The sequence below is a fragment of the Lampetra planeri genome, chromosome 30 (genome assembly GCF_965212315.1).
Source record: "Lampetra planeri chromosome 30, kcLamPlan1.2.h2, whole genome shotgun sequence".
Lineage (NCBI taxonomy): Eukaryota > Metazoa > Chordata > Hyperoartia > Petromyzontiformes > Petromyzontidae > Lampetra > Lampetra planeri.
In genome coordinates this window covers 12,823,259-12,967,437 of record NC_136136.1, presented here as the reverse complement: position 1 = coordinate 12,967,437, position 144,179 = coordinate 12,823,259, and the positions used below count along the sequence as shown (strand labels likewise).

General features: G+C 49.2%; 2 protein-coding genes, 1 long non-coding RNA gene and 1 pseudogene across 13 annotated transcripts; 3 read left to right on the top strand and 1 right to left on the bottom strand.

Annotated features, from left to right (window-relative positions):
• Positions 1-51,784: 51,784 nt before the first annotated feature.
• Positions 51,785-52,860, top strand: LOC144729005 (28S ribosomal RNA; annotated as a pseudogene).
• Positions 52,861-55,894: 3,034 nt separating this feature from the next.
• On the top strand, positions 55,895-67,671 carry LOC144728995 (uncharacterized). Of its 2 annotated transcripts, XR_013587606.1 has the most exons (6): positions 55,895-56,022; positions 57,594-57,713; positions 57,902-58,131; positions 60,976-61,144; positions 61,418-61,576; positions 62,518-67,671. It is a non-coding gene; the product is annotated as an uncharacterized LOC144728995 (long non-coding RNA). The 2 variants fall into 2 exon arrangements; XR_013587605.1 differs by having other exon boundaries at positions 57,902-61,144.
• Positions 67,672-69,471: 1,800 nt separating this feature from the next.
• On the top strand, positions 69,472-123,372 carry SCAI (suppressor of cancer cell invasion). Of its 10 annotated transcripts, none has more exons than XM_078608834.1 (20): positions 69,472-69,522; positions 75,332-75,468; positions 76,905-77,000; positions 78,681-78,767; positions 80,063-80,182; positions 88,730-88,826; positions 89,524-89,619; positions 98,975-99,130; positions 99,578-99,688; positions 101,900-101,995; positions 102,290-102,368; positions 103,230-103,338; positions 105,387-105,468; positions 106,513-106,585; positions 107,592-107,762; positions 108,867-108,967; positions 109,182-111,109; positions 117,201-117,287; positions 121,131-121,324; positions 122,698-123,372. In XM_078608834.1, the coding sequence occupies exons 2-17, from the start codon at positions 75,338-75,340 to the stop codon at positions 109,305-109,307; spliced, it is 1,731 nt and encodes a 576-aa protein (XP_078464960.1). In that variant the 5' UTR covers positions 69,472-69,522; positions 75,332-75,337; the 3' UTR covers positions 109,308-111,109; positions 117,201-117,287; positions 121,131-121,324; positions 122,698-123,372. The 10 variants fall into 10 exon arrangements, with proteins under 10 accessions (XP_078464960.1, XP_078464961.1, XP_078464964.1 ...); XM_078608835.1 differs by having other exon boundaries at positions 122,676-123,372; XM_078608838.1 differs by having other exon boundaries at positions 80,084-80,182; positions 121,131-123,372.
• A 3,868-nt stretch (positions 123,373-127,240) lies between these two features.
• On the bottom strand, positions 127,241-135,928 carry LOC144728724 (transmembrane protease serine 11E-like). The gene is made up of 8 exons (XM_078608331.1): positions 135,783-135,928; positions 135,254-135,401; positions 133,897-134,063; positions 133,490-133,543; positions 133,039-133,171; positions 132,408-132,631; positions 131,859-131,977; positions 127,241-127,782 (listed from the first exon to the last, which is right to left on the bottom strand). Exons 1-8 carry the CDS (start codon positions 135,841-135,843, stop codon positions 127,615-127,617), a joined length of 1,074 nt encoding a protein of 357 aa, XP_078464457.1. The 5' UTR covers positions 135,844-135,928; the 3' UTR covers positions 127,241-127,614.
• Between the last annotated feature and the right edge of the window lie 8,251 nt (positions 135,929-144,179).

Sequence of the window (144,179 nt, the reverse complement as noted above, 5' to 3'; positions counted from 1 at the left end):
CCTATTATGAATCTAATATACCCTTTTGTTGAAGGACAGCCTAGGTGACCAAAGTATTATAGGAACAGCAATATTTTTTACTTCATTAAGTTAGTTTTATCATGGAGCGGTGAAATCAGCTGCTGTTCAGATGTCAGTTGAATTATTACATCGTAGAAATATGAGAGTCCTTCGTGTAATAGCCTATTAACCACTGATGATGGTAACATTGATTTAAGGTTACATTTTAAGAAGAACTAGATTGGCATACATTTTATCTTGCATAAGTACGCAAATTTATAAACAATGTATTTGATAAGAAAAAAATCATATATTATCTTCCATTGTGTAATAAAGGACTCGATCACTGGATCTGCCTCCATCGCCAATCCGCGTCCTCTGGCGCAGACGGGTCCACCGACGCGGCGACATCTTGGACTCCCGGACCCGTACTCATTCCCGCACGGATCTCCTCCTCCATCGCAGGCAAGTCCACCGCATGAGGAAGGTCGTCTTCGTCGGATGATGATGCAGATGATGGCGCAGGAATATTCTTTTTTCTGAGCTGTTTTGACATGCCGTTTCACTTCTGACACCAGTGTAATAAAGGACTCGATCACTGGGTCTGTCTCCGTTGTCCTTTATTTGGGTTCTTTACACTTGTCCCACACGGCCCACGCTCAGAGCCTCTCCGCTTGGCAGCTCCACAGCTGCCTTCGCTCCCGTAGCTTCCTCGCCTCTGCAGCTCTGCTGCAGGTCCCCTGTGCAGACCTCCGGCTGCCCTCACTGCAGCTCCACCGCTGCTCCTCGTTCCTCCGTGCTCGGTCACCGCTGGCCGATGGTGCCGAGTCTTACTCTGTGTGTGTGGAGATCTCGCCACTCTCCAACCTCCGCCCTGCGTGGCCTCACTCTAACTCTATCTCCCACACTCTCCCATCTCTTCCGGTATCTTTCCCTTAAGACCTCACCCCTCTCTCACACGTGACCTAACTCCTCCCCCCCATGACGTCATATCCGCGAGGCCGTTTACGCCCGCATTACACCACCCTCCCCCGTAGAGAAAATCCAGCCGACCTCGGCTGAACAATAACGAGACAAGTAATGCGAGCGAACACAACCATCACACATGCAAGGACAACGAAGCATACAATAAATATAACAACAACAACAACAAAACACAACAGTAAAATTCAACGAAATGTAAGGGACTTTGAGCGCGTGTGGGTCGCCGGTTTGTCCCGGACGGGCGGCGGCCCTCCTGCAGACCGGGAATGTGACGGGGTTTTAGGAGCGACAGGATGAAGTCCTCCTGTCGCTATTGGAGGCCCGTCAACGTCCCGGTCCCGTGTCCCTGAAGGCCCAGCGTCGGGGGTGCGTCGCGATCGTGTCTGCGAAGGGGTCGGAAGGGCGGCGGGGCTCGGAGTCCCCGCAGCCGTGGTAGGCACACCCCGAGCAGAGTCTCCTGTCTCCAGCAATGTCACGGCCGGCTTGTCTGTAAAAGGCATGACAGGCGTTCTTGCAAGGTCAACAGGCACAGGCAAGGATGAGTCGGCAGCAACAGACCCCGGCAAGGCAACATCAGGAGATGACGCATCGTTTCGAGGGGCCACATATGGTTTCAAGCGCGACGTGTGAACGAACCAACGCCGAGATCCAAACCGAACACGCGCGGACTGTGGGTTGGGAACCTCGATGAGGCAAACCGGCCCTTGCCATGGTTTGTGTAATTTAGGAGAGGTACCTGGCCGCACCTGCGGGCAATGGAGCCAGGCCATGTCCCCCACCTTCCAGGGGCACTCCCCCTTTGAGCGTCGAGCACACCGCTCGTTCCGGGCCTGGGCTTTGGCAGTAGCCATGCGGGCCCCTTCCCGCGCCTCAGTAACCCGGCGAACGGTATCCTGAATGTAATCAGGAAGAGGCTTCGCAGGTCCCCTCACTCCAGTTCCCAACTGCACATCCATTGGCGGCACGTTTTCGCGACCGTACATAAGGAAAAACGGCGAATATCCTGCAGCCGCATGCGGCGTCATCCGGTATGCCGAAAGTACCCCAGGGATATGCAAATCCCAATCCGATTGTCTTTCACTCACGGTGTGACACAACATGGCGGACAAAGTCCGATTTAGCCGTTTGACCATACCATCCGTTTGTGGGTGGTAGGGAGATGTCCGTATCTTTTTAGTTCCAAGAGCCGCACACACCTCCCCCAACAATTTAGAAGAAAAATTCCGGCCTTGGTCTGTGAGGAGCCTCTCCGGCGCCCCCTTGTCCATAACATACCCAAATAGAAAGGCGTCTGTGATAGACGCCGCTGACTGGTCAGGCAAAGGCCAGGCCATCGGCCAGCAGGAGAGGTACTCCACCCCAACTAGCAAGTATTTATTACCCTTAGCGGATGGCGGGAAGGGTCCCAAAATGTCCAACGCCACCAATTCGTTAACTCTAGACACCTGAATAGACTGTATCGGCGGCACATATGGTTGTTTAGGTGGTTTTCGCCGGGCACAATCGGGACACGCGCGAACGTGACCGACGACATCCGTTGTCATGCCGTGCCAAAAGTAGTCTTGCTGCAACGTCAATAGGGTCTCCTGCGCCCCCAGATGTAAAAGCGTGTCCCCATGCAGAGTCCTAATCAATTCATACCGCAAGGATGCCGGTACAACCAGACGCCAGCGTTCCTGTAACCCTTCCCTCCACATCAGCAGACCATCGCGGAGAGCGGTTTCTGGCATACCCCCCGTACCCAGTCCCCCACTCTTCTTCGCAGTCCGATTCCGTAACGTGACCAATGAATCATCCAACATTTGTTCCCGAATCCACACAGCCCTTGGAAGATTCAAAATCCCATCAGCTGGTCCTGGCTCCTTTGGAGCTTGAGGCACGTCGACCGCCAACGCAACAGGCTGAGGGGGGTGCTGAATCGGCGCACATCTATGCGTCCCAGACGCGCACGCGCAAGGGGATCGCTGCGGCAACCTAGAAAGCGCGTCCGCATTCGCGTGACGCACCCCCTTCCGATGGTGAATTTGGAAGGAAAATTCTTGCAGCGTGTCCAACCACCGCGCCAACTGGCTGGATGGTTGGTCCATCTTGAGAGCATACTGCAAGGCCGCATGATCCGTGCGTACAATAAACGACCGACCGTAGAGATACGGTCGAAATTGGCGGAGAAAGAAAACAATTGCCAAAAGTTCCCTGCGTGTGACGCAGTAGCGGGTTTCTGCGGGAGACAAAACCCAGCTACCGTACGCCACCACATGCTACACACCACCTTTTGACTGAGACAACATGGCCCCAATGCCCGTGTCACTCGCGTCCGTATCCAGAATGAAGGGGTGATCGAAATCAGGATAATCCAACGTCGGTGCCGTAGCCAGTCGATCGCGCAGGCCCTGAAACGCCGCCTCTTCTGGCGGTCCCCAAGCAAATTTCCGTCCTTTACCCGTAAGAAGGTGCAAGGGCCTCGCGATCGTCGCGAAATTCAGAACAAACCTCCGATCATATGAGGCAAACCCCAAAAACCGACGTACATCCCCCACCATGGCCGGGGTTGGCCAGTCACGGACGCATGCTGTCTTGTCCGGATCCGTGGCCAGCCCGTCCGCACTGACGATATGCCCCAAGTAGCGCACGGACCGTTGCAGTCGGTGACATTTCTTAGGCTTAAATTTTAAATTAGCGGAACGCATCCTGGCGAACACAGCCTCCAACCGCAGTAAATGCTCATCAAATGTGCGGCTGAAGACGATAATATCGTCTAAATAAATCAGACATGTCTCCCACTGCAACCCCGTTAACACCAACTCCATCAACCTTTGATATGTGGCAGGGGCAGCATTCAACCCCATCGGAAGACAATTAAATTGGAATCACCCCTGCGGCGTACGGAAAGCAGTCTTCTCCCGCGAGGGCTCATCAAGGGGAAGCTGCCAGAATCCCGAAGAGAGATCTAGCGTTGAAAAGAACTTCGCCCCCGACAAGGCATCGAGGGAGTCATCCATACGCGGCAGGGGGTACGCATCTGCCACAGACACTTTATTCAATTTTAGAAAGTCCACACAAAATCGCAATTTGCCATCCTTCTTTTTAACCAAAACAACAGGCGCGCCCCATGGGCTGTTAGATGGAGATATTATGTCCGCAGCCAACATGTCATCCACTGCCCCTCGAACCTGATCTCGCTCCGCCGGACTCATCCGATGCGAGTTTAACCGAATAGGGGCAGCGTCCCCTGTGTCAATATGATGGTAAAGCAACGAGGTGCGTCCCAAGTCCAAATCGTCGGAGCTAAACACATCAGAATAACTCAATAATAATTTACGAAGCGCGCAACGTTGTTCACCGGAAAGGGAAGAATTTTCCCCACACAATTTGGCGATCCAGCGATTATCTGCGGCACCAGGACCTGAAACACCACCAACCATGACCTGGCTGCCCAGATAATCTTGTGCCGTAAACGCCGTAGTGGCATGTGCCACAACCGTACCAGCCGGCACACACACATTTTCGGTACTTGCATTAAGCACCTGCAGAAATGGCTGCTGGTCTGGCCGGACAATAGTTTGCACCTCAACGAGCGCCGATCCGCCCGTTATGGTGGCGGACGGCGACAACAAAACCCCAATTGCACCTTGACGACCAGGTACAGGCTTCCGATATCGCAAGGGGATAAGCATCTGTGAGCCAGGTGGAATATCAACAGATACCTCGGACAGCGCCTGCACCTGAGCGACCGGAGCAGGTCGCCCCCAGGGCGACGGTAGAAATGTAATTTTTTGCCCACCCGGTAATTCAATGCAGTTTTGATTAATTCGAATTAGAATGGGCATCTTTCTTCTTCTTGGTTCTTTCGGTAAAGTCACGTAGAAGGGAAGTAATAAAATAATAAAAATAAAACATAATAAAACAATTCTCACGACGTTTCGGCCACAACGCAAGCAGCCATCCTCAGGCGAAGAATGAAACACCCCAAGCTTGGAGCGTATATTTAAGCTGGGTTAGAGGGGGGGGAGGTGGGAAAAAAAAAAAATCAGATTCACCATGGAAGTCGAAAATGATGGCAAGCTACCCTTTTTGGATGTCCTAATCAAAAGGAGACCTGATGGTTCAATGAGCCACTCTGTCTACAGGAAAGCCACCCACACGGATGCTTATCTAAAACCGGATTCCCACCACCATCCATCCCAGAAGAATTCCCTCATCAAGACTCTATATCATAGAGCCCAATGCATCTCCGACCATGAACACATTTCCAGTGAACTCAAACACGTACGCCAAGCTCTTAAGGCTAATGGTTACTCCGACTACACAATCCGCAAAGCCATCACTCCAACCACCAAGAAGGATCCTGTTGAGGAGCCTTTCAAGACCATCACCTTACCCTACATTGCTGGGGTCACAAAAAAGATCTCCAAAATCCTGATTAAACACAAGATCCAGGTCCGATTCAACACAGTACATAAAATCCGTGATCTGGTACCGTCTGTAAAAGATGTGGTTCCAGACATACAGTACACTGGTGTCTACAAACTAAGTTGCCTCTGTGGTAGCAGTTACATTGGGGAAACCAAACGACATGTCTCGGACCGCATCCGTGAACATAAAGCTGACCTGAAACACTGTAGGACAAACACCTCAGCCGTGGCAGATCACTGTTACAACTCAGTGGGCTCACATGACATTGACTTCTCCAAGACAGAGGTTCTCTGCAAGCCATCTGGCTATCATGAGAGATTCGTACATGAGGCGATCCACATTTACAAACACAGAGACAATTTTAACCGAGAAGATGGATTCTGGCTTAGCAATCACTGGAAGGACGTAATAAACCATTTTGATACACATTAGGGTGGGTAGAATAATACATAGTGTTATATTAAAAATGTATAAGGTATAGGGTGGTTTATAGCAATACAGAATGTAATTTAATGTTGGTTTTGCCTATGGAAGTATATAGTACGGTATAGACGCGTGTGATGTAAGAGAATAAAGTTTAGATGGAAGCATATTATATAATTTTTTACAACGTAGAATTTTTCATGTATTACTTACTGTTAGTAACTCAGCTTATTGTAGAGTATAGTAAGTTTACTGATGATGCTATGTAGTTTATACTTTAGTTTGTCATGCAGTTTATACTGTAGTTTTTTACGTGGTTGTTTAGTAACTACAGCTACATACTATTAACATTCCTTTCCTTTGTTAATGCTCCCCCCCTTCCCCCCCCCCCTTTGATGCTGCTAATCCTGCATAATGCACGGGCATAGTATTGATTTGGAACCCCCCCCGCCCACCTCCTACGCATTTTCCATATGCTGAATTCCTCTTGATATGCAAATTATTTTGTTTAGGCGCTCTTCTTCCCACCTCCCCCCCCTCTAACCCAGCTTAAATATACGCTCCAAGCTTGGGGTGTTTCATTCTTCGCCTGAGGATGGCTGCTTGCGTTGTGGCCGAAACGTCGTGAGAATTGTTTTATTATGTTTTATTTTTATTATTTTATTACTTCCCTTCTACGTGACTTTACCGAAAGAACCAAGAAGATGAATCCCTGCAGTCACGAAAGCTTTAAATCGAAAAAAAAAAATGGGCATCTTGGCCAGGAAGTCAGTTCCCAACAAGCAAGGAACCACAAGGGACCTCGAAATTAACACAATTCCCGAGGCCGACACTCCCCCGATAGATATTTTAGCGTCCACCTGGCCCACAATGCCCATGCTACCCCCGTTCGCAGCGACGCAGGAATCGTAAACCGGACGCATGGCCTCAGGTGGGATGTCCAACAGATGGAAAATTACATCCGATATAATGGTCGCGGACGCCCCGGAATCCACTAAAATACGCACGTCCACCCCTTGTATAGAACCAGGTACAGTGGACGAACCAGTAGCGGCCGCAACGACCCGCCGTGCCAATTTACGCCACTGCGTTACCGAGCGACGTGGCCCAGTCGATGGCCTCCCCCCGTTATTAACAACACCCGGATCGCACGACAACGGTGATGAGTGAGGTGTCAAGCCTTGCCGGGTGTCTGGTGCGCACCGACTTGCCTGTCCTGGAGGATCCTTCCGTGGCATGTCCGCTGTCGAGGCCTCCTGCTGGGGCAGACCCGGGACACGGGCCCAGCAGTCCCTGGCGTAATGGCCTTTACGGCCGCAGCGGAAGCAGTCGATGTCGTTGCGCCGCGCCGCAGGCCCCCCGTCCCGACGCTCCCATGGCGGCGGCGCAGATCGCGGCCCCGGCCTACTGCGGGCCGACCACTGAGCAGAGGCTGCTGTCAGCTCCTGCGGGCCCCCCCCCGTCAGGAACGTACACCGCCTTCTTGGGATCCAAACCCGCAGCACCTCCTTCGACGATGGGCCCCCCCGTCCACGCCGTGACTTGCTTCCAACAGCGCAGGTTGAACTGGGCATCAAGACATTTAGCGGCCGCCCGGGATGTCAGCTTTTCGTGGCTACACACCGGCATAGGAATCCCCAAATCCCGGGACAGCTCGAGCATCTTACCCAAGATGAGAGGTTCGAGCAGGTCAGGCTCCGTCTCCGGGTATGCAGCCATGGCCAACTCCAATACCGCACCCCTGTATGCCACCGGCGACTCTTCGGGTGCTCGCTGACGTTGAACAAACCGGCGATGAGCATCATCCGGTGGCTCATATGCATCTGCCATATCGTCGAAAACTCCTCTCAATGTTTTCTTCTTCTCGGCCTTTATAGAACGGAAGAATCTCACCGACTCGTCATCGAGAAGAGTCGGTAAAACCTCCAATGCCTAAGCGTCCGTCCACCTTGCTGAGCGTACCGCTGCCAAAAATCTGCAGGCGAAAGCACTCAAATCGCCACCGATGGAGAATTCTTTAACGGTCGTGAGATGACGACTGCGACTCCTTGTTGCGCCGTCCTCAGCCGATGACTCACCAGGCGGCATATTCAAAATGGCGTCGCATCGCAACGTGTTCAAGATGGTGGCCTCTCGCCGTGGAGAGCGCAAGATGGCGGCTTCCCGCTGTTCTTCTCCTGCCACGCCCAAGATGGCATCTTCGTGCCGCGTGGCCGATGGCGCCGACAGCGGAGGCAAGGCGGCGACCTGCGGACCTCCATCGGCTCTCCCCAATGCCGTCCTCGGCGTGACGAGCTCGCACAACTGCGCGAGCACGATTTTCAGTGTCTCCAGCTGCGCCGCCATCTGCCTCCATCGCCAATCCGCGTCCTCTGGCGCAGACGGGTCCACCGACGCGGCGACATCTTGGACTCCCGGACCCGTACTCGTTCCCGCACGGATCTCCTCCTCCATCGCAGGCAAGTCCACCGCATGAGGAAGGTCGTCGTCGTCGGATGATGATGCAGATGATGGCGCAAGAATATTCTTTTTTCTGAGCTGTTTTGACATGCCGTTTCACTTCTGACACCAGTGTAATAAAGGACTCGATCACTGGGTCTGTCTCCGTTGTCCTTTATTTGGGTTCTTTACACTTGTCCCACACGGCCCTCGCTCAGAGCCTCTCCGCTTGGCAGCTCCACAGCTGCCTTCGCTCCCGTAGCTTCCTCGCCTCTGCAGCTCTGCTGCAGGTCCCCTGTGCAGACCTCCGGCTGCCCTCACTGCAGCTCCACCGCTGCTCCTCGTTCCTCCGTGCTCGGTCACCGCTGGCCGATGGTGCCGAGTCTTACTCTGTGTGTGTGGAGATCTCGCCACTCTCCAACCTCCGCCCTGGGTGGCCTCACTCTATCTCTATCTCCCACACTCTCCCGTCTCTTCCGGTATCTTTCCCTTAAGACCTCACCGATCTCTCACACGTGACCTAACTCCTCCCCACCATGACGTCATATCCGCGAGGCCGTTTACGCCCGCATTAAAATTGCACACAGTTGTACCATTGATAACTAGGCACACCGTTACAACTGACATCACCAGATGTCACTCAATTTCCCTCAGAGATCGATCTTGCTTAACTAGTGTTCACATAATCAGTTATGTTTTCGCTAATTACCAATTACACTCAGAGCCGGGTTTGACAGACTTATATGAATGTATGTTGAACTTTCTTTACACCGTACATAGCCAACCGTGCTAAGCGGAGGTGTGGGAATTAAACACATAGCCTATCGTTAGGATCAATGCTGTTGTAATTTTTATTTATGAGGATATCAATTGGTGGCTGAAATGAGATGTTCAAAGACTACAGCATGATAATCGGTACATAACATGAGTGTCGAATTATGTCTTAAGAATTACCCAGCCATTTGTACGTAAAATTCAATGTCGCTGGGTGACATCTTAAGTCAGTGTTCTTCATTGCAAGGCCTGCGGGCCGCTGGCGGTCCCTGGTGTCCTTTGTACTGTGGCCCCTGACGTGCAGCCCTCGACAATACACACATGTGAAGACACCGCATCATGCTGTCAAACCCAATGGTTTCAAATATGAGGTGGCTCTTTCACTGATAATGTCTTATTCGCGAAAGTGCCCCCCCTCTGAAAATTGGTGAATATCACTGTTTTAGGTCAAGGATTGGCCAAATAAATTAGGTATTATATACTTATGTTTTTAAATGTTCGTAATAAAACTATATTTATGCCACCAGCTGAATAAGTGGGTGACGTTCTTCTCACGGCAGCTACTGCAGCTTCAGCTGGACATGATAGAGAAGGACTACGGTGAACGGGAGACCCGCGAGCTCTGGTCCCGGTTTCAGGTTCATAAGCCGTTTCACTCTCACCCTTAACCCTTTCCCGTTCCGAGACGACTGCTCGTTTCAGGGTGGGTCTCGTTCACCACTGAATCTCGGAACGCACAAGCGGTTCAGCGGTAATTTTATTTAGAGCGGCATAGCCCTGTTGTTTTTAAAGACATTGTACTCACCGCAGAGCACTGTAGTGACAGGACAACACTCTATGATAGCTGGTCCCAAACTATGCTACACACCTTCCCGCATGGCCTTGTGGGATCCTCGGTCCCGATAAAGTTATTTTATATTTACTTCCTATTACGTTCCGATGACGTACACGAGATTCAGCAGTGAACGGGACCCACCCCGCAACTTTCAGTCATCTCGGAACAGGAAAGAGTTAATACATGTGTTGAGTAGTAGACGGAGGTACTCGGAGACGGAGGTGAGTTAGGGGCTTCCGCCATGGTTTATTAACACATATCACTATCCCTGGTTCCCCCTTTACCCCTTCTACTATCCCCGTTCCTCCAGTGACCCCGCTTACGTCACGGGGTCTCCCTTAAATACCCTAGGAGGGGTGACGTCACGTGCACTGCCCAGCGCGTGCGACCCCACGTCCCGTGATGTCACCGCACCGGACAGCGCACACGACGCCACCACTCTCCTCTACTCCTCTACATCACCCCCCCCCCCCCCCCCCCCGTGAAAAAAAAACAGCCGACCCGGCTGCAATCACCCCGCAAGCGGGGCCCCACACCGGACCGAAGACCCAATATTCACGAGTTCGTGTGCCTGAAGGTATAATCGGCTGCTAGAAAACTAAACCTTAGGGCAGCACGGCCCCTCAAGCAGAACAGCAACAACAACCACAACAACAAAAAAACAAAACAAATAGAGCCCGAAGGCCTCATCTGCCGGATAGCGCCGAACGGGCACCAGGGGCTGGGCCCGCTGAACGGCCATCAGGGCTGTCACCGGAGCCGCATCCCCCTCGAGCGGGTATGCGCTGCTGGCCCGCTCCCCCGTACAGTGTCCGCCACCCGTGCAGGTGGCCCGTCAGCGGGCAACAGGCCTCCGGTGACCGGGGGGTCTCTGTCGGCCTCACTCGGGAGGGGCCTGGGGGCACACACACAGGTCGGACGTCACCTCCGTCAACGAGACCCAGCCGGTCAGGCAATCCGGATACATCATCAGCCAGCCGCTCCAGAATTGGGGGTGGATCCCCCAGGGTAGATGGAACATAACGTTTGAGCCGGGACGGGTGCACTATCCACTGCCGGCGACCGAACCGAATCCGGACGCATTGCGGCCGGCGGACCTCCACAACCTCCACAGGTCCCTGCCAAGGGCGATGCAATTTGGCCGATGTGCCAACGGGGACCTGGGGACAATGCAGCCACGCTTTTTGACCCGCTACCCACGGGAGGCCAGCTGCCTGGTGTTTTGGCAGCCGCTCATTAGCCGCCTGCCGGCTTGCGGAATTCTCGGCAGCGGCCTGTCGCGGCTCACGCAGCCGGTCAAGCGCGACCTTCAAGAAGGGGTCGGCACCGCCGACCCCTTCTTGGAGGAGCCAACGTCCATCTGGACGTGCACCGGGGGCTCCGGTTCCCTACCGTACATCAAATAGAAAGGCGAAAATCCCGTGGAGGCATGAGGGGCCAACCGATATGCCTCCAAGACCCCCGAGACGAACAGGTCCCAGTCTGACTGGGACGTGTTCACCTGGTGGCACAGCATGGACGTAAGGGTGCGGTTCAAGCGCTCTACCATCCCGTCTGACTGGGGGTGGTAGGGCGAGGTGCGGATTTTCTTGGTGCCAAGGAGGTCACACACCTCCTTGAGCAACCTAGACGAGAAATTCCGCCCCTGGTCAGTCAACAATTGTTCCGGCGCGCCCTTGTCAAACACGTACCCCTAGACGAAGGCCTCGGTGATAGAAGAGGCCGACTGATCGACCAAAGGTCATGCCATGGGCCAACGTGTGAGGTACTCAACGCCCACCAAGAGGTATTTGTGGCCCCGTTGGGATGCAGGGAATGGCCCCAAAATGTCGAGCGCCACGAGCTCATTAACGCGAGAAACCCGGATGGACTGCAGCGGGGCCCGGTCCGGACAACTGGGGCCTTCATCCGCGCGCAGTCGTGGCAACCCTTCAAAATCAGTGCCACGTCACCCTCAACACCCGGCCAGTAATAGTCCCGCTTAAGGGTCAATAAGGTCTTGTGGTAGCCAAGGTGCATAAGCTTCTCGTGAATGGCTCGGGTTAATTTACCACGCAGGCTAGTGGGCACAACCACACAATAGCGTTCCAATTGGGCATCCCAACGCATGAGGAGTCCGTCATGCACAGCGATCGCCGGGGCAGCCGACGAAGCTGAGCTCCGGGCCTTATGTCCGACACGGCGCTGTAGCTTCAGCAGAGAGGAATCCTCCATCTGCAAGCCGGACCATACCTCCCGGGGAAGTCCAAGGCCGAAATCCGCGGGCGCCGCCGCACCTGGAGGGGTGGCCGCCTCGGCCGACGCGACCAACTGGGCCGCGGCGTCCCCTGGGGCCTAGCAATGGCTAGAGCCCAGGGCGCAAGCACACCCGCCGCCTGCCGGCAATCGGGATAAACCGTCCGCATTTCCATGCTGTGTCCCCTTCCTGTGGATTACATCAAAGGGGTAATCCTGGAACAATTCGAGCCAGCGAGACAACTGACCCGAGGGCTGACTAATCTTCAGCGAATATTGCAGGGCCGCGTGGTCGGTTCGGACCGTAAACAGCCTACCGTACAAATATGGTCTATACAACTGAACAAAATAAACTATGGCCAAAAGCTCCCTCCGGGTCACACAATATCGCTGTTCCGTCGAGGACAGAACGCGACTGCCATAGGCTACCACCCTCTCAACCCCGTTGACCACCTGGGCCAGGACAGCCCCAATTCTCGTGTCGCTGGCATCGGTATCGAGCAGGAAGGGTTTCGAAAAATCCGGGTACCCCAAGGGCGGCGCATCCGCCAAGGCCGTGCGAAGCACCGCAAAAGCCGCCTCCTCCTCCGCACCCCAGTGAAACCTTTGGCCTTTGGCGGAAAGGGCGTGCAGTGGCTTCGCAATTGTCGCAAAATCGCGGACAAACCGGCGATAGTACGATGCGAAGCCAACGAAGCTACGCACCTCCGCGACAGATGTGGGAGTCGGCCACGTCCGGACACAAGCCGTTTTATCCGGGTCCGTGGCGACACCTGACGTGCTAACAATGTGTCCCAAATACCTCACCGATGGTTGTAGCAAGTGGCATTTCTGGGGTTTGAATTTCAAGCCAGCAGCACGCACTTTGACGAACACCGCCTCAAGGCGTTGCAAGTGCTCGCCAAACGTACGGCCAAAAACAATAACGTCATCCAAGTAGATTAGACAAGACTCCCACTGCAGCCCCGCCAAGACCATCTCCATGAGATGCTGGAAGGTGGCCGGGGCCGAATGGAGACCCATAGGAAGCCGATTGAACTCGAACAACCCCTGGGGCGTGCGGAACGCTGTTTTGGGTCTAGAGGCCTCATCCAGTGGCAATTGCCAGAAGCCGGAGAGCAAATCTAAAGTCGAAAAGAACCGCGCGCCCGAGAGGGCGTCCAGGGAATCATCCATGCGAGGCAATGGATATGCATCAGCCACCGAGATCTTGTTCAATCTACGAAAATCGACGCAGAACTGGAGACTCCCGTCCCGTTTCTTGACTAGCACAATGGGGGCACCCCAAGGGCTAGTAGATGGGGAGATGATGTCCGCCGCCAACATTTCCTCGACAGCCGAGCGGACATGATCTTTTTCCGCTGGGCTAAAGCGGTGGGAATTAAGTCGAATAGGGGCCGCGTCGCCCGTGTCTATGTGGTGGTCCAAAAGAGTAGTGCGACCCAGATCAAACTTACTTTGGCTGAACACATCGGTGAACCGCTCGATGAGGTCGCGGAGTTGCCGACGTTCCCCGGAGGACAACGAGGCATTCTCGTCACACAACGTGGCGATCCATGATGCGTCGGGGTCCCCCGTGCGCATCACGCCCGCCACGACCCCTCCATCCAGGGCAGCGCTCTCGGGTGGAGGAGCCGGGGTCGCGTGTGCCAGGACGGCGCCGGCCGGGACTACGACCGGCAAGGGTCCCGAATTGAGGACCTGCAAAAAAAGGTCCTGGCCCCCCGACATGGCTGTCAAGGCGCCCACCAACCCCTTTGTCCTTGAAAAGTAGCTTGACGGGGACAGGAGGATACCCGTCTCCGTGGAGCCCATTTCGAGCGGTTTGCGCAACCTAAGGGGTATCAGGATTTGTGACGCCGGTGGTACGGTCACCGGCGCTTTATTCAAGGCCCGTACACCGGCGACCAAGGGAGACAGGACGGTAGGCGATTGTAGGAATTGCAGCCGCCTCCCTGATGGCATTTCCACACAGCCCTGGTCAACGAGAATTCGGTCCCCAAGAGGCATGGCACTGCCAAGGTCCTGGAGACCAAAATTGGCCCGGCCAACTCAATCTCGTCAACCCGAACCGACGCTACAACGTGGCCCAAGATGCCCAAACTTCCGCCGTTCGTGGCGACACAAGCCCCGCGAACTGGCCTTAACGGACCCACGCTGCGGGGTAGCAGCCCAAAAATGGCCTCAGAAATAATGGTGGCCGACGCCCCCCACCAGGAGGCGAACGTGCACCCCTTGCACATATCCTGCCACCGCTGAGGAGCCGGCAGCTGCCGCCACCATCCTATGCGCAAGCGCATCCCAGTGGTGGGTCTGTCTGGGCCATTGAGGGGGTGATGACGATGGTGCACCCGAACTTTCGAGGACAACCCCATGACGATGGGCCCTAGCCCCGCTAGATGCATGAGGTGAAGGGAGCGGCCGCGCAGATGATGCGTCGCGACTCGCCTGGGGCCCCGGACCCGATGCCAAGGAGGGTCTGGGAGAAGGTGGAGTCCCTTTTCCAAAGGCCCCCGGGGCATTCCGGCAGCCCCGCTCAATGTGGCCCCGCTGACCACAGCGGAAGCAGGCCACCGTGTCCACCTCCTGTGGACGGGAAGGTCCCGGCCGCCCCCACTGCTCCGGACGGCGACCACCCGCCCCCCTTCCTCGACGATCGGGCATCGCCAGGGCCGTGAGGGTGTCCACCCCCTGAGAGGTGGCCCCCCCGTCTGGCGCCGGGACCCCCGCACACGCCGCCATCTGAGGCCGTTGGCGGAGGGAGAGGTGCGCCTGAATGTTTTCGGCGACCGCCAAGGATATGATGTGCCGATCATTGTTGATCGACAGAGCAATTCCTAGCTCCCTTGCCAGGTCAAGCAGCTTCCCCAAGGCCATAGAATCAAGTGCCCTGCCGTACAGGTCAGGGTATGCAGCCTGCGCCAGGGCCAGGAGCGAGCAGTGGAAGGCCAGCGGCAGATCCCCCTTCTCCCGCCGCCGCAATGAAAACTTTAGCTGCGCGGTGGACGGCGGCTCAAAAACGTTGGCCATTTGGATATAGGCCGCCGGGAGCGTAGCCCGATTGGCCGGATGGATGGACTTGAAGGCCTGCAGAGTCCTTTCGTCCAAGCAGGTCAGAAGCGCCAGCAAGGCCTCCTCCATGGACCAGCCGACCGACATGTATGCCGCGTCGAACCGGTCCTGGAAGGCCAACCAGTCGCCCCCTTGCGCGACAAACGGCGCAACGTCGGGTAACCGGCGCTGCCATTGGGCGCGCGGCGCCGCGAGGTGTGGAAGCCAAGCGGCACCTGCGGGCCACCCGGCGGACGCGACGTGGTGCAGCGGTGGCAGCATTGCGGCTCCCGCGGGCCACGCCGAAGACGCGGAAAGGTGGGGTGGTGCTGCGGCCCTCATGGGCCACGCCGTAGGCGCAGCGAAGTGTGGCTGAGTTGCGGCCCCCATGGGCCACGCCGTAGGCGCAGCGAAGTGTGGCTGAGTTGCGGCCCCCATGGGCCACGCCGTAGACACAGCGAAGTGCGGCTGAGTTGCGGCCCCCATGGGCCACGCCGTAGACGCAGTGAAGTGCGGCTGAGTTGCGGCCCCCATGGGCCACGCCGTAGACGCAGCGAGGTGTGAAGGCGCCTGCGCTTTCGCGACCCACCTGTCAGCGGCGGCGTACGAAGCCACGGCGTCGTCCCGCGACGCGGTGAGGGACCACGGCGTTGCAGCCTCAACGGGCCACGCCGAAGACGCGGCGGTATAATTCGGGCCTGCAGCGGCCCCCGCGGCCCACCCCGCCGGCGCAGCGAGGTGCGGGACAGCGGCCGTAGCTGCGGCAACCTCTCGCGACGCGGCGAGGCACCATGGCGTTGCGGCCTCCCCGGGCCACGCCGAAGACGCGCAGTATAACACGGAGCCGCGGCGGCCCCCGCGGCCCACCCTGCCGGCGCAGCGAGGTGCGGGACAGCGGCCGCAGCCGCGGCAATCTCTCGCGACGCGGCGAGGCACCACGGCGTTGCAGCCTCCATGGGCCACGCCGAAGACGCGGCGGTATAACACGGAGCCGCGGCGTCATCCATGACAAGGGACGCAGGCACGGCGAGGTGCAGAACCGCGGCATCGCCGGTGGCCGGCCCCGTGAGCGTGGCGACAGGTGGAGCCGCGGCAGCACCCGCGGCCCATTCCGGCGGCACGGCGATGTACGGGGCAGCGGCAGCCGCCACTGCCCACCCCGGCGGCCCGGCGAGGACGGCACACGCGTACTTACCCGGGGCCCCCCCGGCAGGCGCAGCTTGATGTAGAGCCGCGTCGTCGCCGGCAGCTGGTCCCGCAGGAGCGGCATGCCGAGAAACCCCGGCCGCGTCGGTGGAGAGAGACGCGGCGTCGCGGTCGCCATGGCAGCCATGGCGCCGTCTTGCGGCGTCGCAGCAACAATGTCCGCCGGCCGCCGCGTCGCAGCCGTAGCAGCGGCCGCATACAGCTCCCGAGCCAACATGGCCACCGCGGATTGCGTCGCAGCCAACATGGCGGCCATTTCCGGTGGAGCGGTCGCTGGGAAAATGGCGGTGGTTTCAACGTTGGCAGTTGACGGTTGCTCCCGTCCCAAGTGCGGCCCGGTTGGCTGCGTCCGTGCCTCCACCTCGGCCAACCTGACGGTCAGCTGCCCCACCGCCTGCAGGAGCTGCTGCAGCAGAGCTGCGGGGATGCTCTCCGTCTCTGGCGGCGGCGGTGAGCTGGCACTCCCCGCAGCCGACTCCTCCCGCTCCGGCCCGCTCATCTCCATGGGGACCGTCACCGGGGTCCCGGGCTCCGGGGTCACTGCTGGAGCTTCCTCTCCGACTTCGGCACCCTCCAAGAGATGTGCCAGTGGGTTCTTACGCCGTGCGCCCGCTTTAGACATGTTGGCGACGGTGTAAACTACTGACACCAGTTGTTGAGTAGTAGACGGAGGTACTCGGAGACGGAGGTGAGTTAGGGGCTTCCGCCATGGTTTATTAACACATATCACTATCCCTGGTTCCCTCTTTACCCCTTCTACTATCCCCGTTCCTCCAGTGACCCTGCTTACGTCACGGGGTCTCCCTTAAATACCCTAGGAGGGGTGACGTTACGTGCACTGCCCAGCGCGTGCGACCCCACGTCCCGTGATGTCACCGCACCGGACAGCGCACACGACGCCACCACTCTCCTCTACTCCTCTACACATGCAGCAGTGTAGAGCATCATGTGCACAGCCATATGAGAAACCGATTTTATCGCAGTGGATTTTCGAGGTGGCTTTAAAGGTAAAGTGGTGTTTCACATGCAGGCTTTCGCGACCAATATTATTCATGATAAAGTATTTTTTGGTTAGATCGCGTAAGCGTAAATGCGTCGTACACCCATATCCACCTAACACAGCCAATTAGTAATGTTTCTGACATGAACAGAACGTGCCATTTATGTTATTGCTTCAGCACTCTAGTGTGTTAGAGAGGAAATGCAGAACATTTACAAACGAGTACGACCTTTCGCTGGTGATTACAACCAGCATCATCAAGCAATTGCCAGAAGCGTGCTGGCTTCATACATACTCATATGTTGTGAAGTTTCCCAGCAAATATGGCTCTTTTGCCAAGGTTTGCACATCAATACTACGTGAAATTATGTTTCTAAATTATTTGTGGCGTTAAGTTTCACGTGTAAAGCCAATTTTTGTTCCAATAAGCCATGTTTTTTCTTTTCATTATTACGTATGGAATAAATTGAAGGCTGCATGTAACTTTTCTTGAATTTGACTTTTGTAGCAAAGTTGTGCAAAGTCCAGTCGCATGTTCGAATTCCTTCGGACGAACTCACAGATTTGGCTGGCATAAGAATGTCTTGAAATTACATCGCTTACTTCAAACGCAGAATATAGTTTTATCCTTCGATGCTGATTTAACATTGAGGTACCTTTATAGTTAGATGTTTAATAGAAGTGTATTCGGAGCAGTCTGCATCTTCACGTGTACCACATTCACTGTGAGATAGGGTCTTCAGTGCCAAAAAGCCTGCAAACGGCTTCTTACAGCCTTGTCTGCACTACTATCTTTCCACGAGCTTTCCAGTTAAGTTTTTTTATTCATAGTCGTACAGCACAGACAGTCCTCGACTTCCGAAAACCCCACTTACAAATATCCACACTTCCAGCGCCCATGAGATGTTATTTGAAACATCAAATTACAACGCGAACTCGCACTTACCATATTCTTAGTTTTTTTCGGTAAAGTCACGTAGGTAAAAAATTAAAATTAATAAAAGTAAAAAAAAAAAAAAATCACGACGTTTCGGAGGCAACACAAGCTTCCGTCTTCAGGTGGAACCGTCACAGCCCGACAGCTGTATCAAGTAAATGAGAGATTACGGGAGATACCACTCCGTATATATAATGGTTGAGGGGGGGGGGGAAGGGCCAGGAATGGCCCACTTTTTATTATTATTATCTTTTTTCACACTTTTGTTATGTAGGCTAGGCGTAGTCACAAACCGAACCTCTCCATAATAAAGGCTCAGTCTTTTGTTATGCAGTCTATTCATAGTCTCAAGCGCGCAATAACAAAGGGGGCGTGGCGTTTCACCCTGAGTGACGCCTGCGCTGACCAATCGCAGAGGAGACCACGAACGCCGGACTACAAACCAGAGAAGCGCGCTCCTTTAAAGTTAACAACAACATTGTTAAATGTGTAATAAAGGACTCGATCCTGGGTCTGTCTCCGTTGTCCTTTATTCGGGTTCTTACACTTTTCCCACACGGCCCTCGCTCAGAGCTCTCCCCTTGGCAGCTCCATAGCTGCCCTCGCTCCTGTAGCCTCCACACCTCTGCAGCTCCGCTGCAGATCCCCTGTGCAGTCCTCCGGCTGCCCTCACTGCAGCTCCACCGCTGCCCTCACTGCAGCTCCACCGCTGCCCGTCGTTCCCCCGCGCTTGGTCACCGCTGGCCGACGGTGCCAAGTCTTACTCTCCGTGTGTGTGGCGATCTCGCCACTCCTCGACCTCCGCCCTGCGTGGCCTCACTCTAACTCTATCTCCCACACTCTCCCGTCTCTTCCGGTATCTCTCCCTTAAGACCTCACCCCTTTCTCACACGTGACCTAACTCCTCCCCCCCATGACGTCATATCTGCGAAGCCGTTTACGCCCGCATTACAAATGTAAGTAGCGCCTCTCTACTTTATTATTGTTTTATTTGTTTAATACATCACTTGTGGTGCCATGAGTCGAGTCATATGATACAATTACCTTGCTAGACATGGCTAAGCTTTTAATAAGGGGCGCCGCGGTGGCGAGATGTTAACTACCTCGCCTGGCCTACAGGAGCGTGTAGGTTCCATCCCGATCCTGACGCCTGCTCTATATTTGTATATTTTTTTCCCCCGTGGTCACATAGATTTTCTCCTGGTCCTTTGGTTTTCCCCTCCACATTTAGAAACGTGAGTTTAGAAGAGTACTTGGCTGCTATAAATGTCCACATGATAAGCCACTTCGTTGAGCTATCACTTGTGTCCAGGTCGCTTCTGATAAGAGCTATACAGCTCAAGTGGGCCTTGCCTGGTAAAATAAAAATAGTTTATAGTTTAGTTTATAGTTCATAAGAACTCGTGGCCAAGGGTCAGTGTCTACTTCAAATATTGTTCAGGCTCTGGAGACCTCCAGAGTTATTCGTGATGTTTTACATTTGGTTCGTTTTGAACATAATCGCGACCTTATATAATTATTACGTGATACACACACTGAATATACGCACATAAGCATCGTGTGCACGTGTGCCGTGTCCTCTATTGTCTACATAGACGGCTTGTGCTGACGAGAGAACGGTCATGACGTACAATGTCGTAACATGTATCAGCCATTTGTCGATCCAGCGTTTTGATAGAGGCCTCCCCCACACCATGTCGTTCGTGGGAGTTGTTTAACCATACTTCACCATTGTGGTCAATGCGGGTTTGGTGAAGTGAGAAGGCCTAGAAATTATATGCAGATACGAGTTGGCCTGTGCTCGCAACTGCGGCATTCCATTCTCATTTTCAAATAAATTACACATCTTCAAGTATAGTTTAATACTCTTGGATCTTTTGGTAAAGTCACGTAGAAGGGAAATAATAAAATTATAAAGATAAAACAATACAATTCTCATGACGTTTCGGCCACAACACAAGCATCCGTCCTCACAGCTGCTTGTGTTGTTTGTGTTGTGGCCGAAACGTCGTGAGAATTTTATTATGTTTTATTTTTATTACTTCCCTTCTACGTTACTTTACCGAAAGATCCAAGAACATGAATCCCTGCAGTCACGAAAGCTTTAAATCGAAAGAAAACAACTTGATTTGAATGCTTTGTTGAGCAGGGAATGCTTTATTGAGTTTGTGGGTTGAATCTATATGTGCGGAGTTGTGTTATTTCCCCATATGAGGTGGGGTCTCTCTGGGTTCCACTTGTAATGCGAGCAAGGATTGAGGGGGGGCGGAGTCTGGGTCACGTGGGGAGTGGGTGGAGTTAGGGTCACGTGGGAGAGAGGATTTAGGGGGCAACCGGAAGGGGAAAGGGGAGTTGAGACGGAGTGAAACAGGAGGAGGCCACGCTGGGCGGGACGGAGAGAATGGCGCGGTCGCCACGCGGTGGGAGACGTCGACACCGTCAGCCATCGGTGTCAGACGCAGAGAGCTAGCGGCTGTGGGAGGCTAGCTGTATACGGGGCAGCAGTGAAGCTAGAGAGCCCCTTGTGTTGGGCAAGATGCTGGAATTGTCTAGAGACCTGGGGATCCCCATGCCGGTGTGCAGCCATGATAAATTGACGTCCCGTGCTGCGGCTAAGTGCTTGGACGCTCAATTTAATCTCCGACACTGGAAGCAGGTGTCAGCTTGGACGGGGGGCCCCATCGTTGAAGGCGGTGCTACGGGGTGGGATCCTAAAAAGGCGGTCTACGTTCCTGATGACAAGGGTCCGCAGGAGTTGACGGCCGCCTCCGCCCAGTGGCCTGGTCGGGGGGGAACGGGGCCGAGGTCCGGCCCGCCGGCGCGGGAGCGTCGGGACAGAGGGGGTGCCGTGCGCCGGAATGACGTGGAGTGTTTCCGCTGCGGCCGTAAGGGCCACTTCGCCAGGGACTGTTGGGCTCGCATCCCGGGGCTGCCCCAGCAGGAGGCCTCGACCACGGACGTCGCGCGAAAAGACCAGCCAGGACAGACAAGTCGGTGCGCATCAGACACCCGGCAAGGCCTGCCACCTCATGCATCACCATCGCCGCGCGGTCCGTGTGTCGTTAACAACTAGGTGCCTCCGATTGACCCGTGTCACTCGCTGATGCAATGGTGCCGATTGGCACGGAGGGTAGTTGCGGCCGCTACGGGGTCGTCCACGGTACCGGGTTCTATTCAGGGGGTCGAGGTGCGTATTTTGGTGGACTCCGGTGCGTCCGCGACCATTATTTCGGATGTCATTTTCCAATCTTTTGGGCATTCCACCAGGGAGAGTGCGAGCGGTTTATGATTCATGCGTAGCGGCGAACGGGGGAAGTATGGGCATTGTGGGCCAGATGGACGCCAACATATCGATTGGGGGGGTGTCGGCTTCAGGGACCGTTTTGATCTCTAGGTCCGTCGTGGTACCCTGTTTGTTGGGGACTGATTTCCTGGCAATAATGCCCATTCAAATAAGGGTTGATCAAAATTGCATTGAATTACCAGGGGGGCAGAAAATTTCGTTCCTACCGTCGCCATGGGGCCGGCCTGCCCCTGTTTGCCAGGTGCAGGCACTGTCTGAAGTATCTGTTGACATTCCACCTGGTTCGCAGATGCTTATCCCGTTGAGATATCGGAAGCCAGTACCTGGCATTGAGGGAGCGGCGGGGGTTCTGTTATCGCCGTCCATGGCTATAACGGGCGGCTCGGCGCTGGTTGGGGCACAAACGATTGTCCGGCCGGGCCAGCCCCCGTTCTTACAGGTGCTAAATGGGAGTGCGGAGAATGTCAGTGTCCCGGCCGGAACGGTTTTGGCTCACGCCACGACCGCGTTCACGGCCCATGACAACCGGGCCCGCCGGGACATGGTAGGGGGGGTTTCGGGGCCTACGGGGCAGGATGACCGTTGGGTTGCCGAGTTATGTGGGGAGAATTCATCCCTGACCAGAGAACAACGGTCCGCGCTTCGCGCGCTGTTGCTAAGTTATTCCGACGTGTTCAGCTCGGATGATTTTGACTTAGGACGCACCTCCCTGCTTTCCCACCACATTGATATGGGGGATGCCGCTCCGATTCGGTTGAACTCTCATCAGTTGAGCCCGACGGAGCGGGATCAGGTTCGCGGTGCAGTGGAGGACATGCTGGCCGCTGACATAATATCCCCGTCTAACAGTCCATGGGGCACGCCGGTAGTCCTTGTGAAGAAGAAGGATGGGAAACTGCGATTTTGCGTCGATTTTCGAAAATTGAACAAGATGTCCGTCGCAGACGCGTACCCCCTGCCGCGTATGGATGATTCCCTCGATGCCTTGTCTGGGGCAAAGTTTTTTTCAACGCTGGATCTCTCTTCGGGATTCTGGCAGCTTCCCCTCGACGAGTCCTCGAGGGAAAAAACGGCTTTCCGTACGCTGCAGGGACTGTTTCAGTTTAATTGCCTTCCGATGGGCTTGAATGCGGCCCCCGCCACTTTTCAGCGGTTGATGGAGCTGGTGTTAACGGGTCTGCAGTGGGAGACATTTATTTAGACGATGTCATCGTCTTTAGCCGCACATTTGACGAACATTTGGAGAGATTGGAGACGGTTTTTGCTAGGATGCGCTCCGCCAATTTAAAATTCAAACCAAAAAAGTGTCACCTACTGCAACAATCCGTGCGCTATTTGGGACACATAGTCAGTGCAGACGGGGTGGCCACGGACCCGGGGAAGACGGCGTGCGTCCGCAACTGGCCAACCCCGGCCTCGGTTGGGGACGTACGTCGCTTCCTGGGGTTCGCCTCTTACTATCGCAGGTTCGTTCCGAACTTTGCTATGATCGCTAGGCCCTTGCACCTCCTTACGGGTAAGGGTCGGAGGTTCAGTTGGGGTCCGCCGGAGGAAGCGGCATTTGAGGGCCTACGCAATCGGTTGGCGACGGCGCCGACATTGGACTATCCGGATTTTGATCAACCTTTTATCCTGGATACGGACGCTAGTGACACTGGGATCGGGGCCATTCTGTCACAGTCCAAGGGCGGCGTGGAACGCGTCGTAGCCTACGGTAGCTGTGTACTGTCCCCGGCAGAAACCCACTACTGCGTTACTCCCCGCGAATTATTGGCTATTGTCTATTTTCTCCGCCAATATCGGACGTATCTTTACGGCCGGTCGTTTATTGTGCGCACGGACCATGCGGCTCTGCAATATGCCCTGAGGGTTGACCAACCGTCTGGCCAATTGGCACGATGGTTGGAGACCCTGCAGGAATTTTCCTTCGACATACAATATCGGAAGGGGTCGCGTCACGCGAATTCGGACGCATTCTCCAGATTACCGCAGGGGTCCCCTTGCGCTTGCGCATCGGGTACGAATAGGTGTACGCCGGTTCAGCTACCCCCTCGGCCTGTCGTGTCAGCTGTCGAGGTGCCTGGGGCTCTGGTGTGCCCAGGACCGGCCGATGGGGTTCTGAACCTGCCGTGCTCGGTATGGATTCGCGAACAATTGCTTGACGACTCGTTGGGGGCTTTACGGAGTCAGGCTGCGAAGGGAGCGGGGAGATTGCTGTTCGGTGGGACGCCGGGGGCCGCTCTCCGGGATGGTTTGCTCATGTGGAGGGAGGGATTGCATGACCGCTGGCGTCTGGTAGTACCGTCGTCGTTACGGTACAAATTGATTCGGACTCTGCACGGCGACACTTCATTACATCTCGGGGTGCAGAAGACTTTGTTAACATTGCAGCGAGACTACTTCTGGAACGGCATGACGACGGATGTCGTCGGACACATTCGGGCGTGTCCCGAGTGTGCCCGGCGGAAGCCGCCTAAAAACCCTTACGTGCCGCTGGTGCAGTCTATACAGGTGTCTCGAATCAACGAGTTGGTGGCGCTGGATATTTTGGGACCTTTCCCGCCCTCCGCTAGGGGTAATAAATATTTGCTGGTCGGGGTGGAATATCTTTCCCGTTGGCCGATGGCTTGGCCCTTACCCGACCAGTCGGCGGCGTCTATCACGGACGCCTTCCTATTTGGATATGTGCTGGACAAAGGGGCGCCGGAGAGGCTACTCACGGATCAGGGGCGAAATTTTTCTTCCAAATTGTTGGCGGAAGTGTGCGTTGCTCTGGGAACCAAGAAGGTCGTACGTCTCCTTACCACCCGTAGACAGATGGCATGGTGGAACGGCTTTATCGGACGCTGTCGGCCATGCTGTCACACGGTTGACGAGAAACAAGCTGATTGGGACTTGCATATACCTGGGGTACTCTCCGCGTATTGGATGACGCCTCATGCGTCCACAGGGTATTCTCCATTTTTTCTAATGTACGGCCGCGAGAATGTGCCGCCGGTGGAAGTGCAGCTGGGTACGGGGGCGAAGGGTCTTGTTAAACCTCTCCCCGAATACATTCAGGACACTGTTCGACGCGTCGCCGAGGCATGGGAGGGGGCCCGATTGGCTACTGCCAAGACTCAGGCGCGAAATGAGCGTTGCGCCCGGCGCTCGACCGGTACATGCCCCTGGCGAGTGGGGGACATGGCATGGCTGCACTGCCCGCAGGTGCGGCTGGGGACCTCCCCTAAGCTTCACAAACCATGGCAGGGGCCGGTTAAGCTTATTGAAGTGCCTAACCCGCAATCCGCACGGGTTCGGTTCGGATCACGGCGCTGGTACGTTCATACGTCTAGGTTGAAGCCCTACGTGGCCCCGCGGACGGATGCGTCATCCCCTGATGTTGCCTTGCCGGTGTCTGTTGCACCCGACGCACCTCTGCCCTTGCCTGTTGACTCTGCAAGCGCGCCTGTCGTGCCTTCTACAGACAAACCAGCTCTGGGTGGGCCTACCACGGCGACGGGGCCACTTGACCCCGCTGCCCCTCCAACCCCACCACAGACACGGTTGCCAAAGACCCCAGACTTGGGTCTATCTGGGGAACGGGACATTGGCGTTGACGGGCCTCTAACAGCGGCGGGCGGTTCTACTCCCGTCGATCTTAAAACCCCGTCGCGTTCTCGGTCTGTGGGGGGACCGCCGCCCGTTCGTGACGGGCCGGCGACCAGCACACGTTCCAAATCCCTTTCCTTTCGTTGATTGTTCTTGTTCTTGTTGTTCTTGTTATCGTTGTTATATTCTCCGTTGTCCAGTGATGCCAGATGGTTACAATGTTGCTCGCATTATTTTATTATATTTATTGCAGCCGGGGACGGCTGGGTTTTCATTAGGGGGGGGGTCGTGTAATGCGAGCAAGGATTGAGGGGGGGCGGAGTCTGGGTCACGTGGGGAGTGGGTGGAGTTAGGGTCACGTGGGAGAGAGGATTTAGGGGGCAACCAGAAGGGGAAAGGGGAGTTGAGACTGAGTTGAACAGGAGGAGGCCACGCTGGGCAGGACGGAGAGAGTGGCGCGGTCGCCACGCGGTGGGAGACGTCGACACCGTCAGCCATCGGTGTCAGACGCAGAGAGCTAGCGGCTGTGGGAGGCTAGCTGTATACGGGGCAGCAGTGAAGCTAAAGAGCGGCGCAGCGGTGTGGCTGCAAGGTGGAGCAGCAGGGAGACTGCCTAACGGAGCAGCAGGGAGACTGCATATCGGAGCAGCAGGGAGACTGAATATCGGGGCAGCCGAGTGGCTGTGGAGAGAACGTCGGGGGGGACGAGGGCCTGAGCGAGGACGCCGTGGTAACGAGATTCTACGAACCCAATACAGGATAACGGAGATCGACATCTGAGAGAGAGTCCTTTATTACACACTCACACAAACATCTCAATGCAATGGGGCCTTTCTGAAAAAGCTGTATTTAGACTCAATGAGGCTTTCCTGGGTAACTAGTTAATATTGTAATAATTAGCATGAGAGATAATGAAGTTCACTTATGAGTGCCATTAATAGCATTCTTTGGTTATTTCGATAAAGTCACGTAGATAGAAAAATTATAATAATAAAAGTAAAAAAATAAAACTACGACGTATCGATCAAAACACAAGCGATCGTTTTTTTTTCCTGAAGACGATCGCTTGTGTTGTGATCATAACGTCATAGTTTATATATTTTTTATTTTATTTACTTTTATTATTATTTTTCGATCTACGTGACTTTATCGAAAGAACCAAAGAATATGAATTCCTGCAAGTCACGAACGTTTTAAGCCATTAATAGTACTATATTTTTTAATGAAGACTATTTTAGTTGGTTGTTTGGAAAAAGTGTCCATTCTCAAAACTTTTTGACGGGCCCTCATACAGAAATGATATTGCAATCTTATATGGAGATTGCGAGTCAGAGTGTTGTGAATAGTGGACTGAATGTATGGTGCCATCATTATCTTGTTGTTGTGTAAAAACATAAAGGCCTATTTGGTGGGTAACATTATGAAAATGGAGGAAGTTAGTCATTGTTGTTAAGAAACAAAATCCAATATGGGTGGATCAGAGGAGTAAAATCGTAGATGATAGGAACTGCAATATTGTGGAGTTCTGGTATAATGAGTTGTAGTATATATCACCTTATGGTATGCTTTTGTGAGTACACATATGACATGGATGTAATGCGCGTGACCTTTGTCTTTTGTTTCAGATGTGAGAGAGCAACTCCGCTGCGAGTCATGGTGCTGGGGGAATTGCCTTTACCATCGATGGCACTTCACCAGCACACATCTCAAGCCCACGTCAATCCGATAGAGTTACTAGAGTGAAAAAACGAATCTCTTGTGATGTCTGTGGGAAAACATTCAAATTGGCACTGGCATGGTGCCTAGATTCCCAAATGAGAACGCACAAGAAGACCCGTGACCAATGGTGCGGCATCTGCGGACAATGCTTTGATCAGCCAGGCAAATTCACAAGGCATATGGAGACCCACGAAAAGGACTACATGATAAAGGGTGCACCAGGTTTGGTGAATAACCGCAGTTTTGCCAATGCGGTGTTGAATCCACCGTCGCCCTATGAGATGTGCTCAGTCTGCGGATTTGTGTGTCATATTGAAATCCTGAAAACTCACAAAAGTCTTCACGCACAGTTATTGTACAGACCGAAGCATGAACATGATTACGCTTCGACAAAAGATAGCGGCGTTAAGATAAATGACATGAAATCCAATTTTCTTGAATGCTTTGGCCTAGTTCCACGTCAAGAAACTGCTTCACAAGTCAGTGAGAATAAACCATACGCTGCTCTCGATCCTATTACTAGCATGAAAGTGTTGATGGCCTTGCAACAGAAGAAGGAAAGACGAAGTGGACCTAAGTCCGTTAAAGTAAAAGACCACCACCAGCGGAAACAATTGCAGCAGTAGCAACAGCCAGAATTCGGACATCAAGAGGATGGACTGCACGGAAGCAGGAGGCTGCGTTGAGAAGAGCATCCCCAAGGTGGATGAACCCAACCTGGAATCTTTGGGTACGTTCAAGTAATGCACACTACATTTCTTTTGGATGTAATTGATAGTTTCACAAATTAAGTAATGCATATGTTGACCATATTTGTATGCCTGTGCTGAGGAGTCTAGAGATCTGATGTGGTGCTGCTAGGATGTTGTGTTAAACTCTGGGTTTCAGCCACCTAGCCATGATTAAACTGGCTTCTCATTAATGGCCTCACCCCAGTTACCAAACACTTCCAGCAAACACTTCTGATGTCGCGTGTCATGTAGGAAATTGCAATAACTTCCTAGTGGATAAAAAACGGTCACGAAGGGATGCCATGAGTAGTGCAATGATATTTCCTTCCACGAGCTGTTCTCTTACATGAGGGGGTTCACTGCTGTGTGAGAGTTGCACAGGGATACTTCATCTCATGACATGGTGCCAATAGCACCATTGAAATAGAACTGAGCAAAATACATTGTTTGCCAAATTCCAAAAAGTATCTGTTAATTTCTTAACCGGGGTCATTTTTTATAACCAAGTGGGTCAATTTAGGCAACATTGTTAAATGTATAGACCGAGTCATTTGCATAATTGGAACTTCCTCTTCATTGTACTAACACTTAACATCCATGCACATTTACTCGTTCTATTACAGGTAATTATTGCATAATTAATGAGCTGTAATAGAATCATCTGGCTCAACCACCTCAATGTCAAATTATAGTTGTTGCTTTGCATCAACATCAGCCATACAAAAAAGTGCAAAATGTTGGGGCTTCAAAATAAGCCCCAAAAATGTGTTCTTCTGATATTTTTCAGGAAATCAGTATCTTGCTTTTCTGCTATTTGTATTGAATTTCTTTTGCACCATACATAGCCAACCGTGATAATCGGAGGTATTTGCTTCTGGCCATGTGGCATTTTGGGCCTTTGGGCTTGTGGTCAGCAACCTTGATTAATAAAATGTCCCAGACATAGTGATGCTATGGCATCCACTGCATGGTGATAAATAAATGATGGATTAGCGCATGTGTGTGCTCAATGGTGGATGTCTTGTGTTCCAGAGGAAAAGCTCTTCCCGCGCAGTGACTGTGCTCATACGGAGCGACGCAGAAGTCAAAGCTCAAGAGACACGTCCTGAGTGTTCACCACCTGCCCTTCGAAAGCACGCTGGACTCCGACTGTCCCAAGAAGAGAAGGCGGCTAGTTGGGTGCCAAGACAGCAGCTTAACTCATTTGGAGCGCGCACGATGCACACGTAGAACTCACTGATGATTTATTTCATCCTGAGGCTGAGGTACCATGTGTGGAGCGATGAACTCAAGGTTTTGAGCAGCGGACATTTCCATAATGAAATTCCGTCACGTTCACTGCTGCGAGGTTACATCTATTGCCGTATATTTTTTGATAATTGCTGTATTTTTTTGTATACAATATATTTCATAAAGTGTCCTAATTTAATAACAAAGGTTATTGGATAAGATCGCGTAAGTATTAATGTGTCGGCACCCTCCACCACCTGATACAGCCAATTAACAAGGAATATGTCACGTAAACAAAACTCCACTTAGTTGCTACTTCAGCCCATCGGTGTTTTGGAGAGTAAATCCATAATTTGAGTACGACGTTTTGCTGGTAATTATATCCAGCATCATCTGGCAATTTGCCAGAATAGTGAAGCGATCCACCTGCTTCCGGTCTTAAATAGAGAAAGACGATGTCATCACTGAACCCATCAGGTGTAGAAATTGGAGGCGGGGGAGGGCGGTTATTGAAATTATAATTGATTAGTAATAATTTAATTAGTATGTTTTCTCCATAAGTAATGATAAATGGAAGATGTCTTCTTCTTCCACGCGTTTGTTCAACTCACGTGGGGTCCGCCATCCTTGCCACCTTCTCCACACTGCCCCATCCCGCGCCATCTCTCCCTCCGCTCCACGGGCCACCACATTCGACCGCATCACCACATCGCCCCACCTCTTCTTCTGCCTTCCTCTTGATGTCCTCATCTTAAAATTACAATTACTTAATAATACGCTTCCAGACCGCACTAAGCCTGTAGCTGTCAGACTGGTTAAAATAATTAAATTTTTCTCAGTTGCAATGGATTCTTGAATTAGTCTTGGCCAGTAATAATTCGTTTTACACAACACTTCATCGTTATGAAAATCATATGAGTGTCCTTGTTGGGAAGCATGTTTTGCAACTTCCGACAGTTATGTTTGAGAGTATTTAATATTTATTTGATGTTCTTTTAGTCTTATGCTAATGTTCCATCCCGTCTTTCCAATATAACATCTGCCACATTAGCAATCAATCGGATACACACCATCTGTTGATAACTTCGGCAATTGATCTTTAGTACAAGATACAATTTTTTGAATTTTGTGTGCCGTGCCAAATCTTACTTAGATTTTTTGCTTTTCCAAATCTCGAGCTAATTTGTCAGTTACTCCCACGATATGTGGTATTTTAAAGTTGTAATAACCTGATCACTTTCAGCAGTATTGCTGTTAGATCTTGGTTTGGCATTCAATGCTTTGTTAATTTGAGCATTATTGTAGACATTCAATCTTAGTGCTTATTTGACATGTTTAATTTCTCTCCTCAGACTTTCACCATCTGACACTGTTTTAGTCCAATGTATGAGCATCTTGATGAGAGAGGATTTCTGTGCTGGTTGATGATGCTAATCTGCATTCAGATAGGCATCAGTGTGCATTCCCTTTCGGTAAAAGTTTTCCACGTACAGATTCGCTATAGCAGGAGAAAAAGGAGAGCCCATTGCTGCTCCTTCCTTTTGTTTAAAGAAATTACCTCTCCATAGCAAATAAGTCTGATAGAGGCCACACAGGACGGGGGGGGGGGTTATCGTTGTGTTTGTTGCTGCAAGCAGACAGCGCGCAATGGAGAGCTTGCTCAGAGCGGAGCTGGGCATGGACTCGGCGAGGCCGCTGGGCGCTTCGGCCTGGGGAGGCTGCATCAGCGCCGGGCAGAGCTACGAGACGGGGCGCGGACACGTGTTCACCAAGAGCAACGCCAAGAGCAGGGCACCCTCCTCTCCGCCTCCTCACCTCGCCTCCACCACGCCTCCTCACCACGGCACCTCACCTCCTCACCACGCCACCTCACTTCCTCACCACGCCATCTCACCTCCTCACCATGCCACCTCACCACGCCACCTCACCACGCCACCTCACCTCTTCACCATGCCACCTCACCACGCCACCTCACCACGCCACCTCACCACGCCACCTCACCACGCCACCTCACCACGCCACCTCACCTCCTCACCATGCCACCTCACCTCGCCACCTCACCACACCACCTCACCTCCTCACCACGCCACCTCACCACCTCACCTCACCATCTCACCTCCTATACCCTCCTCTTCGCCTCCTCTACACCACCTCGCCTCAACCCTCATTCAGCCCTATAATTAATGTGTCTTTCCATGCGATCCAGTATCACTATTTTTTTCGCTGCGACTACTACTACCACCATGGTGAATGTTTCAGTCAACTTCATCTCGTTGATTCCCCCCTCCACCCACGTTAAGGGACTCGGTTTACCAGACACTTTGACCGCTTTGTCTCATCCACTCCGTGTTCAACCACCGCGCCACACTGCAGTTCACAACAACGCACTCAACTAAACAACTCGTTCACCCACTCATCCAGTCACCCACGCAATCAGCCTATCACCCACTCATCCAGTCACCCACTCAATCACCCTATCACCCACTCATCCAGACAACCACTCATCCAGTCACCCATTCAATCACCCACTCATTCAGTCACCCACTCACCCACTCATTCAGTCACCCACTCACCCACTCATCTAGTCACCCACTCAATCACCCTATCACCCACTCATCTAATCACCCACTTATCCAGTAACCCACTCATCCGGTCACTGACTCAATCACCCTATCCGACACTCCTCCACTCGTTTACTCAAACACTCTCCCATTTACTCACCCACCCACTCACCACCATGCAGGTAACCTTACTCCTCTTTTCAGCTTCATCAGTTTGCACTGCTCCACTCTGGAATCCCCATCGGTTTTCCTGTTTTCCAAACTCTTGCAACAATAAACTTAATCAATTTAAGGAACGCGGTTCTTTTATCTTCATTATCTAATTACTCATTGGACAGTTATGTATTATTTTTTGTTGCTGGCTGCTTGGCGTTTTGTATTGTGTGGGGTTTGCATAGCTGTCAACCCCTTATCAGTGCCTACCTTATTCCGACCTTGTTGGTCACCCCGTGCCCCTGATAAATCTCAACGTTAATCCAACAAAGTTCCATCACAAGGGAGAATTACACACAAATAGACTTAACAAAAATGTTGCCCGTATTTAAACGGCTGTATGCCGTATGGACCTGAAAACGAATTTCCACCCCAACAGAATACGGGTAAACCGTATGGGTTGACAGCTATGGGTTTGGTTGTGTTTGCGAGTCCAAGTTATAGGACTGCACCCTGGGTTGTGCGTGGTTCTCATTGGTGGGAGATTCCCTTCGCTGTGTTGCACGCCAATGTGCACCGGCAAACATATACCGCCAGGTGGCCCCAGTGTTTATTCCCGTCTACACGTGGATACGTTCAGCCCATGTTAATCGAATACTGGATGAGTCTCGCAATGAAGATACAATCAGTACATCCACTTTGCTTTTGGACTCCACCTGTTCCATTGGCGGCCGAATGCGAATCTAAATGTGCATACGTTGGAGACTGGTTTATGCGCATATAAATCAAACCAATTGACCCACGACCTTTGCCCCATAAACTTTTGTAGAATTTTATATGTGCATTACAGCTACTTTCGCCCGATGGTTGGGTGGCTATGTATGCCTGTAATCCAGGACTGCGTGGAGATGAGGATTGGTGGATCACAAAAATGTTGCGAAAACTCCGACCCCTTGGTCGTCAAGGAGGTATCATACCCTGGAGAAGGCGGTATCGAAAAATGTGGACTCCGCCTGTTTCATCTATATGTGATAGAGCGTTGCCCCACAATTTACTTGGATTTATCCAGGTGCTCCGATTTCCTCCAACATGTAAACACTCATTAATTAATCTTTATATATAGAGGACCACAGAGCTTGGGCAGGAGTGGAAGAGGGGAGAGATGTGTTGCCAGCTCCTCACCATTTGACTGCTGCCTTCCCTCATCTGTAGTTCTTCGCGCCAAAATGAAGGAATACTGTGTGTGAGTTAAAATTATCACTTGAACGTAACTTGATGTTTAAATGAAAACAGCCGCTGAGATTTAATGCTGAGAATCAAAATTTTATTTTTCACATGCAGTTATACAATGTTGTTATTAATAGGCTTGTTTCGCTGGGAAACAAGTCTCTTTTTCAGGAGGGGCCTGCCAAGTCTTCGCAGGAGTAATTTGTATGTTTGGCTAGTACCAGTTACATTGTATGTTTTTATTGTTTTGCTATGGGAGTAAACCCATGCAGAGAAAGGGGCCAGAATTAGAAAAGCGAAGCCAGGCACTCCTTCAGAAGATGTCATGCACGGGCGTGACCACTGCACCACCCTGCCGCCCAAACAAATGTAATTCAAGTAATGTACAACACTGGCAAATAAACCCTATTAGTATCAGCCGAATATCTGGACAATCTGGCATGTGTATAGCTGCATCGGTGTTTCTGTAAGTCGTGTTCAAATTGCCTGCTATTAATAATATTTTAAAGTACAGGTTGCCCACCTCTGGTTTAATTTGACTACACCGGTTGTGCTCATTATGTTTGTCACAGGTAATATGGCAAGGAAAATACTTCGCAGCACGAGTTGCAGCATTACGACAATTATGGTGACACACTTGACCCCTCTACACAGGTTGCAGTTGAGAGTCAATGCTGTGATGTTGTGTGATTGGTGCAAGCGACCCATCATTGTGTTTTGATGTTGAGCGGTAAAAATTGCACTCTTGTGGGGTGAGGTCAAGGCCGATGACTGGTTCCAGCGGTATCAAGATCAGCATTTTAAAGAGGTTCGCGAATGATGATACTGGGCAGTTGGATGCAGTCTCCCTCCATTAACAACAGAGGGCAGAGGAGCGACGCTCACAACAATTGGCGGAGCACTGGGCGTTTCCAACGCATCGAGTTGGCAGCAAGTTTATACTGGTAGGAACGAAGTGAACCAGCCTACAATAGATTATATCGTCCGTCCGTCCGTCCAATGTCCGATTAGGTGTAGCAACATCGCCCCCTACTGCAAACACTTGGCATGACCCTACAAAAACCTTTAGACTCAGTGAGGCTTTCCTGGCTAAACAAGTGTAACATTCCCTTATAATTCCCTCAGATAGCTTTTAATTAAAACATTCAAATTAATGAGGCTTTCCTGGCTAAACAAGTGTAACATTCCCTTATAATTCCCTGAGATAGCTTTTAATTTAAACTTTTAAATTAAAATTTAACTCACAGCGGCCTAAAGTTTACAGCTAGGCCTAAAGCCTAGAACTAGGCCTCAAACTCTCCCTTCGTATCGTACCCCCGCGTGTGTGCAAGGGAGTTAATGTTTAACAATGTTACATTCCCTGATGTTTTTAAATAGAAACATTTAAATTTAAAGCTTTTACATTAATAATTAAAACATTTAAATTAAAAATTAACTCACAGCGGCCTAAAGCCTACAGCTAGGCCTAAAGCCTAGAACTAGGCCTCAAACTCTCCCTTCGTATCGTCCGATTAGGTGTAGCAACATCGCCCCCTACTGCAAACACTTGGCAGGACCCTACAAAAACCTTTAGACTCAGTGGGGCTTTCTTGGCTAATCATGTGTAATAATACATTATGTTTATATTCTAGATTTGAAGCTTTCGTGACTGCAAGGAATCATCTTCTTAGGTTTTTTCGGTAAAGTCACGTAGAAAGTAAAATAAAAAACAAAATTCACGACGTTTCGGAGGCAACACAAGTCTCCGTCATCAGGTGGGACCGTCACAGCCAGATTAGCTGTATCAAGTGAGGCAATGATTCAAGATGTAATCCCTTAAAAGCGAGTTGAGGGGGGAGGGAGAGGGAGGGGGGAGCTCATCAGACTATGGTAGCCAATGAAAGGAACGTATCGGGAGGGAGGGGGGGCGAGGCCAAAAGGGTGGGCGATGGACGTGGAAGCGCTTGTGCGCAAGCGGCCAATTACTGCACACGCCAACACAATGGAGCGATTGTGCGTAAGCGGCCAGCCATTCTTTGGTTATTCGTTCCTACCAGCCCACCCCGCAGGGTCCTGTTATAAGAGCAAATATAATGTGGCGCACAAATTGAAAACAATCTTATTTAACATGTTAAAAATATATATCGAGATGTATTTATTTTTGTCTTTCGTTTGTCAGGCATTCAAACCTGCTGCTGCTACTGTTTCAGACTCTGACATGACCAATGGCAGTGAGGAGGAGGAGAGTGGTTCCGTGGAGTCCAAGGCCAAGTCAGATTCTGAGTCCGAGGATGGAGAGACCTCCGACTCATCCGGTAGCTATGATACTGATACAGCCGCACTCAGGGGGCAGCAGTGGTGCTCACAGAGCTCGTGCATCGCTTGCTTTAGTGCACCGCATCACAGAGATGTTACTGGGTTCAAGAGTCGTGCTTTCACAAGAGGTGAAATCAGGTCCCCAAGTGTAGGGAGCTCACTGTCTGAACCCCCCAAACCAATGAATGCCCCTGACCTTCCCTCCCTCCCCTCCCCTCCCTCCCTCCTTCTTTATGAGTAATGTGATGGATTGGCGTGATTTAATTCAGGAGTAAATTCTTATTTCTGTCTCATTTGTATTGTTGCTCATTGTTTCCCCATCTTGTTGCACCGTTATGTTTGTAACCATTACCGTAAGTGTAACATATCATTTGAACTTGATTTGCATAAATCGTCACCTATGTATTCTCAAAAGGACACCTCAATGAATGTATAATAAGCATAAAGAGTATTTTTAAATGCATGGATTAATGCATGATTGCATGCCTGCTGCTCAGACCATGGTTTGTGATGATCGATGATGATGACATTGTAACCGAATGGAACTGAATCCAGGGGATGAAGAGGATTGTCAGAAGTTCGCCCTTGCACCTTCGACCTACGAGGTGGAGGAGAAGACTGGCGAGGTGGAGGGGAACATTGACGAGGCGGAGGAGAAGAAAAACGAGGTGGTAGAGGAGGTCGCCTCGGGCATAGTGGCCAACGCGGATGGAGCAGCCGCGTCAGTGGGTGAGGGGACAGCCGAGACGACAAACGCCAACGGAGACGTGGGGGAGGGGGAGGAGGCCAACGGTGGAGGATCCGTGCAGAGCCATCGTGGAGGACATCCGGTGAGGAGCTGCCTCCACGCCAGTGCGCATCGCAACCGAGCAAGCCGTACGCTCGGCAGCAGGATCGGCCAAACAATTAGGTGCAGGACTCTCCTTGTGAAAAAGGTTTCTTGAAACTGACAATGATTGAGTCCACGCCGCGTGCGCGCACACCGACCTCCGCGCGTGATGCGTACTTTCAGGCACTACATCACCCCCCCCCCCCCATGTTTAAAGAATTAGCCATCCCGGCTAAGCATCACGCGTCACACGGCAACCCACAACAACCCCTATATACATAGTTACACGACACCCCCTGACAACGCAACACGACTACAATGCCACCGAATGTCAAGAAAAAGTCACTCTTCGGGAGCGGGTTCCCGCGGCCGGTCCATCACCCTGGCCCGGTGAACAGGGGACAAGGGCTGGGAGCATCCCTCCATGGGCATGGAGCAGCGTACTGCCTGTAACGTGCGCCTCTCCTCGTCACACCGGCCGCTCTCTGGCGAGACCGCATTCCATTCCCATGCATCCCGGGGCGGCACCTGACTCAAAACTGGTGATCCTGCAGACACACGGGGGGAAAACTGCTGAGGTGCGTTCTCACGCCACCGCACAACATGCCTGTCGGACACATCCAATACAGGCCGCTCAGGGATGGGAGATGACGCATCATAAGGCAATACATATTTCTTCAACTGTGACGGGTGAACATGCCACAATCGACGACCGCACCAAATCCGTACACTCTGGTCCCTTCGAACCTCCACAATCTCAATGGAACCCTGCCAGGGCCGATTAAATTTCGGTGATGTGCCCACTGGCGCCATAGGACAATGCAACCAAGTCCTGTCTCCAACTTGCCATGGCTCCCGCGGAGGCTGTGTACCATGCAGGCGCTCATTAGCCGCCTGCCTCCGCTCCGTATTCCCCAGCGAGGCCTCTCTAGCCTCCTTCAGACGGTCCAATGCCACTTGTATGGGGGCAGGCACCGCTGACAACTTCCCTTTAGTTTTGACACCCAGCTTGACCAGGGCCGGGGACTCCGGTTCACGACCATACATCGAATTAAAGGGTGAATACCCCGTTGAGGCGTGCGGGGCTAATCTGTAAGCAGCCAGGGCCGCCGGAACATGTAGATCCCAATCTGTTTGAGCCAAATTAACCTGCTGGCACAACATAGACGTCAATGTCCTATAAAGACGCTCAACCATCCCGTCGGTTTGCGGGTGGTACGGGGACGTCTGAATTTTCTTCATACCCAATGCGTCACACACTTCCTTCAACAGGCGGGAAGAACTTTTTGTGCCCTGATCAGTAAGCAGGTGCTCCGAAGCACCCTTATCAAAAACGTAACCCTGCAGGAAGGCCTCCGCAATCGATCTTGCCGATTGGTCCACTAGCGGCCATGCCATAGGCCACCGAGTGAGGTACTTAACCCCCACCAGCAAATATTTGTGACCCCGCGGGGTAATGGGGAACAATCCCAAAATATCCAGGGCGACAATTTTGTTTACCCGCGAAACCCGTATCGATTGCAACGGTACTCGATATGGTTGCGCCGGCGCCTTCCGCTGTGCGCACTCGTGACAGGCCCTAACGTACCATCGTAAAAGCTCCGACCAAGGAGGGTGTCCGTGCCACGGCGTTTGACGGCGTCAACAATACACTTTCCCCCCAGGTTATCCAATGGCAGGCCCTTTTCAAGCGCAAAGGCACGAGCATCAGCGTCGCAGGTGGAACACGCACTTTGCGACTAACCACTGCCCGCACCACGGCATTTACATGAACTAATAACCACATACGTTGCACACTTAACATCATCGTCATCATCGTCACAATCATCGTCACAATCATCGTCATCATCACAATCATCGTCATCATCGTCACAATCATTGCCACAATCATCGTAGCACATTTAGATGGAGTTCCCAAAAATGTAAGGCATTTCCCCCATGGCAATTCAAAACGTCCCCTCTCTATTGATATCTTAATGGGCATCTTTTGCAAAAAAATTGTGCCCAACAAACATGGCACGGCCAGAACAGTTGAAACCAAAATGTATCCCGTTACACACACCTCCCCAACTTGAATCGTTGCAAGCACGCGACCAAAAATTCCCAACTGCCCCTATTTGCCGCAATACACGGGCTATCCACTGGTTCCAAAGCCTGGGGCGAGGTTGGCAATAACCGAAAAGTTTGCAAATAAATGAGGGTCGCAGAAGCCCTCGTATTGACAATGACTCTAACCTGTACCCCTTGAACAAGCGCCATCACATCCGACGAACCCGGTGCGGCTCACAAAACACGATGAGCCAACGCACCCCATACAGCATTTCCGTGCAAATCATACGAAGGGGAATTTACAGTGTGTGGTGTCGCGGATGGGTGAGGTGAAGGATACGGCCGTGTATTAAATATGTCACGACTCGCCTGTTGGTCCTGGAATGGGGAGAATCTGCGGTTGTAGTCTCCCGACGTCCTCGAGAAGACGCCTCTCCATCTCCAGCAGTCCCGTGCGAAGTGTCCTCGACGCCCGCACTCGTAGCATGTCTGCGGAGCACCACCCCCGTACGTCCCGGGGCGGCGAGGCAGGCTCACAAGCGGCCGTGCGGCCACTGCCGCCAGCGATCCCGGTTCCTCCAACTCCGAGGGGCCCCCGGCCGCGCCGGCGCATACCACCAGAGGATGTGCCGTCACCGCCGCTGGTTCGTCCTGAAGATCCAGGTTGGCTTGGATGTTCCTGGCGATCTGCAAAGACGACCCGTCGTCGTCGCTGTTGCTGGGAAGTGAAAGGACAACCCGTAGCTCCTTCGCCATCAGCAACAGCTTCTCCTGGGCCAAGGAGTCAAGCGCGGCATGGTCCATCGCCGGGTAAGCCGCTTGGTCGAGGCTCAACAGTGCACTGCGGTACGCGAGGGGAGATTCCGTCTCCGCCCGCCGCCTTAACTGAAACTTGCGTTTGGCGACCAATCGCGGCTCGTAAATGTCCTGCATTGCCGCGAATGTCTCCGTCAATGACGAGCGAACTTCCACAGAAAAGCCGTAGAACGCCGCCAGTGCATCGTCGTCCAGGGCCATCAGCAGGGCCCGTAACGCGTCACCTTCCGTCCACCCGAGCGACTCATACGCTGCTCGAAACCGTCGTGTAAATGCTTTCGCATCAAAACGTTCCACGTGCAGCCGGCGTCGTGAGCCCGGAGTCGGCGACCCCGGTGCCTCATTGGCGTCCGGCTCTGCTCCTGGCGTATCGGGAGACACAGCAGCTCTGCCGGCCACGGCAGGTGTCGCGAGCTCGTGCGCGGCTGATCCAAACCCGTCGGCGCCTCCCGTATTGTTAGCATGAATCGTTCGAACTCCTTCGCAAGCGCCGTCATCCTGGCCTCCCACTCAGCCATCGCAGCCCTCCACACGTGAGGTGGGCTTGATTCGCCATCGTCGTCCGGGTCGCCCTCCTCCCGCGGAGGTGCCCCATCAGCCACGTCCGTCGAGGGAGCGGCAGCCTCCAGCCCCTATGGGGGTATCACGTCTGCATCGCTGCTGTCGACCGACGAGCCTGCCGGTACGTTCCTCCTCTTCGTGACTTTCTTTGACATGTCGGCGCGGGTCTTCAATCACTTCTGACTCCAGTTGTAGTGCTCAAACCGACACGACAGCTTCTTGTCTTTCCTCGTTACTTTATTCCGCTTATTTCGCTCAATACTCCTCCATCCAACATCGCTCAATGTTCCTCCCGCTAGCACCGATCCACAGTTCTCCTCCACGCTCTCCGCTCGCTCGCCGCGTTCCACCGGCCTCACTCGTTCCCCTTCACTCCTCCGTCGACTCTCCTCTCCACTTTCTCCACCACAGTTCGGCTGCTCTTTATCAGCTCCGCCGTTCCACTCCGTCATAACTACATCAGCTTCTCTTCCCACACTCCAGCCGCTTCCTACTGCTTCGTCGTCTCACTGTTACTCTACACTTCTCCACTGCTACCCTACACTTCTCCACTGCTACCCTACGCTTCTCCACTGCTACCCTATGCTTCTCCACTGCTACCCTATACTGTTATTAGCTCTGCTGCTCCGACTCTTCCATCCTATGTCTCCTCCCAGGCGCAAACTCTTGTCTCCTCCAAAAACCCCTGTCTTTATCCCCGAGCCAATGAATTCCCAATTAATCAGGGGCATCCCCCGCGACGCCACTCGCCCCCAGCCCCCGCTGCCACTTGGCATGTTTTTCCAGACAATGCGGCGCCACTCTGCGACAACAACACCCTCTCGGCCAATCAGCGCCCTGCATCCTTAATTACTCCCTGCCACCTGCTACCATCTTCAGACAGCGCGGCCACACATCCTGACAACAACACCGACCAGCCAATCAGCGCCTCGTGTCCTTATTTGCTTCCACTGTACGCCGCGTACGCGCACACCGACCTCTGCACGTGACGCGTACTTTCAGGCACTACATATTTATTTTGCGATATATTTGTATTGTACTGGGTGAGCCCCACTGAGCTATGTAGCTGTTTTTCAGAACCGACATTGATAGCTTAGCGAAGTGGACGTGTGGAAATGTCGAGCAGCCAGTTACTCTAAATGCACGTTGATTCTAAATGGGGAAGGGAAAACCCGGAAGACCTGGAGAAAAATCTATGGGGAGATAGACACTCAAAATTAAAATATACAGGCGGCCTCAGAGTCTGGATCCAACCCACGAACTCCTGCATACCGGGCGAGGTAGTTAACATATCGGCACCGTGACGACCCGAGGCCTTCATCCAGCAGTGGAATGACAACACGGCATTACACCATTGCGGGTTTACAATGGTTCGGTATCTGATGGGAGGACGTGGAGCTGAATGGACTTGCCGTAGACCGCTACCAGCGGTGTCAAGATCGACCTCTGTGGAGGAGGAGACTCGTGAAGGACGCTGCTGCTCCGTGGGAGGCAGTCGCCCCTCAACAACAATGGAGGGCTGTCCCGTGACCTCCTTTGACACTTGACGTGGCCTCAGAGTGCACCTATCTTGGCACAGGCGCCGTGGGGACGCCACCGTAGCGGTTGTCGGTTTGGACTGTTCGACTATACATTGAATCTGATACTTTTCTTTGGCGGGGGGGGGGCAGTTACGGACGAGTTCACATTGGGTGTTTGACTAGGGGAACAGTGAGGTTCCCGCTATGGACAGACGAGTCCATGTTGGGAGTGAGTTTGGGGGGAGGGGGATTTGTTCTTCCCTGAGCCACGGTGACCTCTCTCTAGGCGGGCGTCTCTCGTGACATGGGGCAGGAGGAGGAGGAGACGAGGAACATTCCCCTCCTCCTCCTCGTCGTCTCCACACACGACGGGTGGAAGAGAGAGTCGCGGACGAGGTGTGCAAGGAGAGGAGGAGGAGGGGGGACGAGGTGGACAAGAAGCCCTGTGGGTGGACGGCGAGTGAGGGAGAGGAGGAGGTGAGGAGTTTGAGCAAGGTGGACCAATGGAAAGTTGAACTTGATGGAGACGAGTGAGGAGGAGCCGATGGTGGACGGCTGTAGGAGGGGTGGACGAGGAGAGGATAGAGGACTGCACTACACTCACACACACAGACACACAGACACGTACACTACACACACACAGACACGTACACTACACTCACACACAACAACAACAACCGCCATTCGCCACTAAGTGGCGGTGACGTCACCACGTCGCTTGTGCCAGGCCATATGCACCTTGAGGCCACGTGAAGTGTCGAATGCCCGCTGGCAGGAGGTCACGGGGCAGACCCAGGTGCCACGGGTCGACTGACTGAGATGACCGAGATGACTGGCTGATGCACCACCTGTGCCTCCTACTGTACCAACTTGCTGTGCTTTAGCCACCCGGCGCTCCGCTCGTTGTTGTGAGCGTCGCTCCTCTGCCCTCCGTTGTTGTTGGAGGGAGACTGCCTCCAACTGCCCATTAGCGTCCTTCACGAGCCTCCTCCACAGAGGCCGATCTTGACACCGCTGGTACCAGTCATCGGCAAGTCCACTCAGCTCCACGTCCTCCTGTACCACATCACTCCATCTCTTCTCTAGCCCGTGCCACGCCCGTTTAGCCCCCTCGATCCGGCCGAACAAAAGCTGTTTAGGCATGCGGTGGCTGGGCATGCGGGCTACATGACCCAGCCAACGCAGCCTTGCCTGCCGGAGGAGCTCACCGATGGGACTTTGCCCAGATCTTTCAAGGATTTGTGAGCTCCTCACACAATCCAGCCTGGTTAAACCCAGGATGGATCGTAGGCAGGCCAGCCTAAATGTTTCCAACTGGCGAAGATGCTCCATTAGGGGGGTCCACGTTTCGGAAGCGTAGAGAAGGGAGGGAATGACTGTGGCCGAGAAGACCTGAAGCTTCGTGCGGAGCGACAGACCAGGTAGCTTCCACACAGCGTTACGCAACCGATGGAAAGATATTGCCGCTCGACTGATTCGGATACCTCTGCTGTTAAACTGGAGCCGGTCATAAGCACACTGCTCATGTATGGGAAACTCTCCACTCTCTCCACTACTGCCCCATCACCGATTGGGAGTTGTGGGGGTGGAGTGTCCGATGGTACAAAATACCCAGGAAGGTGCTTAGTTTTGGTGGGGCTGATGGTAGGGCCCCACCTCTTAGTGGCACGCTCCAGTCTCAGCAGCAGCTTCTCCAACTCCTCCTCTGAATGAGCAGCTATTACCAAATCATCGGCATACATAACGTGGTTGACCAATAGGGAGCCATCCCTTGATCGCGCCCGGGCATCGATCAGCCGCCCATTATATCTGTACCAAATGGAATTTCCCCCGGTACAGCTATTGAAGGCTTCACGAACTACGCGGTAAAAATGGATGTTAAATAATGTTGGAGCCAGAGGACATCCCTGTCGCACCCCAAGGTATACAGGGAATGGCTCTGACTCCCGGCCACGTAGTTTTACCCGGGCCCACTCACCATCATGAAGGTCTTTAATGATCGTGAGCAGAGGGTCAGGGACTCCGAAAGCACGAAGAACAACCCACAGCCCAGGCCTACTGATGGTATCATAGGCCTTGACCAGGTCAATAAAGCAGAGATGTAGGTCTTGTTGGAATTCCCTACACCTCTGCTATAGCAGACGGACAGAAAATATGGCATCTGTGCAGGACCGCCCTTTCCTGAAACTGCATTAGGGCTCCCCAAGCCTCTCCTCAGCGTGCCTAGCAGGGCGATGTTGAATATTTTTAATCCTTGCCAGGACCTTTCCTGGCACACTGAGGAGTGAGATGCCCCTGTAGTTGTTACAGTCTGTGCGGTCCTCCTTCTTAAAGAGGGGGGCCACCAGGGCATCCTTCCAATCCTGCGGAACCCGTCCAGTGGTCCAGACTGTTGTTATGATGTCATGTAGGGCAGTCTGTGCACAAACGCCACCCTCCCTCAGCATTTCGCTTGGGAGATCATCTCTGCCCGGTGTCTTTCCTGGTCTCAGACTCTGGATCGCCTTCAGAACTGTACTTCCTCAACAGATGGCACCTCAGCCAGCCACTCACAAGGGGTGACTTCTTCCAATATTTGAGGCACACACATACACTCACACAGCTCCCCCGTATAGCCTTCATAGACTGTTGCAGCAAGTGGTGTGAACCAGCTGGTCGGAACGGCACACGACGGGGTGGGTGGCCAGCATCATGTCCGGCCGCCTTTGTCTCCCCAGTGGAAATTTTTACACACAAGTATTACTCATTGAAGGTTGAGTCGACCTAGAGGAGGCCCAGGACCAAGTTCGGATATTCGTTGCGGATGTTGGCCGTGAGCGGGAATCGAACCCGGCTGGTGGGGTTCGTAGCGCAGCGCGGGAACCACTCCACTACCGCTCCCCACTCACAGCTGCGTGCAGCGCAGACACAGACAACGCCTGCACACAGCTCTCCCCTGCAGCCTTCGTAAACTTGTGGTGGAAGTGCTGTGAGGGAGCAGCTCCTACGGATGCCGGCACGTTGTGCTTACGAGGGGGTGGTGTGACAATCACATGTCCTTTGTATCCCCTAGCCCTGGTGTTTTACACGCCGCACCAGGTACGACTCATTTAAGGCTGAGTCGACCTAGGGGAGGCCATAGTTACGAGGTTGTCCGCCTGTTTGGCAGCTGTAGCCACGAGGCTGGCCGCATGCACGCTCACCTGTTCACTGTCCCCTCGCTCCCCTCCTCCCCTCCCTGTCCCTCTGTAACCCCCAGGCTTGGATTGGGGGGGGGGCTGCCCGTGGTGCCCCAATAGGTGTTGCTGGAGCGCCACATCGTGTACGGCCTCCAGCAGTGCAACCTCCTCGTCCACAACATCATCCACATCTACACGCAGCAGCAGCGTGAGGACAGGGGGCAGGGCAGTGGCAAAGGACAGGGCACGACTGGGCCAGGGAGAAGAGCAGGGGGCAGGTGTAGGGGCAGTGAAGGAGGGGAGGGAAGGGCAGGGTATAGGGTAGGGTAGGAGATGGGGAGGGCAAGTCTGGGAAGCTGAGTGCAGGGAAGGGCATGGATGAATAGGCAGGGCGAGAGAAGGCAAGGTTGGGTAGGGTAGAGTATTAGGGTAGAAGGGCATGGCTGTATAGGGGAGGGTATAGGAGGGCAATGCTGTGCAGAGTACGGTATTGCGGTTGAAGGACAAAGCTGGATAGGGGGATTGTAGAGGAGGGCAAGGCTGGATAAGGTAGAGTATTGTGGTAGAAGGGCATGGCTTGGTAGGGGAGTGTAGAGGAGGGCAAGGCTGGGTAGGGAACAGTATTACGGTAGAACAGGGGTGTCCAAACCTTTTGCAAAGAGGACCACATTTGATAAAGTGAAGATGCCCGGGGGCCAATAGTTCCTTTTGACATTTTTTTTAACCACAAAAGTTACGTGAACATACACACTGTTATAAAACAATTTTCATTGTCACAATTACCTTTATTTTTCAAATGACAATGTAACCAAATATAAGCCACTCAGGCAGACGTGAACAACTCTAAAAACACAATTCTGCCTTTCATTCAGTCAGATAACATTGAACAAACTGTATAGAATACCTTAAATTTCCATGAGTTAAATAGCTTTGCCTCATGAACATTTTAAACAGGAGGTATAAGTAATGCAAAGTGGTCTGTTATCATTAAACTTTAAAACAAGTGAATTTTGCCCTTGTCTTTTACAATATCTTTCAGAAAGCAATAGTTTGTGTCACATCTACAGGCACATAACATCAACAGTTATAACCAAATCTTATTCAAGAGTTTAATAAAACAAATGCCATAAGTCCAAGTGCATTAGTGTGATTTAGGCTTTTCACTGTTAATAGTGACAGATGTTACCGTTCAAAACACTCAATTTCAGATTGATCAAGGAACAGATAACTTGCTGACACTAATGAGAAGGGTGATACTGATATCTATATTTCAGTAAAGAGACCAGGTCTGGCTTGAGGGCAGTGGTTGAGATGCGGAAAATGTCACGCAAGTGGGAGTAACTCATCCTTGACCTCAATCGGTTCTTGTTTAAGTTCATGACTGAGAATGTTTGCTCACACAAATATGTGGAGCCGAATAAGCTCAGCATTTTCTTAGCGAATGACCACATTTCTTTTTTTGCAGTCGCCATGGCAGAAATGACTCGAGAAGGGTTTGCGGCACGGATGCAGAGCCAGATAGAATTAGAATGGTGCTGCCACCGTGTGGTGAAAGGAGGAATTACATCTTTAAAGTTTTATGATTTATAAGACCGAAGCTGCAGGCCGTATGAAATCTGACCGCGGGCCGTGATTGGCCCGCGGGCCAGACTTTGGACATGCCTGCCGGGTTGAAGGTCAAAGCTGGGGGTGGGTAGGGGGAGGGCAGTCTCAGTGGAAGGTGGGCAAGGCAGCACAGCACGAGAGGGCAGGGCTGGTAATCGTCGTATTGTTCTGTCTAGAAATGTTATTATTGTTGGTAGTTGGGTTTTTTGTTGGCAGTGATGGTGGTTGTGGGGTCTGGTTGCAGTGCTCTGGCTACTCGTGTTGTTGGTGGTGGTGGTGCAGGGTGTGGTTGCAGTGCTATGGCTACTCGTGTTGTTGGTGCTGGTGGTGGTTGCGAGGTGTGGTTGTAGTGCTATGGCTAGTCGTGTTGGTGGTGGTTGTTGTGGGGGTGTGGTTGTAGTGCTATGGCTAGTCGTGTTGGTGGTGGTTGTTGTGGGGGTGTGGTTGTAGTGCTATGGCTAGTCGTGTTAGTGGTGGTGCTAATTGCCATGTTGTTATTGTGGTTGTGATCATTCTCTATGGGAACCTCATTTGCCAGTAAAAATATGATAATTGGTTCTTTACCCTTCTATCTGGCAACAAAACTGACACCTTTTTACAAGGAGTCATGTTTGCATAGACCGCAATACCTGCAGTCATAATGCAAACAAAAGAACATAACTCTGATAATGTGCACTGTCCTTAAAGTTCATTGATCCACACCCGAGACAGCTTTCCTTAGAGCCTAGTCTCATAGGGGTTGGACCAGATGACGCCAAAAGGCGCACAACTCAAAGACAATGCACCATCAGAGTATGAGAGCTCGGGGTAAGCATCTACACTATGGGAACCTCATTTGCCAGTAAAAATATGATAATTGGTTCTTTACCCTTCTATCTGGCAACAAAACTGACACCTTTTTACAAGGAGTCATGTTTGCATAGACCGCAATACCTGCAGTCATAATGCAAACAAAAGAACATAACTCTGATAATGTGCACTGTCCTTAAAGTTCATTGATCCACACCCGAGACAGCTTTCCTTAGAGCCTAGTCTCATATGGGTTGGACCAGATGACGCCAAAAGGCGCACAACTCAAAGACAATGCACCATCAGAGTATGAGAGCTCGGGGTAAGCATCTACACTATGGGAACCTCATTTGCCAGTAAAAATATGATAATTGGTTCTTTACCCTTCTATCTGGCAACAAAACTGACACCTTTTTACAAGGAGTCATGTTTGCATAGACCGCAATACCTGCAGTCATAATGCAAACAAAAGAACATAACTCTGATAATGTGCACTGTCCTTAAAGTTCATTGATCCACACCCGAGACAGCTTTCCTTAGAGCCTAGTCTCATATGGGTTGGACCAGATGACGCCAAAAGGCGCACAACTCAAAGACAATGCACCATCAGAGTATGAGAGCTCGGGGTAAGCATCTACACTATGGGAACCTCATTTGCCAGTAAAAATATGATAATTGGTTCTTTACCCTTCTATCTGGCAACAAAACTGACACCTTTTTACAAGGAGTCATGTTTGCATAGACCGCAATACCTGCAGTCATAATGCAAACAAAAGAACATAACTCTGATAATGTGCACTGTCCTTAAAGTTCATTGATCCACACCCGAGACAGCTTTCCTTAGAGCCTAGTCTCATATGGGTTGGACCAGATGACGCCAAAAGGCGCACAACTCAAAGACAATGCACCATCAGAGTATGAGAGCTCGGGGTAAGCATCTACACTATGGGAACCTCATTTGCCAGTAAAAATATGATAATTGGTTCTTTACCCTTCTATCTGGCAACAAAACTGACACCTTTTTACAAGGAGTCATGTTTGCATAGACCGCAATACCTGCAGTCATAATGCAAACAAAAGAACATAACTCTGATAATGTGCATTGTCCTTAAAGTTCATTGATCCACACCCGAGACAGCTTTCCTTAGAGCCTAGTCTCATATGGGTTGGACCAGATGACGCCAAAAGGCGCACAACTCAAAGACAATGCACCATCAGAGTATGAGAGCTCGGGGTAAGCATCTACACTATGGGAACCTCATTTGCCAGTAAAAATATGATAATTGGTTCTTTACCCTTCTATCTGGCAACAAAACTGACACCTTTTTACAAGGAGTCATGTTTGCATAGACCGCAATACCTGCAGTCATAATGCAAACAAAAGAACATAACTCTGATAATGTGCACTGTCCTTAAAGTTCATTGATCCACACCCGAGACAGCTTTCCTTAGAGCCTAGTCTCATATGGGTTGGACCAGATGACGCCAAAAGGCGCACAACTCAAAGACAATGCACCATCAGAGTATGAGAGCTCGGGGTAAGCATCTACACTATGGGAACCTCATTTGCCAGTAAAAATATGATAATTGGTTCTTTACCCTTCTATCTGGCAACAAAACTGACACCTTTTTACAAGGAGTCATGTTTGCATAGACCGCAATACCTGCAGTCATAATGCAAACAAAAGAACATAACTCTGATAATGTGCACTGTCCTTAAAGTTCATTGATCCACACCCGAGACAGCTTTCCTTAGAGCCTAGTCTCATATGGGTTGGACCAGATGACGCCAAAAGGCGCACAACTCAAAGACAATGCACCATCAGAGTATGAGAGCTCGGGGTAAGCATCTACACTATGGGAACCTCATTTGCCAGTAAAAATATGATAATTGGTTCTTTACCCTTCTATCTGGCAACAAAACTGACACCTTTTTACAAGGAGTCATGTTTGCATAGACCGCAATACCTGCAGTCATAATGCAAACAAAAGAACATAACTCTGATAATGTGCACTGTCCTTAAAGTTCATTGATCCACACCCGAGACAGCTTTCCTTAGAGCCTAGTCTCATATGGGTTGGACCAGATGACGCCAAAAGGCGCACAACTCAAAGACAATGCACCATCAGAGTATGAGAGCTCGGGGTAAGCATCTACACTATGGGAACCTCATTTGCCAGTAAAAATATGATAATTGGTTCTTTACCCTTCTATCTGGCAACAAAACTGACACCTTTTTACAAGGAGTCATGTTTGCATAGACCGCAATACCTGCAGTCATAATGCAAACAAAAGAACATAACTCTGATAATGTGCACTGTCCTTAAAGTTCATTGATCCACACCCGAGACAGCTTTCCTTAGAGCCTAGTCTCATATGGGTTGGACCAGATGACGCCAAAAGGCGCACAACTCAAAGACAATGCACCATCAGAGTATGAGAGCTCGGGGTAAGCATCTACACTATGGGAACCTCATTTGCCAGTAAAAATATGATAATTGGTTCTTTACCCTTCTATCTGGCAACAAAACTGACACCTTTTTACAAGGAGTCATGTTTGCATAGACCGCAATACCTGCAGTCATAATGCAAACAAAAGAACATAACTCTGATAATGTGCACTGTCCTTAAAGTTCATTGATCCACACCCGAGACAGCTTTCCTTAGAGCCTAGTCTCATATGGGTTGGACCAGATGACGCCAAAAGGCGCACAACTCAAAGACAATGCACCATCAGAGTATGAGAGCTCGGGGTAAGCATCTACACTATGGGAACCTCATTTGCCAGTAAAAATATGATAATTGGTTCTTTACCCTTCTATCTGGCAACAAAACTGACACCTTTTTACAAGGAGTCATGTTTGCATAGACCGCAATACCTGCAGTCATAATGCAAACAAAAGAACATAACTCTGATAATGTGCACTGTCCTTATGTGCGCCTTTTGGCGTCATCTGGTCCAACCCATATGAGACTAGGCTCTAAGGAAAGCTGTCTCGGGTGTGGATCAATGAACTTTAAGGACAGTGCACATTATCAGAGTTATGTTCTTTTGTTTGCATTATGACTGCAGGTATTGCGGTCTATGCAAACATGACTCCTTGTAAAAAGGTGTCAGTTTTGTTGCCAGATAGAAGGGTAAAGAACCAATTATCATATTTTTACTGGCAAATGAGGTTCCCATAGTGTAGATGCTTACCCCGAGCTCTCATACTCTGATGGTGCATTGTCTTTGAGTTGTGCGCCTTTTGGCGTCATCTGGTCCAACCCATATGAGACTAGGCTCTAAGGAAAGCTGTCTCGGGTGTGGATCAATTAACTTTAAGGACAGTGCACATTATCAGAGTTATGTTCTTTTGTTTGCATTATGACTGCAGGTATTGCGGTCTATGCAAACATGACTCCTTGTAAAAAGGTGTCAGTTTTGTTGCCAGATAGAAGGGTAAAGAACCAATTATCGTTGTGATCATTGTTGTCTCTGTCATCGCTAATCACCGTCATCATCACTGTTGTTGTTCTCCACATATCATCGTTGTTGAAATATGTTGTTGTCCTCCCAGTGGCATTATTGATTGTTACCTCTGTGTTAACAATCATCCTCCAAGTGTTGTTGTTTTGACAGTGTCATCGTCGTTGTGGTTGTTGTGGTGGTGGTGCCCCCAGGGGCCCCGGTGGCCACAAGGATGCGGAGTCGCGCGGAGCAAGAGAAGAAAGAGCGTGAACATGGACTGCTACTCCTCCTCCTCCTGCCGAACGCTCAGCTGCTCGCTTTGCGAGGAGTTCGGCTCCCAGCGGCACTGCCAGGTGGCGCTGCTCGGCGTCGTCTACGAGCAGCATGAGGGGGACTCCTTCGGGATCAATGCAAAACCTGCTATACCACGAGTCGCAAAAGCATCGCCCAACTCGCTCCTGTTGTATATATTGTGTTGTGAAAAATAAAAAAGAAATGTAATGAAAAATGTAAAATATCGAATTTTTTTTAATTATGCAAATTATACAAATTATCACAATGTATGTAATTTAGCAAATTAGGCTAAATTGATTAAATCAAACGTGAGTGTTCATATTCATTGAGTGTAAGTGTAATGTGATCAATCATGATTCTCGATTAAACATTTACTGGTTATGATTTTAGTGTAATTATGTCCGGTCTCAGGATTCAGATCTTCGCCGCAGGATACAGTTCTGAAATTTAAGATAATTATGCATGAACTTAGGAAGGAACCACTCAGACTTTTCTGTGTTAAACAACTTTAATATAAAAAAACACTCTAATATGCGAACACAATTATGATCGGAATTACCACAAGAGTACTCCAGCAGATATCCTACTCATCTATCTGTAAATTAAACCCCAATGGTTAGGTTGTTAAACTGAGCAATAGAACAACAGGCTAACTCCTCATAGTAGCGCGACAATACACGACGATGGCAAAGTCATTAAAAATGACTATTCATACAGAACCATGCTAAAGAAACATGTGCCAATTGCAAAAGAGGATATCAATGAATTCATTGCTATGATTTTGCAATTAAAAGAGATATCTCAAAAAATAATATCCATGCGAGTGTTAGATTCATAACGTAGATGCTTATAAATGAGCTCAAGGATCACCAGTATCTGGTGCCAAGGGGGGTGACGCGCTAAAGCCTCGTGGACGATCTGCGAGCGCTATCTGGCGATGGGACTATCGCGCACATTGACGCCGATCGAGCCGGACCAATTATCCCTGCCAGCATGGGCACCGCCACCAGCGTGAGCAGCATGCCGATTCAACAACCACTCTAGCGGTGGACGAAGCCTGACATGGCAGCCGAGAACACCGTGTGTTCGACACACACACCCGCCCACCCAACGCCCCCTGATGGGGACCTGAGATATTTTCAGCACAAGAAACGCTGCACTCCAGTGAAACACAGCAGAGATAGTACGTGGACACCAGTATGAGCGTCCTGGTATTTACTGACTCTAATATCGGTTACCAACGGAGTCCAGCAGCACGGTGTTGACAGCTTGGGGCACTATTTCCATGGCATAAACCAGCCTGGGGGTCCTGGTATGATAGACCCCCATTCTCTGTTTGTCTTTGGTTCCGGACATCAGAGCGACGCCAAACCAGTTACCACATGGGAATCTCGCAATGATTATAACATCTTGCGCATTACACTATTTGACGATGGTTATGGACGGGCCACTTAACCCGGAAAAGATCGGCACGAAAGAGCCGAATTAAAAATAGCCAAAAGCCTCGTAATCTAATTAGTGACGCGCATGAATGGATGAACAAGATTACCACTGTCCCTATCTATTATCCAGCGAAACCACAGCCAAGGGAACGGGCTTGGCGGAATCAGCGGGGAAAAAAGACCCTGTTGAGCTTGACTCTAGGCTGGCATGGTGAAAAGGCATGAGAGGTGTAGGATAAGTGGGAGGTGCTCGTCCCTCCTGGCTCTGGGTGCCGGCGGTGAAATACCACTACTCTGATCGTTTTTTCACTTACCCGGTGAGGCGAGGAGGCGAGCCCTGCGGGGGGCTCTCCCTTCTGGCTCAAAGTGCCTCCGGAGCCCGAACACCGTTCGTGGTGCCGGGCACGACCAGCTCCGGGGACGGTGTCTGGTGGAGAGTTTGACTGGGGCGGTACACTTGTCAAACGGTAACGCACGTGTCCTAAGGTGAGCTCAGGGAGGACAAAAACCTCCCGTGGAGCAGAAGGGCAAAAGCTCGCTTGATCTTGATTTTCAGTACGAGTACAGACCATGCAAGTGGGGCCTCACGATCCTTTCGACTTTTTGGGTTTTAAGCAAGAGGTGTCAGAAAAGTTACCACAGGGATAACTGGCTTGAGGTGGCCAAACGTTCATAGCGACGTCGCTTTTTGATCCTTCGATGTCGGCTCTTCCTATCATTGTGAAGCAGAATTCACCAAGCGTTGGATTGTTCACCCACTAATAGGGAACGTGAGCTCAGTTTAGACCGTCGTGAGAAAGGTTAGTTTTACTCTACTGATACTGTGTCGTCGCAATAGTAATCCTGCTCAGTATGAGAGGAACCGCAGGTTCAGACATTTGGCACGTGCACTTGGATGAGGAGCCAACGGTGCGACGCTACCATCTGAGGGATTATGACTGAATGCCTCTAAGTCCGAATCCCCATTAGACGCGACGATACTGTTGCGCCCGGATCTTCGGTTGGCCTCTCAGAGCCGGGTGGACTCCTGCCCGGTGAGGAATGCCGTAAGACCCTGGATCGAGGCACCGCCACAAGCGTTCGGCGGCCCTCTCCTCCATCGCTCGACAGCACGTTCGCGGGGAAGCCGGGTGCCAAATCATTCGTAAACGACCTGGTTCTGGCTCGGGGTTTCTGAAGTAGCAGAGCAGCTTCCTCGCTGCAATCTACTGAAAGTCAGCCCTCGATACAAGGCTTCGTCCTGGCGCCACCCATGGGGAACGCGGCTCCTAAAAGGGCCACACCATACGCACTCGTGTGACAATTATTCTTACATTTAGAGCATCGCATTCCTCTTCGAATACAAAAGCAGTCGGCTGAATCGTTGCTAAAATGCAAGGAACAGGGCAGCTTCCTCGTCCTTTGCTCGGCCGGAAAACCGGTGAAGTGAGCCGCCTGGCCATGCTGTTCAAGGGTCGGTCGGTGTCTGACAACGTACCATTTTTTAAACCTGCCATTCCAATGCACTTTTTAATGGACGTCTCTGTCGGAGGTAACAACTCAAAAATTAGCATTTTCTCCTACGGAGGGAATGCGATGTAAGATAAACGATGCCCCGTGACAAATAGGAGAGCAATCCCCGCCAACTTTTGTTGTTCAATGGAGCCTATCGCTCAAAATTTTGACTTTCTTGAGTGTCTATGCATCTGCTGGAATAGCCTATGGAAATTTCATCGGACAAAAAAAGCACGTTCTTGAGGAAGCAGGGGTCTAAGTCATTCATAAATAAGCTGGATTTGGCTTGTGGTTTCTTTCGCAAGTAACAGTGCGGCATCCTCTACCTTAAAGCGCACGCAGAAACATCCCCGTGGGATACAGGAGCGTCTCGGTGGACTTTGCTCAGCCAGAAAACCGCTCAAGTGAGCCTCCTGGCCATGCCGTCCATGGGTCGGTCAGTGTTTGACAAAGTAATATTTTTTTAAACCTGCCATTCCTATGCACTTTTTGAAGGACGCCTCTGTCGGAGGTAATAACTTAAAATTGACGTTTTCTCAGGCGGAGGGAAGGCGGTGTAAGTTAAACGATGTGACACATGAGAACAATCCCCGCCAACGTTTATCATTCCATGGAGCCTATCGCTAAAAATCTTGACTTTCATGAGTATATGCATCTGCTGGAATAGCCTGTGTAAATTTCATCTGCCGATAAAAAACACGTTCTTGAGGAAGCAGGGTGCTAAGTAATTCATAAATTAGCTGGATTTGGCTTGTGGTTTGTTTCGCAAGCGGCTTTCTCAACCTTCAATGGCACACAGAAACATCCCCGTAAGAAACAGAAAGGAATGAAATTGTCCAAAAAAGTTTTACGTCTTCGCAATTCATGTCGTTGGATTGGTCTTGAAATTTCGTAAAAAAACGTACACGCCATACATATGTCCAACGTTTCCTTCTCTATATACAAGTTAAGGGGAAAACAGACTTTGAGACCTTAACGGTTGCTAAAATCGCCCGTTACATAAACATGGGTCGGCTTCCCCTCTCGAAAATGGACACAAGTCACCCCCGCCAGGCATGCACCTAATGACACTTGTCAGTAAGTGCCATAGTTCTTCTTTACAATGCCCATTCGTCTTGCGTCGCTCAGGGTAATGTATGAGGCCTATGCCCGCCAATTTCTACCATTTGTCGGTAGCTATCGGTAAAAATCTAGCATGCAGCAAAAACTGGAAAATACTTCCATTGCACCTGCACAAATGTATGCACAGGCTACATCTTCATTTTATGCATAAGTGGTGTCGATGGTTGGTTGTGCATCAGCAGGTTGTTTCTCACACGGTTTCCGTTAATGAGCGAGCCCGAGGAGCCTCTTCTCCTCCATAGTGTGTGGCGAAGGCTGTCCCTTTGGTCGTTGTTAATGCACGGGTTGCTGCGCTGTTCGGTCTTGTGCCAAGAAAGGCTGTGAACTGCGCAAGAATTAGGATTGGTTTCAAGTTGCTTTAACCGGTCCAGAGTGCGATTTTCTTTATTTAATTATTTCCCAGCCCCACTCAAGCTGCACGGAGGTTGCCCCTGGCAACGCACGTGCGTCATCGGTGGAGGGTGGGGGAGATTTCTCCTTCGCGTTCAAAATGCTTAAAAAATACACGCAACGCCGAGGTCAATTCATAAAAGTGTCACGTTCTCTTCTCTCCGCCCCCCAACCCAATTGTGTGCACTTACTAGTATAGGATTGGTAGATACTAATATTATAGTGCTTAGATAGCATTATTGTAGCTCTTTTAGAAGGATGGTGGGGGGGGGGGGTTGCGGCCCAGCCCACAGCCTCAACCGGCTGGGCAATCTCGGCGAGGCCATGGGCACTGTACGGGACTAGGCCTCACCACGGTACTTTGTCAGATGAGTACTTTGTGCTATAGAGTCGATATATACTGCTATAGAGTCAGCATGTACTACTGTGGTCATAGCAGATACCAGTCGGTATGCACTGCTGTAATCATAGCAGGGACCACCACAGTCAGTATGCACTGCTGTTATGAAACCAGGTACCACCACATTATGCACTGCTGTAATCATAGGTACCACCACAGCAGTATGCATTGCTGTAAACATAGCAGGTACCACCACAGTCAGTATGCACTGCTGTAGTGAAAGCAGGTACCACCACAGTCAGTATGCACTGCTGTAATCATACAGGTACCACCACAGTATGAACTGTTGCAGTGAAAGCAGGTATCACCACAGTATGCACTGCTGTGATCATAGCAGGTGCCACCACAGTCATTACGCACTGCTGTTAGATTTTTAAGAGTAGTTTTTAAATATTTTAAGACACGGGCAACGCCGGGTACTTCCCGCTTGTACCTAATAAATGAAACTGAAACTATAAAGCCAAAAATATCATGTATAGCCTTAACAAACTGTTGGGGCAAGTGCTGTTAGCGAGCACCTATGAAGGACGGCATGGCACACGAGGGTGTGGGTGGCCAGCACCACGCCCGGCCGCCTTTAACTCTCCAGTGGCGATATTCACACATTGCACCAGGTACTCATTTGAGTCTGAGTCGACCTAGGAAAGACCCAGGATCGGTTCAGATAATTCATCGTCACTGGTGTTGGCCGTGAGCGAGAATCGAACTCGGGTCCCCGGGTTCCCGGGTTCGTAACGCAGCGCGATAACCGCTACACTACCGCTCCCCAAGGCACACACACACGCGCGCACTGCCTCCTCTACGGTCACACTGACACACTTGGTCTTGAGAGCGATGGGTGACGTGGAGGTGTGGAGTGTTTTCTGAGTGCAAACACAGACCCAGTGCTTAGTAACCAAGGCACATTGTGTGTCGCACATTCGACTCGCCCGTTCGTCTAGGCACGACGCACGCAGGCACCAGCTTAGCGCTACCAGCGTTGTGGGTTTACAGGTGAGCCTTTAACAGGTTTACGTTACAGGAGGCCTATCCCATTTAATCAAATCCGTGTTCTCACGACCGTCTCCTGTCGCTTAGCATGTTGTTCTTCGAGATGTGTGGCTTACGGTGTAGATTAACTAACGAAAATCAGTGCCGTTTTTGTGGGCCTGCTATTCCACCATACTATTGTTGGTAATAATTTATAGACTCAATTTACTAAAATACGTTCTACTTATAGTATCATCATCAGCCTTATTCAACAGTTTCGTTCATAAACTGCGTTAGACATAACCTCGTGTCGCTCATTATATTGAGCCCAACTGTATATCCTCCTTAAATAAGTTATTCGATTTAATCATGAGGTTCGTTTCCATTAGTTATCATGACTGTTTTCTGCAAATTTGAGATGGCTAATACTTCCCCCGTGTATATTATCCCTTTATACAGTAATACCCCGATTTACGTCTCCCCCGTTTACGTCGTTTCGCAAATACGTCGTCACATTAATGTCGCTACCCGATATGCGTCGCCTAAACCTACACTAACATCGCTGCCAGCATCATCGTCCATCCTTTCTTGTATCCATCGCCTCTCAGCCTTCGCATTTACCTACTCTCGACACAAACTACTTTGTGTCGCACGTAAAGAAATGTACTGTAGAGTACAATATATGTACGCACAGTATTTTGTTGATGTTTTTTAATAGTATACTGGATCATTTATGTTAAAGTTTACTGCTTTACACTCGTATTGAGTACATTTTTTCGTCATTTAATTTAACGGTGTGGGTACGTGAAGGATGTGTGTATGTTGAACTTCTTTCCCACCGTACTTAGCCAACCGTGCGAATCGGAGGATGAAGATGTGCGCTTTAATACAGCTTCATATCCTACGTTACCATTGTTTAGCTCTCGTGAAAAAATCGCTTTGGTTTACGTCGTTCCAATATTCGTCGCACATTTCAGGAACGAATCCCCGACGTAAACCGGGGTATATACGACTGTATATCCAATCAAATGTTTTGTAACAAAAAAACACATCTTCTCGCGTTTCTGTTTAGTGCCCTGGTGAGAGCACATCTCCTTGATTGACTCTTCTGCCACTTTGTATTTTCATTCTCGTCATGAAACCCCAGTGTAGCAGATTTTTGCGAACCGATTCTCATGCAACCAAGGTACATGCAGAGTGGACGCTAACACATCTAACAATTCTAACCAATCACCAGCAAGAGAGAGCACTTGTACTGGTTACTATAACAATTGTGCCCAGTCGCGTGGCTGGCACGGACCTTGGCGATATACATGAATCGGGGCCCCCTGTCCAATTACTCCCCTCTACGTAGCCCGCCACGTGGGTCCCTCTGACCTGTGGATCTCAGTGCAGTTGCACCGCCTGCATTCTCAGTATCTACGTCACTGCTTCCCCGCCCCGCTGGCGACCATTCCATTGTTTGCTATGCGGGGTCTCGTGCAATCCTCCTGAAGAATATATGCTTTGTGATAAATGTTCATATTTAGTGTAACACGTACAACATGTGAATGGTTGCCCTATTCTGGTTGACAGCTAATCACTTTTGATTGCAGGTTCCTCGCATGCACGAATTTAGGAGATATTTAACTCGGGGACCGATTCTCACCCACGTGCGTCTGGATGGACGAAAAGGAGGTGGATGAGCAGAGATGGCCCAATCACGAAATACAAAGGTCATGATCCTATTCAAGACTATAATAAAGTAATACACATTTCGCCACTTTGGAGCACCACCCTGGTGATCAAATGGCACATTGGTAATACTATGGTACCCTGATGATAAGATGGCACATTGGTGATAAGATGGTAACCCTGGTGATAAGAAGGTACCCTGGTGTTTTTGGCATCGTGGATGCTACAGGCGTACATTCCTGCAGAGAGACCGTGTCGAGATGGCGAGGAGGGCCCAGGAGAGCCGTGACAGGATCGAGGCACAGCGGCTGCGCTCGCTCACACAGAGGAGGTGGCACGGGCAGTGCACGAGCGTGGGGCTCGTTTGCCTCGCTGGGCAGTCCCCAGGCCACAGACTCACGCAGCGCAGCCGTGGCTCCGGTCAGCATGTGGACAGCAGGGCCCAGCTGACACGTAGAGGTCTGTACCCAGGCAAACATGCCAGTTAGAAATCTGACACGTTACATTTTTTAGACCTTAATGTGACCCTACAAGAGACCAGCTGTAGTTTTGTTGTTCCACTTATTTGAAAGAGTTTTTTCCCATTTGTTTTTTTTTCAGTTTTGGTTAAAATCAGAATTCTTCACGTTTGACGGTTTTGAGTTCAGTTTTCAAGTTTTATTTAAAATTCTGTTATTTTTAAATGGAAGTAAATTTTTAAAGCAGGATCTGCAGATGAAATACACCTTACAAATGTAAATTATTATTATTACAGTAATACCCCAGTTTACGTCGAGATATGCGTTGCCGAAAGGTGCGATGACGATTATCAAAACGATGTAAATCAAAGCAATTTACAGGATAGGTAGATGCAAAGGCTGAGGTGATAAATACAAGAAAGGACGGACGATGCTGTCATCGACATAAGTGTGGGTCGAGGAGACGCAAATCAAGTAGTGGTACAGTATTGATAAATTGACAACGGATTTGATAAATGAAAGGGGGAGACGTAAATCGGGGTATTGCTGTATTATTTAACCTGGATTCTGCGAACCTCACTCCCTCACTGGGGTACGTGGCCAGCACGCGGTCATGGTGTCCTCCGCGCGACCAAGTCCCCGCGCCAAAACAAAAAAACTGAAACCCAAGAATGCCAAATGTACCGTTATATCTCTGGAAGGTGGCAGGGGTGGAGTGAAGTCACATCGGGAGCCGGTTAAATTCGAATAACCCTTGGGGTATGCAGAAAGCAGTGTTAGGGTTTGAACTGTCGTCCAAGGGCAACTGCCAGAACCCCGACAACAAATCAAGGGTGGAGAAGAACCGCACCCCTGACAAAGCGTCCAAAGAGTCATCCATCCGTGGGAGCGGTCACGCGTCAGCAACGGAGAATTTGTTGAGTTTGCGGAAATCGACGCAAAACCTCAGACTCACATCCTGCTTTTTAACAAGCACAATGGGAGCCCCCCATGGACTGGTTGACGGGGAAATTATGTCAGCGGCCAACATCTCGTCGACTGCGTGGCACACCTGTTTCTTCTCCTTGGGACTTAATCTATATGGGTTTTGGTGAATGGGGGCGGCGTTCCCCGTATCAATGTGGTGACATAACAGCGGCGTAGAGCCAATATCGTATTTAGTTTTACTCGAGCCTCTGTGCCTCGGATAAATCCGGGCTCTCGGAGCAGAGTGCCCTCGGAAGGTCCACTGCACGCGGCCACGGTCGCACGTTGCTGGATGTTGAAATGTGCCTGGAGGCACCGTGCAACTTTGAATGAAGACAAGTCGTCCTCTTCCGTGGCTGGCATACGACTTTAAATTCTTGGGCCAGCAGCAGCATTCTTTCGAGGACCAGGGAATCCCTTCCGACATGGTCCATCCCGGGGTACACAGACTTCGCCAGTGTCATGAGCGCACTGTGACTTCGTGTGGCGAACTTTTGGCACTTGTCGGACGGCGGTGCCATCTGTGCGAGGGCTTGAGGCAGCGTTGACTTGTCTTTGGATGGTGTCGAATGCTGCCAAGGCGTCATCATAGAGTGCTATGGGAAGCGCCCGCAGCGCCTCCACCTCTATCCACCCCACAAGATCACAGGCGACAGTGAAGCATCGTCGAAATGCCTCCCAGTCACCATCCGTAGCCGCAAATTCCTGAACGAAGGGAAGCCTCTTCAGAGTGCTTTCTTGAAGCTTCAGCACTTTCGGCGGGAGGTAATTTTTGGCGGGAGTCCCGTACCGCCCGTCCATCAAAATGGTGTCTGCTTGCGCGTTCCACGCCTCTGTTTTCCCGCGCACGGGAACCAATGGCGGCGGAGACATCCTGCCCCTGCCCCGGCACCCTGATATCCTTTTTCCGCTTTAAAGCGGCGGCCAGACCTGCCACGGTGGCCAGAAGGTCATCGATGTACGTGTTCCATGATCGGCGTTCCCTCTCCAGCGGCGACGGCGGGGCGAGGTCTGGGCTTTTGCCTTGCTCCGCTGGTAGACGATCTTCGTGCTCCATCACCGGGGCTGCAGCTCCCGGGGCTGTCTGTGGAATCACCCCGTCGTCCTCCTCCTCGTCTGAAGATGACTTAGTGAGTTGTTTCCACCTAGTTAACATTGTTTAATGCTAGGCTATCACCTATTTCGTTTCACTTCTGACTCCAGTTGTAGTGTTCTTCACGGAGGCACACACTTGACTTGGAGGCAACATGTTTATTCCAACACCCCAACCAGGTAACTACATAAATGTGTTGAATAACAACAGAGGTGATAGCCACTTTGAGTACTAACTAAACCACAACGGGGCAACTACATAACCGGGTCAGTCAGTAACATCCTAACTGACCCACGATGCCGAGCAAAGACCGAAGATCGGAGAGACGTAGCACCGAGGGTTGATTCCAGAGAACAGCCCCGATTGGGGCTCGGGACTCGGCCTTTATCGGCCGCGGCGTGGCCAGGCTCCGCCCCCTCGCTCACTCTCGTAGAGAGGACGCACTCAGAGGCGCGAGGAGGAATCACAGACAAGCAGAAAGGCAGCAGCCACGGCGTCAACAATTGCCAAAGGTCTGCGGTCTCCTATATACTAAGCTGTTATCGGTAAATTAATTCGCTTTTGCGTGTGGTAGAAAACAAGAGTACCCGGCGCGTGTAATGGGGAAACAGGTGGAGTTAACATTTTTGCTGTACTGCCTTCTCATGGCGAACCAGGGTATGACACCTCCTCGACGCCCACCAACCCTCGCTGCCTCCACAGTGCTGGGAGTACAGGCAGCCGCGTGCATCGCCACCACCGCCGCCTGGATGATCACTGAAGCTCTCTTGCGTCTTCTGTTGGCAGCTGTTTTTCTCTTGAACAGTGTGGCTTCGACTCCCTATGACAACAAACGACCTTCAGCAAAGCATCAGGATGTAGGGTCCCAGCTCTGCGTGGAGAGCTGCTGCACCAGGGTCCTGCCAGAGTGCAGAATGTCTCATCTCCACAGTAATGCCTCTGAGTACCCGTACAGGTAGGAAGGTTGTGGGATATAATCTGAGAAGAACGATTATCTGTGTGCCATCATCATACATTCATGGCAGTGCATTCCTTCAAGTGCTTGATATAATGTATTGCTACACAATTAAAGATACAGAAATCGCATTTAAAATGAGACGGAACTCAATTGACTCTTGCTTTGATTCAAGAAACACCATTTGTAAAAATAGCAATAAACAGGTACCTTATGTAACTGGTGTGTTATTGTTGAGTATACTTATTCCCCCCCCCCCCCCTTTCCTCACAGATTGAGTTTAAGATTGGACAGATCTCGGCCGCAGGCAGTCCTAGAGTGGTCGATGATGACTGGGATTGACTCTGAGGTCCTCAATGAACAAGATAAGGTCAGCTCTGAAGGCAGAAGACCACAAACAACCAAGCACATATGTTCCATCCCTAGTCGAGGGTACGTGAGATTCATACATTTCAACTGAATGACTCGTTTTAAGCTGATGAAGCCTACTAAGATGTATTTACACTTTGTAATGGCTACATTAATAACATTACAAATAGACCATGCAGACTTTGTCCTGAATGTCCAAATTATGTTACAGGGCCTCTAACAACCTCTTTACACGTAGCACGCTGTGGTCGTGCATTGCAAAATCGCTAATTGATAAATTAATTGAGCTATAAAATGCATGCACGATGGATCCATTACTGCATAGACGTCGTGCAGACTTTCATAAAATAATATTAAATATTTAATATCTTAATCAAATAAAAATATCTTGTAAGAGCAATTTATTTTACATATATCATGAATGCCAAGCATTGCAGATCACCCTTCATGACATGGATTTAAAATATGGATTCTGATAACACAGAATAAAGATAAAATATATGCACAGAGAGGTGCATGCTGGAAAAATTATACTGAGAGACAAAATGGGAGCACGTAGATAAGAACACAAATAAGAGACGTGTTAACGGTTAAGAAACATAGAAGTCAGCATAGGGCATTGCTTAAGAGGATGCTGGCAAATTGCAAAAGATGAAACCCACTTGAGAGGATGACCACTGAAGAGATGGAGCAAAGAGATCAGCTCATACGTAACGATGAAATAGATGTTGTTATTTAAAAACCGTGGATGGTGACAATATGGGAAGGCACTCAACCAATTAATGGCTAATGATGATGATGATGACATTAAAGCAAATGGGTTCCAATTGATCGTTTGGAATTAATTGGGGGGAAGGACTTGTTTTGATTTATGTAATGAATGGATTTCAGACTACAACCATTACAAATCGTATTACATAGTGCCCTATATCACTCTGGAATTAGTTGTGTCCCTGATCATAATTTCCAACTAACCTCGTGCACCTGCTGAATTTCCTTTGTAGGGTTTACGTGGTGATCAAGAGTGAAAATCAATTGCCAGTGAACACCTTGAGCCCCAGGCCTCCACAAGTAAAGCGACTGGCGAGAAGTTACACATCGGGCAACATGAAATAATTTCCCAGAGACAAGGCCCTCAAGTTGTAGTTACAATCCGTGCATGCACTTACGAGCAGCTATCATAATATGGTACTTTGTTATGAGTCTACAGTATATGCAAATTGAAAAATATCCATGAATTTGTAAAATATAAAAAGTTATTTTTTTTATTTACATATTTTAAACATGCCCTCTTACACCATGCTCAACAGGAGGGTTGTATCTGTCTTTCAGTAGATAGCGTCGTTAACTTACAGGCAGACCTCCTCGAACGCGGGGGTTTTATTCATGGAAAATGCCGTGTTGAGCAATACCCAGCTAACTTTTCTGTGCTTTTCCTGTACTCCGAGAGTAAAGTTCTCTGCCTGGTTCTTCTCTTCGTCTTGGCTGCCCCCAGTCGCTGAAGTCCTCTGTTCCATCTTCAACAGACTCTCGATCTGCGTTACCGCCGTCCTATATAGTACGGTATAGTACTATATAGTACAGTACAGCCCCAGTCGTCACAACTTCACTACGATCTGAATTCTAGATTTAAAGTTTTCGTGACTGCAAGGATCTATACTCTTTGGTTCTCTCGGTAAAGTCACGTCGGTAAAAAATAATAAAAGTAAAAAATAAAAATAAGAAAGATTGAATTTATTTGATTTCTTATTTCATTTATATTTTTTAACTTTAATTATTTTTTACCTACGTGACTTTACCGAAATAACCAAAGAGTACCATCTGAATCTTTGCAGCGCTTCCCGACTCTCGCGGCTCACTGTCTCTTTAGCCATTGGTTCCTCTAGGATTCCACTCTCAGCGCCACGGTGGCAAGATGTTAACTACCTTGCTTCGGATGCAGGAAGTCGTGGGTTTGATCCCGACCATGAAGCCTGCTGTATATTTGGAATTTGTGTGTTCCCTCTCCTTGTAGTCACGTGTAATTTTATCCGGGTCCTCCGGTTTTTCCTTCCACATTTATAATCCACATACGAGTATTTGGCTGCTATAGATTTCCACATGATAAGCCACATAAATTGGGCATTTGTGGCCAGGTCACATCTGAAAACAGTTATATCTCAGTTAACTTTACCGAGTAAAATACGAATCGTTCCTAGTTTAGTTGATTTGCCCACCTATGATCCTGGCATCCTCGAGACGAGGTCTCCTCCCTCGCTTTCACAGCTGTCCCCCGATCGGACAATGGCATTTGAATGCTGGGCGTTTAAGAATACTGCTCATCCTGCATAGGCTGTGGGGGCCTCCTTAACACAGCAAGCGCCACACGATGCCAGCCGCACATCAGCCTCTCATATGCAGAGGCATCGACACCCCCATTATTATCTTCATCTCTGTTACCAACATGTCACCTTCATAATTGTGCAGTGTGCTAATTCAAAGGCACTAGTAGGAGGTACTCCCTTTTATTCCGGCCTTCACAGCCTTAGGAGATAACTATATACCGGGTCGGGACAGCCAACATGCTGCCAGACTCACAGCTTGCAGAGGGCGAAGATCACGACGACGACGGCGGCACGACAAGTTCCATTCCAGATCCCGGCCGCCCCGACTGTGTTCAGGATATAATGAGCTCGCCCCATATCTTTAACAGCGTGGCCAGGCTCCGCCCTCAGCCCCGCACCCCTCTGGATCCCCCAGAGCAGGGGTCCCCAACCCCCGGGCCGCGGACCGGTACCGATCCGTGGCCTGTTAGGAACTGGGCCGCACAGCAGGAGGTGAGCGGTGAGTCTGCGCGTGGCCCGCCCATGATTTTATTTACCACTTCTGTCCGTGCCTCTTTCCCGCACTGCGCACTTGTCTCAGTCAGTTTTGGTAAGCCCACAAGCTAACCCTAGCCAAAATGAGTAAAAAACAAACGTTGCTGGAGAGCTTCTTTGAAAAGGGGAAAAGACCCAATGATAACCCCCCCCCCGTCCGTGAAAAAATTGTCTTCCACGAAACCTGTCCCTGGTGCCAAAAAGGTTGGGGACCGATGCCCCAGATGGCTCCGTGCCTTGCCCACAAGTGCAACTGGTAAAACGGGCTGTTACCCCTAATTCTACAGAGTGTTTTAAAACGATGGACCCGATTTGAAATCGCTATATCTCTACAACCACGAACCGCCCATGAACTCTTACCACTTGGAAGGGCGGAGCAAAGAGTTTCAAACGATTACCACTAGATGCCTCTCCCAGCGCACAAACAGCCCCTAGCCCAGACATGGGAAAAGTACGGCCCGTTGGGCTTTTTAATCCGGCCCGCCAAACTTGTCCAAATATTATTATTAAATTAAATTTTACCTTCCGCCTGTAATGCCCCCATTTCGCCATTAGATGGCACACTTTGACCGGGAGTGTGGCGTATAGGGCTCGAAAGGGCACATGATCTCGCAATGCATTGTGGGTCGTCAGCGCCATTTTCAGGGTTTGTTTACATTGCTGAGTTAGATGCGGTGCTCCCTTCACTTTTTCGCTTTGCCCTGTGAGCCTTTCTGTAAAATGAGCGGATCAAGGAAACGAAAAGTGGACAATGAGTGCCGAGTGTCTAACACGGAGTGGACAACAAAATACCTTTTAACTGAAGTCCAATCGAAGGCTGTATGCCTGATATGCCGAGAAACTGTCGCAGTTTTCAAGGAGTACAACATCAGCCGTCACTTTGCTACGAAGCATGCTAACTACGCTAGCAAGCAGTCAACACAAGAACGGACGGCTACAGCTCAGAGGTTGGCAGATAATTTACAGACTCAGCAACATTTTTTTCACCGACAAGCTGCGATTCAAGAGTCAACTACCAAGGCAAGATTTTTGGTGGCATTCGAAATAGCAAAGGCTAGCAAGCCTTTCTTCGAAGGCGAGTTTGTAAAATAATGCATGGTACAGACAGCAGACATCTTGTGTCCGGAGATCAAAAGCAAATTTGAAAAAGTCAGTTTATCACGCAGGACTGTGACTCGCCGTGTGGAACTGATTGATGAAAATATAGCCAGTCAACTAAACAAAAAGTCTGATTCCTTTGAATTATATTCACTAGCACTGGATGAAAGTACGGACGTAAAAGACGCTGCTCAGCTCCTCATTTTTATCCGAGGCATTGACAGTTTTGCGATAACAGAGAAGTTTTTGACCATGGAGTCCCTGAAAGGAACAACGCGGGGAGAGGACTTGTATAACCAGGTATCTGCTGTCATCGAAAGAATGAAGCTACCTTGGAGTAAACTTGTCAATGTCACAACGGATGGATCGCCAAATTTAACTGGAAAAAATGTTGGGCTGCTGAAAATAATCCAGGATGAAGTGAAAGAGGAAAACCCTGTCCAGGATCTTATTTTCCTTCACTGCATCATCTATCAGGAATCCCTGTGTAAGTCTGTATTGCAGCTTAATCATGTCGTGAATCCAGTCGTAAAACTTGTGAACTTTATACGAACAAGGGGACTTCAGCACCGTCAGTTTATTACGTTCCTGGAGGAAACTGATGCGGATCATCAGGACTTGCTGTACCACTCTCGTATCCGCTGGTTAAGTTTAGGGAAAGTGTTACAACAAGTGTGGGAGCTGAAAGAGGACATCATCGCATTTTTGTAGTTGATGGGGAAATCTGACGAATTCCCTGAGCTAAGCGACAAGAACTGGCTTAGTGACTTTGCATTTGCTGTGGACATATTTTCACACATGAATGAGCTGAATGTGAAACTACTGGGGAAAGATCAGTTTGTTCACGACATGTACAAACATGTGAAAGCCTTCAAATCCAAGTTCACTTTGTTCTCTGGACAAATTGTGAACAAATCTTTTGCTCATTTCCCCACACTTGCCATGCAGGAAGAGGCACCGCGAAACGCAAAAAATACAGCAAATTACTTGAGGACCTGCACGGAGAATTCTGCCGTAGGTTCTCTGATTTCAAAAACATTGAACAGTCACTTCAGCTGGTGTCCTGTCCCCTGTCACAAGACCTTGAAACAGCACCACAGGAGCTGCAGTTGGAACTGATAGATCTTTAGTCTGACTCCGTCCTAAAGGAGAAGTTCAACTCTGTTAAACTGAATGACTTTTATGCTTCACTTAACAGAGCCACGTTTCCAAACCTCCGGAGGATTGCATAGAAGATACTGACTTTGTTTGGCTCGACTTATGTGTGTGATCAGACATTCAGCGTCATGAACGCCAACAAAGCCCGTCACAGATCAAAGTTAACGGATCAGCACCTCAGATCTATCCTGAGAATTGCCACAACCAAAATAACTCCAGACTTGGATGCACTGGCAAAAATGGGAGATCAACAACACTGTTCCCACTGAAACTGAAAGTGATTATGTGTTGCTGCGGCGAGGTTGGAGCCAAATCTCCGACACACAGCCTGCGTGGCTGCTCTAACCTGTTAATGTAGATAATAAATAAGTTCAAGTGAGGTAATTGGTTTGGGCGCAGGCCTCAGATGTCCTCATGATGTTTGATCAGTCACGTTACGACATGTTTTTGTATTGTTCATGTTCGTGAATTTGTTAAATTGCCTTGCAAATAAATGCTTTGCTACCCGTTAAAGGCCAAATCCTTTCATGTAATGATGTCATTTATATTAGTTCACACAAACACTCCATCCATCTGTTCCTGGCCCGGCCCCTCTGTCAAATTTTAGAACCCATTGTGGCCCGCGAGTCAAAAAGTTTGCCCACCCCTGCCCTAGCCTCAGTCATTCGCAAGACACACTGCCTCAACGTTAGATAGGTCGCACAGGACCCCAAGACTTGGCGCTACACTCTTGGCCCTCAAGATCCCCAGACGTCACACCCTGCGACTTTTTCTTGTGGGGATACGTCAAAGACCGAATTTTTGTGCCACCATTAGCGACTAATCTGGATGACCTCAAAAACAGAATCACGGCAGTGGAAGAATACACTTTGAGAGGCGTTTGGGACGAATTAAACTATCGTCTCGATGTTGTCCGTACAGCAGGTGGAGGGCACACAGAGCTTTATAAAATGGTTAGTAAAACTTAATAACTCATTAAACCGTTTGTAACTTTTTGTGTAATTGTATCATATTGCCATCGTGAAATATACTGCTTTGAAATTGTGTGCATCTTCTTTAAACACCCTGTATTGTCTACCAATCTCCCAGCGGCACGCGCTACGGTGACACATTCAATGTCACTACAATTGTACCCTACAACTCGTAAAAACAGAAATACAGTATTGTAATTAATGTTATCAATCTAATAACCGTAATTATACAATTAAAATGTGATGACAGTTTAAAAACAACACATTCTTGGACTGTCAGTTGAACAAATATAAGATGAATACGTTTACTCTAAAGCTTCCCTTACCCATGTAATGGGTGCATTATTAAATGTTAAGGCTTAAAACTCGTGGGGCGGGGGCTATTTCACAAAGTGATATTTGTTTAGAAGGAAACCCTACGTCTTCTTGGTTTTTTCGGTAAAGTCACGTAGAAGGGAAGTAATAAAATAATAAAAATAAAACAATAAAATGAAACAATTCTCACAAACCCTACGTGCCTAATTCATAATTGACGTTTTTGGTTAGGGGGCGTCCATAAATGACGTCACGCACCTAGGGGGGGGGTCCGACATTTGTGACGATGTGTGACGAGGGGGGGGGGTGAGAAATGTGACGTCACATCAAAATGCGCAACTTTAAATAAATATCAACACGTTCTACTTAATTATATAGACTTTTAATAAATGTTTTCTCCTATAACATCCGAGTGCAGTGGCACATTAAATACGCACTACAATGACAATAGTTTAAAGCGATTTGAAGCATGTTTTATTTTTTGGGGGGAGGAAGCAGAGCTTTGTAACGTCATATTTGAGGGGGGGGGGGGGGGTCTGACGTTTTGTGACGCCGTGTGACGATGGGGGGGGGGGTCAAAAATCGTCCAAAATCGCGTGACGTCATTTATGGACGGCCCCTTAGGAAACGTCATGATCTGATCAAATTTGCATGATTTAGAACCCTCCACCACCCGACACAGCAAACCAAATTAAATCGCTTGCTATCGCAGGAATACATTTGGTGTTTGACAACTGTTCTTCAACTCACCGGGGGAGTGAGCCGTAAAGCGACGAATCATCGCGTGTGAAGCTGACTGACTACAGGGGGACGGTTGTCACGTGTTGTGATATTACGTCACGCAGAGCTCTTGTGACGATAGCCCTGACACGCATGGAACAGAGGGCCCTGCCAATTCACTACCAGAATCTTTATTTCGACTGCAGGAGGAATCCGATGGGCTATGAAGCTCTCTTTCACAGATATCCAGCATTGGCGGATGAGCAAGTTACAATAGCAAACAGTACAAAAAACACATAGGAGTGCAAAATAGAGATAATGGTAAGCAAGTCACTAAATATAAATAAGAAATTAATTATACTGGTAGGAACGAAGTGAACCAGCCTACAATCGATTATATCGTCCGTCCATCCGTCCGTGTAGCAACATCGCCCCCTACTGCAAACACTTGGCATGACCCTACAAAAACCTTTAGACTCAGTGACGCTTTCCTGGCTAAACAAGTGTAATAATACATTATGTTTATATTCTTTGGTTATTCGTTCCTACCAGCCCACCCCGCAGGGTCCTGTTATAAGTCCGATTTATCAATATAGTGCAAGGCAGAAAAAGCAACACAGCCCCAGACAACACCAAGATAACACACAGTAGTCCCTCAGTACAATACTGTAGACGCATCTTTCCCACAATACCAGCCCTCTACACAAAAACAATTAAAGTATATTTTTGTACACATCCCATTGTCCGGTTTCGACATGCGTTGACTCATCAGCAGTTTGGTATTTTCCTGATTTTCGAATCGCGCTTTGCATTGTTCAGCGTGGCTTGTCGTAGTCGGCTCGCGCGTGACGTCACTCGCTGACGTTAAGCCTGGAGCTGTGCAGCGCGGGTGAGCGGTCGTGGATGCTGGAGCGCGTGTGCGTGTCGGGGTGTGTGCGTGTCGGGGTGTGTGCGTGTCGGGGTGTGTGCGTGTCGGGGTGTGTGCGTGTCGGGGTGTGTGCGTGTCGGGGTGTGTGCGTGTCGGGGTGTGTGCGTGTCGGGGTGTGTGCGTGTCGGGGTGTGTGCGTGTCGGGGTGTGTGCGTGTCGGGGTGTGTGCGTGTCGGGGTGTGTGCGTGTCGGGGTGTGTGCGTGTCGGGGTGTGTGCGTGTCGGGGTGTGTGCGTGTCGGGGTGTGTGCGTGTCGGGGTGTGTGCGTGTCGGGGTGTGTGCGTGTCGGGGTGTGTGCGTGTCGGGGTGTGTGCGTGTCGGGGTGTGTGCGTGTCGGGGTGTGTGCGTGTCGGGGTGTGTGCGTGTCGGGGTGTGTGCGTGTCGGGGTGTGTGCGTGTCGGGGTGTGTGCGTGTCGGGGTGTGTGCGTGTCGGGGTGTGTGTGTGCGTGTGTGTGGTGTCGGGGTGTGTACGTGTGTGTCGGAGTGTGTACGTGTGTGTCGGGGTGTGTACGTGCGTGTGCGTGTGTCGGGGTGTGTACGTGCGTGTGCGTGTCCGGGGTGTGTACGTGTGTGTGCGCGTCGGGGTGTGTACGTATGTACGTGTGTGTGCGTGTCGGGGGGTGTACGTGTGTGTGCGTGTCGGGGTGTGTACGTGCGTGTGTGTCTGTCGAGGTGTGTACGTGCGTGTGTGTCTGTCGAGGTGTGTACGTGCGTGTGTGTGTGCGCGTATCGGGGTGTGTACGTGCGTGTGTGTGTGTCGAGGTGTGTACGTGCGTGTGTGTGTGCGTGTCGGGGTGTGTACGTGCGTGTGTGTGCAAGTGTGTGTACAGACGCGTGTGTGTGTGTGCTTGTCGGGGTGTGTACGTGCGTGTGTGTGCAAGTGTGTGTGCAGACGCGTGTGTGTACGTGCAGGCGTGTGTTTGTGCGTGTAAGGGGTGTGTGCGTGTAGGGGTGTGTGCGTGCAGACGCGTGTGTGTGCAGACGCATGTGACGGGGTGTGTCCGTGCATGTCCGTGTCTGAGCGTGCAGGCGCGTGTGTACGTGTGTGTACGTGTAAGGGAGGTGCGTGTGTTTACGTAGGTGTAGGTGTGCGTGTAGACGCGTGTTCGTGCAGGCGCGTGTGGTTAGGTGCAGGGGTGTGTACGGGCAGGGGCGTGTCTGTGTGTGCATGTGTGTACGTGCGGGGTTGTGTACGTGCATGTGCGTGTGTGTACGTGCGGGGTTGTGTACGTGCATGTGCGTGTTTGTGCGTACAGGGGTGTGTACAGTGAAGGAAACAACTATTTTATCCCCTGCTGATTTTGTACGTTTGCCCACTGACAAAGAAATGATCAGTCTATAATTTTATTGGTAGGTTTATTTCAACAGTGAGAGACAGAATAACAACAAAAAAATCCAGAAAAAGCATGTCAAAAATTGTATAAATTGATTTGCATTTTAATGAGGGAAATAAGTATTTGACCCCTCTGCAAAACATGACTTAGTACTTGGTGGCAAAACCCTTGTTGCCAATCACAGAGGTCAGACGTTTCTTGTAGTTGGCCACCAGGTTTGCACACATCTCAGGAGGGATTTTGTCCCACTCCTCTTTGCAGATCTTCTCTAAGTCATTAAGGTTTCGAGGCTGACGTTTGGCAACTCGAACCTTTAGCTCCCTCCACAGATTTTCTATAGGATTAAGGTCTGGAGACTGGCTAGGACACTCCAGGACCTGAATGTTCTTCTTCTTGAGCCACTCCTTTGTTGCCTTGGCCGTGTGTGTTGGGTCATTGTTATGCTGGAATACCCATCCACGACCCATTTTCAATGCCCTGGCTGAGGGAAGGAAGTTCTCACCCAAGATTTGACGGTACATGGCCCCGTCCATCGTCCCTTTGATGCGGTGAAGTTGTCCTGTCCCCTTAGCAGAAAAACACCCCCAGAGCATAATGTTTCCACCTCCATGTTTGACGGTGGGGATGGTGTTTTTGGGGTCATAGGCAGCATTCCTCCTCTAAACACGGCGAGTTGAGTTGATGCCAAAGAGCTCCATTTTGGTCTCATCTGACCACAACACTTTCATCCAGTTGTCCTCTGAATCATTCAGATTTTCATTGGCAAACTTCAAAAGGGCATGTATATGTGCTTTCTTGAGCAGGGGGACCTTGCGGGCGCTGCAGGATTTCAGTCCTTCACGGCGTAGTGTGTTACCAACTGTTTTCTTGGTGACTATGGTCCCAGCTGCCTTGAGATCATTGACAAGATCCTCCCGTGTAGTTCTGGGCTGATTCCTCACCGTTCTCATGATCATTTTAACTCCACGAGGTGAGATCTTGCATGGAGCCCCAGGTCGAGGGAGATTGACAGTTCTTTTGTGTTTCTTCCATTTGCGAAAAATCGCACCAACTGTTGTCACCTTCTCACAAAGCTGCTTGGCAATGGTCTTGTAGCCCATTCCAGCCTTGTGTAGGTCTACAATCTTGTCCCTGACATCCTTTGAGAGCTCTTTGGTTTTGGCCATGGTGGAGAGTTTGGAATCTGATTGATTGATTGCTTCTGTGAACAGGTGTCTTTTATACAGGTAACAAGCTGAGATTAGGAGCACTCCCTTTAAGAGTGTGCTCCTAATCTCAGCTCGTTACCTGTATAAAAGACACCTGGGATCCAGAAATCGTTCTGATTAAGAGGGGGTCAAATGCTTATTTCCCTCATTAAAATGCAAATCAATTTATTACATTTTTGACATGCTTTTTCTGGATTTTGTTGTTGTTATTCTGTCTCTCACTGTTCAAATAAACCTATCATTAAAATTATAGACTGATCATTTTTTCGTCAGTGGGCAAACGTACAAAATCAGCAGGGGATCAAATACTTTTTTCCCTCACTGTACATGCAGGTGCGTGTCTGTGTGTGCAGGCGCGTGTGTGTACCTTCAGGGGTGTGTCGTGCAGGTGTATGCATGTAGGCTCGTGTGCATGTGAATATCTGTTACGAAAAAAAAAAGAATAATCAAATAAAATAAATATTAAGATTTTTCCACTGATCTGTGTTATAAATGTCATTTCTGTACGATTCCAATCATTTTTATAGTCAAAATCGCCGAATTTGCGGAGCTCTGCTGAAAATACTGGAAGCGACGAGTGGTGAGGCAGCGACGAGCTCAGCCTCCCCTCTGATTGCGAAACCCCTCAGTAACTGGATGGAGCGTGGGCAATAAGCGCGTGCCTGTTACTATCTCAGTATGTCACCAATGTAATGTTTGTAGACCCCTTCATTTAATGTCCTCGCCTTCCATACTCCAGGTAACTTATTTCACATGTGTGTATAAATATATTTTGGCTCGCTGGTCTCGTCATGAAACTGCAATGAAAAAGCACCAGGGGAGGCAGCTATCACATCTGCCTCACTGAGGGGGATGTGTCTAACACGCCCCCCTCAGTGAGGCCACGCCCCCCTCAGTGTGTGAATCTGGCTCTGACACTAGCCAGTGCCTCCCCAGCCATTGACCTGACCGCACGTCACTGGTATGTGCAGGGGTGTGAAGGTGTGTGCGGGTGAAGACGCATGTTTGTGTGTGCAGGCGCGCGTGTGTGTACGTGAAGGTGCGTGTATGTGCAGGTGTGTGTGCCTGCAGGTGTGTGTAAGTGCAACATCGCCACTGGGGAGACAAGGGCGGTCGGGCGCGGTGCTTGTCACTCACCCCCTCGTGTGCCGTGCCGGCCTTCATAGGTGCTTGCTTACAGCACTTGACCCTGAAGTCTGTGAAGGCTTTAGGGGGGACTTTGCTCTTTTGTGTGTATGTGCAGGTGTGTGTGCGTTCAGGTGGGTGTGCAGCCTCAAATGAGTACCTAGTGCAGTGTGTTAACATCGCTACTGGGGAGACAAAAGTGGCCAGGTGTAGTGCTAACCGCACTTGCCCCAAACATCTGTTCAAACTATACGGAGGATCTTTGTGTGCAGATGCGTGTGTGTAGGCGTGTATGTGCACGTGTAAGCACAACGTGTGTTTGCATGTGTGGGACGTGTCTTGTTCCTGCACGTGTGCCTGTGTGTGCACTTGTGTACGTGTGTGCGCGTTGACGTTCAGGCCCGTGTCTGTATGTATGATGAATGTATTTTGCACCGTACGTAGCCTAATCGGAGGCGCGTGTCGTCGTGTTCCTCCACGCACCACAAGTCGCTGCTGTGCGCGACAGAGAGACGTGGGTGTCCCGGGGAAAGGGAGGAATAATTAATGCATTCATGTTCATAAATACATAGAGACTGACAAAGGGATGAGGTCATCGAAGAATATCTTAAGGCTGGACTTGGGCAGGGAGTCGACAAGCACTGACTGCAGGGGGGTTCAGAGAATGAAAGCAGCACAAATGAAAAAGTACCCGTGCTGGATTATGTGATTCATGCATTGTGTGTGTCATTTACAATACATGTATGTGCGTATGTCAGACGGTTAGGTGCATGAGTGTATTATGTGTTCATTCGTTGCTGCACGTGTCCATGAATAATTCTAGTGTTGATGCATAGCATCATGTGGTGAGGTGCACATGTGTTCGTGTGTGTTTGTCATCCTAATGCACGTGGTCTGGTTTGTGTGCTGTACGGATGTCGTGTGAACCCTAATTACCTGCCCATTCGTTCAAAAGTAAATCTGTTGATGCGTTCATGCCTGTGTGAATACGTTAGTGAACATGTGTTGGCGAAACAGGCACGTGTGCGGGCACACGTGAACATGCAAAAATTATGCTTTGTATGATATCACACCATCATAATCTCCACTTATCCTGGAAAGGAATCGGTGCTTTTACCTCTGATTTAGCACTGAGATATCTGATCACTCAAGTAATCGATTACTCTACTGATTTTATCAGTTCGATAACTCAAATGATCGCATAAGTTGGAGAAAAAAGTTGCATTCTTGTTCCCAAATGCGCCGCTGGACGGGAGGTGATGGGTTGTGGCCTTATATCATCGGCATCATCAGCCATGTCATGCTCGCTGTGGCCTATAAGGAGTTTCCCACCATCAGGGGGGAGGCAGGATTGTTGGGCAGCCAACATTTATTTATAAAGGGGCTAGAGTAATTGATTACAAAGGAGTATTCAGTGATGTTTATGTGGTTCCCACATTTTATTTTTCTGCATTGCAAATGTTTTGGAAACTCATTAAGCAGAAAGCTATAGCAACTACCCCTAAACGCAATGATGTGGGTTTTTTGTTGTGTAGGTGATGGCGGAGGAGCTGCTGTTATTTCACAACACTGCACATTTGCCATTTACCTGTGCGAAATGTACAGTTGAAAGCTTTTTTTGCGTGACTTTTCTTGTTGTGCATATCACAATTAATGATTTTCACATTCTTGCCACATACACGTGATTTTTACAATTGTATCGTTATTTTGTTTTGCACCCATTAAATCTCCCTTGCTCACGAGACATTTGTCTCAATGGGCTATAAATATAGTTCACATATATCTGTGTATTTGTATTAACTTTACTTATTAATATATTTCACCTGGTTGATCTCTCGAGATGGAACGCGTTATTTTCTAGGGTGTCCAGTGTTGTCAGTTGACACACACATAGCAAGCACACGATGGCATATCCATTTGTATACATAATACAAGCAATGAAAGGCACACCTATTTATTTATTTAAGACTATTTTTTTAAAATAGAAGGCTCTGCAGGCTGTGTTAAGTTTGTTGCCATATGCTGTTGCGTGCTAAAGCGATTTGAGGTGAGTATACGGTGTGAATGCTGAGGGAGTTGATTGCTCACGGTGTGTGTGCTCTAGGGCAGGATGAGCGCAATGGTGAGTGGGCAGGGTACGGGGATCGAGACAGCAGAGCCCATGGCAGGTGACGAGAGGCGTGCCGTCTCCGAATTTACGTACCTCCTTGACAAGTCACGGCAGCTCTTCAACGGCCTACGGTATGCGCTCGTGTGTGGCGCACATTTCCATGTCGGCACACTAGGCAGGCGTGCGCGTAACGATTCACCACTATAGCAGTTAGGGTTAGGCAAATGGACGACATCCACTGGTTGATGCTGTCGATACACAAGACCAGGTGTGGAAGCTGTGTGATGCACGATGGAAGCTTCATTGTGAGAGTAGAGCCGCGTGTCATCAGCATAGGAACGCACACCGAGACCATGATGACGAGCCAATGACATCGGCAACCTTGAGGAAGAACAATAGTTCCAGCACACTGCCTTGCGCCATGCCGCCACCTGCACCGTTGATTTAGTCGACTGCTGTCCGAAAGCAGAGTTTGTATTCGTCACTATGAATTACTTGATCCATGGCAGCGTGGATCCGTGGATGCAGAAAGCTTTTTGAAGACGGTCGATGAGGATGCTGTGGTTGACTATGTCAAAAGTAGCCGACAGATCAAGTAAAGTGAGGAGTGTTACATTGCAATGGTCAGATGCCAGGAGAGCGCCTGAGATGACCATGAGAACTGAAGTCTCTGTTGAGTGGTACCACCTGTAAGCTGACTGAAGCCTTTAAATAAAGGCCATGTTGCTCCAAGAAGGTGACAGACCACTCTCTGGACACCCTTTGACATGAAGGTTAGGTTGCAGATTGGTCTGTAGTTCTCGACATCAGAAGAGTCGGCATTGGCCTCCTTTGGCCATGGTGTGGCGTGTTACTGACTCTGCAATGATGTGATAAATTGCACGTATTTGTTATGATTGGCTGGAGTTTCAGAAATGTCCCCCTTGTTATAAATGAATAACAGCAGCTCCAGAAAAAATGCCTTTAGCACATTTGTTGACAGCGAATCAAGGGCACAGGACGTTTTCAGAGCAAAATACGTCAAATGTAAGGAGCTTGAAAATCAAGCAGCAGACAAAGCATTATGTGTACACATCGAAGCATGAAGACTGCAGCTCTGTATCCACAAATTATTAATACAAGTCTAACAAGAAGATTTTTAATCAGCTGAATGTAGAGAGTAACAGAAAAGAGGACTGACTCAAGAACTCATCTGTTGGTGGCGCTGCGTCATTGCTGTAAATTTCACATTATCGTAGGGCTCAGACTACCCATGGGATAACCACTGTTGATTTCCTGCAAAATGGTACCCATGTTTTTAGCCCCAGAGGACTGATGGACCGTGTCGATCCCCCACTTGGATGTGAACTCATCATGTTTCACTTGTAAATGGAGTGCCCTGCCACAGAGCCACCCAGCCATATGATCCTGAAATAACCCTGGAATCATGTAGTGTTATGTGGTGTATGCTTCTACTAGTATTGTTTTTGTGTTTCTGCCCAATTGTAAATAATTTGACTGCAGGGGTTTGTTTTGTGACATTTTTTTTTTATATTGGCAATGTTTCCATTCTGGCTTCACTCTGCAGGGACCTGCCGCAGTATGGACAAAACCACTGGCAACCTCACTTCACGCGCACCTTCGATGTGTACACACGCCTATGGAAACACCAGCAGCAGAACCGGTGCGTCAGCTGCAGTGTCCTAAGTAAAGACACGTGCAATTATATGAGCGCCGCTTGCGTACCTGTGAATATGCTCGTGTTGGCCAAATTTAATGGTGTTGCTGTGTTTGTGCAGACAGTAAGTGGCTGAATATCCCCGTGGTTAGCGAGCTCACCTCTAAAGCCAATGTGCACAGAGTCAATAAATTGATTCCTGAGTTTGACCATTACTTTTTATTACTTTTTGGGCAATGGCGCATCTTGTGAATGTTCTAATGTTAGCCAAAATGTTCATATTGGCAATTATATATTCACATTTGAATCAGGGCCATTTCCCTAAACGTCGCCTGTGCACAGCAGTGCTTTCACACGCACCCTTACTGCGAGTGTGTGTGCGTGTCACCAGCAAATGTATTTAAATTCAAATATTAAAGTGTAAAAATAGAATTTGGGCATCGGTCATCTTCACTTGTGGTCCAGAGCCAGTGATGGAAATTATACATTCCCATGGTGAGGCCGAGTCCCTCCATAGGACAACCCCTGTTAACTTCCATCAAAGTGTTGCTCATTTCTATCAGCGATGATGGACTAAGTAAACCTCCCGCCAGGATTTGATACCGTACCCTTCTGAATATGAACTTATGGCTTTGCCAACAGTGTTACCAGATTGGATGTATATGCTATTAATATACCGTGTATATACAGTAGAGTAGTCCCACATTTTTCACGAACTTGCTATCCTTTATTTTTGCTGTCCACGAATCGCATCTGCAACTATACACTTGCATCTGGAGAGAGAGAGAAAGAAAGTAATGAGAAAAAGTGATGAGAGAGAATGTGATGTCAGAAATTAATGAGATAAAGTTATGAGATCAGGTAAGTTCATTTATATACTATTATTTTATACTTGAATATACATTTTTATTTACTTTATGTTTATTATCACCAATTTTTATTGTGTATGTGATAATAATTTGTGTGTGGATTTAAAAGCTTATTTACATATTTATGTTAGGTAATGCATTTAAATGTTTTTGTAGGCCAATATAATTTTCCATGAAATTTGCTATTCAAGAACATCCCGGAACATATCCCTCACGAATAACGAAATAATACTGGATATTTTTAAAATATATATATACACATATATATACACAGCATTGTATAGAATGCTCGACTCACATTTGGATAACTGCAGGGTAAAATTTCGTTTGGGGTAAACTGATCCCATTTGTGGCCAGGTGAGAGCCCATACACAACCGGCATCAGTGGTTGTAGTGTGGACAGCCTGTCCACTGTCATAGGAATATGAACTTTCTGCCAGCGGCTCAGGGTCACTGTGCTTCTGTGAGTTGTGCGTTGCTTTGGATTGACGTAATGTCGTGCCTATGCGTATTTATGTGTGTGGGCATGTATGGGGAGCGGTAGGTTCATGGTTAGCACGCTGCACTATGAATCCGGCAACACGAGTTAGATTCCCGCTCACGTTTAACACCAGTAATGATTATTTTAACTGGTCCTGGGGCTCCCCTAGGTGGACTCGGCCTCAAATGAGTCCCTGGTAAAATGTACTGGCTACCCACTTCCCCATGTGCCATTCCGACCTTCATAGGTGCTCACTAAGAGCACTTGCTCCAATTGTCTGCGAAGGCTATGACTGTGCATGCATGTATGTTTACCTGTCCGCATGTGTGTGTGCAGACAGTTGTTGGATGCACGGTTTGGCCTGAAGCGATGGCAGATTGGGGAGATTGCTTCCAAGATCGGGCAGCTCTACTATCACTACTAGTAACCATGCTGCACCGCACTGCTCACTTTATGACCATTTAACTTGGCGCTTAGTAGCATTTTTCTCAAATGTGACGGTGAAACGTTTTTACGGTATTTATCTGTCAAGGGCATTTTTAGGTTTGGCATCTGAAAAACTCACTTGTTAGCTATCGTAAAACTCCTCTTCTTCACCATGATGCTTGGGGAAAGGATCACAGTCAACAGAATGCATTGAGGTGACCAAATAGGATCTTAACTACATTCTATTAAATGCCAGTTAAGTTTCCGTAGACTCAAATAAGCTCAGGGGTTATGCCCATCTCCCACGGTGTTCCTAAGCCAGTGGTGGACATTCCACAGTGTTAAAACATGAACCAGCCACCTTGTAGGGCAGCCACTGATTCATGATAAATTAGTTTTTTTAACCCCTATCCACCCGACCCAGCAAATTAATCAACTTGTCACGTGATGAACAAACCTGGCAATGTTTTAATGCTTCAGCACACAAGTATGTTGGAGAGCGATCTCACAACATTTAACAATTCTCCCCAACAACACGCCAGTGGTGCTGAAGCAGGCATACATTGGCACGATTGTTCATCACGTAACAACTTTATTAACTGGCTGTGTCGGGTAGAGGAGGGTGTACGACACACACGGTTTGCTCATGTGGCGATTTGACCCAATTGTCAATATTAAATCATAATATTGCTCGCAAAGCCTATGGGTAAAATTTAGGGCAGCCACTGTTTACTCCCCACAAATTGGTGCTCATTTTAGTGACCCATGACAGGAATTTGAATGTGAAACTGTTTTATGATAATGAGTCAAATGCATTACCACCATGCCACTCAGCAGAATCATTAATACTCATATTGCATTAATAATAACAACACAGAAATTGTTATTGTTGGTGACTGCGTTAGCATTGCCGCATCAGTCTCGAAGGCCATGGTTTCATGTGAGACGTTCTTGTAGCGAGTATTTGTTGTTCCCAGTCAAATTCTTTGCTTGGGGTAAGCCACTCTTCACTTAGCATTGACTGTAGCCTAGTGGTTGTAGCGAGAGAGGCCTCTTGACATGACACCAGCATTATTTCTGTGTTGTCTTACTGTTGGGTTTTCATTATTGCAACCTTTCGGAGCTTTGGAAAATTTTGGATATTACATAATGACTCTTACTTGTACATAAATTTAGTGTAATTTTTGATAAACCATACACCAGATAAAACCAAACGTATTTCAGTGAGCTCCTAGCTGAGTTTTTGATCCTGCCTTGAGCGGTGTTGTGATGCAGTGCGGCGTGTATTTTAGTGGTGCCCGCTCTGCCTGCAGCCTGCGAACGTCTGAGACCGGGTACCTGAACGAGGCCTTCTCCTTCTACTCGGCGATCAGACAGCGCGGTTACTACAACAGCGCTGACACAGACACACGGTGAGGGCTGACGGGGGCCTGGGGCTGTGCCCGTGTCTCAGCTTGTCTGTCTCCACCTCTGTATATGTGCGTATGTCTGCATCTCCGCCGGTTGATTACTCATGTTTGCTTTGGCCGGTTTGTCCCCCAACCCTGGAAGCACCTAACCGTTCAGATAGCTACAGGTTTCGTGCTGCTTCGAAGCGAATCATCAAATAATACATTGTTTAAATGCATGCCTATTCAGGTCACCATACATAAATTAGCTGTTCGCAGATGTAATGTAGTAACTCCACGGGAGACGACTTCACGGGTAACACACTCTTTATTTTATCAAACTTGGTTACAGGTGACTAACACCTACTTTGTATCTCGGGTGACAAACACCCACTTAGCTACTTGGCGACTAACGCCCACTGAGCTACTCGGATGACCAACATCCACTTAGTACTCGGGTGACAAACACCCACTTAGCTACTTGGCGACTAACGCCCACTGAGTTACTCGGATGACCAACATCCACTTAGTACTCGGGTGACAAACACCCACTTAGCTACTTGGCGACTAACGCCCACTGAGCTACTCGGATGACCAACATCCTCTTAGCTACTTGGCGACTAACGCCACTGAGCTACTCGGATGACCAACATCCACTTAGTACTCGGGTGACAAACACCCACTTAGCTACTTGGCGACTAACGCCCACTGAGCTACTCGGATGACCAACATCCACTTAGCTACTCGGCGACTAACGCCACTGAGCTACTCGGATGACCAACATCCACTTAGCTACTCGGCGACTAACGCCACTGAGCTACTCGGCTTCACTAGGTCTTCAGCTCCGTCTTCGGGTCTTCAACTGGGTAACTCTCCCCGAGTGCTCTCGCGCGTCCCCCTTTATACCCCACCTGCGGACGTCGCTGCGAGCACCCACTTATTCGACCAATCGCCGGGCGCTGGCTACGATCCTCTTTTCCCACATCTCATCGTGCCTCACCACTCACTCCGCGCCGCCTCGTCATCTGTCACTCCCGGCGCGCGCGTCCACACCACGCCCACAACGCGTGCCCAACCCCGCACCCCGCGCCGCCCCGTGATCCATCACTGTCACAGTCGGCGCACGTCAATACCACCACTACATCACCCCCTACCACATAGCTCGCAGCCGCCCCGGCTGCTACAAAAATATACAAACCCTCCCTGTGTGCCCCGTAACACAACACAACAACAAGAACAACAACTAAGCTAACAACACAACACGACGCGAACACCACCATCCGCAACCCTCAACCAATGCCACCGCGACAATAGAACAATATATACAAACCGGCGAGTGACAATAGCAATGTGTATACAAAAAAAATAAATGGAAAAATTTTTTTTTTCTTTCGACTCGTGCAGTGTCCCCTTTTCTTCCGAGCGTCCCTACAACGGGACATTACCCCGGCAGAGGGGAACACCGGGCGAGCTCGGTGTAGAGCACAAAAAAACCGTCCTCATGAAAATTGTTGAGACCTAGCCCGAGTCCGCCTTGCCGGTCCGTCGTACGGCACCAGACGCGGTTGAACGTCCGGTGGTGCCGGCGGTTCAGGAAGACATCGGCCAGGCATCGAGGACTCGTGCGTGCCCCGGGGTTCAGGCTCTCGACGGTCAGCAGCCGTCAAGCCCGAGGCACCTGGGGGTGGGTCAGGTGGAGACACGTGAGGATCAGCCTGCGACACCTCCCTCCCCGAGTCGACGGTCACATCACACGCCCGGTCGTCACGGCACAGAACGGGGTCACACGGTGCCGCATAGGGCTTCAGTCGGGAGGGGTGCACATACCAACGGCGTTTCCCCCATTTAATCTGTATACTCTGGGGCCGTGCAACCCGCACAATTTCCACCGGTCCCCTCCAAGGTCTCAACAACTTGGGGGACGTAGCCAACGGTGCATGTGGACAATGCAGCCAGGCCTTATCGCCTGGTTTCCAATCATGCGTATGCACCCTCCGCTCATGCAATTTCTCGTTTGCAATTTGCCGCGACCGCGAATTCAACCTTGCCCCCTCCCGCGCTTCAGTCAATTTGGCGATATTAAATTTGATGTGGTCTGCCAATTTAGATTTTGCACGTGGCTGGGAAATCCCCAGTTGGACGTCCATGGCCGGATCGGCCTCCCGCCCATACATAAGAAAAAATGGGGAAAACCTTGTCGCCGCATGAGGGGCCATTCGATAGGCCGCGAGTACCCCCGGCACCTGTAAGTCCCAATCAACCTGATCGTCGCAGACCTGTTGGCACAACATAGACGTAATCGTTCTGTTCAGACGCTCAACCATCCCGTCAGTCTGCGGGTGGTAGGGGGAAGTACGCACTTTCTTTGTACCCAACAGGTCGCACACCTCGCGCAACAAAACGCTCGAAAAATTCTTCCCTTGATCCGTCAGCAAGCGTTCGGGGGCGCCCTTGTCCAACACATAACCCTGGACAAAGGCGTCCGCCACCGCCGCAGCCGACTGGTTGGCGAGCGGCCATGCCATAGGCCATCGGGTGAAGTATTCCACGCCAACCAGCAGGAACCTATTTCCCCTTGGTGTAACCGGAAAGGGCCCCAAGATGTCCAACGCTACCAATTCGTTTATACGCGAAACCTGAATGGATTGCAGCGGTGGATTAGCTGCCAATGGTGGCGGTTTCCTTTTGGCGCACCCTACGCATCCCTTAAGAATATTCGCCACGTCGTTACCCATCCCCGGCCAATAATAGTCTCGCTGGATTAGGGCGAGCGTTTTGTGAAAACCCAGATGCATGAGCCGTTCATGAGCTGCCAGAACAACCCTACCCCGCATAGCAACAGGCACAACGAGCACGTGACGCCGGGACATGTTGTCCCACCTCATCAACAGGCCCTGTCTGCACACCCAGGACCCGACCCGCGCCTCCCCTTGTTCGGGAGCGCCAACTTTCCGACGCAGCGTAAGTAGGGAGCTGTCGGACATCTGGAGGCGGCCCCACTCAATGAGGGGCAACGACAACAGCGAATCCCTCCCCGTGGGGGCGTCCTCTCCCGGGGTGTCAGTGGCGGCGAGCGCAACTCCCGGGGTGCCGGCGACCGGGGGTTTGCACCGCGCTGATCCCAACAAACATGTGCAGTCCGTGCACGGCGGCAACCGCGACAAGGCGTCCGCGTTTGAGTGCCGCAACCCCTTGCGGTAAATCGTCGTGAATTGGTAGTCTTGAAGGACCTCCAACCATCGGGACAATTGGCCCGATGGCTGCGCCACGCGCATAGCGTATTGTAGAGCCGCATGGTCCGTCCGGACCGTAAAATGACGGCCGTAAAGATACGGCCTGAATTGCTGTGTAAAAAACACAATGGCTAACAATTCACGACGAGTTACGCAATAGCGTTGTTCTGCGGGGGAAAGAACCCTACTACCGTAGGCGACCACCCGTTCAACCCCCCCGACCAACTGTGAGAGCACCCCCCCGATACCCGTATTGCTGGCGTCCGTGTCAAGCAAAAACGGTTGTGTGAAATCGGGGTAACACAAGGGGGGAGCCTGCACCAAAGCGTCACGGAGGGAGCAGAACGCATCCTCCTCCTCTGCCCCCCAGTGAAACCTCACACCCTTAGCCGTCAAAGCGTGCAGGGGCTTGGCTATGGTGGCAAATTGCTTGACAAAACGACGGTAATAGGAGGCAAAACCAATGAAACTACGAACCTCCGTGACCGAGGTTGGCGTTGGCCATGAGCTGACGCAATGCGTCTTAGCAGGGTCCGTCGAGATCCCTGAACGACTCACGATATGGCCCAAATACCTGACCGATTCCCGAAGCAGAAAACATTTAGCCGGTTTAAATTTTAGCTTAGCGGAACGCATCCTGAGGAACACCGCTCTCAGTCGCTGGAGGTGCTCCTCGAAAGTCCGACTAAAGACGATAATATCGTCAAGATAAATCAAACAGGTATCCCATTGGAGGCCCGACAAAACCAATTCCATGAGTCTCTGGAACGTGGCGGGAGCGGAATGTAAGCCCATGGGCAAACGGTTGAATTCAAAAAGGCCCCCAGGTGTCCGGAAAGCAGTTTTAGGTTTAGACTCGTTATCGAGTGGCAATTGCCAAAATCCAGAAAGCAGATCGAGTGTGGAAAAAAACTGCGCTCCCGCCAAGGCATCCAGCGACTCATCCATCCTGGGGAGCGGATACGCATCCGCCATCGAGATTTTGTTTAAGCGGCGGAAATCGACACAAAACCGCAAGGACCCGTCCTGTTTCTTTACTAGGACAATAGGAGCACCCCACGGACTAGAAGAGGGCGAAATGATATCGGCCGCCAACATATCATTAACCGCCGATTGCACATGTTCCTTCTCGGCCGGGCTGAGCCGGAAGGGATTCTGACGAATAGGGGCCGCGTCCCCTGTAGCTATGTGGTGGCGCAACAGGTCAGTGCAGCCGATATCGTACTTATGTTTGCTGAACACGTCAGCAAACTCGATGAGCAAACCCCTCAATGCTCCCAATTGCACCCCGGACAAGTTAGCAGAACCCGCACACAGCGAGTCCAACCACTCAGTCCCCTCATCACTTTGAGGATGCGACTCGACAGTAAAATCTGCTTGAGCCACGAGCCGTTCCTCAACGGGCAGCGGCGCGGCGTGAGCCAGCACCGTTCCCTGCGCAATTACGGCCGGCCGCGACCCCGTATTCAGGACCATTACGAACGGCTCACTGTCCCCTCTCACCACGGTTTGAGCAACCGCTAAGTCGAGGCCCTTACTGGCCCTGTTTGACGGCCCCAACAGCACCCCCTGTGCCTCCGCACCCACCTCGAGTGGCTTCCTGAACCGAAGGGGTACTAACATTTGCGATCCCGGGGGTACCCGTACAGTGTGAGTCGCCAGCGCCTGCACCGTCGCACAAACCGTGCGCACTTTGATAGGGCTCGACAAGAAGGCAACCCGCCGACCTGACGGAAGCTCTATGCAGGCCTGATCAATAAGAATTTTGATGGGCATTTTTGACAAAAAGTCCGTACCTAGCAAACAGGGAACGGCCAGCGATGATGATACAAAAATAGGGCCCGCTAATTTAATGTCCCCAATGCAAATAGTCGCCCGAATCTGGCCGATGATCCCCAGGGATCCCCCATTCGCCGCATAAAATGGCACGTCTACTGGCAGAAGGGGTCTACTTTGGACGGGAAGAATGTTATAAATAAGGTCCGAGATGATGGTGGCCGACGCACCCGTGTCAACAAGCACCCGGACCTCAACCCCGTCAATGAACCCCGTTACCACGGACGACCCGGCTGACGCAGCCACGATCCTGTGGGCCAATTCGGACCACTCGACTGCTTGCGGGCCGCGTACGGACCCCCCTCGCCGAATTGAACCCCCGGCACCCAGCCGCGAACCCCCCACCGCGAAGCGGCGACCCGAATGTGCCGTGTTTGTGGACCGAACGTGTGAGGTGCCGCGACTTGCCGGGTTTTGTTGGGATGACTTGTGGCCCTGGTCGTCGTCCCGACGTGGTCCTGCGGCGCGCGGACGCGGGGCCCGGCACCCGGCTGCGACGTGACCCCGAAGGCCGCAGTTGTAGCAGACGACGGACGTCGTAGGTTTCGGTTGCTCCAGCTTGCGGGGCGAACGTGTGGGCGAACGACCTCCCGTTCTCCACTCCCCCGGACACGATGCAGCGAAGCCCCGCTCCTGCACCGCAGCTGGCTGAGGTTCGGCGATCGTGGCGGCCAGTGCCGCATTCCCCGGCCATTTGCAGACGACCCCCGGCTTGCGTTTGAGGACCTCGTACGCGTGAATGCTCGTGGCGATCGCCAGGGAGCAGATCTCCATCTCGTCTGCCACGTTGATGGGGACCCCCAACTCGTGGGCCAACACCAGCAGCTGCTCCGTCGCCATGGCGTCCTTCCCCTCCTTATCCATGCGGGGAAAAGCCGCGTCCGCCAAGGCGAGCAGTGCCGTGCGGTAGGCTAGCGTCGTTTCCCCAGCCACCTTCCGCCGATCGTAGAACTGGTGGCGGCACGTGGAGGGCGGCCCGAACACCTTCGCCATCAGGTGTAGTGCGGCCTGGAGCGTAGAGCGGGACGACCTTGCAGCAGATGTGAAGGCTGCAAGCGCGTCGTCGTCAAGCATCGCTGGCAACGCACGCAGGGCAGTGGTGTCGGACCACCCCGACATCTCCTGATGAGCGAGGAACCTTCGTTGGAAGGCTCCCCAGTCGCCCCCATCCGCCTTGAACGCCGACAGCGCGGGCAATCTTTGTTGGAGGACCCGATCGTCGTCGACGTCGGAGAGATTTTCCCGCGCTCCGCTGGAGTTGTGTAAAATGTCGGCTCGGTTGTCAGGCGCAAAATGGAGGGCTCCGGCGCGCGCCGATGACGTGGGCTGCGCTGCGCGGAGGTGTCCGGCCACATGGCGTCCGTCTTTCCCGCCAATCGGTGGCGGCCCCCCAAAAACGGCGGCAACTTCCAGGCTTTTGGCGCGAAGCGCCCTTTGGCGGGAATCCTCCACCGTCGCTTCCTCCACGACCCCCGCAGCCGTTTTTCCGCTCGCCGGAACGGAGATGTCGGCCAAGACAGCGGCGGCGGCGAGTAGCAACTCCGCCAAGCGGGCGTGCGCGTCCTGGAGGCCGGTGTCGGAGGCAAGCGGAGCGTCGGCCATCACCGCGAAGTGCTGCATCGGCGGCAACTCCTCGTCCTCTACTCCCGAGGTCGGTGTCCCCGGTACGCCGTCGTCATCCCGACCTCGCTCGTGGGTACGGGTAGTCTTCCTTGTGTCCATACTTCTTGAAGACAGGTTTACTTCTGACGCCAGTTGTAATGTAGTAACTCCACGGGAGACGACTTCACGGGTAACACACTCTTTATTTTATCAAACTTGGTTACAGGTGACTAACACCTACTTTGTATCTCGGGTGACAAACACCCACTTAGCTACTTGGCGACTAACGCCCACTGAGCTACTCGGATGACCAACATCCACTTAGTACTCGGGTGACAAACACCCACTTAGCTACTTGGCGACTAACGCCCACTGAGTTACTCGGATGACCAACATCCACTTAGTACTCGGGTGACAAACACCCACTTAGCTACTTGGCGACTAACGCCCACTGAGCTACTCGGATGACCAACATCCTCTTAGCTACTTGGCGACTAACGCCACTGAGCTACTCGGATGACCAACATCCACTTAGTACTCGGGTGACAAACACCCACTTAGCTACTTGGCGACTAACGCCCACTGAGCTACTCGGATGACCAACATCCACTTAGCTACTCGGCGACTAACGCCACTGAGCTACTCGGATGACCAACATCCACTTAGCTACTCGGCGACTAACGCCACTGAGCTACTCGGCTTCACTAGGTCTTCAGCTCCGTCTTCGGGTCTTCAACTGGGTAACTCTCCCCGAGTGCTCTCGCGCGTCCCCCTTTATACCCCACCTGCGGACGTCGCTGCGAGCACCCACTTATTCGACCAATCGCCGGGCGCTGGCTACGATCCTCTTTTCCCACATCTCATCGTGCCTCACCACTCACTCCGCGCCGCCTCGTCATCTGTCACTCCCGGCGCGCGCGTCCACACCACGCCCACAACGCGTGCCCAACCCCGCACCCCGCGCCGCCCCGTGATCCATCACTGTCACAGTCGGCGCACGTCAATACCACCACTACACAGACAATAACTGGTACTGCTATTTTATTGCACCAAACGACAGGAGGTACAAGAACAATGTGCATGCACAATGTACGTTGATTACCCTATGAAAAACCCAACCGGCAATGGATACCCATTGTAATTTGTATGCATTCATTAATCCCTTCCCCTTTTTACAAGAAGGGCTCAAAATTGACGTCATCACATCTATCCATCTATTTAAGGAATGAAACAGGAAGATTTCTCCACAAATCTGGCTGTCGCCTGATGAAGCTAGTTGTAAATACTGGGAAAACGTCGTACTCAGATTGTAAATGTTGTGGATTTGCTCTCCAACACACTGGTGTGCTGTATGTGTAACGAATTGGAATGTTCTATTTACGTAACAAACCTTACTAATTGGCTGTATCGGGTGGTGCCGGGTTTAACAACACATTTATATTTACGCGATCGAACCCAAAATAAATGTTATGGACCTCATCTAATGTGGTGCAACAGCCATTGCCAAGATTTAACTTTAGACTTTATTCTAATTCACGATATGCGTGACCACCATGACTTCGGTGACAAAATCTTAGCCTTATTTGTCACCTTCCGAGGTGCTCTTATAACATAGGGTGAAGTACTGTTTTCTGAGAGATATTAATGGAAATGTCTTCATCTTCCATCACGTGAGTCACAATATATTTAGGTAAAAAAACTGGCACAAATATAAAACATTATTGAGTAGGGTTTGATGAACTGATGATGACTGAACCTTTGAACTCATTTTCTTCTGCAGTGAAATGAGACTGTGATGTGTTGGAACCTGTATGAGGAGGCCCTTTACGGACACAGTGGATGACGTTCCGTGTGTGCGTGCTGTGTTGTGTCGGTGGCTGCGCTGATGTGTGGAACGCAGTCCGGACCTGTGCGTGAAGAAGCTGCGCTACGTCGCGCGCTTCGTGGTCGTGTCGCTGCTGCTTCACAAGTACCATGTGGTGCGCGACCTGGTCACGGTGAGAGAGCTACCGGCATCTTCGATCAGCGGTGACAGGTGGATTCAACCCACTTATGTGCTGATCGACTTGGACCTAGGACCGACTGGCCTGACTGGACCGACTTCGAACAGAGAGGGTCCTTGCTTCTGAATATCTAGCAGTTCACCAGCATTGGTTCAAATGGGCTTGACTGGCCATGTTGGCTAATGTGATGTCTAAAAATGCTCATACAGTAGTCCCTCGATTGACGTTTTTAATCCGTTCCACGAATTACTGCTGTTAATCGAATATAGGATTGCATGAGTTTGCAAGATAGCTGTTTCTGCTGCCAAAACAGAAAATATAATGTAAACAAAGCCAGTCTAGGTCTATGCACTCATAAATGGACGTCACTGATTGGCTGAGGGCATGGCGCAACCCACTTACGTACTGGTCGAAATTGGCACCCGCGTGCATAACGTTTATGTACCGAATCTCACTTTTAACATTAGTCAAAACTATGCACTATGAGAGGTGAAACGTTAACCAAAAAACTTTCACTGATGTCACTGTTAACCGAGGGACGACTGTATTTTGTATGCGGCGAGATATAAATTTGAAGGAGGCGTACTATCCGCACGTTTATTTTGTTACTTATGTTCCCCTCAAAGACGCAAATGGATATGTTGTATATACACTGCTCTTCTGCATTTAATGAAGCGTTGTGTGTTCGCAGGAGTTGACCAATGAGGTGGGAGCGTACAGCAGACAGCACGGTGGCGATGAACAGGAGTGGAGGATGGTTCTGCAGGAGATACAGGCGTTCGTAGACGTACGTACTGGCGCTGTGTGCAGTCGGCGTATAAGCTGCTTACAGTTAAATTTCGATTTAAAGCTTTCGTGACTCTAGGGATTTATCTTCTTGGTTCTTTCGGTAAAGTCACGTAGAAGGGAAGTAATAAAATAATAAAAATAAAACATAATAAAATAATTCTCACGACGTTTCGGCCACAACACAAGCAGCCGTCCTCAGGTGAAGACCAGGTCTGTCGAGGCGACAGCGTCTAAATGAAACACCACCACGCTTGGAGCGTCTATTTAAGCTGGGTTGGGAGGGGGGGAAAATGCGCCTTGACAAAAGAATCTGCATATCAAGAGGAATTTAGCATATTTATGGGAAATGCAGGAATGCGACTAGTGCTACTTGTGAAATGCATAGGAGGTGGGCGGGGGGTTTTCAAAGTCATATTATGCCCATGCATTATGCAGGATTTTCAGCATCAAAGGGAGGGGGCAGGGGTAGCATTAATAAAGGGAAGGAATGTTAATAGTATGTAGCTGCAGTAACTAAACAACCATGTAAAAAGCTAAAGTATAAACTACATAGTATCATCAGCATACTAAATATACTCTCAATAAGCTGAGCTACTAACCGTAAGTAATACATTACAATTCTAGGTCGCAAAAAATATAATAGGCTTCCAGCTAAACTTTTTAAACTTTTTCCTTACATCACACGGGTCTATCCCGTACTATATGCTGCCATAGACAAACCCAACATTAAATTGTATACTGTATTACTATACACTACCCTATGTCTTAGAATAATACATAGTGTAATATTACACTATGTATTATTCTACCCACCCAACTGTATACCACACTGCTGTATATTCACTATACAATTACGATACTATATATTACCTTATATATTGTATTAAACATTACACTTTAATACTATTTATTATTATAAAATATGCTATACACTATACCCTTGACCGTCGCGTGAAAGGTACTAAGAGGAAGCAATGAAATATGTCAATGGGAGAGTGGTGATAGGAAGCTTGCAGCGGAGCAAAGAATCTATTCCCTGCGAAGAATACAAGATATATAGTCCATGTCAGTGAGTGGAACGCGGTCTGAAAGTCACCGTAAACGTGGACACAATCAGTTAAGATCCGAAATGGTTTATTACGTCCTTCCAATGATTGCTAAGCCGGAATCCATCTTCTCGGTTGAAATTGTCTCTGTGTTTGTATATGTGGATTGCCTCATGAACGAATCTCTCATGGTAGCCAGATGGCTTGCAGAGAACCTCTGTCTTGGAGAAGTCAATATCATGTGAACCCACTGAATTGTAACAGTGATCTGCCACGGCTGAGGTGTTTGTCCTACCGTGTTTCAAGTCTGCTTTATGTTCACGGATGCGGTCCGAGACATGTCGTTTGGTTTCTCCAATGTAACTGCTACCACAGAGGCAACTTAGTTTGTAGACGCCAGGGTACTGTATGTCTGGAACCACATCTTTTACAGACGGGACCAGATCACGGATTTTATGTACTGTGTTGAATCGGACCTGGATCTTGTGTTTAATCAGGATTTTGGAGATCTTTTTTGTGACCCCAGCAATGTAGGGTAAGGTGATGGTCTTGAGAGGCTCCTCAACAGGATCCTTCTTGATGGTTGGAGCGATGGCTTTGCGGATTGTGTAGTCGGAGTAACCATTAGCCTTAAGAGCTTGGCGTACGTGTTTGAGTTCACTGGCAATGTGTTCCTGGTCGGAAATGCATTGGGTTCTATGGTATAGAGTCTTGATGAGGGAATTCTTCTGGGATGGATGGTGGTGGGAAGAAGAATTCGTGCATGAGGTGATCCACATATACAAACACAGAGACAATTTCAACCGAGAAGATGGATTCCGGCTTAGCAATCATTGGAAGGACGTAATAAACCATTTCGGATCTTAACTGATTGTGTCCACGTTTACGGTGACTTTCAGACCGCGTTCCACTCACTGACATGGACTATATATCTTGTATTCTTCGCAGGGAATGGATTCTTTGCTCCGCTGCTTCCTCTTAGTACCTTTCACGCGACGGTCAATGGTATAGTGTATAGCATATTGTATAATAATAAATAGTATTAAAGTGTAATGTTTAATACAATGTATAAGGTAATATATAGTATCGTAATTGTATAGTGAATATACAGCAGTGTGGTATACAGTTGGGTGGGTAGAATAATACATAATGTAATATTACACTATGTATTATTCTAAGACAGGGGTCCTCAAACTACGGCCCGCGGGCCACATGCGGCCCGCCGAGGGCATTTATCCGGCCCATGGTCACTAATTGGGCTGCGCTTGTGAGCACTAATTGGGCTGCGCTGGTGAGCACTAATTGGGCTGCGCTGGTGAGCACTCATTGGGCTGCGGTGATGGGCACTGATTGGGCTGCGGTGGCGAGCACTGATTTGGCAGCGCTGGTGAGCACTGATTGAGCTGCGGCGGTGGGCACTGATTGAGCTGCGGCGGTGGGCACTCATTGGGCTGCGCTGGTGAATGGTTCAATGGGCCAATTGACTGGACTTGCCCCCCAGGCCTAAGGCTGCCAGCCCTCCCCTGGCTGCGCTTGACTGGCTCTCCCTCCCTCAGCTCCCTCACTTGCCCCTCGGCTCCACTCCCAGTTATATTCCTGTGTCCTGGGGATGTAGATGTAGATCCCCAGCACACGCACCACTGAGTAAATGATAGAGGGGTAATAACAGAGTGATATCTGATCTCTGGAGGGGATGCCTGCTGTTTTCCCGTGCTGGTCAGTGACAGACAGCCAAGGAGTAGGAAACCCAATTTAAATGACAGTAAGTGCATTTATATTCTGATTGCTATTCCGTTGTATGAGGTTATATGTTGTATGTTGTGTAAGCCCCGGTTCATACTGTTACGATCTCTGAGCAGTGCGAGTTCAGCCATATGCTTGTATGGCTGAACTTGCATTAGATTCGGAAGAAAAAAGGCACATGTGCCTTCTTTTTTCCTGCAGTGGAACCGGATCGCATGGGTCTTCTCCCCCATGCGATCAGATTCCTATGCGAGTTCGCAGATCGCACTGCGATCTGTGAACAAAACTGCAGGTGTAATTAACTTTTTAATGGCACCCGCACCAGTGTGAGCCTGGGGTAAAAGCGGAGTTCCCCCAATCAGACTGCATTGATGGGCAGTGCAGTCTGTATGTCTCTGTGTGGGCAAAGTTATTTCTGGTATATTGTTTTTGTAGCGCTGTATATATATATTGGTATTTTACTAATAGCAATTTTGACTCCCTAGGAAACAATGATGTCAAGAAAGAGAAACATTTACTCGGAGTGTAGGATATTCAAAGAACAGTGGACTTATGATTACTTTTTCATGCAGTACAAGGAAAGAGCTGTGTGTCTGATATGCCAGAATATAGTGTCTGTGTTCAAAGAATACAATTTACGTCGACACTATGAAACTCAACATAAAGAAAAATATGATTGTTTGGTCGGAGAAGTGAGAAAAGATAAAATATTAAAACTGAAAAATACATTAACAACTCAGCAAAATACTTTTGTGAAGCAGAAGCAGCTAAATATTTCATCACTGCGAGCAAGTTTTCAAGTTGCCAAGCTAATAGCGTGCACTGGCAGACCATTCGTGGAGGGAGAATTTGTTAAAGAATGCCTTCTTTCTGTTGCCAAAGAGATGTGTCCAGAGAAGGCCGATTTATACTGGTAGGAACGAAGTGGACCAGACCACCAATAGATTAATGTGTCCGTCCGTCCGTCTGTCCGACAAGATGGCCGCCCGCTCCCCCTGCGATCTGTGAACTAAACAAGATGGCCGTCACTTCCGGCGCCTCACGGCGAAACTTTAAACTTCGCTTCAAATTTACTTTACTGAAACACAGCACGTTTTTTTAACACAGAGACAAGATACATTTATTAACACAGAGACGAGATACATTTAATCGCCTTATTTGTGCACGAAAAGCACGGCGCGAGGCCTAGTGTGGCAGGCTTCGCGAGGCCTAGTGCGGCAGGCTTTGCGAGGCCTACTGCAGAAAAGGCATCGCGAGGCCTACTGCAGAGAAGGCTTCGCGAGGCCTACTGCAGGGAAGGCTTCGCGAGGCCTACTGCAGAGGCTTCGCGAGGCCTAGTGCAGAAGGCTTCGCTAAGTCTACTGCAGAGAAGGCTTCGTGAGGCCTAGTGCGGCAGGCTTCGCGAGGCCTAGAGCGGGAGGCTTCGCGAGGCCTAGTGCAGAAGGTGGTGGTCAATTAATCTCAGATGTGATCGTTTGGAAATGAAAGACTACGAGTCTTTAAATCTCACAGCGTTTCTTGTCAAAACAAAGACTTTTAATTAACGTTACACTAGAATACAGTAATTTTTTCTTTAACTCCTCTATACCCGGTCGATATCCCTGTACCGGTACTAAGTATTATTCCTACCAGCCCACCCCGCAGGGTCCTGTTTTAGTACAGTGAGTCTTTCAGGACCTACAATTACACGGAGGATTGAAGAAATGGGAGACAATTTGCATCAGCATTTGCAAAACTCCACAAAAAAACTTTCCTATTTTTTCTTGGCACTCGACGAAAGCAATGATGTTCGTGATTCTGCACAACTTCTAATTTTTATTCGTGGGACGAATGACTATTTCGAAGTCACAGAAGAGCTTGCTGCACTGCAAAGCATCAAAGGAACAACTACAGGAGAGGATATCTATGAAAAGGTTTGCCAAACTGAATGGTTTGGAGCTGAACTGGGCTAAACTAGTCAGTGTGACAACTGATGGTGCTCCTAGCATGGTGGGGTCTAAGAAAGGAGTAATTGCTCGCATTAACCAAGAGATGGACAAACATAACCATTCTCATCCAATAGCCATACACTGCCTCATCCACCAACAAACGCTGTGTAGTAAATCACTGAAGTGGGACTCTGTTATGAAAATTGTGGTATCTTGTGTTAACTTCATTAGAGCTCATGCACTAAACCACAGACAATTTCAGGAATTTCTGTCTGAGCTAAATGTTGACTATGAAGATGTTCTGTACCACACATAAGTCCGTTGGCTGAGTCGAGGGAGAGTTTTGAAACGTTTCTATGACTTACTTCCACAAATTACAGCTTTTCTGCTTTCAAAAAACAAAGAAGTACCAGAGCTCAATGATGCAGAATGGAAATAGCACCTTGCCTTTCTGACAGATGTAACAGAGCTACTCAACAGTTTCAATGTGCAGCTTCAAGGAAAGGGGAAGCTCATCTGTGATATGCAATCACATGTCAAAGCATTTGAAGTAAAATTAGGCCTCCTCATCAAACAAGTGAAGGAGGAAAACTTCTGCCATCTCCCCACAACTCAAAATCTGTTAGCGGAAAAAACATTGGTTGCATTCCCAAACAAAACATGTGTGGATTCACTGGAAAAATTGCAAAAGGAGTTCCAATTTAGATTTAAAGAGCTTCATCTCCATGAACAGGACATACAGCTTTTCCGTAACCCATTTTCTATTGACATTGAAAATGTGGATACAATTTACCAAATGGAACTGGCTGAACTGCAGAATTGTGACTCTCTGAAAGACGCATTCAAGTCAAGCAGCCTTCATAATTTCTATGCATCTCTCCCCTCTGAGACATATCCTCAAGATTATACGGCTTGCCAAAGATACATAAAGAAGATACACCTCTTCGTCCCATTGTTTCTACTATCAACTCCCCCACCTATAAATTGGCTCGTTTTTTGTCTGAAATTCTACGGCCTTTCACTGGAAAAACCACCTCTGCAGTACTAAACTCTACTGACCTGGTATCGACAATCAAGGGGATTGCCCTGTCCCCAGACGACCTGCTTGTCAGTTTTGATGTGGTTTCCTTATTCACCAAGGTTCCTGTACCTGACACCATCGCAATCATTGAAGACTTGGTTCATCAAGGACTGAATGCTGGGGTACCCCCCCTGGTGAGACACTGCTTAACCAATACATACTTCACTTGGAATGAAACTTTCTACAAGCAAATTGAGGGCACCCCAATGGGCTCCCCCCTATCTCCGGTTGTAGCCAACATCTTCATGGAGAAATTTGAGACGGACGCCATCCAGACTGCCACTCTACGTCCGACCTTATGGAAGAGGTACGTAGACGACACTTTTGTCATCTGGCCACATGGCCGGCCTGCTCTAGACCAATTTCTCGACCACATCAATTCCATACACCCAGCCATCAGATTCACCATGGAAGTCGAAAATGATGGCAAGCTACCCTTTTTGGATGTCCTAATCAAAAGGAGACCTGATGGTTCAATGAGCCACTCTGTCTACAGGAAAACCACCCATACGGATGCTTATCTAAAACCGGATTCCCACCACCATCCATCCCAGAAGAATTCTCTCATCAAGACTCTATATCATAGAGCCCAATGCGTCTCCGACCATGAACACATTTCCAGTGAACTCAAACACGTACGCCAAGCTCTTAAGGCTAATGGTTACTCCGACTACACAATCCGCAAAGCCATCACTCCAACCATCAAGAAGGATCCTGTTGAGCCTTTCAAGACCATCACCTTACCCTACATTGCTGGGGTCACAAAAAAGATCTCCAAAATCCTGATTAAACACAAGATCCAGGTCCGATTCAATACAGTACATAAAATCCGTGATCTGGTACCGTCTGTAAAAGATGTGGTTCCAGACATACAGTACCCTGGTGTCTACAAACTAAGTTGCCTCTGTGGTAGCAGTTACATTGGGGAAACCAAACGACATGTCTCGGACCGCATCCGTGAACATAAAGCTGACCTGAAACACGGTAGGACAAACACCTCAGCCGTGGCAGATCACTGTTACAACTCAGTGGGCTCACATGACATTGACTTCTCCAAGACAGAAGTTCTCTGCAAGCCATCTGGCTATCATGAGAGATTTGTTCATGAGGCGATCCACATATACAAACACAGAGACAATTTTAACCGAGAAGATGGATTCTGGCTTAGCAATCATTGGAAGGACGTAATAAACCATTTCGATACACATTAGGGTGGGTAGAATAATACATAGTGTTATGTTGAAATGTATAAGGTATAGGGTGGTTTATAGTAATACAGTATATAATTTAATGTTGGGTTTATCTATGGCAGTATATAGTACGGTATATGCTCGTGTGATGTAAGAGAATAAAGTTTAGATGGAAGCATATTATATAATTTTTACGACGTAGAATTGTAATGTATTACTTGCTGTTAGTAACTCAGCTTATTGTAGAGTATAGTAAGTATACTGATGGTGCTATGCAGTTTATACTTTAGTTTTTTATGTAGTTTATACTTTAGTTTTCTACGTGGTTGTTTAGTAACTGCAGCTACATATCAATAACATTCCTTTCCTTTGTTAATGCTACTCCCTGCACCCCCCCTTGGTGCTGTTGATCCTGCATAATGCATGGGCATAATATGCCTTTGAAACCCCCCCCCCCCGCCCACCTCCTACGCATTTTCCATGAATATGCTAAATTCCTCTTCATATGCACATTCTTTTTTGTTAAGGCGCTCTTCCACCTCCAACCCAGTTTATATATAAGCTCCTAGCTTGGTAGTGTCTCATTCTTCACCTGAAGACGGCTGCTTGCGTTGTAGCCGAAACGTCGTGAGAATTATTTCATTTTATTTTGTTTTATTTTTATTATTTTATTACTTCCCTTCTACGTGACTTTACCGAAAGAACCAAGAAGACATATCCTCATCTCAGGAACCATGCACTCAAAATGGCAACCATCTTTGGCAGCACTTATGTCTGTGAACAGACTTTTTCCAGAATGAAACATTTGAAATCTCAAACCAGATCTAGACTAACGGATGCACACTTGCATCACTTCTTACGACTAGCAGTGACAAATATGGAACCGGACATTGACCATCTCATTAGCCAAAAGCAGGCCTATAGTTCCCATTGAAATACCGCCCCCTCTCTATATTTAAGGCCTCGTCACAGAAACGACCTCTCTCTTTCTGCCGATACGTGTTCTCTCTCTGTGTGTCTTTGTGATGTCTGTCTGCTTGTGTGTCTGTCTATAGTTTTCTGGTTAGATATTTGTTTGCTATTTCTTTTATACCTGATGATGATTGCTTGTGTTGCAATCGAAACGTCGTAGTATGCTATTATTTAATTTATTATTTTATCTTTATACGTGACTTAACCGAAAGAACCAAAGAATAATTAACTTTACTTGTTCTTCATTTTAAATATTGTATTTGTTCCCGTTTTGTTTCTTCACTTCAAAATAAGATATATGCAGTGTGCATAGGAATTTGTTCATAGTTTTTTTAAACTATAGTCCGGCCCTCCAACGGTCTGAGGGACAGTGAACTGGCCCCCTGTTTAAAAAGTTTGAGGACCCCTGTTCTAAGACATAGGGTAGTGTATAGTAATACAGTATACAATTTAATGTTGGGTTTGTCTATGGCAGCATATAGTACGGGATAGACCCGTGTGATGTAAGGAAAAAGTTTAAAAAGTTTAGCTGGAAGCATATTATATTTTTTGCGACCTAGAATTGTAATGTATTACTTACGGTTAGTAGCTCAGCTTATTGAGAGTATATTTAGCATGCTGATGATACTATGTAGTTTATACTTTAGCTTTTTACGTGGTTGTTTAGTTACTGCAGCTACATACTATTAACATTCCTTCCCTTTATTAATGCTACCCCTACCCCCTCCCTTTGATGCTGCTAATCCTGCATAATGCATGGGCATAATATGACTTTGAAAACCCCCCGCCCACCTCCTACGCATTTCACAAGTAGCACTAGTCGCATTCCTGCAGATTCTTTTGTCAAGGCGTATTTTCCCCCCTCCCAACCCAGCTTAAATAGACGCTCCAAGCGTGGTGGTGTTTCATTTAGACGCTGTCGCCTCGACAGACCTGGTCTTCACCTGAGGACGGCTGCTTGTGTTGTGGCCGAAACATCGTGAGAATTATTTTATTATGTTTTATTTTTATTATTTTATTACTTCCCTTCTACGTGACTTTACCGAAAGAACCAAGAAGATGCTTACAGTTAATAGAGTGGATTTGTTGACTATACTTCGCCACCCATAAAACTCATCTATGATGAATAATGGAGTAAGGACATAATCAGCATTGTATTTAATTGATCCATGAACTTACAGATAAGTTATTGATGAAAATGAATCCCCGTTTTTATTCCCGGTGTGTTTTATGGTCGTACCACATGTTGCTCGATACGATGTCTGATGTTTCACTCCACGTGACTGGACCTTCTTGAGCAGCTTACTTTCTCCCTCGATGCAACACGACCATGAAAGCCGACACAGTGGAAATCTCTGTCCCATTAACTGCACTTTCCCCAACGCCACTCTAGGCCGATCCATGGCAGTTTTTGGGTGAGGGAGGCCCTATAGCCGTGGCGACGTGCCGGCTGGCGCCCAGTGAGGCGCTTGCCCTGCCGCACGGCCTCCTGGTGCCCACCCCTCTCGCCCTCGCCGACGCCATCCTGGTCGGCAACTGCGCTGAGCAGGTTAGAGGTTGGATGTCTGACGGGGTCGACTTTTTCCATCGCTCCCCGATCCGGTTTGGTATTTAATACTCACCTGAGCAATGGGGAGGTGTTCATCATTATTATTTATTATTATTCGTACCCTTGTTCACCCAGGAAATCCTCACTGAGTTTCAAGATTCTTTTTTCTTTCGGGATGGCCCTGCCGGCTTTTCGCTGAAATTAGTGACGATTGCGATTTGTTTCCCAATTAAGTAACATGCGGTGTAATCTTTCAAATCTGGCAAATTTGAACCATGAAATTGGCATGCACCGGTTCACTCTTATTCGAATGACGTCTCGGGATCTTTAACATCCACGCAACAAGCGGTGAACGTGCTACCGCTCGGCCATGTCACCGTAGTTTATCAGATTTGCACTGCTTGTCAGGACTGAAGGGCTTGCGTGCCGTGTGTCGTGTGGCTGCAGGTGAAGTTTAGCGAACTGACGCTGGACATGTTCCGCATGCTGCAGGCCCTGGAGCGAACACCCCGAGGCCACGTAGCCCCGGCAGATAGGACCCCTCCAGCCAGGCCCCAGGTGCGACACCCCTTCTTCCTCTCCAGACTAATTTGGTACTTGTGTAGTGGGTTCCATGGAGACACACACTTGAGGCAACATGTTTAATCTAACACCCCAACAGGGTAACTGCATAAACGTACGGGATAACGACGTAGGTGGTGACCACCACAAGTAACTTAGACCACAACGGCGTAACTAGATAACCGGGTCAGTCAGTGACGCACTGTCTGACCCACAAACCCGAGCGTAATGACCGAAGAGTGACGACCGAAGAGACATAGCACGGCGGGTTGATTCCAAAAGACAGCCCGGATCGGCGCTCGGGACTTTCTTTTTATGCCCCTGAGCGTGGCCTGGCTCCGCCCTAGGCCACGCCCCCTTCTAGATCCTACTAGAAGGTTCTGGGCCTTATGTCATGTGTCCCTCTCGCCACCCCTTGGCCCCCCTCGCTACCCTCTCCTGGTCACTTGGCCTCTCGGGTTCACCCAGACTGTGATGTCCTGAAGTGCCCTCTTTCTGGCAGTCACCAGAAGCATGCCCGCTTAGGGCCGCTTCTATGCCATACACACTCTGGTGCTAGATAGAGACGCTAACATGCACAGTACCACTCTTCTTCCAGTAGCGAGTCATTCAGAGACACTATTTAGGAGGCAACAACGTTTATTCTACACTTTACGCAACACTGTTACACACGGGACTAAATACACCTTTTCTCACTCTTGTTACGCATAGGACCCCAATACACCTATTTCTCTTGCATATGGGATAACTATAATCGGATCAGAGCAGCCAACGTGCTGCCTGACCCACGATGTCGAAGACGGGGATGAAGACGTAGACGTAGCACTTGGTTTCCACTTCACCTGCAGACAGCCCGGATCTGTGATCAGGGCTTCCCTTTTATCTCTCGGCACAGCCTGGCTCCACCCTCGGCCGCGCCCTACGTCCAGAATATTCCCGACGGTTCCAGGCTACACCGCACCTGTTCCCTCTCTGGCTCCGCCCTTAACCACGCCTCTTTCGGGAACTCTCTCGACGTTCTCAGCCACTCCCCCCGTGCCCCCTCGTTCACCTTTGGCCCACATTACTCACCCCGGCCCATCACGTGCTTAACCCAGTGCCGGGGTGACTCATCTTCACATGGCCCCTACCACCAGCCGCCCCCCACCACACTCTTCCAGTGATCCACTCTGTGGTAATTCCCTGTGGCGCTGGTGGATGCTGCAATCCCCTACTCTGTCGGTAGGACTCATCAGGCTTCCTTCTGCGAGCACCCAGTACCATGCCCCTAGTGGCCCACTGAGTGGTTCTGCATGGTGTGTTTGCCTCTGCGCCTGTTTCAACAGCACTTGGCACTACACACCGTAGTGATCCATTTAACATCACTACATTTGTTCCAATTAGTTTGATGAAAACGTGGGCTCTTATCACAGAGTGTGAACAGTTTATGTGTGGAAAGTAACGCGACGACTTCAACGTGGCTGGGACGCACCGTGACGCGGCCTCGTGTCCACCACCGCGGGTGGTCACCGAGGGCACGAGCGGGATCCAAGTTCACTGCGCTTTGAAGGCGGCAGCCAGCAGCAGCTGGATTCACAACTCTAGAGATATGGATTCGTAGTTGCTGCTCAGTTCACGTCCATAAGGAAGAGAGAGGTGTAATGTCTGCAGGGCACCACAGGAGTGCACCATCACGTCGTCCGTAAGAGTCAAAATCTGATTTGGTTTGCGGTAGGGCGGACTGGCAGAATTGTACGTGGGCTTTCTGGATCTGGATTTTAAATTCACCTTCATTCCACCACCTGTGTGGACTTTGACTGGCCGTTCTGTATTAGGTTTGCAGAGGATAGAAGAATGACAGGGAGCAGCTGAGGGATGTGAGTAAGAAACGTTGGTGCTGCAAGGCAAGTATTGCAGCGGTTAGTGCACTGCGCTAAAAACACGGCGACCTGAGTTAGATTCCCGCTCATGACTACTAACGCCAGTAACTAATTTCTGAACCGGCCCTGGACCTCCCCTAGGTCGACTCAGCCTTAAACATCTGCCTGATACGAGTAACATTGCCACTAGGGATGTTGCTCGTACCTTGTGTGATGTGCGGGCCTTCATAGATGCCCGCTAACAGCATTGAGATAGTCGTGCTGACCGCACGTACCACACCTGCGTGTGCTGCATTGACTAAATCAAATGGCCATGTTTGGTAAGTGCTGTGTCTCTTTGTGCGCCCAGGAGCCTCCGGAGCGTCGTAGAGAAAACCCCCACAAGTACCTGCTGTACAAGCCCACCTTCAGCCAGCTCTACACGTTTGTGGCCACCGCCTTCAGGGTGCGTCGGTGTGTGTGTGTGTGTGTTAGCTGCCCTGTGGCACAGCTCAGAGACAGCCAGCAGTTCTGATGTATGTGTACGTATATGTGCTCCCAAGATAAAATCTTATGCTCACACCACTAGCCACACGTGTTGCATGGGCAGTGGTGGTGGTGGCGTGGTGTTTACTGCAGTATTGTGCCACGCGTGGCTTGTGTTGATGCACACCAGTGGTGGTTGGTAAGTGGCGGCGCTCTCCGAGGGACGTGTGTTTGTGGTTTGCATGTGGCCGTGCTGTCTGCTTATGCGTTGCAGGAGTTGCCGCCTGACTCGGCACTGCTGCTCTATCTCTCGGCATCTGGAGTGTTCCCTCCTTCCGACTGCAAAGAGCGAGGTAATGCTCTCCGATGAACAGCGCAGCACTCGGTCTCTACATTTCTCCATTGTGAGGAGTAATCTCTAAAAAAACTTTTTTACCGCTTACCACATAACTTTGCATGTAATTGTTGTATGTTGAACCTCTTTCGCACCGTATGTAGCCAACCGTGCTATAGGAGGTGTTGGTGAAGGACAACAAACTAAACACAAAAAACAGCTCTAAATAAAGAATTTTTAAATCTTGCTGATAGGGAGTCTGAGGCATTATCCTTTTGTGGTCTTCCCAAATCCCTTTTGTATGGCCTCCCCGATTCTCTTTATCGTACAAAACACCTCTGTCAGACTTTTCACCACTCCTGTAAAAGGAGACCACATCACCCACTCAGATGCCTTTACTTTACTCTCGTCATTCTGAGATCAATGTCAGGATCAGCTCAATGTTCTCAAATCCATCGTCGACTTGGCCACACACCTGCCTTTCTCTTCTCATCTCTAGCCGCTCACTTGTTCATTTTCTCGGCTCTACCAACCAAGGCCATCTTCCTGAACCTTCACGCAACCTCTATACAGTTGGAGGTCACTCCCTTTCTGCCAGTGCCACCAACATCTGCGTCTGGGACTCTTTCCTTATGACGGTTAACGCTGGTAGTTCCTTCCACTTGTCCTGTACTTCATTCTTATCTTTCATTCGCTCCTAGATTAGTTTTCTCCAAACCCCAACCCGTTTCAGTGTCCACCCCTCTGGGCGTCTCAACGTGCTTCTGTATCGATATACTTCATGCGTACAAAAAGCATTCCTGTTAAAAGCAGCGGCCGTAGCCTGCGCCGTGGGAGCCGTTCCTGTAACACCGTGCGCATGTCGCCCGTCCCCGCCCAGGGCCGTACGAGCAGGGAGGCGTGATGACATACACGCGTCGCGACATCGCAGCGCCAGACCCGGCCACGCCTGCGGCGGCGCACACCTCACTGCTACGCCACATCCACTGGTGCCCGCCGCGGATTCATGCCCATGCATTCAGCCGCTGTCCCAGCGTGCTTTGTCCGTAACTTTCCCAGCACCAAACTGGGATTGCCTTGCTGAAGTAATAAATGCTTGTATTTAAGTACTCCTTGTTAACTTTCATGACTACCTCACACGTATATTTCGTGACCTGAGGATGCTTGACACAGTTCCAAGCGAAATGTCGTATCTCTTTGCTAAATTTGATTGTGAGATTTGTTCTCGTGCACATGACAGTTTAATTTGATAGTTTTGGGTGGTGGAGGGATTCCCAAAGAAAAAAAATCTAGATCACGACATGGCATAACCTAAACCTCGATTATGAATTATTCCTTGCCTATATTTGATGATGGTGATGTGGAGGCCTGGCCTGCCATGTGACCATTTGATTTCACCTTTATGTCAATGGCCTTGCCCATTGTGGTGAGTTCTGTAATCAGTGCGGAAACATTTCCCTGTAGACAACAATAACCCTCAGTTGTTATAAGTTTCTCTGTAATGCAATCTCCAATACTCTTTGGTTCTTTCGGTAAAGTCACGTAGGTATAAAATAAAATAAATCACGACGTTTCAGGCGCCTGGTGATGGACGCTTGTGTTGCGCCCGAAACGTCGTGATTTATTTTATTTTATACCTACGTGACTTTACCGAAAGAACCAAAGAGTATGGATTCCTGCAGTCACGAAAGCTTCAAAGAAATCTCCAATACTTTGCTGCCACCATTGACTCTGATAACGTCATAGTTAAACTCTTGATAATTAAAATATGGAAATTTTAAAACTAAATCAAACAAAATCCGCTTTTTATTTAAATATTCTCAAAAGGAACAATCTTCACTATATTAAGAACATATTCCTCTGCAGTCTGTCATTGGAAATATTTTAAAATATTACCAAAACTGTATGAATGCGAGTGTAAAAGTAATGTCTCTTTTGCACTGATTCTAGATTTTTAAAGATCTATTTGAATTTTGTGTTTTTTCTTTCAATCGTGTGAGTTTTTCAACATGGTTTTGTTTTCTACTCTCAGTTATGATTATCTGTGTGTGCGTCTACATCGCTCATAGCTAGTGAAGTGTAATTGCAGCTCCCAAGAATCTAACAGCTATACATGGATGTAAGTTGAACTTTTTTCGCACTATATGTAGCCAACCATGCTCATCGCAGGTGCAGGGGAAGGACAACAAACTAAACACAAAAACAGTTATAAGGAAATTAGTTTTCAATTTAGAGTTGAAATAGACTTTTAAAAAATTTTGAGTTAAAACTCTAGTTGCGGGATGACAACGTATCCCTTCAGCATGAATAAAATTCATACTACTTTGTGAGAATTTAAACATTGGTGAGCCGCTCGCTACCTCTTCATGGAAATGTGGAATTTGCATTACTGACTGAGGGCTGCTGAGAAAGATGGACACCATCTTATGCTCACTTAAGCAGACAGATGCTCAGGCATCTTATGCGTCATTTTTGGATCGCGAAAATGTATTTATAGGGTAATGCAGACAACAATGTAAACTACAGCGTTATTACATGGTGGACATGTGCCTGTATATTTGGAGTTTGCATATTCTCCCCGTGGTTGCGTGGATTTTTCTCTGGGTCCTCTGGTTTTTCTCTCCACAACTATAAACTTGCATTTGAAGTATTTGGCTACTATAAATGTCCACATGATGAGCCACTATTTTGAGCTATCATTTGTGGCCAGGTCGCTTCTGAAAAAGAGCTATCAGCTCAGTGGGCCTTACCTGGTAAAATAAAAAAGTGTATAGTTCACTAGTTTTAGTTTATCTTCCAAGTTTCGCTATGAGGCCCGTATTCGTTCATCAGCAGCTGCCCGGGTTCACTGCTGTCGTTTCCCCTCCGCGGAAGCATCACGCTACAGGAAGTGGAACCGTTGCGCACAGTGGCGGTGCTCGTGTTGGATGTTGTGGGCAGTGCCAGTGCAGCGTGCCCACCTTGCGACCGTCGCCGAAGTCGCCCGCTAGGCGCCGACGCTGGTGTTGTGTGTTTCGCGCCGTGGCGCTGAGTGCAGCCTGCACCCCGGTGACCTCCTCCCCTTCACCCGAAAGCCGCTCGTCGTCGTCGTCGACTCGCCCAGCAGCTCAGCCTACAAGGTGTCCACGTGGAGCCCTCACGGTCGCCATGAGTGATGAGCCAGCCCTCATCAATTCACCCCAGTTACACGTTCAGGCACCTCCCTATCGCTCTTCTATTGCGACTATTACCATGGTTACTGTTTCCGTGAACTTCACTCATTGCTTTCTCTACCCACGTTGAGGACTCGGTTTACCAGACTGACTGTTTTGTCCACAACACCGCACTCCGGGTCACCTCACTTTCATTTTCCCTCCATCCCTTGCACTGCTCCACTTAGAAATTCCCTCCCATCGTCTCTTTCCCAAAGCTCATATAATAGCCCAGCTCAATTAAATAAACGTGTCAACTCTTATTTATTACAACTTGTCTAGTTTTGGGCCTGTGTTCAGCAACTAAAAAATACGAGTGTCATTTGCATCTCTCTACCAGCCATGGCAGACTCATCTGTGGAATCACATTCGTCACAGCCTTCACGATCACTCTCATCTCTATGTTCAGTGTAGTGGTTTTGTTAGCTGTGGTGCTGGCAACCCCACCCCTCGTGCTCAGAACCGGCCTTAATGGGTGCTCTCTAACAACTCTTGTCTAAACAGTCGATGAAGGCTGTATCGTATTGCGGCATGCAAGCCAGTGTGTTTCGCCGCAGAGCAGCTGAACCGTATGGTTGACTTTGAGACACATTCCATGTGTGTGCGTGTGTGTAAGGTGTGTGCATAGGCACTCGCTATCAGCACTTGCTCCAAAAGTCTGTTAAGGCTATACGGGGGATTTTTGCAGGTTACTTGGGGTTGTGGTAGTACAGCGGTTAGCAAGCCGCACTACAAACCTCGTGACAACAGTAACGATTATCTGAACTGGTCCCGGGTTTCCCCTAGGTCGACGCAGCCTCAAATGAGTACCTGGTGTGATCTGTAAACGTTGCCAGGAAGGACACAAAAGCAGCTGGGCATGGTGCTGGCCACCCACCCCCTCGTGTGCCATTCCGGCCATCATAGACACGCACTAACAGCACTTGCCATAACAGTCTGTTAAGGCTATACGGGGAATCTTTGTCTTTGTAGGGCGTGTACAGTCCATTTGGCGTTCCCCTGCTGTGCCTGCTGTCCCCCACATCGTGCCCCAAGCACCTCACAGGTGACCACGCTCGGCACCGTCGTCACGGCGACGCACTCTGCGCAGCATGCACGCACAACCCACACGTGCTTGTTCCGCAGGTATCGAGCTTCACGTGTGTTGAAGTTGTTTGTGTAATCTTGTGCCTATGGCCACATGACTCAATTTGCACCCGACCTCAGATTTTGGGAGCTAAACTTAAACTGTTAAACTATAAACTTATTGTTTTCCCAGGTAAAGCCCACTGAGCTATGTAGCTCTTTTTCAAAAGCAACGTGGCCACAACTTATAGCTCAACAAAGTGGCTTATCATGTGGAAATGTATAGTAGCCAAATACTCGAAATGCTAAACAGGGGTATGCCCGATTCGTACTTGGATGGGTGACCACCATACACAACGGGTTGCTATAGGCTGCTGCGGGGCAGTGCAGTAAAATTCATGGTTGGACTGTATTATGCTACCACGTCTATGCTTTATTTATCTGCCTGCTTAGTACAAAAAAACTATAATTGTTACCACATTGTGGGGAAGTCAACAGTCGTCCTTTCGGAGACTCACCCCTGCCATGGGAAGTGGGAATTGATATTACTACCAATGCCTCAATGCTCATTTGAGAATATCACTTAAATATAACATTACGTTCGTACAGTGCATGGATGTGTGTGTGCGCAAAGGTGCTTGCGAACAGCACTTGCCCCAACAGTCTGTTAAGGCTATACGGGGGATCTTTCTCTCTGTACGAACCCGGCGACCCAAGTTCGATTCCCGCTCACGGTGATGAGGTCCTGGGCCTCCCCTAGGTCGACTCGGTCTCAAATGTTGTGATGTGTGAACGTCGCCACTTGGGAGATGAAGGCCGCCGGGCATGGCACTGCCACCCACCCCCTCATGTGCCGTGCCGCTAACAGCATTTGCCCCAACAGTTTGTGAAGGCTATACAAGGGGTCTTTGTAACCAAGCGTTCGTATTTGTTGCTGTGGCTGTATGTGCCTGCCTGTATTTATGCACGCATGCACACACATGCAGGCTCTGGTGGCGGTGGGCTGTTGACTCTTTTCCTGGCGTGCCCTGTGGCGGGCATCGCCTGCTTGTGCGGCATCGGGGGGCCCTTGTCCGCGTCACTCGTCGCCACCTGCTGTGAGCGGGTGCAGCAGGGCGAGGTGGAGGCGCTGGCGCTTCTGGGGGCGTCTCAGCCAGGTAGGGCATCCGGAGCTCTCGCTGGGAGCCTTTGCGCTTTGCTCATACGCGCATGGACCATGCGCAGGACGAAACCGTTCAAGTGCATTTTGCGTAACCATGTGGGGCGCCGCAGTGGCGAGATGTTAATTCCCTCACCTGGTATACAAAAAGAGGTGATGGGTTTGATCCTGACACTGACACCTGTATATCTGGAGTTTGCATGTTCTCCCCGTGATCGTGTGGATTTTTCTCTGGGTCCTCCGGTCTTCACCTCCACATTTACAATCCACGTGAAATTAGAGTATTTGGCAATCATACATTTTCACATGATATAAGAGTACTAAAACCCCACATTTTTTGAACAGGCCAAACGATGAGCATAATGCTAACGATGATGAGGCATTTAACAAAATGGGGGAGGCAGCTTTTACGTGGAATAAACTGGAATAGAGGTTGCATATTTACGAAATAATTAATGTCTAATTTCTACAGCTATTAATATTTACTTGCTTTTTGTGTTCAGTTTGTTGTCCTTCCCCCACACCTCTGATTAGCACAGTTGGCTACATACGGTGCGAAAGAACTCCAACACATAGCTTACATAGATTACTAATGATATTTCCTGGCAACAGTCGCAGCTAAAATATACAAGCGCGAATGACATTTAAATACATTTACAGCTTCTAAGAAATGCACTAACTGTACATTTTCACGTGGTTGTTATCTGCTTCTATGCATTGCAAGGAATGTGTTTCTGCTGTTTAAGGTATCTGCACATTCCCAGAGATGCACATTCTTTGAGCCCCTGGTGTAATGTCTCCATCAGGAAAGTGAACCGTGTTGACGTGTATTTTTGCAAATGTTAAAGCCCTGGTGTATGAACTCTGCTTGGCTAGTTTCTGCGCAGGTGTTTCAAAAAAAAGTCAATAGATCTTGAGTCAACCATACGGTCTCATTTGCTAGAGTCACCTGCGTCACCAAATTGACAATAGTAACAGAATTGACAGAAAACGTCAATTTCAGCTAAAATGAGATTGAGTTGAAGCATCGATTGGTGGTGGCCATCCCGACGAGAAATGCACATGAAGCGGGGTGCTTGTGTGTTGCGTATGTCCGCGCTAGAGCCCTCCTGGCTGCCTTTCCTGGGGGACGTGTTTATCCGCCGCCTGGTGGCTCGGTTCATCCTGATGTCGTGCGCCATGCGCGCACATCGCCAACTCCGGGTAAAGCATGCACGGAACACGCATCATAACACAGCGTACGTGGCACACACAGCACAAGCATCACAACACAGCATGCGTGGCACACACGGCACATGCATCATAACACAGCGGCACACGCGGCGTGTGCCCGGCATGGCACGCTGCATGCAGGCCTGCGCATCACGCTTGCTCGTACCACGAACGTTTATCGTGCCGCTTGGTCTGTGTGCCCCAGGCGTTGGGCTCATTTCCTGAGTCGTGGCCTCCCCTTCCCACGGAGGATCTTCTCTCGAATCCGCGTCTGCTGGCGCTCGTGCGGGAGCTGGCCACCTCGCTGGACGCGCGACCCGCGTTCGTATGAGCGGCTGCGTTGATGACCACGCATGCCACCATCGCCATCACCCTGCCACCGTTGCGAACGTAGCCGTGTGTGAAACTGTACGTCGGTAAATTCTCCTAAACATCTTCACGGAAAAGCAATAATTGTAGCGACCAGGTTTTAATATTATCTGATAAAACTTGATAGGAATATTACCGTGATGAGCAAAACAGATTTTTAGAATGGGTTAAATATTTTTAAACATCTAAGAAGGCAAACAAAAGTGGAACGTATACTTTCTATTCGTACGTCATTTTTACCGTAAGCACACCAGGAGTGATGGAACATGGATCACCGAACGACTGAGAAGCGCGTTGTTTATGCACACACAGAGAGAATTGTTCCAAACAGATTTTGTGGTATAAAAATAATTACAGGAGCACCAATTTTTTTATCTAACGAATTACATAAAATATTACCCGTATTGAGAACAAAAGCACTTGCTATCACAACATGTTAGGACTTATTTAAAATATAAACACAACCTTTAATAGGTAGAAATCACACGGTTGAACATTTCCAAACGTAAACTTCTGAAAATCACAAATCCCCCACACATTTTGCATGCTGTCTACCATTTGTTTAAATCACGCTTCATGAGCACAGGCCCAATAGCCTAACAAGTCAAGCAGCCAGCAGCAAAGAGCACTCTCACATTTCTAAATAAGTTAAGAGTATATGAAATCTTGGGAATTCAAGTACTTTAGTTAGGAATATAGTTGATATAAATGCCCAGGGCTGATTATATTTTGGACTTAATTATGAATGTACCATTTAAGTTACCAATTTTTTTTTTTCTGATCGGTGTACAGGATAATAAGGTTGTCTATGGTAGAGAATGTTGAAGAGAGGGCAAGTGTACTTTTTACACATGTGAGTGAATTGTCCACTCGTGTCTTCAATTACAACACAACTCTTACCCTAGTTTGTTTTGTATAGCATCCTCACACATAGTTGATCCTGCTCTATGGACTGGCTTGTGAAATATTCGCCTGTCACGGTTGATTATGACCTTAAGCTAGCAGATGGCACTGCGAGTCTGTAACCACTCGCGACCGATCTCCATGGGCCGGAAGCATCGCGCGTTCCGGGATCATCCACATGGCTGGGAATATCACGTCCCCACACGGCTCCGTGCGCCAGCCCTTTCCCCCCTTGACCTTCCCCACACCCTCTGTGGCCAGAGGCTGACAACATTTAGCATAGGCACAGATTAGGTTAGATTTTTTTAAGTGAGCTGTGTGTTTGTAATTATCCGACAGCATTTTTTTTACGTTGAGCAGAGCTGAGAAGATGAACTGAACGAGGAACGTCACCAAGCACGCGCCCCATTTCCGTGCCGACCCTGCGATGTGACGACCCCGCGACGTGACGACTAGACTCGAAGTCGGCTCACGTGTAGGGCTGCTTTCTGCCTGGGTTTGACCCGGGCACTCCGGCAACCGGCATCTGTGTTCGCGTGGCAGAAATTTATTTGTACCAATATCTCAGTAGCGGCACTATGTTGAACCTTATTTCAGTTTTGCTGGACAGTTTTTGATGATAGACCGAGGCTGACTGAGAGATGTTGCCTGAGTTTGGTCTGCAGTGGAAAAGGTGGCGAAACCCCACTCGTGTGTAAGTGGCTCGGTGTGAGCACGTGCTCGCGAGTTCACTTGCAGTCATGGCCCGAGGCCTCTTGGTGGCTCGGCCCGGCAGGGTGCTGTGGGACACCGGGCTGAGTCGGCGAACCTGGTTCCAACAACTGAGCCGGCACATTTCCCATTGGACAACCAGATAGAGCGGTGAGTATCGTGTCCAGTGATAGGAACATCACAAGGTGTACGGTTAAAGTCTAAACACGGGAGGCTGGGTTTTGTTATCCAAGCCATTCTGTGTACTTTGGGGAGTACAATGATGAAGTTGAAGGGAATTAAACTTAGCCACTTTACAAGCATGGACTTAATGTAATCTATGCCGCACATTAACCTACAGCATAAACTTATATAGTTTTTTTTAATGTTGCAATATATTTGTGTTTTACAAACAACCTATATTTGAGGGCTGCACCTGTACCTTGTTTTACGTTTATGTATTTAAACTCATCCCGGAGCCTCCTGTTTACAATGCAGCCGTCCTTAGCAGTGGCACGTTTTGATTTTCTATGGCCTCGACTCGAATCCCTTGATTCTACAACCAAGGCAAGATGTAGGGGGACCCAGGCCACGGGCGGCCAGCCTCGGAACAGTCCCACCAGTCCCACGCTGAGCCCTCGGTCCCTAGTGTGCAGGTTATAAAGTAAATAATCAGACAAACCTCTTCCGTTACATATGAGACCCCTCCACATAACAAGTAACTTTTTGTTTTTACACAGCGCATAATTTCAGCAGTACAGCTTCAACACAAGAAAGCTCTTGACCGTTTTCTTGGTTCTCTCGGTAAAGTCACGTAGAATGGAAATAACAAAATAATAAAAATAAAACATAATAAAATAATTCTCACGACGTTTCGGCCACAACGCAAGCAGCCGTCCTCAGGTGGAGAACAGGTCTGTCGAGAAGACAGAGTCTGAATGATACACCCCAGGCTTGGAGCGACTATTTAAGCTGGGATGGAGGGGCGAAGAGCGCCTTGACAAAATAATTTGCATATCAAGAGGGATTTAGCATATTTATGGGAAATGCAGATATGCGATTAGTACTACTTGTGAAATGCGTAGGTTTGGCGGGGGGTTTAAAATCATTATGCCCGTGCATTATGCAGGATTAGCAGCATCAAAGGGAGGGGATAGGGGTAACATTAATTAAGGGAAGGAATGTTAATAGTATGCAGCTGCAGTAATTAAACCACAACGTAAACAACTAAAGTATAAACTACATAGTATCATCAGTATACTAAATATACTCTCCAATAAGCTGAGCTACTAACAGTAAGTAATACATTACAATTCTATGTCGCAAAAAATATAATATGCTTCCAGCTAAACTTTATTCTCTTACATCACACGTGTCTACACCGTACTATATACTGTCATAGACAAACCTAACATTTAATTATATACTGTATTACTATATACATTGTAATATTACACTATGTATTATTCTACCCACCCTAATGTATATCACACTGCTGTATATTCACTATACAATTACGATACTATATACATGTATTACTTTGTACATTGTATTAAACATTACAATTTTATACTATTTATTATACAATCCGCTATACACTGTACCATTGACCGTCGCGTGAAAGATACTAAGAGGAAGCAACGAAATATATTTGCGACATAGAATTGTAATGTATTACTTACTGTTAGTAGCTCAGCTTATTGGAGAGTATATTTAGTATACTGATGATACTATGTAGTATATACTTTAGTTGTTTACGTTGTGGTTTAATTACTGCAGCTGCATACTATTAACATTCCTTCCCTTAATTAATGTTACCCCTATCCCCTCCCTTTGATGCTGCTAATCCTGCATAATGCACGGGCGTAATGACTTTAAACCCCCCGCCAAACCTACGGATTTCACAAGTAGTACTAATCGCATATCTGCATTTCCCATAAATATGCTAAATGCCTCTTGATATGCAAATTACTTTGTCAAGGCGCTCTTTGCCCCTCCATCCCAGCTTAAATAGTCACTCCAAGCCTGGGGTGTGTCATTCAGACTCTGTCTTCTCGACAGACCTGTTCTCCACCTGAGGACGGCTGCTTGCGTTGTGGCCGAAACGTCGTGAGAATTTATTTTATTTTTATTATTTTATTTCCATTCTACGTGACTTTACCGAAAGAACCAAGAAGATGAATCCCTGCAGTCACGAAAGCTTTAAATCGAAACTCTTGACCATTTTCGACATTAAATGTCTCGTCAGCAGTCAGGCTTGCTTGAGCCAATACTGGTCAACTGCCAGATGGGTATAGACAAGGGATCTCTCTGTTCGATACGGGTCCTAGTTTGATGCAAATCTCTGTCATATACGACACAGGATAACTATTCGCGTCGGTGTGAAGAACAAGAAACTGAGACTTGATGTCTCCCTCTCCATGTCACCTGCCCTCTCCATCTCCTCTGCCCTCTCCATCTCCTCTGCCCTCTCCACCTCTCCATCTCACCTGCCCTCTTCATCTCCCTGCCCTCTCCATCTCCCTGCTCTCAATCTCCCCTGCCCCTTAAGTCTCCCCTCTCCATCTCTCCTGCCCTCTCCATCTCCCCTGCCCTCTCCCCCGTCACCTTTTCGCTCATGTAGGCTCAGCTTAGTTTCTCGCTTTCCGAGGGCACACCTCCACGGGCCAGCACCCTAGGTGAGGTCAGGGTCGGTAGTGGGGAAATGGCACAATAAATCGTTGTTTTCCGTGACTATCTGTTTCGGATAGGTGAGGCCATTAACGATTACAGTTGGCATTTTTTTATGTTTGCCTTGTAGTTTTAAACTCGGCTCGGTGTTTGAGTTGTTGAACGATGTCACGGCGTGACAGCGTGGGTGCCTCGCCGTGTTGTCGCGCCGTCACACTCTCACACCGTGATGTTGCGCTCTCGCACCATGATGTCAAGCCCTCGCACCGTGATGTCAAGCCCTCGCACCGTGATGTCACGCCGTTGCGCTCTCGCACCGTGATGTCACGCCGTCACGCACTCACACCGTATGTTGCGCGTCGGCAGCACAAGTGTCTCGCTGCTATGATTAGCCGTGAGGTCGTGGCTGGTTCTGTGTTTTGCTGGCCCTAAGGGGGCAGCACATTTAGACACGCGGGCCGCTTAGGCACAGCTCAGGGCCCCGCTCGTGGAAACCGTGGCAGCTAAGCAGCTCAGCCTGAGGCTGAGCCTCGCTCCGGTACAGCTCTGGGTGGTTATGGAAACGGGGCAAGCATTTCCCTCGCGTCGTTACCGCTCCGCGAAGTGCACCGCCTGCCTGTTCTGCTGCGCACAGCGGAGTTTGAAGGCTGCACATAACCCAAGTGCGGTCTTTGAAAGTAAATGGGACCCATAGGTGGTGGAGCATGGTGCTCGAGGCTAAGTTGAGCTGCAGTATGTGTGTCCTGCATGCGCTTGTCGATTTGCCTCTTGCTTGATGCGTATTGTGGGTACCCGAGACCCCCTTATCTGTAACAGTGACACTTGCAATACATGAAGTTGATGTGCGATAACCATGAATAACTTGTATATTTTTTACGACGTAACTCAGCATTGAGAGGATTATTCATTAACCTTTGTGAGGTGCCTGTGCATCTCACAGCCGGTGTTCGTGTCTGTCACTGAGGGCCCGTGCTTGAGTTCTGGGTAACCAACTAGAGGCAGGGCCAGGTTATTTTATGAAGTAAATTGATGGTTCCAGTTCACTCCCTTAGAAGATGCGTACGTAGCACGGGTAAGAGTACGGGAAACCGTGGAGATTGATATGTGATGCGTAGCGCACGGTGCAGTACGAGTACGTGGAACCGTGGAGGCTGTCTAAGGCAGTGACGTCGAGGCTCAAGAGAGAATGAGGCACGTGGCTCTGCTGTTGTGGATCCCGAATTGGAAACACGCTTCATTGTGAACCGAAATGCCACTCCTTAAACACAATTGAAATTTTGTGAAAAAGGACCAAAAGAATGTTCATTGTTTGAATGAACAAAAGGTTAAACGATAATCGTTTTAAATCTTGCTCAACGCCACGCAATGTTCGTGGTGTGTTCCCTATCGTTATGTTATCGCCATCAGCATTTCATTTCCACTGCTGCGGACCCGCCGCCTCCGTCTGATGTGTTGAGATACCCGGCCTCGGTGGCCAAGTGTGTCCCGTGCCATGCACATCCCACAGAGGCCACGGCTTCACACTCACAGACCACTCGTCTAAAACGACAGACAGGGTGCAACTAGTTCCAAGGAGATTACTGTGTGGAATTGCAAATAAGTAGAATAGCAATCGTGTACGGTACATGCGCATATCTGTGTGGCTTGTGATGTGTGTGTGCGTGTTTGTAGCGCACGATTTGTGTGGAATAACCCGTGTTGTTTTTGTGGGGTGCACATTTGTGTAGCGATGACATCATACAGTATATATGCATGTGTGCATGTGAGGATGTTTGGCACGACGTGTTTGGACGGTGCGACTCTCCGGTCTCCGCACGTTTACGTCGGTGCCCGGTGACTACACCAGCTGTCCCAGGGTGTTCTGCCCGCGAGTGCTTTTCACTTGTGGGGTAACAGGCGGCTGTTTGAGCCAACGCAGGAGAGGTTTGCATCCACGGTGGCACAAGAGGTCAGTGAACGGATTAGTATCAAGCAATAGCCACTATTCACTGCCATAGACAAAGGCAAGACAAATATCTCTTTATAGCCTTAGACTTTTGGGTCAAGTGCTGTTAGCGAGCACCTATGAAGGCCAGCACCACGCCCGGCCGCCTTTATTGACGAAGGCACGCACACACACGTTTGGTAACAGCTACAAAATCGGTGTGTGAGCATGAGCTAAAATGTGTGAGTAACTTGTATGTCCGATGAAGCTCTAAAGTGGGAATAGTGAAGGTATTCAGGGGTGAAACCAAAGGGTGATTGTGGTGGTTGAAGGCTGTTGTGAATAGCATGCGCAGCAGGCGCTTTTCTTATAAAGATGCAAATGCAAGCCTGTGCTGTGCAATGCCAGGAAAGGTCTAACGCCATATTGCGCACGCGTCGAGCACGTTTAAATCTACAAAAGCCACACACACAGATACTCGTGATTAATGTTATATCCCATCGTCGTTCATGCAAATTGTAACTCACAATGGCTGAGGAACAAGAGACAAGCTGGAATGATGTCAGGTGGTGAGCCAGTGCCAACAATTGCTCTGCAGTTCTCGATATGTTAAGATGTTTTCAGCAAATTAGTGAATGTTTATACGTGGGAGGAAACCGGAGAGACTGGAGAAAACCCACGCATGCAAGCGGCAACACTATCCCATACAGAAGGGACAGATTGTATCGGTCCACACTTTGCTGTACTGCATTCTGCTGGCAAAACCTGGGTATGATACCTCCACGCCCACACGAAGGGAGTCTCGCAACATTTTGTTATTTTACCGATCAACCAACCCTCGCCTCCAGTGATGGATTACAGGACACGTGCAGCTTATTCACCAGCACCACCACACAACACCAATCTAGCACTGTCGTGACACAATGACACAGACCATGTTAAACACTGCATGCGCTACTTCCAAGAAGGTTAATTCCCACATTAAGGCCAGGGTTATGTTGGTTCCTCAGCACAAGTCTTGGTCATCTGGGAGAATGAATCCGTAGAAATTGCAAGAAATGTGTGAATTATCATTAATGAAGCGGCGATGTTTTAATTTGAAATCGGTAAAGTAGCAAGGAAGTTTTCTATGAAGTACAGAGAGGGTGGCAGCCCCGACGCACTGCCGCCTCGTCATCACAAGGCCGTACCCGCGCCTGAACTGCTTTTGCATAATTTATTTTTGCCTGCCCACCACAAGCACATCTTTAATCACTCCTAATAGGTAGTTTAATTCGAAAAGTGAATACATTTTTACGAGCGACTATTACATCGCTGAAGAGTGAAAAGAGACAATGCTTTCTCGGATTTGCGTGTTTACAGGTTGTGTGAGCAGAGGCATCTCTTGTGTGCCTGGGAGGCCGTATTTTTTTGTTATGAAATTGAGTCTATGTGGGAATTGGGGAACCGGAAGTTTGTAACCCTCTGAGAGCTGAGACATTGTGGAAATATGACGCCCTTTGAGAGTGACAGGTTTCGGTGTGCGGTTGTTACCCATAAACTTCCGGTGACATGGTGCTATATACGTGCTTTGTTTATGCCAGTGAGGAACGTAATGGTTCCCGTTCAACTGCCCTCTGTATTTACACCCAAGCGTCTACCTTGTTTACTGTTATCTCTTGTATACAGTACTTTACTCCGCCATCGCTCGACACGCCCGAGTCAAGGGAGCACCTCCCCTCGTCTCTGAAACCTCGTGTGAAGAAGCTAAGCACAGTGAGAGATATCGAAGTTGCCTCTGACTTCACCGAGACAGTGTGGTTGCTTTTTCTCATTTCTCAACGGCACTGCAATGGACGGGTCTTGCTCAATTTGGCATTGAGGTGACGCTCATCTCTTGCTTACAGCCCGGAGCCAGTGGTGTAAATTCCCTAATTCCTGTGGCAGGGCGAATCCCTCCATAGGACAACCACTGTTGACTTCCCCATCAAGTGGTGTTTGTTTTATTGACACTGGAGGGATGATAAATGACGGAGTCATTCCCAAACCGGGATGTGAACTTGAAACCTGAGAACTGCTCACTCTACCGCAGAGCCTCCAGGTCGGATATTTGGTGGAAAGACTCCTATTATGAGATCTCTTTTACCAGTGGCAAAATATGATAGTAGGTTTTTACCCTTTTAACTGGTACAAAACTGACACCTTTATTCAAGGCATCATGTTTGCAATGACCACAACACAAGTAGTCAAAAAAGCAAACAAAAAGAAGCAACTCTGATAAGATGATAATATGCACTGTCCTTGAAGTTGATTGGCCCACACCCGAGACGGCTTTCTTTAGAGCCTAGTCCCCATTGGTGTAGGGCCAGATGACACCAGAAGGCGTACAACTCAAACACAGTGCAATATCAGAGTATTGAGAGCTCGGGGTAAGCATTTACACTATGAGATCTCTTTTACCAGTGGCAAAATATGATAGTAGGTTTTTACCCTTTTAACTGGTACAAAACTGACACCTTTATTCAAGGCATCATGTTTATCATCTTATCAGAGTTGCTTCTTTTTGTTTGCTTTTTTGACTACTTGTGTTGTGGTCATTGCAAACATGATGCCTTGAATAAAGGTGTCAGTTTTGTACCAGTTAAAAGGGTAAAAACCTACTATCATATTTTGCCACTGGTAAAAGAGATCTCATAGTGTAAATGCTTACCCCGAGCTCTCAATACTCTGATATTGCACTGTGTTTGAGTTGTACGCCTTCTGGTGTCATCTGGCCCTACACCAATGGGGACTAGGCTCTAAAGAAAGCCGTCTCGGGTGTGGGCCAATCAACTTCAAGGACAGTGCATATTATCATCTTATCAGAGTTGCTTCTTTTTGTTTGCTTTTTTGACTACTTGTGTTGTGGTCATTGCAAACATGATGCCTTGAATAAAGGTGTCAGTTTTGTACCAGTTAAAAGGGTAAAAACCTACTATCATATTTTGCCACTGGTAAAAGAGATCTCATAGTGTAAATGCTTACCCCGAGCTCTCAATACTCTGATATTGCACTGTGTTTGAGTTGTACGCCTTCTGGTGTCATCTGGCCCTACACCAATGGGGACTAGGCTCTAAAGAAAGCCGTCTCGGGTGTGGGCCAATCAACTTCAAGGACAGTGCATATTATCATCTTATCAGAGTTGCTTCTTTTTGTTTGCTTTTTTGACTACTTGTGTTGTGGTCATTGCAAACATGATGCCTTGAATAAAGGTGTCAGTTTTGTACCAGTTAAAAGGGTAAAAACCTACTATCATATTTTGCCACTGGTAAAAGAGATCTCATAGTGTAAATGCTTACCCCGAGCTCTCAATACTCTGATATTGCACTGTGTTTGAGTTGTACGCCTTCTGGTGTCATCTGGCCCTACACCAATGGGGACTAGGCTCTAAAGAAAGCCGTCTCGGGTGTGGGCCAATCAACTTCAAGGACAGTGCATATTATCATCTTATCAGAGTTGCTTCTTTTTGTTTGCTTTTTTGACTACTTGTGTTGTGGTCATTGCAAACATGATGCCTTGAATAAAGGTGTCAGTTTTGTACCAGTTAAAAGGGTAAAAACCTACTATCATATTTTGCCACTGGTAAAAGAGATCTCATAGTGTAAATGCTTACCCCGAGCTCTCAATACTCTGATATTGCACTGTGTTTGAGTTGTACGCCTTCTGGTGTCATCTGGCCCTACACCAATGGGGACTAGGCTCTAAAGAAAGCCGTCTCGGGTGTGGGCCAATCAACTTCAAGGACAGTGCATATTATCATCTTATCAGAGTTGCTTCTTTTTGTTTGCTTTTTTGACTACTTGTGTTGTGGTCATTGCAAACATGATGCCTTGAATAAAGGTGTCAGTTTTGTACCAGTTAAAAGGGTAAAAACCTACTATCAAGACTCCTATTATTAGAATTACAATTATTCCTATAAAGCCAGTACCTTACACCTCCAAAACACCAGATTTGTGTAATTTACCTCTTCTCGGAATATCCTGACCAATGCCTCCAACTACACACCAAGTTCAGTAACCCAGCTCTATAAATACTGTCCTTTGTTCCTTTGACTATAATGCCTGATTAGGGTTTCCCAAGCGGGATGTAGATTAACCCTAAAAGTATATATGTATATGATCCTGTGTTTGATGGCTTTCATGATGGTAAGATTTTTGGCGTGACAGCCGATCACTTTGGCTCTCTAATCTCAATTTATTTGAGGCTCCCTCAGACAGTGGGGTCAATGCCTGTGTGTGCATTGGGAGAAAGTGTCGCCCTCGGTGAGTTTCCCGACCATAGCTTCTCAGTGTTACTTCTTTAATTGGCAGTCGTGAAACTGAAAAGCCTATCGGTTATGTGAATGACCTATGCAGTCATAAAAAAAAATTACTTGCAGCCTCAACAGTTGATAAACATGTCAACCTTTGGGGGTGGGCAGAAGTTGATCAGGCGCCCTGTCTTCGGTTAAGAGATGCCAGTTTGTAGGTTTAGTCTGTGCTCTCTTGCTGACATTGGTCACTGAATACAACAGCCCTAACACAGCAAGGTTAATACATTCCAAGATATTTTTTTATGTATATTATTTTATAATTGCAATATATCACCGTATACTAAATGCCAAAGTACACCAGCAATTTTTTTTGTTAAACAAAAGAGTTATAAATGAGTGTGCCGATTATTCCGTAGACGTGAAACCAACGCATTGTTGAGGCTGAGTGATGTCACTGGAAACAACAGATTTGTTGCACAATGGCTGTGACGCCGCACACAAGTTGCGTGACATGCATGTAATTACAAAGTGTTTAAGTGTTTAACGTTTGTCAACAATAAAGCAAGCACAATGTAGTTCCCCCTTGTGCCTAGAGTGGTGCTTGCGCCGTGATGGTGGTGGTGGTAACGGGTTGATTTAGAACCTTGAGGCGGTTGCAGGAGCTGGTGAAGCAGTGGGGCAAATTGCAGTGCTTCCGTATGCACGTCTGAGGTTTCCAGTTGGGGTAAAACCAGACTCTACGCACATTGAGAAAGTTTGACCAGATTCAAGATCGTTTATTGGGTCGGATCGCTGCGTGAGTAAAATGTCTGTTGTAAACCCTCCTCTACCCGACACAGCCGATTAGTGAAGTTGTGACGTGAGCAACGGCGAGTGTGTTGTAGAGCGATCCACACACATCTCTACTGATGCGCGAAAGCAGTAATTCATTGGCACGATTGTTCATCACGTGACAACTTTAATAATTGGCTGTGTTGGGTGGAGAAGGGTGTACAATGCACATTTTACTTATAAGCTCTGAAACAATAAGCAATTACACTGGTCAAAAAAAATCTGGCCTGAAATTTTGCAGCTGTTTTAGACTTATTTCAGGGTGCTGATTCCAAATCTGATCTCAGATTTGCTCTATCACATCTCATTTTTATGCTGTCGGCATACCCCATTTTCATTGATTTTACCCGAAATTAATTCTGTCACTTATGATTGCAAGTTGTTGCGAGTCATTGACTGCTTTAGTGTTAAAATATGGTGCTGTATTTTTAGGATAGTGTGTTTATAATATCATTTTATGTAGATATTCACATTTATTTAATATTTTTCTTCTGCAGGGTGTGATCTAACAATGACTACAACATCCGAAAGAAGGAAATGCAGTAATAACCCAGATATCTTCTGCTACATCTGTGGCAGCTTCACTTTGCAGGATCAAAGGCGCAACATCAATACCTTTGTCAAGAAGGTTTATCTTGCCTACTTTAAAGTACGACTTGGAGACCAAGACAAAAATTGGGCTCCTCACAAAGTGTGTAAAACCTGTGTTGAAACTTTGCGATCATGGTCTAAATGAAAGAATGCTAAGCTGAAGTTTGGTGTGCCAATGGTTTGGAGAGAACCTACAAACCATTTGGATAACTGCTACTTCTGCCTTGTTAATGTAAAAGGTGATAATTGTTTTTTTACCCTTCTATCTGGCAACAAAACTGACACCTTTTTTACAAGGAGTCATGTTTACATAAACCACAATACCTGCAGTCATAATGCAAACAAAAAACATAACTCTGATAATGTGCACTGTCCTTGAAGTTGATTGTTCCACACCCGAGACAGCTTTCCTTAGAGCCTAGTCTCACATGGGTTGGACCAGATGATGCCTTTTGCATGGGGCGGATGTGCTGGTCGACGATGTGTTGCAGTTGCCCCGCTCCGTATGGATGCGCGAGCAGCTGTTGGATGACTCCTCAGGGGCTCCGCGGCGTCAGGCAGAACAGACGCGTGAGGGTTCTGTGTCAGTGGAAGGTGGTCGATTGGCTTTTCAGGAGGGCCTTTTGATGTGGAGGGATTATATAGTGGACCATTGGCGCATTGTGGTTTGCGTATTGCACGGTGAAAAGTTGTTGCACCTTGGTGTCCAAAAGTCCTTGCTAACGTTGCAACGGGATTATTATTGGCCCGGTATGACAGCCGACTTCTCTAAACATATTCGCTCCTGTCATGAGTGCGCCCGGCGGAAGCCGCCGCGCCTGAAATGCCATCCGCCGCTGCAATCTATTTCCGTTACTCGCATCAATGAGTTGGTGGCTCTCGATGTCCTAGGGTCCTTCCCGATCACTCCCAGGGGTAACAAATACCTTTTGGTGGGTGTGGAATTTTTTCCCCAGTGGCTGATGGCTTGGCCCTTACCTGACCAATCCGCATCCTCCATCGCTGATGCATTTTTGAATGGCTATGATCGCCTGTTGGGGGCAAAAATTGACCCTACCTGACCATGTGCGGGACTCCCTGCACTAGATTTTTGAGGCGCGGGAGGCGGCTCAGGTTAACACCGCTAAAACGCAGGCGTGCAATGAGCGCTGTGCGCGCAGGTCCGGCCACAACTTGTCATGATCCGTCGGCGACCGGGCCTGGCTGCATTGCCCTCAGGCACCTCTCCCAAACTGCACAAGCCATGGCATGGGCCGGTTGAAGTGATTGAGGTTAAGCGCCAACAGTGTGTACGTATTCGGGCGGGTCGGCGTCGTTGGTTCGTCCACCCGTCGCGGTTGAAACCCTTCGTTCCTCCACGTGTTGCTTCGTCATCTCCACATATTGGGTTGCCGAGGTCTGGCATGTCCGATGAGCCGGAGGGGGTGCGGTTGCATGTTGATCCTCCGAAGATTTCTGTTTTGTCGCCCACAGCATCCGAACCCCTGACTGCCATCGCGGACAATGGCCTTGCCGGGTCCGGCCCTGTTACATCGGACCCTTCCGCTCTTCCGCCCTTCCGCCGACCACTACACTTCCAGCTGGCTACCACGGAGGGTCCGGCGTCACGGACCCGTTCTAAAATGCCTCGATTTTTCTGATGTTCCGATTTATCTTTGCTTGGTTATTCGCCTTTTAATGCCGGCTCGTACAGTTCGTGTAAGGATTCAATCTAGGCCAAAGGTAACGGGCAGAGCTACGGGAAATATTCGGGAGCCATCTAGAGCAGGGGTGTCCAAACTTATTGCAACGAGGGCCAAATTTGATAAAGCGAAGATGCCCGGGGGCCAACAGTTCCTTCTGACATTTTTTTTACCACACAAGTTACATGAAAATACACACTGTTATAAAACAATTTTCATTGTCACAATTACCTTTATTTTTCAAATGACAATGTAACCAAATATAAGCCACTCAGGCAGACGTGAACAACTCTAAAAACACAATTCTGCCTTTCATTCAGTCACGTAACATTGAACAAACTGTATAGAATACCTTACATTTCCATGTGTTAAATATCTTTGCCTCATGAACATTTTAAACAGGAGTTATAAGTAATGCCAAGTGGTCTGTTATCATCATCTATATATATAAAATCGCAAATCTGTCTGTCTGTCTGTGTGTGTGTCTGTGTGTCGCCGGACCATACGCAGTTTCATTGGACGGCGGTTGCCCCTGGCAACGGGTAGCGACGCATTCGCTGCCGGGTGGACGCCATTTTTAATTCCCGTTAAAAATATGCGCACGCATTTGTGGTATAAACTCGATATACCCAGCGTTGCCCGTTGGGAAAATACATTTAAAATCTTATGAAAACTTTCAAACATTACATACCAATGAAAAAACAACTGTGTAATTACTTTTAAACCCGACGCGCCAAGAATCGATTCTCTGAATCGCGCAAAGGAATCGAAGGTTGTAGATTCCTTTAGATTCGGACGATTCCCGTTTACTATAAGTTGGTTAAAGTCGATATAAACTGCTACGAACGGGAAATATCCGGCGTTGACCGGGGCAAAAATGTAATTAAAAACTCCTGAAAAAATAAAAAAATAAAATAACAATGAAAATGAAACTCTATCATTCAAAATGTAAACCCCCAACATGCCAGGAATCGATTATTTGAATCGCACAAAGGACTAATCGAAGGTTGTAAATTACTTTAGGATCGCGCTTCCTGTTTAATATAAGTTGCTTATAGAGTTAATATAAACTGCTACGAATGGGAAATATCCGGCGTTGACTGGGGCAAAAATATAATGGTGAGGGTGGTTGTGAGTGGCGATTGTGAGTGGTGATTAGTGAGTGGTGAGGGGAGGTTGAGTGGTGAGGGTGAGTGGTGAGGGTGAGTGTTGAGGGTGAGTGGTGAGTGGTGATTGGTGAGGGTGTGATTGGTGAGGATGAGTGGTGAGGGAGAGTGGTGAGGGAGAGTGGTGAGGGTGAATGGTGAGGGTGAGTGGTGAGTGGTGATTGGTGAGCGTGTCATTGGTGAGGATGAGTGGTGAGGGAGAGTGGTGAGGGAGAATGGTGAGGGTGAGTGGTGAGTGGTGAGGGTGAGTGTTGAGGGTGAGTGGTGAGTGGTGATTGGTGAGGGTGTGATTGGTGAGGATGAGTGGTGAGGGAGAGTGGTGAGGGAGAGTGGTGAGGGTGAATGGTGAGGGTGAGTGGTGAGGGTGAGTGTTGAGGGTGAGTGGTGATTGGTGAGGGTGTGATTGGTGAGGATGAGTGGTGAGGGAGAGTGGTGAGGGTGAATGGTGAGGGTGAGTGGTGAGTGGTGAGGGTGTGTATATATGTAAGGTTATTAAGAAATATATTTTTCACCCGGGCAACGCCGGGTACTTATACTAGTTAAACTTTAAAACAAGTGAATTTTACCCTTGTCTTTTACAATATCTTTCAGAAAGCAATAGTTTGTGTCACATCTACAGGCACATAACATCAACAGTTATAACCAAATCTTATTCAAGAGTTTAATAAAACAAGTGCCATAAGTCCAAGTGCATTAGTATGCTTTAGGCTTTTCACTGTTAATAGTGACAGATGTTACCGTTCAAAACACTCAATTTCAGATTGATCAAGGAACAGATAACTTGCTGACACTAATGAGAAGGGTGATACTGAGATCTAGATTTCAGTAAAGAGACCAGGTCTGGCTTGAGGGCAGTGGTTGAGATGCGTAAAATGTCACACAAGTGGGAGTCACTCATCCTTGACCTCAATCGGTTCTTGTTTAAGTTCATGACTGAGAATGTTTGCTCACACAAATATGTGGAGCCGAATAAGCTCAGCATTTTCTTAGCGAATAACCGCATTTCTGTAAACCTGCTTTTGTCCAGCTGCCGGTAAAAGTCAACAAGAGAACACTGTTGGTGTTTTCCGCGGCACTCATTGTCACACTGCAGCTCAATGAGCTCCAGCTGCAGCTGTGGAGGAGCATCATCAGGGTCCACGGAGAAAGGAGAAGAGAAAAGCAACATGTCCTTTTCAATAACTGCAAAGTCCCTAAAGCGTTTCTTAAATTCCACAAAAAGAGATGCGATAGCTGTTGCATAACTTTTCATTTACGCACCGATGTTGTCCTGTGGAAAACTGTCAATGACCTCTTTCAAAGCTGGGAAGTGCGCAGTGCAGGGCTCTGTTTGGGACAAGTGTCTTTGGAAAAGTTGCAGTTTGGTTCCAAAGGCCTTGTTGTGAGCGTATAGCTGGCTCACCACTGCATCTTTTCCTTGAAGATTAACATTCAGCGCATTCAGATGCTTCGTTATGTCAACCAAAAAAGCCAGATTTGCCAGCCATACAGGATCGGACAGTTCTTCCATTGGTTGTCCCTTCTCACCCAAAAAATGTCCAATTTCCTCTTTGAGAGAAAAATCGCTGCAGTGCAGACCCCCGACCTAGCCACCTCACATCGTTGTGATATATTACGTTATCGTATTCAGCCTGGATGTCACGCAAGAACTGCTGAAACTGTTGGCGGTATAGAGCTTTAGAGCGAATATAATTGATTGCCTTTGCCACTGGTTTCATAACATCGCCAAATTTGAGATGTTTGGCGCAGATAACCTGCTGGTGAATGATACAGTGAAGTTTAATAGCGTTGCCTGCTTCTTCGCTGACTTTATTGCAGATCAGTGTGGACAATCCACTTCGCTCACCAGCCATGGCAGGCGCACCATCGGTAATGATCCCAGAAACTTTACTCAATGGTAGTTTCATATCATCAACAGCTTCACAAACAGAAACGAATACATCTGTTCCTCTGGTTTGCCCTTTAAGGCTTTTGAGGTCAAGCAGCTCCTCTGTCACGTTCATGTTGTCATCAACTCCTCTTTAAAAATAAGTAGTTGTGCAGTGTCAGATGCATCGGTGCTTTCATCGCAGGCTGATGAAAAATAATCAAAAGCCACTCCCCTATCCTCCAGTTGTCTCTGAATATCTGACTATGTCCTCAACTCTCCATGCCACAGTGTTGCGTGCCAGGCAAACATTCATATATTCTTGCTTCTTCTCGGGGCAAATGTTCTCCACCATTTTCATGACACAGTCTTTGATAAACGCACCTTCAGTAAAAGGTTTGCCATGTTTAGCTATTAACCTGGCCACTTCGTAGCTGGCTTTGGTGATGTTTTCCTTTGACTCACAGGCCCGGTTGAAGAATCGCTGTTGCGATGCCAGAGCAGCTTGGAGTTGCTTCACTTTTTCAGCACGGTCACTCCCTGTTAGCTTGTCGTATGTTGTAGCATGTTTAGTCTCGTAGTGTCTCTTTACGTTAAAATCATTAAACAAGCCAACCGTCTCTTTACAAATTAGACAAACACAGTTGCCTCGATTTGCAGTGAACAAGTATTGTAATTCCCACCGCTCCTGAAAGCGGCAGCCCTCACTGTCAACTTTTCTCTTTTTTTTTGCAGTCGCCATGGCATAAATGATTCGAGAAGGGTTCGCGGCACGGATGCAGAGCCAGATAGCATAATGGTGCTGCCACCGTGTGGTGAAAGGAGAAATTACATCTTTAAAGTTTTATGATTTATTTATTCTGACAGAGCTATCGAGCCATAAATAACACGTTATAAGACCGAAGCTGTGGGCCATATGAAATCTGACCGCGGGTCGTGTTTGGCCCGCGGGCCGGACTTTGGACATGCCTGATCTAGAGCGTTGCATGAGGAGGCGTGGCCGTAGGCGGAGCTTAGCTCCGCCGGGGGGCATATAAGCGGAGGCAGGAGATTACTTGAGGTCAGTGTGGGAAGCCTTGTGTCTGGACTGCATCACCGCTCTACCTCTCCTCGCCAGCGACCATGTGGTGAACCTCCAGTGAAGCCGTGTCTCCTCCGGGAGCGCACCCAGCCAGCGGCGTGAACGGAGAGAGAGAGGGAGACGTACCACAGCAGCGAACGAGGAAGCGAGAGAACTACCCAGAGAGAGAGAGCACGGAGCTATGCAGACATTCTGTTAAATAAAAGACACCAGTTCAGAGTCGTCGTGGAAGTCGTTTATTACACTTGTAATGATACAGCCAAGTTTCAACCTTAACACAACGTGGAAAGCCTAAACTGTGTCCAAACTACACTCGTACTAAATGTACTGTACATGACATGACATTCCTCTACAACTTTACTTAAAATTAGTTTCTACGAACAATGTATCCTACAGTTCGCCTCGAATTCGACTCGTGCACAATGTGGCGATGCGGTGAATGAAACCCAACTCGATATACCTCCTCGATGTACTTCGGCGACTGCTGAGCGAACCGTGTCCAGTTCCGATAGCACAGAGATGACATACACTGTGTGGAGCAGCGCTGCTCCGGTGGAGGAGTGTGCCGAGCCGTTTGAGAGCGATGGTTCCGCGTCAGTTTGCGATGTCCTCGATGAAACCGAGGAACTTGTAGACCCTGGTGAAGACGCCGGGATATGCACGTGCTGGTGGGTAGTTGCATTGGTTGCCCCAGCTGGCCAGGCCAGTAACATACCACCTGTCGTCCTCCTCTCTGCACACCAGCGACTGGGCCGTGTTTGCCTAAAACACAAATAATGATTATAATTACGTTTCAGAAAGAAATTCAGAATCAGAATATTTATTACTGGAATAATCCGATGAGCTATGTTTCACATATGTGCAGTAGGGGCGGGTAAGAACGTTACAACAACAAACAAAACTAAAACACGATAGTAGTGAAAAGTACAAGAAAGGTAAACAAATCACCAAAACACAAATTAAACTAAACCATCCCCATCCTACTAGGCAAAGCCCACTGATGTATTAACTTCTTTTTCAGAAGCGACCTGGCCGCAAATGTTAGCGCAACAAAGTGGCACATCATTTGGACATCTGTAGCAGCAAAATAAAATTTAAGACGCGGTGGAGAAAACGTGATGAAAATAGCACTGCAAAATGTCTCTCCAATGGGGAATGCCGGCAGTAGGTAAGAAAAGATGGGAAAAGTTGCTCAACATATTTCGGATAGGGGCTAAACACAAGGCCTATCTGTCCGTCAGGAACTGAGACCCTCTGCAACGCTATGTTCATCATCACCATCACGTTTGTATCGAGACACTTTTCAGAAGGGTGCTGCCAAGTTTTCGCAATGGAGAGCGATGTTGCTGCGTGTAATCCCAACTACAGTAAGTAGATTTCAGGCGTTTTTTTATCATTGCGATGCGTGGCCGATAACAGTTACACTGCGTGTGTTTTTGTAGCTATGGAAGGAAACCCGTGTAGAACAGGGGGAGAACATACAAACTTCACAGAGAAAGGCGCCCGAGTCGGGCATAAAAACCCAGGCCCTTCTTGCTGAGGCACAAGCGTTCCCACTGCGCTACCCGGCCGCCAAGTGGCACAAAGATCACACAGTATTAGTCGTGTATGTTATACTGTTCCATACATATGTAGTGACATCCGTGATGTCACTGTATGGTGCCGGCCCGAGAGGGCCGTGGCGTACAATGTCCCTACATCGCGGACAGCACCGGGTGGGTTGCTATGTGAGGCCGGCTCTAGCACAGCACGGCGTGCGATGCACCGTCATCGCGTACACCCCGTAGGCGTGTGTAGTACCAGCCCTAACGGGGCTTGGTGAGCGCTGGGATAGCGTGGGCATCACGCACAGCGTGTAGTGGCGGCTCCCACCAGGGGGAGTGGGAGAGTGCCAGCCCAGGGGCAGGGATGCCCCGGGCCATGGCACTCTGGTTGACCCCATAGACACGTGATCCGGAGTGTCCACAGAGAGGGCCCAGGTGGGGGGGCTAGGGGGTGATCACGTGTCCAGGCAGAGCTCTCGAGAGGGATCGAGAGGGAGCTAGAACGCTCGAGACGGTGGGTGGGGCCTTGGGTGGAGCGGCCCCGACCCGAGGGGATATAAGGTGGGTCCCTGGGAGGGACCAGGGTTCTTCGTTCGACAAGCTGGAAGCTCCACGTCTACAAGCTGGAATCTCTACGAGGCATCAACACGTGGTCGGGGCCCCGAGTGAGGGTCTGACCCTTCGTAGCTGTAACTCTTACGTATAGAGTAGTTAGCTGGGTGGATACCACCCTAGGCTGTATCTGGTGAAGGGGCAGTTACCCCTTTGTGTTAACGGGTTGATGTTACAATAAAAGTGTTGCCTCTAAAGAACAACGTCTACGACTCAGTTGGACTCACTACACATACATCAGATGAGGGCTGGTCAAAAGCTGTATACCCCCATCAATGGCTTGTTTCAACCCCCTATCTAGTTACCACATTCATAATTATTTACAGACCTTTGTCCATCCACCGCTGGACGAAGGCTTCCCCATGTCGTGTCAGTCAAGGGGGTTATTTTGACCATACTTCACTACACTGGTCAGTGTAGGTTGGCGACCAAGGAGCCCAGGATTGGTTCAGACATCAATCGATATAGAGCACAGTGCGCTATCTGCTTCACCACCGCTCCTCCAATGTTTACGAATTGTGTGCGTTAACAAATTGAATGTCGTTTGAGGGGAATTGCAGGTCTGAGAAAGAAGCACGTTCCAGGCATCTGGATTTGCGACCTGATGCGAGCCAGAATGAGCGTTAATTTCATCTCACAGGGTTCATCGGGCACTGGCTGACGAGGGCCCTCTGGACATTTCGCCAATAAGGGTGGGGAAGAATGCAAACGGGTACATGAACGGCTTGTCCAATCAAAAAGTAAAAACATTGGGCCATGCGCATCTCCTGTTTAAAGTCCTGAGCGAGTGGTGGGAAATCCACATACCTGTGGCCAGAACAAGTCTATACATGGGAAAACTTCTGATGACTTCTATCAAAGTGGTACCTATTTTGTCATACCCTGAAAGGATGAAGGGTTGAGTCAACCCCAACCGAGATCCAACTTCGTTTGAAGCACTTTAACAATTGTCACAGCCAGATATAGCAATGTGAAAATTGATTGCCGCGTTGGCGAGATGTTAGCTACCTTGATTTGAAGCTTTCGTGACTGCAAGGATTCATACTCTTATTTTTTTTCGGTAAAGTCACGTAGGTAAAAAAAATTACTAAAAGTAATAATAGAAATAAAATAATAAATCACGACGTTTCGGAGGCAACACGAGTCTCCGTCATCAGGTGGGACCGTCACAGCTAAAATTACTGCATCAAGTGAGGCAAAATTCCAAGAGACCAGCCCTTAAATACAAGTTAAGGGGGAGGGGCTTATCTGAATGTGGTAACCAGGGAATGGAACGTGGGGGTGGTGGGCGGGGCTACAAGAGAAATTGGCCAATGTCGTCAATGTGCAAGAGAACAATCGGTGTACCTCGACCTAAACCGGTGTTGGTTGAGAATTCAAATATAAAAAGCAGTACTGTTAAACGCTGGGGATGTCAACACTCGGTAAAGTAGAAAAGTACCTGTCAAATAAGATGGTACAAATATGTGTAGTTAAATCTTTTTTGCATGGTTAATAACATGTTTCCAATGATTACTCAGTTTGTACCCATCATCACGGTTGAAGTTATGTCTGTGTTTGTAAATCTGGATGGCTTCGTGTACAAACCTTTGATGGTAGCCAGAGGGTTTGCAGAGCACCTTGGTCTCGGAAAAAACAATATCATGAGAACCCACAGCGTTATAGCAATGATCGGCAACGTTGCCGATCATTGGAAAGATGTTATTAACCATGAAAAAAAGATTTAACTACACATATTTGTACCATCTTATTTGACAGGTACTTTTCTACTTTACCGAGTGTTGACATCCCCAGCGTTTAACAGTACTGCTTTTTTGAATTTGGATTCTCAACCAACACCGGTTTAGGTCGAGGTACACCGATTGTTCTCTTGCACATTTACGACATTGGCCAATTTCTCTTGTAGCCCCGCCCACCACCCCCACGTTCCATTCCCTGGTTACCACATTCAGATAAGCCCCTCCCCCTTAACTTGTATTTAAGGGCTGGTCTCTTGGAATTGTGCCTCACTTGATGCAGTAATTTTAGCTGTGACGGTCCCACCTGATGACGGAGACTTGTGTTGCCTCCGAAACGTCGTGATTTATTATTTTATTTTATTTCTATTATTACTTTTAGTAATTTTATTTTTTACCTACATGACTTTACCGAAAAAACCTAAGAGTATGTTAACTACCTTGCCTGGTATACAGTATATCATGGGTTTGATCCCGACCCTGACGATGCCTGCTATATATTTGGACTTTGCATGTCTCTCTCATCGTGGTCGCATGGATTTTTCTCGGGGTCCTCCGGTTTTACACTCCACATTTAGAATCAACGTGCGTTTAGAGAATTGGAGTGTCATTAAACGCGGGTGGTGGTGTGTTTCTAACGACAAATATTTGAACAGATCGTTATGTAGCCCTAACCCGATCATCAGCTATGAATAGTAATATTATTGATTGCAAAAACCTGTGTTAAGTTAAGAGAGTAGTGGTGTTTATTGCTGACTACTTGATGTTTTAGACCTATGCTCAGCAACTGTTAAACAATTATAAGACATCTTTGTCTTTTTTCGCTTCGTTATTTTTTAAATGATCATGTACCCACGTGCGTGCGTACGTGTACTCGCTAACAGCACTTGCCGCAACAGTCTGTTAACAGTATACGGGGGATGTTTGTCTTTGTGTGCATACTCACCCAGCACCCGCTGTGCTCAATGTTCTGTGCGCAGAGCATGCGGCTGGATAAGGCGCTGCCGTAGAACTGCGCAGACGCGCAGTCACTCTGGCTGAGTATTCCCAAGGGAAGTCCGTACCCTGAAACACAGGAGGTCAAAGTTATTTCCTGCTCAACATGTCCTATGACGGGGCTGAATCTTTCCACGGAAAAAAACTACCGTTGGCTTGACTATGAATGAAGGCAACTGGGATTTGAGTTCATGAAGGGTCACGGGGGACGGTGTGCCCGTTGAAATCGAGGCTGCTGGGCCTTCTCGTGTCACGAGCCGAAGACATCTGCAACGTGGGACTTCACGATCGAGTTGAAATAATGCGCAGAAAATGATCGAGAAGCGCAACTCCAGTGACAAACGATGGACACAACGACTTGTGTGATCGTTCACCGCAGGGAACAAACCACGCCCGGCGTAGAGAATGTATGTATGTTGAACTTCTTTCGCACTGTACGTAGCCAACCGTGCTAATAATCGGAGGTGCGGAGACGATGCAGAGGATGTTGAATACGTACCATTGCCGAGGTAGCAGACTTTCCCTGCAGCAGGGGAATGCCGCGTGGCATGAGGCAGGCACACCGCACTCACTGCGTCCGAGAACGGCACTGCTTTGCTCAGCTCCACCACGGCGACGTTGTAGTCGTGCGTGCTGGTGTTGAATCGGTTGTGTACTGAAATGATTCCCACGCTGTGGAACACGCCATCGCTGTACCTGATGGTCCATTTCGGGACGTCTTGGCTGCAAGAGACGCACCCGCCGCGCCTATTTGCAAGTGCAAAAAGTGATGGGGCAGCCAAGTGGTCGAAGCACGAGGCGCGAGCCAGCTCGTGCCGAGGGAATGGTTCGATTCCTACAACCACCTGGGTCATCTCTGCAATTAATGAGCAAGACCTGTCTTCTTGTATGGGGATAGTGAACCTTTAAAAACACACGCTCGGTTCAAAACAATATTAATTTAGTGCACCTGCCGGAACTCGTTGGCGGGTCCAACTGTAAGTGTGCACCAAATTCCATACAACAGACAAGTAGAAAATTATGTAGATGGAGAATCGCGAGTGCACGTGCGCGTGCCACAGTGTGAACTTTGACTCGAGTGCGTGTGCAGAAGGTTTTTTGTTCGAAGAACGGCGACCGGTGGTACTCACGCAGTGACGATTTGCTTAGCGGTCGTTAGGATCCACCTCCTGCCAATAATCGTGCCGTTGGCAGCAAAGCGACTGTTGAAGAACAGCTGCACATCCCAAGGGAAGTTCCTCCAGTCTGATGTCTTTCCGCAGGCTGCGAACAAACACGCGCACACTCATAGCATGGGGCTAAAACAGGGCAAAGATGAAACTGTGATTATTATTGTTACACTTTTATTGGTATTGTCGAATACTTTTGTCTCGGGCATTTAGTTACCAATTTGATCTCAGCTTCTTTATAGAAATACAGGCGTTGGGTGAAGTGGTATTTTTAATTCTGAAAAGTTGTTTATGATGGCGAGTTGTGCGGGCGGGCGGCTTGGTGAGAGGAAGGGATGAGCAAGGATGGATAGACGGTTACGTCCACAGGACGCGAGGGCTTTTTTGTAAATAAATCAAAACTTGCACTCACCTGCAGATGATGGCGTGGCTGTGACAGAGCTGTACTTGAGCCTGAAGCCCCTTTCTGGATTTTATTTTTAAAAAAACATCAAACTGTAAGTTACATCATACAGCATTGCAACGATACGTATACACAGGGTATCTACTACAATGGAATCGTCATTAAATTGCATCATTGCTTATGATGCTTTTTCAAACTCGTATCAATTAATCTCAACTCAAGCGTGTGTGCCACATCGATGAGCGCGGATTGCGACACATCACGTCGGCGGCACGACTCCGCTTCTCAAGAGGATGAACAACCGGGCGCCTCGTGAGCTGTGCCAAGTTGACTCGGTACTAGCCCTGGCGCGGCTCGGTTGTCTAGTGGGAAATTAAAAAAAACTATGTTGGAGTAGAAAGCTGCGGCGGACGTACCCACAAGGGGCCCCGTGGACCTCAGCACCAGCGTCAGGTTGCTCTGCGTGGACTTGAAAGAGACGGAGGGCATGGAGGTCCCACAGAGCACGACCAGCGCGTTGGCCCTCGCTGCTCCGTCCAGAACGGAGAGGCTCTCGTTTGCGCACACCGCGTCTTCCCACAGGCTGTGGTCCGTCAAATAAGCACAAGGCCGCAGTCACCACCGTTTGCTTCGGCTTACCTTAAGCACCCCCCAACTCCCACCGCCATTCGCCACTAAGTGGCGGTAACGTCACCACGACGATTGTGCCAGGCGATGTGCACGTTGAGGCCACATGAAGTGTCGAACGCCAGGAGGTCACGGGACAGATCCAGGTGCCATGGGTCGACTGACTGAGATGCAACCTCCCACCACCGATTCAACAAACACTCTGCATAGAAAATCTGTCTGCCGTCACACCAGAAGGTGAAAGCATTTTGCAAGTTGCCAATGTAATTTCCAATCACAAATTCAACTCGAGAAACAAAGTTTGCTTAGATTTTTTGGAAGTAAAAAAAGTGAAAATTCAAAGTCACGTAATGAGAGGATCATAACTGAAGACATTTTACATGTGATTACTATTGCCATTTAAATGCCCACACGTGGCGTTGAAACCCGGTTAGCCCACGGCTCCATACCAGATTATCACTAGCCCGTACCACCCGACGTAGTAGCTGTAGTTGTTTTAGACGGTGGGTTTGGAAATACATTTCAACACTAATCGTGATGTTCAAATCATTTTATTTCATTGGTCATGCAGTGTAAAGAAAACAATTGGTGGCACTACAGACGTTTCCCACCTAGGCTGCTCTCGATCACCACTCTGGTCCGTGAGCTGCATTTGTTGGTGGTTTGAATTTGCCCAGGAAATATTTTTATGAATTTAAAGTTCAGGCCATAATTGACTTTATGTGTGTTCTTGTTGATAAGACAGCCAACATTCCAGCCGGAGCCTGAAGCTATAGGTCCTAAACAAATGTGTAATCTTAAAAAAATAAGAGCCCCTTATGGCGAAACTGTCTGAAAAATACACGGAGGATACAGTGGTGTTAAAATAAAAAATAAACATTCTAAACGTAAAATAAGACGTCTGTGGTTAAATCCACTCGTGTACTAAAGTAAATGTTAAAACGCACCTCACATTTATTTTTAGCTTCTGTGGGGTTAGCGGATTGTGTAAAACGGCATGCGATTACGATTGAGGAAGTTATTATTGTTTTCTCAGAGACAATGGGACATGCATTCTATACACGACCAGACGCGCACATGTGCCCTTGATGTACATGCCCATCTGTGCACTCCAACAATGCGCGTGCACACAAAGGGGGCTTTTACCTGAGCCATTCAAACTTGATTTTGATGACCTTTCGGGAGACGGCCACAATGAGGAAGGTGAAATCCACATCTGTGTCGTTTGGGACATGGTCTCGGGAAGACACGTTGCCTTCGTACCCAGAGAACTGGATGGTTCTCGTTGATGGAACTTTTACACACAAAGATTGAGAACAAATGTCACATAAGCAATGTGGTTATGTGATAGCAACTCCATGATTTTTCACGATAAAACAAAGAGAGTCGATGTATGTGTGACCTGTGAAATCCATAGTTTCACAGTGTGCCACACAAAGACAGACGGTCACTGTATTTGCATGCTTTCATATGCGCTTCTGCGGCCGTCTGGAACGTAATTCCGATATTAGGAAGCGACTGGAGCTATGCACTTTTAAATCTAGATTGAAAACTAATTTCTTTATAAGTTATTTCTTTGTGTTTAGTTTGTTGTGCTTCCCGCACACCTCCGATTAGCACAGTTAGCTACGTAATTTGCAAAATAAGTTCAACATAATCATACAGAGTTTGGTACCTGCAAGCACCACGCTGCTCAGCTGGAGGAGCAGGGCGATCTGCGCCCACTGCGTGCCCATTGCTCGTCCCTATCGCAGGCTGACGACTTCGCACAGTGCCCAACGCCACCTGCACTCACGGGGGCGGGGAGGACAACCAATTACACAGCCAAGCGCAGTATCTATGGGCCAGCTCGCCCGCGACACGGCCGATCTCGCCAGATCTCGCAAGCTAAGCGGATTTGAGCCTGGACATCACTTGGATTGGCGACCGCCACACGTAGAACAGCAAAATCTTGACTTGAAAACTGCTCAACTTACAACATTCGTCCGGTTTGCTAAAATGCAAAATAAATCTGCATATTTGCCCATGCGATAACTATATTGGATTGGCTCTTTTGGGTGGTGGAGGGCTATCGTTGAGAAACTTCGGCATTACACTGACACGATCTAACCCAACCTGAAACGAATTATTTTTTATAGCCCAGGGGAACACAAGAAATGCGACTGGATGGAATTGGTTGTTTCCTTTCCTTTCCAACCGGACTGCCCGTCTCTCTTTTTAATGGAGACCTGGTTTACACAAGCAGATAAAAGGAGTTAAAAGCAATTGCACAACAAGAACATGACGTAGATAATGTAAATAAGACATTGTAATTAACTCAACACAATGTGAATACCATGCACATGTGGCGGGACTCGTATCAAGAGATGATCATTTTAATAAGAGGAGTTTTTCCTCGCACTGCTTATTTTATGAAAAGGCCATGTTGATGGAAATGTTGAGAACGTCCTTAAATATATATTTTTTACCTGCTATAGTGCGTTACTTGATAGAAGTAGCAATATTTTACCGCAGTATATTCACAACTTGCCCCACATGAGCACTGACGATTTCAAGGCTGCTTACCAGCAGATGCTGAACGAGGAGGCTCTGTGAAGGAGCGCTGAGGCCTGCCAAGCCACCTCCACACACCCCAGCAAATGAATCTTTCTGGGTGTGCGCCGAGGCTACACGGGAGACACGCCTCATGCACAGTGGTGCTGACGCAGCCGGACTATTCAAATGAAACACCTTTCTCGTATTAATTTTAGCTCTTTGTCAACTCACTATGGGATTGAGAACCCCCACACTTCACCGCGGGGTTGAAAGCCCCCACACTTCACCGCGGGATTGAAAGCTCCCACACTTCACCACGGGATTGAAAGCCCCCACACTTCACAACGGGATTGAAAGCCCCCACACTTCACCGCGGGATTGAAACCTCCCACACTTCACCGCGGGATTGAAAGCTCCCACACTTCACCACGGGATTGAAAGCCCCCACACTTCACAACGGGATTGAAAACCACCACACTTCACCGCGGGATTGAAATCTCCCACACTTCACCGCGGGATTGAAAGCTCCCACACTTCACCACGGGATTGAAAGCCCCCCACACTTCACCACGGGATTGAAAGCCCCCACACTTCACCACGGGATTGAAAGCCCCCGCTCTTCACTGCGGGATTAAAAGCCCCCATACTTCACCACGGGATTGAAAGCCCCCACTCTTCACCACGGGGCTGAAAGCCCCCACACTTCACCACGGGATTGAAAGCCCCCGCTCTTCACTGTGGGGTTGAAAGCCCCCAAACTTCACCGCGGGATTGAAAGCCCCCACTCTTCACCACGGGGCTGAAAGCCCCCACACTTCACCACGGGATTGAAAGCCCCCACATTTCACCACGGGGCTGAAAGCCCCCACACTTCACCGCGGGATTGAAAGCCACCACACTTCAACGCACGGTTGAAAGCCCCCACACTTCACCACGGGATTGAAAGCCCCCACACTTCACCACGGGATTGAAAGCCCCCACATTTCACCGCGGGGTTGAAAGCCCCCACACTTCACCACGGGATTGAAAGCCCCCACACTTCACCACGGGATTGAAAGCCCCCACACTTCACCGCGGGGTTGTAAGACCCCACACTTCACCGCGGGATTGAAAGCTCCCACACTTCACCGCGGGGTTGTAAGCCCCCACACTTCACCATGGGATTGAAAGCCCCCACACTTCACCGCGGGATTGAAAGCCCCCACACTTCACCACGGGATTGAAAGCCCCCACACTTCACCACGGGATTGAAAGCCCCCACACTTCACCGCGGGATTGAAAGCTCCCACACTTCACCGCGGGGTTGTAAGCCCCCACACTTCACCATGGGATTGAAAGCCCCCACACTTCACCGCGGGATTGAAAGCCCCACACTTCACCACGGGATTGAAAGCCCCTCCCACTTCACCACGCTTGGTTAGTGCGGTTTGGTGAAGGGGGGATAGCCCAAGACCGGTTCGGATTTCAATTGTCACTGATTGTAGCCGTGGACAGGCATCAAACTCGGGTTGCTGGGTTCACAGCGCGAACTGCAGTGCCATCGGATCGTGCAGTTAATAAGAAGTAAGAGACAGCTAACTTACTATCTTTCCGGGAAATTCTGAAAAATAGCGTGAAAATAAATTGTTTATGTTAATAAACTACAGGGTGTTTAAAATATGTGGATCCAATTTCAAAGCAGTATATTTCACGATGGTAACATGTTAAAATTGCACGAAAAGTTACAAACGGTTTAATGAGTTATTGCGTTTTAATAACCATTTTATAAATGCTCTATGTGCCATCCACCTGCTGTACGGACAACATCGAGACGATAGTCCTAAACACCTATCTATTCCCGTTTTTCTCTGAGGTGCGTGGTCGCTCTGTGCTCTTCCGCTTACATAAACAGTCTATTTCCTCAAATTGTCGGTACCAACAACGAATGCTCTTTGACATTGGCGGATCAATGCCAAAATGCCGTCAAAACGCACGCTGCACCGCAATTACGGATTCAGTCTTGCTGAACAGCAGAACGCAAAACGCCTTGTGTTGCGGGGTCACCATCTTGCGAATGACTGAGGCTAGGGGCTGTTTGTGCGCTGGAAGAGGCATCTAGCGGTAATCATTTGAAACTCTATGCCCCGCCCTTCCACGTGGTAAGAGTTTCGTTCATGGGCGTTTCGTGGTTGCAGAGATATAGCGATTTCAAATCGGGTCTATCTCATTAAAACACCCTGTATTACTTTAAACATTGTTTAATTTTACCAGGTAAGGTTCACTGAGCTATATAGCTCTTTTTCAGAAGCGACCTGGCCACAAATGAAAGCTCAACGACGTCGCTTTTCATGCTGAAGTTGATAGCAGACAAATACTCTAAACGCATGTTTCTAAATGTGGAGGGACAAACCAACGTATCCGAAGAACAATACACGCGACCATGGGGAGAGAGAACATGTAAACTCCAAATATACAGCAGGTGTCGGGGCCGGGATCAAACCCACAATCTCCTGTATACCAGGCGAGGTAGTTAACATATCGCCACCGCAGTGCCCTGTAATATGAGACCATGAGTACTAATCATGACAGTGCAAGAAGAACTTGCTTTTCATGATGTACACCGGTAGAGGACCGGGAGACAATGCAGGCACCAATCCACACGACTCGAGCCTCAATCGTTGCTCCCTCTGAATTTCCACAACTATCAACCATTATTCACACAATCGAACCTCAGTGGATCATTTTAATTCCCACTCCTCCAATTTATGGTCGTCCACCTTCTCCTCACAACCCGGCTCCGTCTATCTGATCGTTAAGTGCCACGAGTGCTCAGTTTGAATTTGGAAACGAAGCACTCACAGCTCCCACTTCGCGGCAGCCAATGGAATGAGCCCATAAATTGGGGTGTCAGCGTTGAGCAGTGCCAAAAATTGAGACAGCATGACCATTACATCACCGCCCCTTCCCCTCGGATAAAGGACCTGTCCTCAGGTCCTAGCCACCAATCCTATATCGTCACACCTCGGATCATTTCTCATCTCCAGCCTTTCTTCACAGCGCGGGGTTACTTCTGGTCAAGTAGGTACAGGGATTGATGTCAGCCTGTAGGCAGTGGCGTAGTGACTATTATCAGCTCAGGGGATGCGGCAATCGGTCAGGTGGAGCCCCAATATTTGATTAGTCTCGCACAGTCGCACCTAGGCTATCGTTGCTCCTCTTGCCTAATCACATCATCATGGTCATGGCCTCAAACATGTGTAGTGTGGGTTTTACGAGAGTGGAGATGGACGGTTAGAGGCAACACGTTTATTAACAATGGCTACGATACAGCACGTAGGGAACCCTAACACTTGAAGGGGTAACGGCCCCTTCACCCGCTGCCTAAGGAAATACCGCCTCCGGACTGACGTGCCCTACTACTGGGGCTACGGTCTCTGGGTCCTCCGGCTAAGGGTGACCTAGGGGAGGCTATTCTGACCTGACCCAGCCAAGGTACCGGTCCCGACCACTGGGCCGCTCAGTCCCGGCCCTTACAAGGACGTCGGGCCCCGAGGGTTCCAGGGTCGCACTACTAACCCACTCAGACCCGGCCCTTACAAGGACGGCGAGTCAGGGGAATCCCAGGGTCCTGGCTAGCTGGTCTTCAGTCTTCAACTGGCTGCCCGAGCCGTCCAGAGGTCGGCTTTTATACAAGCTCTGGAGGCGTGCCCACCCCCGGCCACACCTCCCTCCCAGAGAGTTTCAAGGGGGGTCCCGGGGGATCCCAGCACATCCCGCAGCCCCCCCTTGCCTCGGAGCTGGGAAATCTAGTGGCCCCTGTTCCGGTTCGAGGTTTTGCCCCTGGTGGACCCTTTCTGCAACTACAGGTAAGTAGCGCGACCCATTAAGTATATTTATAGCCCTATTTACAGCGCAACATCACCCCCCCCCCCCCCTCGTAGCACCCAGCCGACCTGGCTGCAACAATAACATCAATAAAGACCTTAATAATAATAAAAAAAAACGTGTATGTGTGCCTCAACTGAACGGGAACGAAAACAAAAACTGCGTGGACCCACATAAATACCCGAGCCCACCTGTACAAATAATACACTATGTACACAATATACATAGTACGATCCCAAGCCCCAGCCACACCAACAAGACGCACATGGCGACAGAGCAGCCCATGGCCGCTAGACCACGTTGAAGAGAGAGAGAGAAAGAGAGAAGAGAAACGACCGACTCGGCCAATCAAATGCAAGGTAAGTGCTGGGTGGATTGGGACAATATTTCATGGGCAGGGATCAAGAAAAATGTCTGGACTTCGAGCGAGTCCTTGTGGCTGGCCCATCTGGCGCGGCCGAGGCCCGTGGGGGCAGAGAGTCCGGGGTCCGGCCGGTTTTCTGGCCGCCCGACTGGGCAGGCAAGTGGGTGCCTGCTGGGGTGGTCGTCGCGGGCGGCCGGGGCAATTTCACTCCCGCGGCATCTGAGGGTTGAACAACACAGCTCGGCTGAGAGTTATAATCCTCAGTGGCACGACCCGGCTCGTCGGACACTTCACGCTCTCGACCCTCGTAAAGTGTGGGTGGTGTGTGCGGGTGGACATAAGATTTCAGGCACGATGGGTGGACAAACCAGGACCGCCTACCGTGCTGGATCTTCACGCACTGGGGTCGGACGATGCGGACGATTTCTACCGGGCCCCTCCAGAGCTTAAGCAACTTTGGCGACGTAGTTAGCGGTACTTGGGGGCAGTGGAGCCAGGCACGGTCCCCCTCCGCCCAAACATGGTGAGACGTGCGGAGGTTCCGCAACCGTTCATTGGCTAGTTGACATGCCTCGGAATTGTATTTAGCTGCCTCCCGGGCATCCACCAAGCGACGGACATTGGCACGGATGTGGTCGGCGATTTTAGTCCTGGGTGCGGGCTGCGTAATGCACAATTGGATGTCCACCAGAAGGCAGACTTCCCTGCCATACATGAGGTAGGACGGCGAGTACCCCGTAGCCGCATGGGGCGCCATTCTATAAGCGGCCAGGACGCCAGGGACGTGGAGGTCCCACTCAGTCTGCGACTCCGACACTTGGTGGCTTAGCATGGAGGTGAGCATCCTGTGCAGTCGCTCTACCATACCATCTGACTGTGGGTGATACGACGAGGTCCGAATTTTGTGTGTACCCAGTAGGTTGCACACGTTCTGCAACAAGGTGGATCGGTCAGCAGCCGTTCGGGAGCACCCTTATCCAGGACGTAGCCCTGAATAAAGGCCTCCATAATGGCTGCTGCTGATTGGTTGGGGAGTAGCCAGGCCATGGCCCACCGGGTAAAGTATTCCACCCCAACCAATCGGTACTTATTACCCCGAGGAGTAACAGAAAATGGACCTAAGATATCCAAAGCCACAATCTCGTTTACCCGTGAAACGTGAATAGATTGGAGGTGCGGGCAGGACGGCCTCACCGGAGGTTTCTGCCGTGCGCATTCGGTGCAACCCTGAAGGTCAGCCATGTCCCTCCCCATGCCCGGGTGTCGCAAGCATCTTCTGGACATCCAGATGTAAGAGACGACCGTGGGTTGCCCACACAAACTTTCCCCGCAGGGAGGATGGCACGACCAACTTGTACTCCTGGGAACCGCCGTCCCAATGCAAGAGAACACCATCTTGAGTGACGAATGAGACAGGGCCTCTCCGGCCTCCGTCCCCATTTGAATCCTGTGCACGGCGGCACAATTTGAGGAGGGAGACGTCCGTCTGGAGACGCTCCCATTCGTCCAAACCGAGGACCAGCAATGCGTCCTGTGCGATCGGCATGAGAGGAGCCCCATGCTCATCGACCCCATCCCCGGCCAAGGCAGTGAGGGATGGGGGCGGTCCTACGTCAGGCTGCTTACAATGCCCCGCACCAAGGAAACAAGTGCATCGCCTGTCGGTTGGCAGCCACGACAACCCATCGGCGTTTCCATGGCAGATCCTCTTCCGGTAAACAACCGTGAATGCAAAGTTTTGGAGGATCTCGAGCCAGCGCGAGAGCTGCCCAGACAGCTGGTCAACCCTTAAAGCATACTGAACCGCCGCATGGTTGGAACACACAGCGAAGTGTCTGCCATATAGGTACGGTCTATATTGCTGTGCGAAAAAGACGATAGTGAGCAGTACGCGACGGGTCACACAGTAACACTGCTCTGCGGGTGATAGCACCCTGCTGCCGTAGGCGACGATGCGCTCGACCCCATTGAAGACTTGTAACAGCACCCCCCCCCCCCAATGCTGGTGTTGCTGGTGTCAGTATCCAGAATGAATGGGATGGTAAAGTCTGAATAAGACAAGGGAGGGGCATCAACCAGCGCCTCTTGAATGGCGTCAAACGTGGCCTGTTCCAATTCTTCCCAACGAAATGTGACGTCTTTCGCCGTCAACATGTGAAGGGGCTTTGTTATAGTCGCAAATTCCACCACGAACCGCTGGTAGTAAGAGGCAAAGCACACGAAACTTCGCACCTCCCCAACAGAGGTAGGGGTCAGCCATGAGCGTACGCATTTGGTCTTTTCTGGGTCCGTGGCAATGCCGGAGCGGCTAACAATATGCTGGTCCTCACTGGAGTCCAGCGAGAACAGGTGATCCACCCACCAGGGCATCGAGTTACTCGTCCATTCTGGGAAGCAGGTTAGCGTCGGCCACGGAGATTTTGTTAAGTTTTCTGAAGTCCACACAGAACCGGAGGCTACCGTCGTGTTTTTTGACAAGAACGATCGGTGCCCCCCATGGACTGTTGGATGGCGCAATGATATCAGTCGCCAACAAATCGTTGACGGCTACCCGCACTTGCTCCTTCTCGACCGGACTCAACCGAAACGGGTTTTGTCGAATTGGAGCGGCATCACCTGTGTCGATGTGGTGTGTTGTATATGTTGGTTATGAAAATTTTGATGTGTTGTATGCGTGCGTGGGTGAAATTATTATGTTGTATATGTGGGTTATGAATATTCAGTGAAAATAATACTAATCAAATGAAATTTGGCCAAATGTGTAATTATCCGGAAATATATTAATTTATGTAATTATGCACATTGAATTATGCCAATTCGAGAGGTAATCGTAGTAATTATGCGAGTGGGGGTAATTATGATAATGCCAGTCGTTATGATAACCAGACCCCGCCTCGGTGACGAGGGTGGGTTATCGATCGGAATAAGGCAATTAATCGTATGCAGTTATGCAGGTGTGGTGTAAGTATGAAAGATTAACTTAGATTAACTCGGCATCGTTGTCTAGGTTCGTCTCATTCTCGCTTATTTAGGTCCCTGGTTCGCCCCGTTATCGCTTTAACATTTACTGAGTATGTGTTAGTGTGTTTATTAAGGTCACCAAGTTCAGATCTCAACGCAGAAGCAGATCTTATGCATAGACTTCAGGAAAGAATCACACAACCACTTCTGTATTAATTAATTTATTACTAATTCAACCTCAACTATGATATAGTATGCGAACTCTCAATCCCGGAACGTCAACACGGCATCAATACAGTATCATCAATGATTGTCTGATTTCACTTGACAACGGCACATGGATCCCGC

What these genes read in the sequence shown, in the direction of transcription:
- SCAI (XM_078608837.1), top strand. Translation starts at nt 75,338, where the DNA reads ATGAGCGCAATGGTGAGTGGGCAGGGTACGGGGATCGAGACAGCAGAG. An exon ending in AGATACAGGCGTTCGTAGAC is followed by an intron (nt 89,620 to 98,974) that starts GTACGTACTGGC and finishes ACGCCACTCTAG; the next exon opens with GCCGATCCATGGCAGTTTTT. An exon ending in TTCCGACTGCAAAGAGCGAG is followed by an intron (nt 102,369 to 103,229) that starts GTAATGCTCTCC and finishes GTCCCCGCCCAG; the next exon opens with GGCCGTACGAGCAGGGAGGC.
- LOC144728724 (XM_078608331.1), bottom strand. Translation starts at nt 135,843, where the DNA reads ATGGGCACGCAGTGGGCGCAGATCGCCCTGCTCCTCCAGCTGAGCAGC. An exon ending in GAGCAGCGTGGTGCTTGCAG is followed by an intron (nt 135,402 to 135,782) that starts GTACCAAACTCT and finishes TGTGTGTAAAAG; the next exon opens with TTCCATCAACGAGAACCATC. An exon ending in TTGAGCACAGCGGGTGCTGG is followed by an intron (nt 127,783 to 131,858) that starts GTGAGTATGCAC and finishes TTTGTGTTTTAG; the next exon opens with GCAAACACGGCCCAGTCGCT.